This window comes from Taudactylus pleione, unplaced genomic scaffold, assembly GCF_031769625.1.
Source record: "Taudactylus pleione unplaced genomic scaffold, aTauple2 ptg000384l, whole genome shotgun sequence".
In the NCBI taxonomy this organism is placed as follows: Eukaryota; Metazoa; Chordata; class Amphibia; order Anura; family Myobatrachidae; genus Taudactylus; species Taudactylus pleione.
In genome coordinates this window covers 992409-1134601 of record NW_028284785.1, presented here as the reverse complement: position 1 = coordinate 1134601, position 142193 = coordinate 992409, and the positions used below count along the sequence as shown (strand labels likewise).

The window sequence follows — 142193 nt, the reverse complement described above, 5'->3', positions numbered from 1 at the left end:
CACCTTCAGATGGTGTTATTAGGGCTTTCCCCCTGTTCCCCAACTCCTGCTCTGCTCTAACAAGCAGAGCAGAGCCAGGAGCTGGCTCCCTATGATCAGCTGTGTGCAGGGGCGTCCTAAGAGAGGAGGGGCCCCATCCTCTCTCCCTGATGGCTGGCTGCCGACTGACGTGGCTGGCCAGCCACCGGAGCATTAGTAGACTCCGGGCACTAGAGTGTACCTGGAGTCTACTGCGCATGCACAGAACACCGGAAAAATGTCCGCGTTCTGAGCAGTGCTGACCCCCCCCGACGCCGGACCATGGACAGGTAGGTTTAAAATAATATGGGTGCAGGGTGTTCGGGGCCCTGCACACACTGCATCCATTATAGATAAGCCACTGGCTGTGTGGTCTAAATAGACCACAAGCTGATCACTTAAAAAAATAAACAAAATTTACCTACATCCAGGGACCGGAGATCGATGCTCCGGTGACGGCGCGAGGTCCTCTGGGGATCCTGTCAGCTGGTCTCCGGGTTCCTGCACCGTGACCCTGGTCAGCTGCTGCATAGAGCAGCTGACCGGGGTCACAGAGCAGGAGCCAAGAAACCGGCTGGCCGGAGTCCCAGAGAGAGGCCTCACCGGAGCACAGATCACTAGGCAGTGAAGTTAAGATATGGGGAGGAGAATCACAGGGGGCATGGGAGATCGCGGGGGGGGGAAGGTTCGACGACGAGGGCGGCAAATGCGAATACTGCAAGGTGAAGAGCAGGGAGAGGGATTCGCCGTCCCGGCTTGCGATCTTTAATAAATTCATTTGAAAATAACAAAACTCGCAATGTGAGTTTAATCGTTATTTTCACGTCACAAACGCAATTTAATTGCGGATTTTGATAAATAGGGCTGCATGTATCTCAATTTATTTTAAAAATAATTTATTTTCAAGTATTAAGGCAGCATTTTCAAAGGGGGTGCCAACATTGCCTTTTACTGTCCCATCAAGATAATATAACATAATATTTATAGCAAGCACCTTAGATGCATTCTGCTCTGGCAAGCTTTGGAGATTTGTACATTTCAATGCATCAAGGTACAAGTGCTGCAAATGTCACTTAAATAAATTTCAGTAATAATGGGCTATAGTGAGGAATGTAGGAACTAGCAATGGTTCTAATTTTAACCAAGTTTGACTAAAAAAAACCCCATTGAAATGTATTATTAATTATTAGTATTATTATTACATATTTATATAGCCTGACCAATTATGCAGCACTGTACCAATAATATACTGTATGTTATTTTCAATAGTCCAAGCAATCCTAACACACAAGTGAACATCCATACACACCCTAGGAAGCATTTTAGTCAACAGCCATTAATCTACCATTTTGGAGTGTGGGAGTAATTTGGAGCACTGAAGAGGACATACAAACTCTACACAGATAGAGAAAGGGCTCTGGTTGGGATTCAAATGCATAATCTGAGTGGTGTGAGACAATGATGCCAACCACTCTGCTGTCACGCTACACACACAGATCTACAGATTCATTGGTACCATTTGCATAAAGTAAATAGTAAAGACTGTACTTGATAAATGCTACTTAAAAGCTGACTGGTTGCTATAGGCAACTTCTCCACACTTTTCACTGCTTGATACATCAATCCCATAGATTACTATTCCTATCGGAAACAGTAAGCATCAACTGAAGTGTTAATGGATACCTAAATGGTAAACGATTAAACATTTGGATGGTGAAAGTCAGTATTTTGAGGAGATAATATGTTACTTATGGTGCATACACACGTAGCGATCAGCCAGCGAAACGATATCGCTGGCTGATCGTCATGCACCCTCCCTGGTGTGCTGGATGATCTATATTGATCACCCAGCACACCACATACGACAACTATAGCGACCCCCGATCAACGACCACGGGTCCCTATAGTAAACCTGCTCGATATCGAGCAAGTTGACCAGCATGCATGGCCGATAGACAATATCGCTATCGTCCATATGTGGCCGCGCATCGCTGGTCGTTGGTAAGGACAATTTAAATGACCGATTTGAAAGATAACTGTAACGATATCGTTATCGTTCAAATCGATCATTTAAATCGCTACGTGTGTACGCACCATTAGGATTGTTTTTTACATCTTTGCTTACTGTTGTCCTTTGTATATGAATTGATATGAAACGATGACAATTGAAGGTTATGTTTTTAGTTGCATCACAGCTCGCTCCGTAATAGATCACAGAACTACTGTATATTGTGTTTCTCTTTTTATTTTTACAAATGTACCAAAAAATATTTTGTTATAGATTTTTTTTCCAGATTCTATAATGATGCTAGTAATTCTACATGCAGAGTTCTCCTTTAAGTAAAGTTACAATTGTTTACCTTGTGCCCATAAACCTCAAGTCAATCATACTGAGGAGTTTTAATTCTTCCCAAAATCTTAGGGGGTTTAAAACAGTGACAGGCAATAGGTGTGACATCATTGAGAATGGGGTATAATATTATCAGGGACGTGGACAAATCTGGGGAAATAACATTATGTGTGCTGGGCTGCTGTGAAGGAGGGAGGGAGGGTCAGCGCCGAACCCGGGTCCCCATCGGGCCCCTCAGGAAGCCCGAGCCAGAGTAAATAGTACCCCCCCCCCCTCGGCGCCCCTGTATATATATGACACCCTAGGCATGCTTATAGCCTGAATAGAGGAGAAAACATAAAACTATATCTATAATTTTTACCGTTACATTTCTTTAGTGAACTCTTTTGTGGTGCGCGGGTCTTTTTAATGGGCAATGTTTGTTGTTGTTTTTTCTATTTTACAGAACAATACACAGAGTGACCCTCTTGAATCCATCTATGAGGTGAGCTGCCATTTTATATTAGTCTCTAATATATACAATTTGTAAAGTCCCTTTGTCCGGAATGCTCTTTGAATTTTAATATATCAAAGACTAATTAAGATATTCATTTGATTCTTTGGCGATAGATTTCAATCAGCAATAAATGACAGAATTTGGAATAAAACTGTATAAAATTTGATGAAAAAAAATCACCAAAAACCACAATAAATGCTTTGGTATAGCTAACCTCAAAATGCAAAGAAAACTACCAGAACACAGAGTTGGCATTGCAGCCGGCTGCTGTTCTCCCACTGGTGGCCTGTGCTGTCCCATGGACCCGGGGCCCTACCAATGTGCGGACACTGTTTACGTTCTGCCCAGTTCGGCTACTGATTGGTTCTATGTCACCATCATTACTTTACTGCTGCTCATCCTTACATTTGTAAAGGGTGCAGAAATGGTGGAAGGAGGCTTCTCACTGATTACAGTTTCAGAAATGTCAGACTCATACATAGCACTCGTAGACACCCTGATGCCTGATTCAGAGGCGCTCGCTATTTGCGAGCGCTCGCTCTGAATCAGGACGGGCCTTTTTTTTTTCCATTGTCCTCCAGGCAGCTCGCTAAGCTGTGGGTGACCACCCACAGCTTTAGCGGGCGGCCTGGCGATGGTCGTGACCATCAGGCTTGCGACGAGACCCTTGTGGTAGGGTCTTGTCCACTGCAAACCCCAGTGAAATTCCTGCTCTAATAGAGCAGGAAATTCACTACTGACATCACGTGTGATGTCAGTAGGGCCGCCCCCAAATGGCAGCCGTTCCTTCGGGAACACCTCCATTTGGCCAGTCACCCCCCGACCCGCCTACAAAACGGGGTGAGCTGTCGATCAACATCAACAGCCGCCCCGTTTTGTTGCGAGCTCCGAGCGAGTGAAGTTCTCACTCGCTCCGGGGCTCGCGCATGCGCACTGCCCGGCCATCGATCCGCTTGCGAGCGATGCACTCGCGAGCGGGTCTGAATCAGGCCCTATGTTTGTTTGTTGTTTCAGTTTGTTTTTCAGTCTCAGTGTTCTTTGTGTGCACTGATTTGCCTGTTTTAAAGGTGATACCTCCAGACTCAGGCCCTGATTCAGACCTGCTCGCTAAGTCGCGATTGCTCGTTGCCAAAAGGGGCCGGGTATGCAAATTCCGCAATTGCACTGTGTGGCTTAAGGACGCCCTCTATCTAGTGTTCACTCTAGCTCCGGTGGCAGGCAGGGCGCCAGAGCCAGAGAGGGCACCTTTGTGCGCGCGCCCAAAAAGGGACCGTGTCTATAAGACGCGTCCCCTTTTCGTCACTCTTGGGGGAGTGCCCGGCACTTACGGACACGCCGGGCAGCCCCCAAATGCTGCTGGCAGGGAGAATAGATGCCGGGTGCATGCGCCCGGTGTCTATTCTCCGGCGGTGACCGGGTCACCGCACATTTCTCCACCTGCGGGACACTGCTATCCGCGGGTGAAGACAGCACCCGCAGGCTGTGAGGGCAGGGCGCACTTTGCCCTCCTTCTGGAGGGCAGGGTGCTTTTTGCCCTCCAGAAGGAGGGCAGGGCGCCACGCCCCGCAAAAACAGCCTAGCGAGAACGCTATCTATGTCTTAGAGAGCGACGGCAGTGAGCGTACGCAGGTGTATAAAGCCGCCCACCTTTCTCTCGTAGCACACGTCATCTCCAGGAAGTGTCTGATTAATCGGTAGCATCGAGATCCATCGGAGCTGCTCGCAGCCCTTGAGGTAGTCCCTACCCCACCGCAAGCAGTGCGATCAGTTCTGGCTCAAATACAACCAAGTGACGTGTTCAATGACGCTACTTTGCTAATTATGCACACCCATTAAACTCTGTTTTGAAGCTCAGAAATGCCTGCGTTCGCACATCCACTCCCCCGTTCACAAGCACCTTCCCCTGTCACCACCCACAAACGGCGCTGTCACTCAAAGTAGCGTCCAGTCTGTGTTCTGCAAGCGCACGATTCCCGGCCGCAGTGACTGGTTTGCTCATGCGTACTTTGAAGCATACGCATGCGCAAATGTGCGATAATCGCCCCTAGCGAGCGAGCGCAGCTTAGCGTCCGGGTCTGAATCAGGCCCGCAGAGTGAGAAGGTGTTGCATGCGAGGTTACAGAAGATGCCTGACTGTGTTTTTTGCCCCGTCTCATGCAATAGGCATAAATCAGCAGTAGCAGGACCACCACTCACAAAGGAAGGCCATGGTCTGAGCCTTTCCTTGGCACAGCATGTGGTGTATGGCACGATGGCAATTTGACGTTTTTCGCCAGTAGTTTTTCCCTTTATAGTTAGAGGTGATGTCTTTTTTCTTTAACATTGTGAAATATTGTGTAAGATTATGAAACAAGCAGGACCTTAAAGTGTTTAAAAAGTGCAAATAAATATTTAGCTGATCTTGCTCTGCTTCAATTCTTGGATAGCCTGTGGGTCCAATCAATGATATAGAGAAATATAGATGGGAAACAGAAGAGACAATAATCATAACATTGTGTGTATTTCTCAAATCATGTAGCCATAAAAAATACTACTGACTATAATATAGTGTCACGTACAAGGGTTGCAATAGGAACTGACAGTCTCAGACACACAATTATTAAAACAAAATAGTAAATATGAAAAGGACCCAGGACCAATGGTAAGTATCACATGTACAATAACACAAATATAAAGCACTTATCTGTACAATATAGGAGTTAATGCAGTCGAGGCCTGATTCCGAGATTTACGGATTGCAGTTGCTAAAATATGCTAATTCCTTCCAAAGCTTAGCCGAGCATAGGGACGCCCACTGCCGCCTTCTCGTATCTGTCCAACGCTAACAGCATAAACATCGGTAACATCGACGCACATTGGGCAGCCACGCAGCTTGTAAGTTAAGTTTAACCTGCCTCAAACACTGCAGCTCTCCTGACATGCAGAGAGCTCATATGCTGTGAAGGAGATCGCAGTATCTAATTTATGCACGCCCATGAAACGGCATATGAGCAGTCAGGCACGCCTGCGTTTGCCGAGCCTCCCCCTCGTTACCTCCCCCAAATGCTGACTACCTGTCACTCACTTTGCGAGTGAATCGTCTGTGCGAGCGTGATTGCAATACAATCTCTGCACGTGCACAGGGAGCAGGGCCGGTGAAAGCTTTCTCTGCACTCTACGCAAAATTTTAGCATACTGCCCCTATTCCCTCTAACACAAGTTTTTCAGCTCCTCCACATTACTGCAATAACCACCCCATCTTTTCACACTACAGCAATACTACACATTTGCTTAAGATTACAGCAAAACAATATGCTTAGGCAGTAGGCGGCTCTCCCCTCAGCTGCTGGACAAGTGACAGGGCATGCTGGAGTTTTAGGGCCTGATTCAGACCCGCTCACGAGCGCATAGCGCTCGCAAGCGGGTCGATGGTGGGGTACTGCGCACGCATGCGCAAGCCCCGGAGCGAGAGAGAAATTCTCTCGCTCCGGGACTCACTACAAAAGGGGCGGCTGTTGATGTTGATCGACAGCTCGCCCCGTTTTGTAGACAGGGCGGGGGGGTGGCTACACAAACGGAGGTGTTCCCGAAGGAACGCCTGCCATTTGTGGGAGGCACCACTGACATCACCAGTGATGTCAGTGGAGAGCTTCCTGCTATGTTAGAGCAGGAAGCTCTCTGGGGCTTGCGATGGACGAGACCCTACCACCATACATGCCTACCCTCCCGGTTTTCGCGGGAGGCTCACGATTTTTCGGGTAACCCCCCGCACCCCCGGAAGGGTAGGCATTTCCTAGTGAAGTGGGCAGAATTAGGAGAATACCCGCGGCAATGGCGGGTCTCCGTGAAGGGGGCGGTGCTTAAGCTGTGATTCTGCATGAATCACAGCATTTGGCCCCGCCCCCTATGTAAATTGTGCCCAATCGCGGCAATTTTACCGCGAGGGGGCGGGGCTTAATGACGTGAATCATCAAGCCCCGCCCCCATCGGCCCCCTGCTGCATCTCTTACCCGGGCTTCTCCCGGGAAGAGAATGTTAAAGGTAGGCAACCCTGCCTACCACAAGGGTCTCATCACAAGCCCCGGTGGTCGCGATGGTCGCGACCATCACTTGGCCGCCCGCAAAAGCTGTGGGTGGTCAGCTTAGCGAGCGGCCAGGGGGCCGCAACAACAATAAAAAACGCCCTGATTCAGAGCGAGCGCTTTTAAAGAGCGTCCGGCTCTGAATCAGGCCCTTAGTTCTACATCCCCTGCAGTAACAGAAGTTGCCGAAGGCTGCTGATACATTGTTACACAGAAATACTACAGACAACACAGGGAGATTACTAGTGGGTGAACCTAAAACTCAGTATACAGTATGCATTTTATATGCAGAAAACTGGCATTTTACAGTACATAGGAAGTTAGGAATAATTATTGTAACACACCCTCACTATAAACATTCATTTATGATCACATAAATGTTAATATAATGGCAGTGCTGTCAGATGTTCAAGACATACAGTGTAGCACTGAACCATACTGATTTAAAACTGGTGCAAGAAGCATATAAATATAACCACTGCTGAAAGTACACTCACTGACAAGTGAGACCTGAGCAGGGGCGTATTTACCATGGGTGCAGGGTGTGTGGGGTGCCCCGCACTGCACACCCATAGTATACTTACCTCTCCAGAGTCCCGCTTTGGTGCTTTAAAAAACACCTGGAAAATGGCCGCCATGGTCATTTTCCCATCGTTTGTGCGTGCACAGTACAGGGAAAATGGTCGCCGCGGCCATATTCCCGGTGACTTGTCATGCGCTATAGACTTCGGGCACACTCTAGTGCCCAGAGTTTATAGCGGTGCGCTGCTGGCTGCCAGAGGGAGAGGAGGGGGCCCATGTCGGACACTGCACACAGGCCCCCTCCTCTGTAGAAACACCCCTGGATCAGAGGACACATTACAGAGAGCAGATGCCATAAAAAAAAGGGAGAAACTGACTCTAGCTGGGCAGACCTCTTCAGCCATTTCTCTCTACCAACAGCTATTCCTTTTATAGAACATGTGATCCCAGCCTCAGCTCCAGCCCCCAGCTCCTGGTCTTCTGCAAAGAAGGAGGAGGAGTTAATGGAAAGAGAGAGCAGGCTAGGGGGCGGCACCCACACATGTAAACAGAGCACGTCAGCACTGCACTGCTGAGCAGTCAGCCCGGGCGGATGCGGCAGAGACCTCGCGTTGGCAATGCAGTGCCAGTGAGGTAATGGTAAAGTGTGGGGTGAGATATCTAAATGGCAGCGGCGGCTGCGGCAGGCTAGACCCGTAAACTATTCTAAAAATAGTCATACATTACTAATTTGAGATCAAGAAAAACTAAAATGATTCAGAATGTTTTTACTAGCTCTATTTTTTGAGCTACACTACTTGCACTATACTGTATGTACATTAGTAATATAGTCATAGTGAAAAGCTATTTTAAAATAATCTGATATTTTCTTGATTGAATTAAAACAACTGTTATTTATTTTCTATCAATCACAAATAAGAACACAAAACAAAACAAACATACAGCATACGAAACAAACATACAGCATACAAAACAAACATACAGCATAGGAAACAAACATACAGCATACGAAAGTACTATCTAATATTGTGGCCTATTCATGGGGGTGCTTTCTCTTTGCTTGTCGCTTGTACTCCTCTTCTGGGGCATCTCTTGTCACTGTCCAACAGTAGTGATATGCAGAAATGTTCATACAGCCTGATTCAATTTATACAGTAAGGAAAACAAACCAGTCATTTATTTTAAAAGTCTAAATATATAGATTCTGATTTAATGGCAGAGATATTGGATAGATATTATTGGAAATGTGTAAGCAGCAATTGTGACTATGGTGGTATTGCGTCTGTGGTGATATTGTGGATAATAGCGTACATGGGACCTGATTCAGACCCGCACACTAGATGCGGCCGCTCGCCCCCCGTATGGAAATTCAGCTAAGTGACGGCAAGGCATAAGCACGCCCGCTATGTCTTGGCGAGCGATCACTTTGTGCTTACAGACGTCCACCAGCCTGTCTTTATCCACCCACTAGCGGACGTCATCTCCAGGAAGTATATACAACCATCTGTACATCGGGTTCCCTCGGATCTGACCGCAGCGCTTGCGTTTGACTGTACCCTACCGCAAGCACTGCAAGCACTTCAGTGTATTATTCAACCAGATGACGTGTACTATGACGCTGCCTGTTAATTATGTATTCCCCAGAAACAACGTGAAAACACTCTGGCACGCCTGCATCCGCAACTCCACTCCCCCGTTATTACTGCCCTGCCCCTGTTACCACCCACAAGCGGCCTGTCCTGTCACTCATTCCACTGGGCTGTCTTTGCAGGGCGAGCAAGCACATTCCGATCGCTCGTACTAGTTTGCGCACGCGCACTGCGAACTACACGCATGCGTACATTAGCAAACATCGTCTGCAACTAGCGCCCGCTTGCTAGCGAACAGGTCTGAATCAGGTCCATAGTCAAATGATTGTGGCGGCAAAATATCCTTCATTCATGAAATTCTTTGACCCACATACAATAAAAAAAACTTTCTATGACCTCTAATGTTATTATAATTGAAAGTATGCAGTGCATTATCACATACATGTTTGCATGTTCACTATATTTAATTGTGTACCTTCATATTTTACAGGCCACAGATTAGACGTATACGAATCGTATATAAATAGAAGCAATTAAAAGTAAGAACTTTGTTTTTTTATTTATTAAGCTTTACTGATAAATCTTTCTGTAAAGGTATAGATAGCAACACTGGCTTTCCATCTGTGCCATAAAGGGGTCTCCTACTTTTACTCATAGGGATGAGCAGTTCGGTTTTTCTGAAACCGAAAACACCCAAACTTTCGGGTTCCCGAGCTGAAACAAATCCCAACTCGGATCACTTTTGGGGTTCCGAGTAGAACTGAAACCCGACTCGGGTGTCTCGCCAAGCTCAGTACTCTGGGCCTGATTCAGACCCGCTCGCTAGGATGCCTTTGCATGCAGACAGCCGATTGTTTGCAATCTGCGCATGTGTACGCATCGCAATGCGCGTGCGCTAACTAGTGCGAGTGAACGGGAAGCATTCGCTCGCCCAGCATAGACAGCCCCGCTGAATGAGTGACAGGAAGCCGTTTGTGGGTGGTGACGGGCTGGCCGCTAGAAACGGGGGAGTGGAGGAGCGAACGCAGGCGTGCTGAGCGTCTCAACGTCATTTCAGAGGCGTGCATAATTAAGAGGCAGCGTCATAGTACACGTCACTTGGCGGAAATCTACACTGAAGAGCTTACAGTGCTTGTGGCAGGGTATGATCAACCACAAGTGCTGCGTTTGCATCCGATTGTATTAAATGTTACCGATGGTTGCATACACTTCCTGGAGATGACGTGCACAAGTGGGCGTCTTAAGACAGGCTGGTGGGCGTCTGCATACACAAAGCGATCGCACGCCAAGACATAGTGGGCAGGCTAATGCCTTACTGTGTGATCGCCTGCCTTGCTGAATTTACATACGCATCTAGCGAGCGGGTCTGAATCGAGCCCTCAGTTCTAAGGAGTAGATCTTTCGGCAGTGTAGTTGTGTCAGCCATTTTAAGTAACCTAATGGTTACTCCCAGGTCCAATGCTGCAACCGATGGTCACTATGCTGATCCGATGCTGTGCCTTGGGATGCAGGCAGCGGATCAGTGAAATTGGCAGTGGGCGGCTCTTTATACAAGATATCTATACATATTTTCGCACAGCCGCTGCATATGAAGATGCAGCTGCTGCGGCATTTGTGTCCACCTCAGAACCTGACCCAGTGTGCCTGAATGTGTATGCATTGGCTGTGCAAAATTATGCAAACATCACAGCCGAATTGCATTGAGATGCCCACTCGAGCAACTTCGTACGCAGATGCAGCATCATCACAGATGTTTTGATAATCGGCATACTGAGTAACCCTATGGTCACGCAGAATGGCTACAGCAACTGGGATGCTGGACTCATTTTTATTGCGTACGGGATCGTGGACGCAGGCTGCGACATGCCCCATAAATGGTCTTGACATGTCTGTGTTTTTGTTTCCACCCCTTCGTTACCATGCCCCAAACGCTCCCTGACTGTCAATCAAACTGAAATAGTCGTTGCAACTGCCGATGGTAATGTACCTTGCTGCTTGCGCAATGCGACTCAGATGAATGCACCTATAATCACTGAACTGTGGGAAAATCGGCATTACATTCATCTCTGAATCAGGCCCGGTGTCACCTATTCCATGTCCGATGCAAGATTTTTGGCACCCTGGGCAGAGCTTCAGCCTACTTGCCCTTCTGCTCCCAATACCCTCTTCCCAGTCCCCCCAAACACACACTTTTTACTTTTGTAAAATAACAATGATAACTCCTACTTCCTAGCTACTGGCCTGGCTACAGTCCAAATGCAGCAAGGTCTGATACAGAATGCTGTCCAGGCTCCACTGCTACCCACAACTGAACAAACACAGAATTTCTAGAGGAGGAATTTCCAAATGTTATACTATGGAACAAAGCAAAAAAATAAATAATGCAATACGCTGGCAACAGACACTTTTCTTTGATGATTTCAGTCCTTGTCTGTGCATGTGCTGTCTGTCATGAAATGCTATGTAGCAGGAGCTGAGACTATTACAACTCATGGAGGATGTGAGTTGTAGCTTTCAAGGTTCTGTGTAGGACAGCAAAGTGATCATTATGTCACTGGTTCCCAAGCTATTTTGAATCACTGCATCCTAAAGTATCAATATTTTTTTTCAATGGCACTCATAGGCCAAAAATGATTCAGTGAAGTAAACTGTGCATACCTGCCATTGTTAGGCTCAGTTATGTGGTGGCTGACATGGTTGCACTTCTCTTTGTCCACATATTTTATGACTGGCAGCCACCATCACTGGTTTGTCTATTATATTGACGAAAAATAATTTTATTTGGTACTGGGCCACCAACCTACAGCACTCCTGCAAATGCCCTGCAGCACCCCAGGGTGCCACAAATCCAAGATGGCTACTATGGGAACCACTGCATAATGTACAGTGGTGCTTGAAAGTGTGTAAACCCTTCAGAATTTTCTATATTTCTGCTGAAATTTGGCCTAAAACTACCTCAGATTTTCACACATGTCCTAAAAGTAGATAAAGAGATCCAAAACAAAGAAATGAAACAAAAGAATTAGACGTGCTCATTTTTTTATTGTGGAAAATTATGTGAACCTTTAGGCTTAGCAGATATTTTGAAGGTAAAATTAGAGTCAACCAGAGGACTATGATGGACATTTTTTTCCCCCCGGGGTAAAGATTTTTTCCTTGGAAGACAGACTTTTCTGTTTTGGACTGAAGACCTTGCCCAACTGTACCACTCACACAAGATACAGCAGTACTTGGTGTATCCCAACTGCAGGCCCAGCAGTATTGTAATCACCTTCAGATCTCCACAGATATGCCATTGATGGTATGTGTACATAATTGCTTCCAGAAATAATTTCATATTCAGATATGTTTCCTTCATGTGGACAACATAGACTACAGGATTTGAAGGAAGAGAATTGCCATTGTGCAGCAACACAGCTTTTATACTAAGCTTTGACGAGTCTCCAGCAGTGGTGTAACTAGGGTATTTGGAGCCCAGGGCAAATTTGCAAAAGGAGCACAAAAGGAGTCACTTAAAAATGGGGCGTGTCAACATGACACACCCCTTTATTTTCACGCTGAATATTCCTATCCATATGCACCTTAACCCCTGCAGTGCCCCTTATACAGTACCCCCAGTATGCAGTTGTGGTCCCTCTTATGCAGGCCCATAGTAGTGCCCCTTATACAGTATCCCCAGTAGTGGTCCCCCTTATACAGCCCCCAATTAGTTCTCCTTATTCAGTGCCCCCAGTAGTGGTCCCCCCTAAGTGCAGTGCCCCATGTAGTGTTTCCCCTTATGCAGTGCCCCCAGTAGCAGTCCCCACAATGCAGTGTGCCCAGTAGAGGTATCCCCTTATGCAGTGCCCTTTATATAGTGCCCCCAGTAGTAGACCCCCCCTATGCAGTGCCCTTTATATAGTGACCCCAGCAGTAGTCCCCCCCATGCAGTTTTCCCAGCAGTGGTCTCCCTTATGCAGGCACCCAGTAGTGATCCCCCCCTATCTAGTGGTCCCCCCAGTGCAGTGGCCCTAGCAGTAAGCCCCTTATATAGTGCGCCCAGCAGTAGTCCCCCTCCATGCAGTGCCCCTAGTAGTAGGCCCCTTTTATAATGCCCCCAGTAGTAGTTCCCCCCCAAGTAGTAGTCCCCAGTAGAGGTTCCCCCTCCCAATTAAGTGCCCCCAGTAGTAGCCCCCCCCAGTAGAGGTCCTCCCAGTAATGGTGCCCCCAGTAGTAGTAGCCACCCCCCCTCCCCCGTTGTGCCCCCAGTAGTGCAGACAGGTTTAAAAAATATATGTATAAAAATATACTTACCTGAATCCACGCTGCTGCTGCTCCGGACCGCGACACCGCTCCCGCCCGCCAGTCCTCCCGGGCTGGCGCGCTCAGCATTATGGGAGAGACGTCATGATGTCATGACGTCTGTCCCATTACCCACTGCAGGAGCCGGACGGAAGCCCGGCTCTTGCAGTGGGTGCTGCAGCAGTCAATGAGAGTCTATCTCATTGGCTGCTGTTTAACACACGCATCGCCGCCAGCGCTGGCGGCGATGTGTGTTTTATGCACAGCCTGAGCCCGCCTCCTGGAGCTATTGGGCAAGTGCTCAGGGGGAGGGAACGGGCTCAGCTGTGCAGCACAGGACCGGCGCTGAAAGCCTAGCGCCGGTCCTGTGTAAATGTGTAGCGCTGACCGCACTCACTGCGGTCGGCACTACACTGGCTAACTAGGGCGGGCCAGTCCCGTGGCCGGCTGCGCCCCCCCACGCCGCCAGTCCCACGGCGCCCAGGGCACGCACCCTGCTCGCCCTGGCCTAGTTACACCACTGGCCTCCAGTCCTGTGGGTTGTGCTCCACATTCAAAGCTGACATCAAACCATCAACATTACAGCAGGCAACAAGGTTATTTTAAATTTTAAAATATGGAATGCAATCTTTTTGCTGACTCCTGTACACAGACATTTTGATATTAGGTTGTAGAAGATTCCACTGTTTGAACCTTGATCCTAGAAGCTCTGCTTTGTGTTTCAATAGGTCCAGGTCTCGAAATTAGATCACTTAGCTCACCCTGAGTAAGTCTACGTGGCGCACTCGAAGACTCGTGTTGTGGCACAAAATCAGGATACTGTGATGTTGAAGGCTCAGGTGTTTCTTCCTTCTCTCTGACCCTATCTTCATCTGCCCACAGACTGTACTCTGCAGGCACATAATGGCAGGTCATGTCCATGTGACACTGGTCGGATAGCTAACGGGATGTTGTGTTTCTTGCCATGCTGAAATGAGATACTATGCAGAAATAGCAGTCATCTGTATGATTTAAAGGCTCCCTCCAAACCATTGGGATGCCAAAAGGCATTGAACATCCTTTTTTAATTCAACCATTCACGTAGATTCACAGTACATGTACTGCAGCAAATATGAGTTGCCCAGGACTTGTCCTGTTCCCCTACCTTGACGCCAAACTAGTAGGCTTCACAAGTGGAATAATTTGCCATTTCTGGGTGGAAAATGTCACATCACCGCACACATAACAAAAATTGTCAGCAATGATAACTCATTTACGTGGCATCCTAGCTTTTAATGTAAATTATCACCACAAAACTCAAACAAATGAAAGAAACATCGCTCATAACCTTCACTAGATGCAAGCTATACGCAGACAATAAACAAGACATGGCCTACAATGACTCAGAATCTCTGCATGCAGGTTTGCCAACCTATATTATTTCTGGATGCCAAAATTCCCTAGTATCAGAGGCGTCACTAGGGCTAGTGTCACTCGGTGCTATAACTCATGGTGACACCCCCCCCTCCAAAAAAAAAAAATTGATATGCAGCTCCACGAACTCTCCCCAAATACCAGTCCAGCAATCACACTTACACAATGCCCCCAATAGTGGTGCCCCGTAGATTGCAGTGACCGCCAGATAATACAGAGAGCGTCATAGTAACCGCCAGATAATGTAGAGAGTCACAGTGAATGCCAGATAATGCAGAGACCATCATTGACCCACATATAACACATAATATGAATACACCCCTTATACACACAGAAACACAATAATTATACCCACGCACATACATTAATCACCATCCCCAGCATAGACAGTATTACCTCCCCAAGTTAAAAACAAATACACCCTCCCCCATTGAATAAGTATATCATCCCCCTAGGTCTGATGGGCAATGTCGCTGACGAAACGTGGGAGCAACCCTCGTCAGTGACATAGCGGGTACACACTGGCCGATATGCCCGATATGTACATATCTTCTAGTGTGTACCTGGCATTAGGTTTAGGGAGTGGAGGTTAGGGTTTAGGCACCGGGGGGAGGGTTAGGCACTAGGTGGGGAGGGATAGGGTTATGCACTAGAGGTGAAAGGGTTAGGCACTAGACGAGAGGGTTAGGGTTAGGCACTAGGGGAGAGGATTAGGGATAGGCACTAGGGGAGAGTATTAAGGTGTGGGGAGGGGGAGGTTAGGGTTAGACACTAGGAGGGGAGGGTTAGGCACTAGGAGGGGAGGGTTAGGGTGCAGGGAGGAGGAGGTTAGGTTTAGGCACTGGGGAGGGAGGGTTAGGGGTTATGGTTATGGAGAGGGGGAGGGTTAGGCACTGGGGGGGTTTGGGATAGGCACTAGGGGGGAGGTTTAGGGTGTGGGGAGGGGGAGGTTAGGTTTAGGCATTGGGGAGGGAGGGTTAGGGGTTATGGTTAGGGGTATGGAGTAGGAAATAAGGACAGGGACAACACAGCCCCTGCAGGCACAGGTCTAACATAACAAACACACACACACAATGACAGGTAATGCCCCCCCTCCTCCCTCATTGAATTATTTACATCCCATTACACCTACTGTATACGCTGTGCTGGCTGCTGCTGTCTCCCAGCTCCTTCTCATCCTCACTGACTGAGAGGTCAGAGGGTCACGCTGGGAAGAAGCAGGGACCGTGTACAAACTACTTGTCAGTATTCAAGTGTAATCAACAGTGTCTGAATACACTTGAACACTGGAAAAATGTTTTGTAGACTGTCCCTGCTTGTTCCCAGCGTGAAGATCTATCAGACAGCAGCGAGGAGCAGAAGCTCAGCTGCCATCCATCCACCCCAGCGGCTTCAGCCAGGCTGATCAGTAATCAGCCCCCTGCCTCTAGCACTCGCACCCCCGCCCCACATGGAGGGGACTGCATGAGGAGCTCAGCCGCACATACTGTATAGCTGCCGCTGGCTGTCTCAGTGTGACAGGCGCAGCGGCAGCCGGCAGAAGCAAAAACTGTCTCAGCAGCTGCCTGCTGCAGGGAGAGCGCCTCTCCAGCCTGGCGTCTCCCTGCAGTGCAGGACCTGCTGAGCGGGGGGGTGGGGATGAGTCGGATTTTGGTGTCACCCCCTTGGAGGGTGACACCCGGTGCGGCCCGCACCCACCACACCCCCCTTGTGACGCCACTGCCTAGTATTTAACAAAATACCCCTACATCATCATGTGGGGTATATCTTGGAACCCAGAGCTAACTGAGAGCTTTACATGTCATATTTGTTCTTCGAATGCTGGAACGTATGCTGGATACATTTATGAAAAACAAAATAGCTTGTTCTCCATAAATACACAATAAATAGCACTGATGTCAACTCAAACGTACATGTGGATCTCTCATGATAAACATCAATTAATATAAATATGAATGTAACGTGGGAATCTCAGGGCTTGCAGATTCGGGTGCACACTATTATATTACATACCAGCTGAAGTATCCGGCATTGCCCTGGTTTAAATCTTCAAGTTATTACGTTTTATTATGTGATGTTGTCCAAATACATCCAGTGGAAGGCCTAGAACTGGCTCCCTGGGTCAAAGTTTGGCCCGATGCACTCTGCTGTGAGGTCAACCGGGACCCCAACCACTCCATTAAGCATCCCAGACCAGTTGCCACCCCTCTGTGACGTTTTCATCCAAATCCACCCAGTGGAAGGTCCGGAACTGGCTCCCTGGGTCAAAGTTTTACCTGGCACACTCCAACAGGAGTTTTAACCGAGACCCAAACCTGGCCAGGATCCAACTGGATCGCCTCGCATTGATTTCATCGCAATCAGTGCAGGGGTCGTCCCAATGCGTAACCGGACAGACAACAAACAGACCAATGAATTTTATATAGAAGATATTATATTACTATTAAGGGGTAGGCTGAAACTAGCATTTTATCGGCGCTGCAGCTCTGCAAAAAGCTGCAGCTGCAGCAACTGTGTCCACATCTATGCCATGCCCAGATCCTCATTATCAAGTGAGGACAGAAAACACCTGACAGACAGCATATGATGTACAGAGAAGCTCACTCTGGCTGTACATACAGTAAACTCTTTAGACATTCATCCAGCTATTAGCAGCTGCTGTTCCATCCACAGTAACGTACAGTAGTGCTGTGGATAAGAGATGCAAGTCTGTGAGGAGCAAGGACCACAGGGCAAATAATACGCACAGATCGCTCACTCTCTTCACCCACTATCACTGCACTAATTCCCACAGTCACTGTCCCTGTATCACTGCAGCCAGGAATGAGAGTGACGGCACATGGAAGCAATATGACAACAAGCTTTGCAGGCAGCGATTATTGATGACAATGTAATAAAGTTCAGCAGTCAATATCAGCCAGCAATAGTCCCCCCCCCCCCCCCCCCCCACAACAATAGTGTTGCACCCTACAGTCTGGCTCCCTAGGAACCTGCCTAATGGAGCATACACACGGTCAGATTTTTCTTCAGATCTGAACGATAATTTAAAAAATCGTTCAATCGTTCATATCTGAAGGAAAATCTGACATATCTGTTAGATGAACGATTTGAACGATGCGCGTTCCCGATGGTCAGATAACGATATCTGACATCTGATGTGTTTGGAGTCAGACTTGGACGATTCCATTCATTTTAATGCAGTCAAAAATCATTCAAATCTTTGGTAAAATCGTTCAAATCATTCATCTGACAGATCTGACAGTGTGTATGCCCCATAAAGCTACCTAATGGCCTATCTTAAATTATTTTGTAACATGTTGGTGATTTAATTTGCCAGCTATGAATCTCTGCATCTAGCCTTGTATCAGAAAAAGGTAAGCCAGTTCAAACTTGCCGACTTCTGAGATTCCCTTTCCGGGAGAAGCCCGGGGAGAAGCAGGTGGACAGTGTTGGGGGCGGGGTAGACCAGGTTGCATCATTAAGTCACGCCCCCTCATGGGAATTCACCGTGAACATCACGTATTTAATTAGAGGGCAGAGCCAAATTACGTTTCTCATAGAATCCGCCCCCTACGCATGGACCCGCCAATCCCCGGGAATATTCTCCCCATTCTGTCCAGTTCACCTACATTTCTGGGGGTGCAGGGGGTTACCCAAAAAGCAGAGAGCCTCCCGCAGGTTCCAGGGGGGTATGCAAGTATGCCCTGATTTGCTCTCCAAGTCTTTGTCAGTGGTAGGATGATCCCCGAGAGGTAAAACAGTGTCAGCCATTCATATTGCTAGCTGTTTAAACCATTAGATTATTCGCTACTTACTGAAACACTCCCAGCACACTTGTCACCTGTTCTTTCACATCTACAAGATGCCACATTTAGTTACACAATGCTGCCCTATTTCTTTTGTTCTGCACCCCAGTAAGGGTACAAACCGCTAATGTGATAGATTACAGCACAAATGCGCCTTTGTAACTTCACGTACAGTATATTCTCTGTACATCGCTTTCATGTATAAGGGTGCATACACATGTAACGATTTTGTAACCAATGATTTTCTGTCAGATTTTCCCTTGAAAAAGTGAACGATTTTTTAAGTGTAATGAACGATTTTTTGAACGATCAACGAATAATGGGCCTGATTCTGACCCGCTCGCAAGCGGGTCGATGTTGCCCGCATGCGCATGACGGAGGCTGCTCTGTCGTGCACATGCGCGAGACCCGGATAGCGACGGGGACGCCGTCGCTCCGGGTCTCGCACCAAAGGGGACGTGCTGTCGATGGCGAGTGACAGCACGCCCCCTTTGGTGGGCGTGCCGGGGGCGTGGCTGCCCAGGCATGGGAATGCCTACCGTCTGGGTCCGGCCCCACTGACATCACTAGTGATGTCAGTGGGAGTGTTTTTGGCTCTGATGAAGCCAAAAGCACTCCGGGCTTGCGGCCAACGAGACCCTACCGCAAGGGCCTCGTCGCAAGCCCGATGGTCGCGATGGTCTTGACCATCGCGACCATCTTTTTGGACGCTCGCATAAGCTGTGGGTGGTCACCCACAGCTATGCGAGCGGCCAGGAGGCCGCTCCAATTTTAGTTAGGACGGCCCTGATTCAGAGCGAGCGCTCTTGTCAGAGCGTCCAGCTCTGAATCAGGCCCAATGTTCCTTCCCTTAATGAAAATCGTCATGTTGGACAGTCTGAAATGGACGATGAACGATAACTACAAACGGGAGTGCGCATTTGTGATTATCGTTCATCGTTATAACTCATAAACTGAACGATTTTTTTGAACGATTTAACGATAATGGCGTCATTATCGACAAATCATTAAAAAAATTGTTACGTGTGTATGCACCTTAAGTGTGACCTATGCAGGAAAGGATTATTGCAGACTGTCCACTGGGGATAATAAGTATCGCGGATCAGGATGAAAACATAATTTTTACAATATTTTTAACAGTTCAAAAAAGAAAATAGATATTTCATTAATGGATATCAATAAATCTGCCTGCTAAGATCCCCAGAGACTGCAAAGTGCTCAGTTAACCCTGACCGAACCATGCCAAGATTGCCATGACTGTTGAGCATTAGCCAGCTGCTCCCTTCAACAAAACTTTCTTCATAAATTCGGCAATAAGTGATTTTTATTTAAATAGCTGAATATTGATAAATAAGCCGCATTATCGGGAAAATTCTCTGCAATGTGTAATATATGATACATTAGTATTTGTGGGGTAATAGACTATTGTATGTTATATTTCTGTGCAAAATAAGAATTTGTGAGCGTGTTTGTGATGGCTGAGCATCTGTGTAATATAGGAACCTGACTATACATAAATAAGGTATTAATTGTTTTATCATTGTCTTACATATTTCAGGTGAAGCAGCCTATTCATTACTGGGGAGACTGACCATTGATACACAAGGACAGTCTGTCATGAACTTTATCAAAGTTGGACAGGATTTTAGACCAGAGCATAGGTTACATTGGGGAAAGATCAAATCTAAAGCTAATGGCACACTTGTACAATCATACGTGAGATCTTATTCTTCATACAATTGCACTTAGGATGGAAAATCCAGATGAACATGCAGATTCATGTGTCCACACTATTACAATCTACCATTTGATCTGTAAGCCTTTTTTTCCGAAACCATCTGCTGGAAAGGTTGTGACTTGTGGTGCGTACACACTTCCAGGTTTGTTTGAAATTGGACCATTGCGTCTCATAAATGTTAGGTCTTCCATAAAACCAGAACAGCAGACACGACTGGTTCTCTTGAAATAAAACATGATCTTGTGTGCATACACACTTTTACAGTGTACCCAGTTTTTCTCTCCACGCTCCTTGTATAACAATGTATCACATTCTTTTTATTGCCTATATGTGCTATTTTCATGTTATTAAGCACCATGTGATATCTTTCTGTCGCACACATGTTGTAAATTAATACTAATTGATGATATTTTCCTTCTTTCAACATATGCTTGTAATTATTACAAAATCGTATACAGAACTTGTATGTCCATTCTGAGGGTTTTGGAGGATATGGTAGATACTAAGGGGTAAATTTACTAAAGTGAGAGTTTTTAGAAGCGAGTTTTAAAAGTGATGTTGCCCATAGCAACCAATCAGATTGTACTTAACATTTACCTAGCACCTTCTAGAAGATAATAGCTAGAATCTGATTGGTTGCTATGGGCAACATCACTTTTAAAACTCACTTCTAAAAACTCTCACTTTAGTAAATTTACCCCTAGGAGAGAATTGTATATTACTTTATAGATATGTTATATCATATAGTAGACATATTACACAACAAATGTATGAGTGGATATTTGTTTTTTTTTCATAACCTATGCCTTTCGGTGCTAAGTATGTGCACAAAAAATACTTATGCACACATCCGTATGTAGATTTTTGGGTAATGTTGACATGTGACTCTACGCCTGAAAATGTAGTGCAAGCACAGTAAGCGTAGGTTCATGCAAATGCAACACAAGTAGATGTGGAAACATATGCAGATAGAAGTAAAGATAACTTGCACCAATGAAAAGATCCAACTTTTTGAACTCAACCAATAAGTTCCTAGACGATTACGGGATCAATGGGGAGGTTCCAATGCTCCCCCAACTTGCCTCTGGTAGCAGACAGAGATCTGCGATACATGTTGCAGCTATTTTGAGGTTACTATCTTCCTATTTCCCCATTCACCCCTGTATTTCTTATTTTTTATATCATGTTTTATTTTCTGCTTTAATATTTTTTGTCCTTATTTTAATTCTAGCGTTCCCACTAGGCTGTTTCAGCAGGGCGCCGCACCCTGCCCTATTTCTGAAGGGCAGAAAGCACCCTGCCCTCCAGCGCGGTGCCCCACTGAAACAGCCTGCGGGTTCTGTTCTCCACCCGCAGTGTTCTGCGGGTGGGGAAAAAGGCAGAGCAGCGGTCACCGCTGGGGAATGAATTCCGGGCGCATGCGCCCGGCATCCATTCACAGTGGCGGCGGCGCTTGGGGGCTGCCTGGCATGTTCGTAAGTACCGAGCACGCCCCCAAGAATGACGAAAAAGGGATGCATCATAAAGACACACCCCCTTTTCATTGACCACGCCCCTTCTCAAGCACGCACAGATGTGCCCTAGCTCCGGCGCCCTGGCTGCCGCCGGACCTAAGGCCCCCATACATCAGAGATTGATTGCAGCAATTGTGCAATCGATTGAAAAAATATGAGATATGGTAAGAACTTACCCTTGTTATCTCTATTTCTACGAAGTCCATAGGGTTCCACAGGATACCTCGGGGGTATAGGTGTGACGTCAGTCGCAGGGCACCAAAGAGTTAAGCTTTCAGCCTCCCAGGATGCACTAGGTCCCCCTCCTATACCCCGCCCCCGGGCCAAGGCACCTCAGTTAGTTACCAAGCCATAGGCCGGAGGAGGAGAAGGAAGAGAGAGAACAAAGATCTGGACACATACAAGAATCACATTCTCACCAGAGGGAGACGGAAAACCGGTGACCAGAGCAAAGCCCATCTGCAGCACAGGTGCGACAGGGCGGGAGTCCTGTGGAACCCTATGGACTTCGTAGAAATAGAGATAACAAGGGTAAGTTCTTACCATATCTCATATTTTCTACTTCAGGGTCCATAGGGTATCCACAGGATACCTTGGGGATGTCCCAAAGCAGTATCCTTTAAGGGTGGGGACGCTCCTGTGCAGAAAGGAGAATCCGCTGCCCGAAGGAAGCATCCTGAGAGGCGAAGGTGTCAAACCTGTAATACCTCACGAAGGTATGGACAGAAGACCACGTAGCAGCCTTGCAGATCTGAACTGCCGAGGCACCACGTCGAGCTGCCCACGAAGGACCCACAGACCTAGTGGAATGAGCCTTCAGAGAAGGAGGGACCGGTAGGCCTTCATGAAGATAAGCTTCAGAAATAGCCATACGGATCCAGGCTGCCAAAGTTTGCTTTGAAGCAGGCCAACCCTTTTTACGGAAGCCATAGAGGACAAACAAAGCGTCCGACTTCCTAAACGAAGAAGTGCGGTCAACATAAGTCCTTAAGGCCCGCACAACATCCAAAGAGGCCTCACCCACGGAAAGACCCGGTGAGTTAAAGGCCGGAACAACTATTTCCTCGTTAACATGAAACTGGGAAACTACTTTGGGAAGAAACTCGGGCCGAGTGCGGAGCACTGCCCTGTTCCCATAAAAAACCAAGAAAGGGGGTCTACAAGAAAGAGCCCCTAACTCAGAAACACGTCTGGCCGAAGCAATGGCCAGAAGGAAAACAGTCTTAGCTGTTAGCCATTTAAGATCCACTGAGCCCAGTGGTTCAAACGGCGGTCCTTGGAGAGCCCTCAGGACCACAGCCAAATCCCAAGGCGCCACAGGTGGAACAAAGGGCGGCTGAATGCGGAGAACACCCTGCATAAAGGTGCGCACATCCGGGATTGTAGCAATCCTACGGTGAAACCAGACAGATAGGGCCGAAACCTGTACCTTCAAAGAAGCAAGGCGAAGCCCATGATCTAGTCCCGCTTGCAGGAAGGCGAGAATCCGAGACAGACGAAACTCCCGCGGTGCATAACCTCTCGGTCGACACCACTGGAAGAACGTATGCCACACGCGATGGTATATCCTCGCGGAAGACGGTTTCCGAGCTCGTAACATGGTACGCACCACAGAGCTGGAAAACCCCCGGGACCTCAGCATGGCCGTCTCAACAGCCACGCCGTCAAAGACAGCCGAGTCAGGTCCGGGTGAAGGCAAGGACCCTGAGACAGAAGGTCCGGTCGTAGCGGCAACCGCAGAGGACTGTCCACGGACAGACCCTGAAGGTCTGAGAACCAGTGCCGTCTGGGCCACGCGGGAGCTATCAACAGGAGCGTCCCTCCTTCCTGTTTGAATTTCCGGATTACCCGTGGAAGAAGGGAGACCGGAGGGAACAGGTATGCGAACCGGAACGTCCACCGGACGGACAGAGCATCCACCAGAGACACCCCTTCGTCTCTTGTGCGAGACCCGTACACCGGCAACTTGTTGTTGTGCCGGGACGCCATGAGGTCGATTTCTGGAAGACCCCACCTGTCCACCAGTAGTTGAAAAACGTCCGGGTGCAGGGACCATTCCCCCGGATGAACGTCCTGGCGACTTAGAAAGTCCGCCTCCCAATTTAGCACTCCCGGGATGAAGACCGCTGATATGGCTGGAAGATTGCGCTCCGCCCAAACCAGGATCCGAGAGACCTCTACGAGAGCCGCCCGACTGCAAGTTCCTCCTTGCCTGTTTATGTAGGCCACGGTGGTAGCGTTGTCCGACTGGACCTGCACCGGGCGACCCTGGAGAAACCGCTGTGCCTGCTGGAGAGCATTGAAGACCGCACGGAGTTCCAAGATATTTATTGGAAGCTCCGCTTCTGTCGGCGTCCACCTGCCCTGGAACAAGTGTGGACCCGAAACTGCTCCCCAGCCCCGAAGACTGGCGTCCGTTGTCAACAGGACCCAATTTGGAACCCAGAACGGACGTCCCTTGTTGAGGTGGGTCGTCTGTAACCACCACGCAAGGGACAGGCGAACCTCCTGGGTGAGCACAATCGTCTGGGACTTCAGAGACTGAGTCAGCCCGTTCCACTTGGACAGGATCAGGTGCTGCAGAGGTCTGGAGTGAAACTGGGCGTATTCCACCATGTCGAACACCGACACCATGGAGCCCAGTAACCTCATCGCCGAGTGTAAGGACACCCGGCGGCTGTGCAGGCAACTGCGCACCCTTGACTGTAAAGCAGAGATCTTGTCCTCCGTCACGAAGATCCTTTGCTGTCCCGAGTCCAATAAGGCTCCAAGATGCAGAATCCTCCGAGACGGGATTAGAGTGGACTTCTGCCAGTTGATTAGCCAGCCGTGCCGTTGCAGCAGTGCAATGGTCAGGTCCAAGTGGCGTAACAGGAGCTCTGGAGATCCTGCCACCAATAACAGGTCGTCCAAATACGGCAACATGCGGACTCCCTGCAGCCGCAGAGAAGCCGCCATGACCGCCATCACCTTGGTGAAAACACGTGGTGCTGTTGCCAGGCCAAAAGGTAACGCCCGAAACTGGAAGTGGTCGCTGCGGATTGCAAACCTGAGGAACTGTTGATGGCGCAAAAGAATAGGGACATGCAGGTAAGCGTCCTGTATGTCCAATGACACCAAGTAGTCCCCAGGTTCCAGCGCCAGAATGATGGACCGTAGGGTCTCCATCCGAAACTTCGGGACCCGCAAAGACTTGTTGAGTGCTCTGAGGTTGAGAATCGGACGATATGACCCATTGGGTTTCTGTACCAAAAATAGATTTGAATAGAAACCCTGTCCCCTCTGGGAGAATGGAACAGCCACTATAACTCCAGCCTGGAGCATAGTGTGCAATACCTTCCGCAGCTCCGTAGCCTTGTTCCGGTCTGATGGGAGACCCGTGGTGAAGAAGCGAGCCGGGGGTCTGTGCCGGAAGGAGAGGGCGTATCCGTGGGAAACCACCTCCAGAACCCAAGTGTCTGTCGTAGTGGTCGACCAACACTGGGCGAACTGTAGCAGGCGGCCTCCCACCCTGGGATCCCCCAAAGGGAGGCCCGGACCATCAGGCCGCAGGCTTGTCATCTGGCTTGGGGGCCGGACGTCTGGTACTCCATGCCTGCTTCCGGGGCTTGACCAATTTCTTAGGGCCAGCCTGTCGAGGAAACGACTGTGGTTTGGGCCTGCCCTGGGCCCTAGATGACCGAAAGGACGATGGTCCCGAACCAGAAGGAGCAGCGGCCGACGGGAGACAAGCAGATTTGGCTGCCGCCAGCGTGGCCACAATCTTATCCAGATCCGGACCGAAGAGAACGTCTCCGGTAAACGGCAACGCTTCCAGACCTTTCTTGGAATCTGCGTCCGCCTTCCAGGATCGCAGCCACAAGGTGCGACGAGCAGCCACCGCTGCTGAAGAAATTCTAGACACCAGAGTACTAATGTCTAGAGCCGCCTCGTTGATGTAGGTGGCCGAATCACGGAGATTGCCAATCAACTCCGCCTGTTCGGCCGGACAGTCGGATTCAAAAGAAGCCTCTAATGAATCCGCCCAGCGCTCCATCGCTCTGGCAACCCAGCAAATGGCCATAGCCGGCCGTGCTGCCCCCCCTGCAAGGGAATAAGCGGACTTCAGGCAGATTTCTACCTTGCGGTCCGTAGCATCCTTAAGGGAGGACATGGATGGCATCGGCAATGTGGCACTACGGACAAGACGGGTCACGTGAGAATCCACCTGTGGAGGGGATTCCCACTTAGCAAAATAATTATCCGCGAACGGATAAGCCACCGCCAGGCGTCTCTGCGGCTGGTATCTTTTGCCAGGTTGTTTCCACGCCTCCTCTAAATGGTCCACCAACTGACCCGAAAGAGGAAAGACTGTGGCATTCACATCTTTGAAAAAGGCATACTTAGATTTAGCCGCTGGGGGAACTTCGTCCTCAATCACCAAGGCTGTGCGGACCGCCCGAATAAGTCCAGGAATATATACTTTGGACTTAGCATCAGCGTCCTTAGTATGGAGAGGTTCCTGATCGTAAGGATCCAGAATCTCCCCATCATCAGACGTCCCTTCGTCATCCTCATAAGGAGCGGACAGAGACGCCACCGGCCTTTTATGAGGCCGCATCACAGACTCCCCTTGCAACACATCCGACAAGTGCTGTACAGAACTCGTCAGGGAGTTAACCCACGCTGGCTCCTGAGAACCCGGGAGCGGGGAAATAGGGAGACTGTGGGGTACCACCAATTGTCGTGGGAACCCCTGCATGGGTGACGACACCACAGACTGCTGGGACAAACCCATCGGAGTAAACGCGGGCTGCGGAGCTAACTGGCCCACTAAAGCTGTTAACGCCTGAGCGAAACAAGCCCAGGGCGGCTCCTGTACCGGTGCTGTAACCGTAATAGGCCGCGCCATGGACAAACACTGCTGGCAAAGGCCCTCCGCGCTACCCTCCCCCTCCGCTAACGGTACTTTGCACGTGGTACACTGTAGCCGGAGGGGAAAATCACTTTCAGACATGATGGCACCACGTATGTGACCTCTCTCACCAATTAAGTATTAAATAGGCGAGAGACCACCCTGCAGCACCGCACCGCAAGGGCTTTAGCAGAAGAACAGGGACAGTAATAAAGCTGACAGTTTAGAGAAGAAAAGTTACAGGCAGCGCTAGCACAGTCACATACAATGCAGAGAAATAACAATTCCTGCACTAACAGCGCTGATCACTCAACTACACAGACACAGGGCCTGGTAGGACACAGCGCTGCATACACAGACCTGAGCCACAGCGGAGGAGAGGTATGCGGGGGGACCCAGACCACGATGCTTCCGTCCAGCGCTTCCAGCAGCGTTCACCATGCGTTCTGGAGAAGATGGCCGCCGAGGAGCAGAGAGGAGGCTGGCCTGGGGGAGGAGCACTGCCACAGGACCAGTCGGCAGCATGCAGAGAGGGCTGTGTGCAGCGGGGGAGGCGCCGGCTGTGAGACAGGGAAGGCGCGCTCCCCTGGCATGCATTTAACCCCTGGGACGCCGCAGCGCTACCGCTCTGCTGCGGTCCGCTGTCCCAGGGGGTAGTGGAAGCGCAGGTTGGTCGCCTGGCTCCACGCTGCAGCCAGTCCCCAGGGAGCCCCCTGCCTGGGGACTTAGGACCATGTGATCAGCGGGGACCCACCGCGGGACCCCGCTGCTTACCTCTGTCCCCCTTGAATCCGGCCATGGTCCGGAGCATCTGGGGTCACCGCTAGCTGTGACCCCAGACGCCCACCAGCATCCCCGGATCAGTACCGGCGTTCTGGTACCGGCGGGGTGTAGGGAAGACAGCATGGACGTCAGGACTGACAGTCCATGCTGTTCATCCAGATGTGCAGCCACAGCTGCATGAAGAAGAAGCTTCAGTGGCTCTTCTAGCCCCCACTCCAACAGGTGCACCCGACTCCGGCCGGGCACCAAACTAAACTGAGGTGTCTTGGCCCGGGGGCGGGGTATAGGAGGGGGACCTAGTGCATCCTGCGAGGCTGAAAGCTTAACTCTTTGGTGCCCTGCGACTGACGTCACACCTATACCCCCGAGGTATCCTGTGGATACCCTATGGACCCTGAAGTAGAAAGGGAAAGATTTTTATACACAATCGATTGCACAATTGCCACAATCGATGAAAAAGGGAAAGATTTTTATACATAATCGATTGGAAATTGCACGATTGCTGCAATCAATCTCTGATGTATGGGGGCCTCTAGAGTGAACACTAAATTCTTTAATGTTAATTGCAATTATTTTGTGGTTTAAGGCTGAAGTCTCTTCACCTTTGAATAAATAATACATATTTTTATATATTGACTGTGTCTTCTTAAATTGGGAAGTTGGGAAGATAATTTAAGTCTTTATAGCTCTCTGTAATGAGATAACAGGGCTTTATTCCACTACTATTAAACCGTCGGACACAGGGATTATAAATGGCAAGTAACACATTTAGAAAGGGTGAGTACAATCTTGAAGGATTTGTTTAGGCGGATTCACCATACGCAACAGTAGACACCATGTTGTTTTTTGCTGTAACCGTTTCTGAGTATCCTGATGAACACCTACTAGAAGGTTTGAAAGCCACCAGTGCAATCTGCAATCATTGGCAGGTAACGGTGCCATATTACCCAAGGCATGATTACATTCAGGAATCATATTCAGAGCACATACAGTATCATATTGAGTTTATGTTTTTGTACTAATATCTCTATAAATGGGAACAGGGTGTGCGGTGCACACAGGCCCCCGTGGGGGTCCCCACCACACACCTTGCACACATATTTTATACTCACCTCTCCGAAAACCAACACTGCAGAACAGCAGAAATCATTTCGAAAATAGTGCAGCAGTCATTTTCCTGGTGTTTTGTACATGCGTAATAGAAAACTCTATGAGAACATAGCTCGGGTAACATGTAGGCCTGTGCATGTGGAGTACACACTGGCACGATGCTAGAATCTACTGTACTTCCAGAGAGGAGACTAAAGGTTGGAGTAGTGCTGGAACGCCCCCATTTGATCCCACGTATGCAGATATGCCTATCAAAGGTGTATCTATTGCCTATTGACCTTACTATAATGGGTATACATGCCGCTTCAGGTCCTGCGCCAGCCAGCGCTGCAGACTAAAATCACTGTGAAAATGGCATGGTGGCCATTTTCCCGCAGATATGCTCAGTAGAGAAGTCTCCAGAAACATAGCACGGGCACCATATTCTCGGAGACCTGTGCATATGCAGTACTGACACAAAGCCAGTCTCCTGTGCTTCCAGGGAAAATTGGGCCTGCACACAGGTACTTTCCTCTCTTAAACCCCCCTGCTCTTGTTGTTGTGTTGTAGGCTGATGCAACAATATACAGTGATGGATATGGGGAAAAAGACTCTCCACTGTAGAAGATCTTTGCTGGAAGAATTTCTTGTAGTGAGCTGACATTCCTTGTCAGGAAGAGCTATCACTAATAAATAATCCTAATCCTCTCACCGTAATCATACATTCTGAATAGCGTTCAACTATATACAGTGGGCTTGATTCAGATCCGGACGCAATTGCCGATGTTTACACAGATTGAGTGATTGTTAGCCATTGCGCATGTGTAAAGCCACAGAGAGCTCTCTAGCATACGAAGATCGCCATAGCTAATTTATGCATGCCCATGAAGCAGCATGTAAATGGTCAGACACGCCTGCGTTTGCCTAGCCTCCCCAATACCTCCCTCATTGCTGACTAACTCTCACTCACTTTGCAAATGAATCCTCTGTCCAAGCGCAATCGCAAACCAATCGCTGGGCGTGCAAAGTGTGTCTTGTACACTTGCGCAATGGCAAGCAATCGCTCGATCTGTGTAAATATTGGTATTGCGTAAATCTCTGAACCAGGCCCACTATTCTTTCTTGTGTAAAGTATAAGACACTTCAGAAAATATTTAAATTGAGTACAAATAGGGTTATGCGATTTTAGGAGCTCATTCAGACCCGGTCACAAGCGGCCGTTTGCTCCTACGCGGCCGATGTTAAGAGACCGCGCATGCTTCGTACTGCGCGTGCGCAAACTACTCAGAGACAGCCCAGTGTAATGAGTGACAGGAGAGGCTGTTGGTGGCTGGTAACAGGGGCAGGACACTAATAACGGGGGAGTGGAGGTGCAAACGCAGGCGTGCCTGAGTGTTGCAACGCCGTTTCTAAGGCGTGCATAATTAACAGACAGCGTCATAGTACACGTCACCAGCCTTTTTTTTACACAGAAGTCCTCGCAGTGCTTGTGGTAAGGTAAGGCAACCACAAGCGCTGCGAGCACTTCCGACGGTCCTCGATGTACCAATATTTTAATACACTTCCTGGAGATGACGTGCGCGAGTGGGCGTCTCTACATGCGCTAATGAGCGTCTGCATACACAAAGTGATCGCTCGCCCAGACAAACTGGGCGTGCTTATGCCTTTCCGAGTGAGTGCCTGAAATGCCGTCACTGCAGAATTTACATACGCTGGGGGCGAGCGATCGCATCTAGCGAGTGGCTCTAAATCAGGTCCTTAGCGTTTATAACTAACACTAACAAGCCACCTGTTTAAGGAATCCCTACGCTATCATGGAGCGAAGATACACAAAATTGCTACACCTGATGCGTGTCTGGAGAAAAATAATCTTGTTTCTGGATACAGGATGATTTTATACTAGCTGTGATACCCGGCATTGCCCGGGACTGAAGAATGGACCTTGAAGTACATCTGCAGCCTTCATTTTTTACATTATCCTTGCCTATAATCTCTGCAGAAGAACACTGGAGACCATGGCATACGAAAATGTGCTTGGAGGAAATTAGTAACTGTCAGTGCAGGTGCAGTGTGACAGTTGATCCTCCGACTCACTGCTCTTCCATTGAAGCTCTGCCTGCCCCCTACTGGTACATATCAGCCTGTGCCTTTAGATGAGTGCAGTTTTAGGCACTGGAAGACATCCTGAGCGAACTTGCTTAAACCAAAATTTAAAATTAGAGACTACACGGCCTCCTTGGTGGGCACCACGTAAACCTCCATGGCCCTGATGAACTTCAAACATTGTCGGAAAACACTACACCACCATGCCAAATTTTGTGGAGCTAGGTACAAAGCTCTGGTCATGCATAGAGGACAAACACACGCTGACTCTCTTATTATATAGTTATGTAACTAGGTAGGGAGCTGTCTTAGCGGGTATGCGTTCAGCATCCTGGTGGAGGGGATGTCGACGCTTACAATACCGCTGTCAGAATACCACCGCCAGCATCTCGACCGCCGAGATGCCAAAGGTAAGTAGCGAGGTGGGAGGGTTAGGTTTAGGGGTTTAGGCACTAGGGGGAGGGTTAGGCACTAAGGGGGTAGGGTTAGGGTGCAGGGAGGTTAGGTTTAGGCACTAGGAGGGAAGGTTAGGTTCAGGCACCAGGGAGGGAGGGAGGGTTAGCATACCGACCACCAAGTATTGGTATGTTAACCCTGTTGGGATCCAGGCATCAGGATTCTGACTGCCTGGATCCCGTCTGGCGGTATTACATGCCGATTCCATCTTAGTGCACGCAGAGATGGTCCATCTTATGGGCGTGACTGTGAAAGTGGCTGCATACACAGACGTTACACCACTCACCCGGATGGAGAAACTGTACCTAGATAAGGGCTGGTGCAAGTTTTCATGGTGGCAACGGTATTTTAGAGTGTACAGACGCTGAAAGTGGACACCTCAATCCTTGCACATTCAGACATGCGGAGATACAGGGAAGAACATTGTAGCACGATTTAGATAAAGTCGCAAACGAACGACCGCCAGAAGCCGCAGCTGCGGGCACTTCTACGTCCACCTCTGAATCAGCTCCTGTGAAAGTACATGCAATTTTAAATGAGCCTCTTAGAGGGGGGGATTGAATTAGCCGCGATAAAACGTAAACATTTTGCGTGTTAACTTATCGAACCTATCGCCCGTTAACTTCACTTTTTGCCTGTATGCATGCTCCCATTTTTTGCACAATTCAATTCAAAAACTGGCATTGGCATGGCTGGTTTTACCCGCGATAAGTACAGGTGAACATGGGGAAATCTGTCTGTACCCCCAAAAAAAGGCAAAGTGATATAGGATAACAGTATAGAAGTGTATTAGTGGCCATAGTAAAAGTATTTGGGGTTCTCAAATCGTGTCAATGGCTGTTATAAGCATTTTTCTACAACAGTGAAAAAATTATAGAAAGGAAGTGTTTTTTTTTGCAAAATAAATGTTCTACTTAAATCAGGGGTGCATAAAAATGCCTTAGTACTGTATATATATATGGATCATTTTAAGCCACTTTAAAAAGAAAAACTTCAAAAAACACCTCTAACATCCACCTGCAATCTTAAATACACCTGTCCCACTCATACAGCATCCCCATATACAGTACCTGACCCACTTCAATTATCCCATTTTCCTGCACTTTGCACATTTTCACCCCAAAAGTAACATTTAATTAAGGGCCAAATTAAGCGAATTAAAAAATTATTTTTCATTATTTTATTTGTCATTGAGAAGGTTATCCTAGTAGTCTTGAACCAAGTCCAGGCATTTTTACCTTAAAATAGGTATTTCCCCAACTTTTCACTGCTCAGAAGGTGGTAACAATTTTTTTTTCGTTAAATCCCATGAAGAATTATCGTGGCTAAATAAATCTCTCTCCCCCCCATGTACAAAGTTTTAGGGTCCTTATCAGTAATTTCAAGTATTGGAAAAAGTTTACTCACTGGTACTCATTAGTTACTCATCTATTCTCCTATAAAGGAGCCAAGCTCAGGTTGAGAGATTCGCTGCCTCCAGGAATAAAATCACCAGCACCTCCTATCGGACAGTGCAAGCTCGGGCACCCCGGCAGATGCCGCAGGTCATGGGTGAAACTGTACTGTGTACAATTACACAACAGCAGGTGCCTGAAGTCACCTGTGACCATTTGTGCTGTAGGATGGAGCATTTACATTCCGCAAAAGCCTTCCAATGAGTATTCATGAGTGTTAGGCCTCAGATTTACATTTTAATAATAATTTTGGCATTTGCAACCAGAACATAACCAGGCCTGCTACTACCAACCACTTCTAGTGTCTCCACGCCCATTTGCGTTTGTACCCGCGCTTCTTTGTCTTGATTCAGCGTTTTCTGTAATGCTACATGATCCAATATTAATTTGTGTTTGCCGCATTTTAAACGCCTAATGAAGCCAGCAGTGACCTCCTGTCTGCACAATACACAGCTAGTGACCTCCTGTCTGCACAGTACACAGCTAGTGACCTCCTGTCTGCACAGTACACAGCTAATGACCTCCTGTCTGCACAGTACACAGCTAGTGACCTCCTGTCTGCACAACACACTACACAGCTAGTGACCTCCTGTCTGCACAGTACACAGCTAGTGACCTCCTGTCTGCACAACACACTAAACAGCTAGCGAAGACCCTCACAGTCAGAGACACCCACAGTGTATCAGTACTAGCCCTGTAGCCTCGCCATAGCGCCCCCTGCTGACACACATAATGCTGCAGGACATGACACCCAGCCAGTCCTCCCATGACACCACCTCATGGGCCACCCCAGGTGACCTGCATCTGCTGCATAGTGTACGGTAAATAGCATCAACCCATAGGGTACTGCACATCACACTACTGCCAGGGCGGGCCCTATTAACACCTCTGACAGGCAGGCAGTGCCCGGATGCCGGCGGGGCGTGGCGCTGTCACTGTGCCGATGACGTCACAGCAAGATGGCGCAGGGCGGGGAGGGGGAGGAAGGGAGAGAGAGAGACGGGTATGGTGCGGGTGAGTTATTATATCTCTTATACATTATTCCAGTGGGATTAGCGCTGCGGGCTGTACGTGTGTGTGTCTGTATCGTGTATTCTTGGGGTAACTACAGAGGGCACGCCGCTGATGTATGCATTACTGTACATATTATATGTAAGATATGTGTGTTATTTACCAGGAGGTTTCAGTTTACGATGAATACACGCAAGATCACAATCATAACATGTCCAGTTACTGTATAAAGCATATCCTGTCACCTGCCTGTACTGTATACCCCCTGTCACCTGCCTGTACTGTATACCCCCTGTCACCTGCCTGTACTGCATACCCCTTGTCAGCTCCTAGTACTGTATATCTCCTGCCAGCGGCTACTATGTATACCCCCTGTCACTGCTAATGTATATACCAGAGGTTCTTAAACTCTGCCATTACAGTCCAGGTTTTAAGGATATCCATGCTTGAGCCCAGATGGTTAAATCATATTGACTGAGGTGCTAATTAAGTTACCTGTGCTTAAAGATTAATATCCTTAAAACGTGGACTGTAATGACGGAGTTTGAGAACGCTCTGGTATACCCCCTGTCACCTACTGCTAGTGTTTCAGCAGGGCGCCTATTCCCTGCCCTATATCTAAAGGGCAGAAAGCACCCTGCCCTTCGGGGCGGCGCCCCGCTGAAACAGCCTGCGGGTTCGGTCCCCACTTGTAGGCCGCAGTGTCCTGCAGGTGGGGAAAACGACGGTGCAGCGGTCACCGCCGTTGAATGGATGCCGAACGCATACGCCCGGCATCCATTCACAGTGACCGCAGCGCTTGGGGGCTGCCCGACATGTCCGTAAGTGCCGGGCATGCCCCCAAGAGTGATGAAAAGGGAACACGTCATAAAGACATGCCCCCTTTGAACACTATACTGCTGTATACTGCTGTATATCCTCTGTCACTGCCTAATGCATACACCCTGTCACTTGCTGCTGTATATATCCTGTCACTGTCTAATGTATTTACCATGTCACCTGCTACTATATATTTATATATACACTACCGTTCAAAAGTTTGGGGTCACCCAGACAAATTCGTGTTTTACATGAAATCTGACTTTTATTTATGAAGTGAGTTGCAAAATGAATACAAGATATAGTCAAGACATTGGCAAGATTAGAAATAATGATTTCTACTTCAGGGTCCATAGGGTATCCACAGGATACCTTGGGGGTATAGGTGTGACGTCAGTCGCAGGGCACCAAAGAGTTAAGCTTTCAGCCTCCCAGGATGCACTAGGTCCCCCTCCTATACCCCGCCCCCGAGCCAAGGCACCCCAGTTTAGTTTGGTGCCCGGCCGGAGTCGGGTGCACCTGTTGGAGTGGGGGCTAGAAGAGCCCCTGAAGCTTTTTCTACATGCAGCTGTGGCTGCACATCTGGATGAACAGCATGGACAGTCAGTCCTGACGTCCATGCTGTCTTCCCTACACCCCGCCGGTACCAGAACGCCGATACTGATCCGGGGATGCTGGTGGGCATCTGGGGTCACAGCTAGCGGTGACCCCAGATGTTCCGGACCATGGCCGGATTCAAGGGGGACAGAGGTAAGCAGCGGGGTCCCGCGGTGGGACCCCGCTGATCACATGGTCCTAAGTCCCCAGGCAGGGGGCTCCCTGGGGACTGGCTGCAGTGTGGAGCCAGGCGACCAACCTGCGCTTCCACTACCCCCTGGGACAGCGGACCGCAGCAGAGCGGTAGCGCTGCGGCGTCCCAGGGGTTAAATGCATGCCAGGGGAGCGCGCCTTCCCTGTCTCACAGCCGGCGCCTCCCCCGCTGCACACAGCCCTCTCTGCACTGTGCTGACTGGCCCTGTGTCAGCGCTCCTCCCCCAGGCCAGCCTTCTCTCTGCTCCTCGGCGGCCATCTTTTCAGAAGCATGGTGAACGCTGCTGGAAGCCTGCATTGGAAGCATCGTGGTCTGGGTCCCCCCGCATACCTCTCCTCCGCTGTGGTCAGGTCTGTGTATGCAGCGCTATGTCCTACCAGGCCCTGTGTCTGTGTAGTTGAGTGATCAGCGCTGTTAGTGCTGGAATTGATTTTCTTTGCATTGTATGTGACTGTGCTAGCGCTGCTGCCTGTAACTTTTCTTCTCTCAAGACTGTCAGCTTTATTACTGTCCCTGTTCTTTCTGCTAAGCCCTTGCGGTGCGGTGCTGCAGGGTGGTCTCTCGCCTATTTAATATATAATTGGTGAGAGGGGTCACATACGTGGTGCCATCATGTCTGAAAGTGATTTTCCCCTCCGGCTACAGTGTACCACGTGTAAAGTACCGTTAGCGGAGGGGAAGGGTAGCGCGGAGGGCCTTTGCCAGCAGTGTTTGTCCATGGCGCGGCCTCTTACGGTTACAGCACCGGTACAGGAGCCGCCCTGGGCTTGTTTCGCTCAGGCGCTAACAGCTTTAGTGGGCCAGTTAGCTCCGCAGCCCGCGTTTACTCCGATGGGTTTGTCCCAGCAGTCTGTGGTGTCGTCACCCATGCAGGGTTTCCCACGACAATTGGTGGTACCCCACAGTCTCCCTATTTCCCCGCTCCCGGTTTCTCAGGAGCCAGCGTGGGTTAACTCCCTGACGAGTTCTGTACAGCACTTGTCGGATATGTTGCAAGGGGAGTCTGTGATGCGGCCTCATAAACGGCCGGTGGCGTCTCTGTCCGCTCCTTATGAGGATGACGAAGGGACGTCTGATGATGGGGAGATTCTGGATCCTTACGATCAGGAACCTCTCCATACTAAGGACGCTGATGCTAAGTCCAAAGTATATATTCCTGGACTTATTCGGGCGCTCCGCACAGCCTTGGTGATTGAGGACGAAGTTCCCCCAGCGGCTAAGTCTAAGTATGCCTTTTTCAAAGACGTGAAGGGCGATGCCACAGTCTTTCCTCTTTCGGGTCAGTTGGTGGACCATTTAGAGGAGGCGTGGAAACAGCCTGGCAAAAGATACCAGCCGCAGAGACGCCTGGCGGTGGCTTATCCGTTCGCGGATAATTATTTTGCTAAGTGGGAATCCCCTCCACAGGTGGATTCTCACGTGACCCGTCTTGTCCGTAGTGCCACATTGCCGATGCCATCCATGTCCTCCCTTAAGGATGCTACGGACCGCAAGGTGGAAATCTGCCTGAAGTCCGCTTATTCCCTTGCGGGGGGGCAGCACGGCCGGCTATGGCCATTTGCTGGGTTGCCAGAGCGATGGAGCGCTGGGCGGATTCATTAGAGGCTTCTTTTGATTCCGACTGTCCGGCCGAACAGGCGGAGTTGATTGGCAATCTCCGTGATTCGGCCACCTACATCAACGAGGCGGCTCTAGACATTAGTACTCTGGTGTCTAGAATTTCTTCAGCAGCGGTAGCTGCTCGTCGCACCTTGTGGCTGCGATCCTGGAAGGCGGACGCAGATTCCAAGAAGGGTCTGGAAGCGTTGCCGTTTACCGGAGAAGTTCTCTTCGGTCCGGATCTGGATAAGATTGTGGCCACGCTGGCGGCAGCCAAATCGGCTTGTCTCCCGTCGGCCGCTGCTCCTTCTGGTTCTGGACCATCGTCCTTTCGGTCATCTAGGGCCCAGGGCAGGCCCAAACCACAGTCGTTTCCTCGTCAGGCTGGCCCTAGGAAATCGGTCAAGCCCCGGAAGCAGGCATGGAGTACCAGACGTCCGGCCCCCAAGCCAGATGACAAGCCTGCGGCCTGACGGTCCGGGCCTCCCTTTGGGGGATCCCAGGGTGGGAGGTCGCCTGCTGCAGTTCGCCCAGTGTTGGTCGGTCACTACGACAGACACTTGGGTTCTGGAGGTGGTCTCCCACGGGTACGCCCTCTCCTTCCGGCACAGACCCCCGGCTCGATTCTTCACCACGGGTCTACCATCAGACCGGAACAAGTCTACGGAGCTGCGGAAGGTATTGCACACTATGCTCCAGGCTGGAGTTATAGTGCCTGTTCCATTCTCCCAGAGGGGCCAGGGTTTCTACTCAAATCTTTTTTTGGTACAGAAACCCAATGGGTCCTTTCGTCCGATTCTCAACCTCAAAGCACTCAACAAGTCTTTGCGGGTACCGAAGTTTCGGATGGAGACCCTACGGTCCATCATTCTGGCGCTGGAACCTGGGGACTACATGGTGTCATTGGACATACAGGACGCTTACCTGCATGTCCCTATTCTTTTGCGCCATCAACAGTTCCTCAGGTTTGCAATCCGCAGCGACCAATTCCAGTTTCGGGCGTTACCTTTTGGCCTGGCGACAGCACCACGTGTTTTCATCAAGGTGATGGCGGTCATGACGGCTTCTCTGCGGCTGCAGGGAGTCCGCATGTTGCCGTACTTGGACGACCTGTTATTGGTGGCGGGATCTCCAGAGCTCCTGTTACGCCACTTGGACCTGACCATTTCCCTGCTGCAACGGCACGGCTGGCTAATCAACTGGCAGAAGTCCACTCTAATCCCGTCTCGGAGGATTCTGCATCTTGGAGCCTTATTGGACTCGGGACAGCAAAAGATCTTCGTGACGGAGGAAAAGATCTCTGCTTTACAGTCAAGGGTGCGCAGTTGTCTGCACAGCCGCCGGGTGTCTCTACACTCGGCGATGAGGTTACTGGGCTCCATGGTGTCGGTGTTCGACATGGTGGAATACGCCCAGTTTCACTCCAGACCTCTGCAGCACCTGATCCTGTCAAAGTGGAACGGGCTGCCTCAGTCTCTGAAGTCCCAGACGATTGTGTTCACCCCGGATGTTCGCCTGTCCCTTGCTTGGTGGTTACAGATGTCCCACCTCAGCGAGGGACGTCCGTTCTGGGTTCCAAATTGGGTCCTGTTGACAACGGACGCCAGTCTTCGGGGCTGGGGAGCAGTTTCGGGTCCACATCTGTTCCAGGGCAGGTGGACGCCGACAGAAGCGGAGCTTCCAATCAATATCTTGGAACTCCGTGCGGTCTTCAATGCTCTCCAGCAGGCACATCGGTTTCTCCAGGGTCACCCGGTACAGGTCCAGTCGGACAACGCTACCACCGTGGCCTACATAAACAGGCAAGGAGGAACCCGAAGCCGGGCGGCTCTCGTAGAGGTGTCTCGGATCCTGGTTTGGGCGGAGCGCAATCTTCCGGCCATATCAGCGGTCTTCATCCCGGGAGTGCTCAATTGGGAGGCGGACTTTCTAAGTCGCCAGGACGTTCATCCGGGGGAATGGTCCCTGCACCCGGATGTTTTTCAACTACTGGTGGACAGATGGGGTCTTCCAGAGATCGACCTCATGGCGTCCCGGCACAACAACAAGTTGCCGGTGTACGGGTCTCGCACAAGAGACGAAGGGGCATCTCTGGTGGATGCTCTGTCCGTCCGGTGGACGTTCCGGTTCGCATACCTGTTCCCTCCGGTCTCCCTTCTTCCACGGGTAATCCGGAAATTCAAACAGGAAGGATGGACGCTCCTGTTGATAGCTCCCGCGTGGCCCAGACGGCACTGGTTCTCAGACCTTCAGGGTCTGTCCGTGGACAGTCCTCTGCGGTTGCCGCTACGACCGGACCTCCTGTCTCAGGGTCCTTGTCGTCACCCGGACCTGACTCGGCTGTCTTTGACGGCGTGGCTGTTGAGACGGCCATGCTGGGGTCCCGGGGGTTTTCCAGCTCTGTGGTGCGTACCATGTTGCGAGCTCGGAAACCGTCTTCCGCGAGGATATACCATCGCGTGTGGCATATGTTCTTCCAGTGGTGTCGACCGAGAGGTTATGCACCGCGGGAGTTTCGTCTGTCTCGGATTCTCGCCTTCCTGCAAGCGGGACTAGATCATGGGCTTCGCCTTGCTTCTTTGAAGGTACAGGTTTCGGCCCTATCTGTCTGGTTTCACCGTAGGATTGCTACAATCCCGGATGTGCGCACCTTTATGCAAGGTGTTGGCCGCATTCAGCCGCCCTTTGTTTCACCTGTGGCGCCTTGGGATTTGGCTGTGGTCCTGAGGGCTCTCCAAGGACCGCCGTTTGAACCACTGGGATCAGTGGATCTTAAATGGCTAACAGCTAAGACTGTTTGTTTTCCTTCTGGCTATTGCTTCGGCCAGACGTGTTTCTGAGTTAGGGGCTCTTTCTTGTAGACCCCCTTTCTTGGTTTTTCATGGGAACAGGGCAGTACTCCGCACTCGGCCCGAGTTTCTTCCCAAAGTTGTTTCCCAGTTTCATGTTAACGAGGAAATCGTTGTTCCGGCCTTTAACTCACCGGGTCTTTCCGTGGGTGAGGCCTCTTTGGATGTTGTGCGGGCCTTAAGGACTTATGTTGACCGCACTTCTTCGTTTAGGAAGTCGGACGCTTTGTTTATCCTCTATGGCTTCCGTAAAGGGTTGGCCTGCTTCAAAGCAAACTTTGGCAGCCTGGATCCGTATGGCTATTTCTGAAGCTTATCTTCATGAAGGCCTACCGGTTTCTCCTTCTCTGAAGGCTCATTCCACTAGGTCTGTGGGTCCTTCGTGGGCAGCTCGACGTGGTGCCTCTGCAGTCCAGATCTGCAAGGCTGCTACGTGGTCCTCTGTCCATACCTTCGTGTGGTATTACAGGTTTGACACCTTCGCCTCTCAGGATGCTTCCTTCGGGCGGCGGATTCTCCTTTCTGCACAGGAGCGTCCCCACCCTTAAAGGATACTGCTTTGGGACATCCCCAAGGTATCCTGTGGATACCCTATGGACCCTGAAGTAGAAAATATGAGATATGGTAAGAACTTACCCTTGTTATCTCTATTTCTACGAAGTCCATAGGGTTCCACAGGACTCCCGCCCTGTCGCACCTGTGCTGCAGATGGGCTTTGCTCTGGTCACCGGTTTTCCGTCTCCCTCTGGTGAGAATGTGATTCTTGTATGTGTCCAGATCTTTGTTCTCTCTCTTCCTTCTCCTCCTCCGGCCTATGGCTTGGTAACTAACTGAGTTGCCTTGGCTCGGGGGCGGGGTATAGGAGGGGGACCTAGTGCATCCTGGGAGGCTGAAAGCTTAACTCTTTGGTGCCCTGCGACTGACGTCACACCTATACCCCCAAGGTATCCTGTGGAACCCTATGGACTTCGTAGCAATAGAGATAACAAGGGTAAGTTCTTACCATATCTCATATTTTTTATTTGAAATAATAATTTTGTCCTTCAAACTTTGCTTTCGTCAAAGAATGCTCCTTTTGCCGCAATTACAGCATTGCAGACCTTTGGCATTCTAGCTGTTCATTTGTTGAGGTAATCTGAAGAAATTTCACCCCACGCTTCCTGAAGCACCTCCCATAAGTTGGATTGGCTTGATGGGCACTTCTTGTGTAACATACGGTCAAGCTGCTCCCACAACAGCTCAATGGGGTTGAGATCTGGTGACTGCACTGGCCACTCCATTACAGACAATACCAGCTGCCTGCTTCGTCCCTAAATAGGTCTTGCATAATTTGGAGGCGTGCTTTGGGTCATTGTCCTGTTGGAGGTGGAAATTGGCCCCAATCAAGTGCTATCCACAGGGTATGGCATTCAAAATCCCTTTTACCTTGTACTAATCTCCCACTTTACCAGGACCAAAGCAGCCCCAGACCATCACATTACCTCCACCATGCTTGACAGATGGCGTCAGGCACTCTTCCAGCATCTTTTCACTTTTTCTGCGTCTCACAAATGTTCTTCTGTGTGATCCAAACACCTCAAACTTCGATTAGTCTGTCCATAACACTTTTTTCCAATCTTCCTCTGTCCAATGTCTGTGTTCTTTTGCTCATATTAATCTTTTCCTTTTATTGGCCGGTCTCAGATATGGCTTTTTCTTTGCCACTCTGCCTAGAAGGCCAGCATCCTGGAGTCGCCTCTTCACTGTAGACGTTGACACTGGCGTTTTGCGGGTACCATTTAATGAAGCTGCCGCTTAAAGACTTGTGAGGCGTCTATTTCTCAAACTAGAGAATCTAATGTACTTGTCTTCTTGCACAGTTGTTCCAGTTGCCTCCCACTTCTCTTTCTACTCTGGTTAGAGCCTGTTTGTGCTGCTCTCTGAAGGGAGTAGTACACACCATTGTAAGAAATGTTCAGTTTCTTGGTAATTTCTCGCATGGAATAGCCTTCATTTCTAAGAACAAGAATAGACTGTCGAGTTTCACATGCAAGTTCTTTTTTTATGGCCATTTGGAGAGTATAATCGAACCCACAAATGTGATGCTCCAGATACTCAACTAGCTCAAAGGAAGGACAGTTTTATAGCTTCTCTAACGAGCATACCCGTTTTCAGCTGTGCTAACATAATTGCACAAGGGTTTTCAAATCATCCATTTGTCTTCTAACTCGCTTAGCAAACACAATGTCCCATTAGAACACTGGAGTGATGGTTGCTGGAAATGGACCTCTCTACACCTATGTAGATATTCCTTTAAAAACCAGACGTTTGCAGCTAGTATAGCCATTTACCACATTAACAATGTATAGAGTGTATTTCTGATTAATTTCATGTTATCTTCATTGAAAAAAACAGTGCTTTTCTTTCAAAAATAAGGACATTTCTAGGTGACCCCAAACTTTTGAACGGTAGTGTGTGTATGTGTGTATATATATATATATATATATATATATATATATATATATAGTTCACTCTAGGTGCATGGTCCTGATTAGTGAGGATGCTTATTTTACTTTTGAAGGGCAAAATTTTAGATGTGATGTATCACTACTGCTCCAGGAGCTGTGGCGATACTTCATATCTAAAAATTTTACACTTATTTATTATTAACAGTTTCTTATATAGCGCAGCATATTCTGTTGTGCTTTACAAATGGAAACATTAATAGAACAAAGCTGGGTAATAACAGACAGATATATAGGCAGATATATATATATATATATATATATATATATATATATATATATATACAGATATATAGGCCCTGCTCGCAAGCTTACAATTTCAAATTTAAAATACGCTGTCCTCACTGATCAGCACCCTGCACCTGGAGAGAACACTATATATGGTGAGTGGTTACCTCTTGCTTCATGAACTTTGAAAAATGTTCTTTCTATATACTCGGATAAGCTGCTATTTTTTTCTTTATGAATTTTGTTCCCTGTATTTATTTCCTCTGGATTCTATCCATATGTTCTTACCTTTTTAATGTATTTATAAAAAGGCTGAACGATTATTATGATTTTTATTTTTACTATTTCTTATTATCATGTGTCTCTGAATAAATTGTACATTTTTTTTATATATTTATTCGCACTAGCACTTTATTTGTATGATTCACTTACTATGTACATATACTTCAAAGTTATATATCATTTGAGATGAACTAAAGCGTTCATTAAGGTCACACCCTTTTTCTTTGCACTTTAGCAAACTTGTCGCTCTGCAGTCAATTCAGTTTTAGCCAATTGTTTACCAATACTTTTACCAGTATTTTATTATTGACACAGCGATGATGCCTTAACATTTCAGGCTTAGTTGCTATTTTTTAACACTATTTATAATTTCACTTTATGGCTCAGTTGTTAGAATTTAACACCATCTCCACTCCATCACTCGAGTATTATCGGCGCCGTACCCACCTATTTTTGTGATATATATATATATATATATATATATATATTTTATATATACAGGTTGAGTCTCCCATATCCGTTATTCCAAAAACCGGAATATTTTGGTGCATATGTGACGTCACGACGTGACCTGACGTCATGACGTCACTAGTATCAGCGGCCAATGACTAGCGGGCCTGAGCGTGGTCCACACGCCAGGCCACCCCCCGCATCACCCTCCGGACCCCCAACGGCAGCCGCCGGACCCTCGTGACAGCCGCAGCACCCGCCGGACCCTTCCACCTTACCTGCCGGACCCTTCCGCCTCAGTCACCGGACCCCTCACGAAACCCGCCGGACACCTGTAGCACACGCCGGACCACCGCAACACCCGCGCGACACCTTCCGGACCCACCCCCAGGTATTCTGAAAACCGGAATAATCCAAAATCCGAAATAATCCTGGTCCTGAGCATTTCGGATATGGGAGACTTAACCTGTGTATGTATGTATGTATGTATATATATATATATATATATATATATATATATATATAATATACAGTACTGTGCAAACGTTTAAGGCAGGTGTGGAAAAAATAGAAGTGTTAATAGTTTAATTTTTTCAATTAACAAAATGCAAACTGAATGAATAGAAGAGAAATCTAAATCAAATCAATATTTGGTGGGGCTACCCTTTGCCTTCAAACAGCATACATTATTCTAGGTACACAGTTTTTGAAGGAACTCGGCAGGGTGGTTGTTCCAAACATCTTGGAGAACTAAGCACAGATCTTCTATGGATGTAGGCTTGCTGAAATCCTTCTGTCTCTTCATGTAATCCCAGATAGACTCAATGATTAGTGTTCACTCTAGGTCCGGCGCCCGGCATCCATTAACCGGCGGTGACCGCTGCACCGCCGTTTTCACCACCCATGGGACACTGCGGCCCGCGGGTGGTGGACAGAACCCGCAGGCTGTTTCAGCCGGGCGCCCTTTAGATATAGGGCAGGGCGCGGCGCCCTTTTGAAACATCCTAGCGGGAATGCTAAATGATGATGGGATCAGGGCTCTGTAGGGGCCATATAATCACTTCCAGGACTACTACTTCTTATTTACGCTGAAAATAGTTCTTAATGACATTGGCTGTATGTTTGGGGTCGTTGTCCTGCTGCAGAATAAATTTGGAGCCAATCAGACGCCTTCCTGATGGTATTGCATGATGGATAATCACCTGTTATTTATCAGCCTTGAGGACACCATTAATCCTGACCAAATACCCAACTCCATTTGCTGAAATGCAGCCCAAAACGTGCAAGGAACCTCCACCATGCTTCACTGTTGCCTGCAGACTCTCATTATTGTACTGCTATCCAGGCCTTCGGCTCAGAACTGTCAGAAACCAGTTGGACCCAGGTACACCCATCTACTGTTCGGAGAAGTCTGGCCAAAAGTGGTCTTTATGAAAGAATTGTGGCCAAAAGCCATACCTTCAACATGGGAACAAGGCCAAGCAACTCAACTAGTCATGAAAACATAGGAACTGGGGTGCAGGAAAATGGCAGCAGGTGCTCTGACTGATGAGTCAACATTTTAAATATTTGGCTGTAACAGAATGTAGTTTGTTCGCCAAAGGGCTGTAGAGTGGTACAATAATGAGTGTCTGCAGGCAACAGTGAAGCATGGTGGAGGTTCCTTGCAAGTTTCAGCAAATGGAGTTGGGAATTTGGTCAGGGTTAATGGTGTCTTTTTTCAACGCTGAGAAATAGAGAGAGGTATAGCGTTAGGTTTTGGAGGGGGGGGGGGTTTAAGGTTAGGCACCCCTAGAGAGGAAGGTTAGGCACCACTGAGGTGGGGGTTAGGATTAGGCACTAAGGGGCGAAACTTAGGTTTAGGCACTAACGGGGAGGGTTAGGGTGCAGGGTGGGGAGGGTTAGATTACAAGAAGGGGAGGTTAAGGGTGAAGGGAAGTATACTTACCCAAGCCCTGTCGGGATACCAACCATCGGGATGCCGCTGTCGGAATTTTGACAGGAGGAATCCCGACAGCCGGCGTTACGAACCCATTCCAAACATACAGCCAATGTCATTAAGAAATATCTTCAGCGTAAAGAAGAACAAGGAGTCCTGGAAGTGATGATATGGCCCCCACAGAGCCCTGATCTCAACATCATTGAGTCTGTCTGGGATTACATGAAGAGATGCAAGCCTACATCCACAGAAGATCTGTGGTTAGTTCTCCAAGGTGTTTGGAACAACCTGCTGAGTTCCTTCAAAAACTCAGTGTACCTAGAAGAATTGAATAATTTATGCTGTTTTGAAGGCATAGGGTGGTCACACCAAATTCTGTTCATTCATTTTGTTAATTGATAAAAATAAACTATTAACACTTCTATTTTTGAAAACCTCCTTACACATTGCAGAATTTTTTCCACACGTGCCTAAAACTTTTGCACAGTACTGTATATACAAAATATATATACCCTGTCACCATAAAGTACTGTGTATACCCTTTCACCTGCTGCTGTATATACCCCGTTACCTGTTACTGTATATGTACCCTGTCACCACCTACGCTATATATACTTTGTTGCCTGCTACTGTGTATACCCTTTCATTACCATACTTTGCCACCAAGTACTGTATGTACCCTGTCAATGGATACTATGTGTCCCCCGTCATTGGCTACTGTAAGTACTGTGGGGCAGAGACACATGTATGTGAGTTGGACTACAGTATGTAGCCAGGAGTATATGGATATACCTATATTGGGGAGCAGGCACTTCTGTCGTTGATTAGATGTACCAGTGAAGAGGAGCAGCCACACAAGACTTGGAGTAGGTATACTAGTATTGGGGAGTGGGTACACAAGACATGGAGTGATAACACCTGTATTGGGAAGTGAGTACACAACACATGGAGTAGGTATACCTGTGTAGGGGTAGGATAAACCTGTGTTGTGTAGTGGGCACAAAGTTCATACAGTGGGTGTACCTAACATGCACACAAGTTTTCAGGTGTTTATACATGTGTAAGGGAGTGGAAACACAAGTTGAGGAGGGGGAACAAAAGCCACAAAGTGGGTGTACCTGTTTAGGGGTACAGACACACCTGTCGTAGAGGGTACTGGTTAATAATGTGGTCACCTAAGTCAGGGGTTGAATGTTCATGTCAGCCGGGCGGTGGGAAATTTGGGAGCAGCTGCCAGTTTATTGGCGGGATATTCAGATTTGAGTGTACGCAGAGATCCGTCTGGTATAGGACTGGTGCAAGTCTGCACTGATAGTGATGGTGACTACTTATAAAGGCAGATGGATTGGAGCAGATCGGCCAACTCTGAGTACGAGTAAATTTACGCATTAATTTCCATGACCGCAGTATCAGGCCATTAATAAGCTGATTTACCCTCCACAACACCTGTACAACATATCATCATTAAGTGGACAAAACAAATAAGAGGCTTTATTATTATCTAGTAATGTCGATCAGTTAAAGGAGAACAGGAAAGTACATACACGCACAAAGCTGTAACGAAAAAGTCAGCCTAAAAGCACTTTTCAGCGCTTACAATCAAAAACAACCTTTTGGTAGCATTGACTGAACAAATGAAATGTGACACAACCACTTTAGCACTGGCTGCTTTTTCCTTGTAAGACATTGTTTTCTCGATGTCATGTGTAAATGGATTAGACACCACTGTCTGCTTTACTAGCTGTCTGTAATGTGGATAATGATCAGCAGGATTGCATAAGGATCAGACTTACAGTATAGCGAGGAATTGAAATTCTTCAAAAGCTCTGTGCTGTCTCTTTCTATTCACTGCATAGCGCTAAAGTAATGGAGGTGATTCACACATGGGCATATGTTATGGCAAGCTGTTCTTTTGTATAAGATACTTTTATTGATACTAATATATAAAGTGAGAACGTTTAAAGATATATTTGTCATTATTTATGTATTTAGCAATATTTACTTATATAGCAATCCTCCATCTAAGACCTCTTTATCTTAAACAACATCTACCTTCTGGCAATAACAGAAACATGGCTTACACAATCAGACATTACCTCCCCTGCAGCACAGTCACACGGTGGTCTCCACACGCACTGGAAACAGTTAGGCTGGGTTGGAATACTACTGTCCCAACTTTTCACATACACAGTTCTATCACCTGTTCCCTCACATTTAAATCTTTTGAAGTACATTCTATCAAGACTTTCACCCCTTTCTCTCTGCGTGTTGCTGCTGTCTGTCGGCCACTTGGGCCACTCCAACAATTTTTTTGAACACCTTTCTGCCTGGCTCCCTCAATTTTATCCTTTGAAATCCCCACTATCCTTATGGGTGATTTCAATATCCCTGTTGGTAGTGCATAATCTCCTTGTGCCTCCAAACTACTCTTTCTAACCTCTTCTCTCGGGCTCTCACAGTGGACCGACTGCTCCACTCATAAGTAGGGGGGCCAACCCCGGGTGGTTTTTTCAAACCCAGGGTTCGGTATTGAAAAAATGCTCAATCCTGGGATTCTTGGGATACCCGGTATTGGCTTAGATAATTGGGCGGACAGGCACTTCTGAAGGGTCGGGCTGGCGTTGCGTGACCTCTAACATCACGTAACGCTTCGCAGTGCCTGGGCAGCGCTGAGCACCTGCAGCACTGACTCAGACGCTGTCCCGACCACCGGCTGTGCTGCTGAAAAATAGTAAATAAAGCTCTAAAACATTATTCCTGAAATCCCACCTATTTTGGGCCCATACGGATGGTTACTGCCTTGATCTTGTGTTCACCAGACTATTTTCTGAATTTACTGGCACTCCTTTCCCTCTCTCATATCACAACCTTATCACCTGCAAGCTCTCCTCCATTGCTTCAAGCTCAGTGTCACTGAAGTCTATCAAGCTTCTTAAAGCCTGCAGAAACATTAACATTTATTAACCTCTCTGCAACAACTACCTTCACCGATTTCTACATTTACTTCTCCCGGGATTGCTGTATCACACCTTAACCAAACTCTAGAAATAGCCCTCGATGAAGTGGCTCACATAGCCTCCACAAGCTAGCCTAGTTAATTACATCCCCACTATACAGTTCACACACAACTTCACATATTTTAACCTTCACATCCTCTTGACCGTTGCCCAACATTCCTGTGTGACGGGATCATACAGCCCACCAAGAACCTCTACAATCTGGCTGGACCATTATACAATTGGTAGCACCAATCCTTGTCTATCAATGTCTATTTCCCTATAGCTATGGTAATGTATGCATAGCTGGTAACTTTGTCATTTACACAGAACATCTGTGAGGTTTTCTTCTTCTGCAAATTGGTTTTTAATGCATGAAGGATATTACTGTACTATGTTAGGGTAAGTCACTATCTTGTAGGGCAAGCAGTAGCAAGTCGCAGGGAGGTACTGGAGTCCAGCACTCTGTGAGCCTGCAAGGTAGGGGCATGCATACAGTGTCATAGAACCGTATTCAATTTGAGCCGAGCCGTGATACTTTTACGTGGCCCGGACTTTCCACCTGCTTCGCCTGTTTTGTAGGCGGAAAAGTATCGCGGCTGTTCCGGCTTTACCCCGTATTCAATATGGAAGTACGCGAAAACGGGACCCGGCAAAACCTGAACAGGCGGAAAGTACTGTCAGTTTTGGGGAAATCAGCCTGACACCAACCCCCAAAAGATGCTCTGACATGGGGGTTCCCTATAGTACCCCCCGATTTGGCTTGCTGAAGGTATTTGGTGTTTTTAAACGGGCTCAATAGCTGCAAAATAGCGTTTTTCTATACCTGATGCAGAATAGTATTTAGGAGTTTTTTTTTCAAGAAAAAAAGTTATCCCAGCAAATTTGGGGTACTTGAAAATGGGGGTCAGCATATTTAAAAGTTGCTAAAGTGAAGTTGAAAAAATCGTGAAAAATCCACCTGCCGCAGGCACCTGCAATCAAAAAAACACTTGGGGCAACTTGGGGACCCCCCCTCCCAGAGTCAAGTTTGCTAGTTTTTAAGTTTGTACCCCAACTTTTTTTTCCGCCCCCTTTTACAAAGTCATTTTTGGGGTGTCCTTAAGTGTTTTTTTTTTTTTTGACATGTTACCTTTTGGGGGACTGTCTGAAGGCTGCAGGGGGGTTCCCGCAACGTTGCACCCCAAAACCCCAATTCTGCACTTTTTTCCGCCTCCCATTCATAGGCGAAACTTTTCCGCCTATTACATTGCATTGACTTTCCGCCTAGGCGGAAAGTCTTTCAAATTGAATACGGGGTAAAAGCCAAACAGGCGGAAATGACGTCATCGGCGAAAAGTTTCAGCCAAAAACACGCGGAAACAGACTTTTTGCCTCAAATTGAATACGGCCCATAGTCGCTGAATGGACCTGGAGGCAAGGCACAGGTGGCATGGAGAGAACAAGGAAAGAGGGGCGAGCTGTCACTCAACATCGACAGCTCGCCCCCTTTGGTGCGAGACCCGGAGCGACGGATTGCCCGTCGCTAGCCGGGTCTCGCGCATGACGGAGCCGGCTCCGTCGTGCACATGCGCTGAGGGCCACCATTGATCCGGTTGCGATCGCTCAGCGCTTGCGACCGGGTCTGAATCAGGCCCTTAGTGCGGTGCGGAAAGGAAGCACCAGCTGAATGTGCTGATTCATTTGATATGTGACGCTTGTATATCTGTGTGCGACTCAGTCTCTGAATCTGTATACGAAGTGCTACAGTACAATGTTGCAGCAGCTCTTTTCAATCCAAGTTCCGTTGTGCTACATATCCAGACACAGGTGCACTCAGATATACAAGTGTTGCTTATAAAATGAAGCCGCACTGTCTACTGGTGCGTCCTAGTAGCATCACATTACGACTTAGGGCCGTATTCAATCAGCCGTGAAAAGTACCGTTTGGAGAAATGTTTTCTCCGATTTGCACTTTTCATCTGTTTTCAAAGTATCTCCATATTCAATTCCCCGGAGTTTTCGCCTCCATGGGCAAAAACAGGCAAATCTGTTTCTCCAGAAAAGAGAAAAGAAGTGTAAAATTCATATTTTGGGGTACAAATGTGTGGACTTGGGAGCTCATTCAGAGCCGCTTGCAAGCGGCTCAATGTTTGCGCACTGCGCATGCGCCGTGTCCGGCGTGCGCAAGGCCCGCCGAGCGACTGAAGTTCAGTCGCTATGGGGCTCGCAACAAAACGGGGTGGCTGTCGATGGTGATTGACAGCTCGCCCCATTTTTTGGGCAGGTAGGGGGGTTTGCTGGACTAATGCAGGCGTTCCCTTAGGAACACCTGGCGTTTGTTGGGTAGGCAAACTGGCATCACTACTGATGTCAGAAGTGGACTTCCTGCTCTATTATAGCAGGGAGTCCACTCGGCCTTGCAGAAGCTAGACCCTGCCCCAGGGTCTCGTCGCAAGGCCGATGATCGTGATGGTCTCTTGGCCGCTCGCTCAAGCTGTGCCTGAGAAAAATAAATAAAAACCACCCACAGACCCAGTGAGCGGCCAGCGGCTGCGAGCGGGTCTGAATCAGGGCCTTGGTTCAGAACCCTTTGGACACCGCCCTAATGACTAATAGGGCAAATAAAAATAATTAAACAATAAAGGGAAAAGGGAGAAGGAACTTCTGCACAAGATAAATGTAAATTTATATTTCCATCAAGATGATCCCCATTTCTATGTAATGTGCTAATGCATTTATTAAAGTGGGGGTGCTGCCAAAAGACAATGATTAAGCATGTAAAGAAAAAAGAAGAAAGAAATGTCATTTTTGTTGGCGCACTGTAAGTTAATATTTAAAAATAACCTTTATTTAACATTAAAATTATTTTATTATCAAAGCCTCTCTAATTATTGAAGCAACCTTGTCAAGTGAAATATAAAACAAAACAAACACAATATTATATTCAATAATAGAAACAAATAAAATACACTGACTCACTATGTGCTGCTGTTCTATAAATCCGTATTATAGGTACAGTATACGTAACTGTTACATATAACATAACAAAATATATATCCAACCAGTATACAATTTCCTAGATTATTACCTGCTTTGTGCATAATATAGACTGTGATCAGGACAGTCAAAGAGATACTGGCCCTCATTCAGAGCCGGACAATCTGAGCAGAGCGCTCGCTCTGAATGAGGGCCGTCCTCCATAAAAATGGAGCGTCCTCCTGGACGCTCGTATAGCTGTGGGTCACCACCCACAGCCTATACGAGTGTGCAGGATGATGTTCGCGATGGTCTTGACCATCGCGACCATCGCCACTGCGAGCCGGAGCCTGCGGTTGAGTTTCTCAACCGCAAGGCCCGGAGTGATTTTGGCTCTATCAGGGCCGGCTTCTGACGGTAGGCGTTCCCTTGGGAACGCCCCCGTCTGGGAGGCACGCCCCCGGCACGCCCACCAAAGGGGGCGTGCTGTCAATCAACATCGACAGCACGCCCCCTTTGATCAGACACAACGAGCGAAGGAAAGTCCTTCGCTCGTCGCGTCTCGCGCATGCGCACGACGGAGCTCCCCGCCGTCGTGCGCATGCTCAGTGCACACCATCGGCCCACTTGCGAGCGGACAGGCGCTCGCGAGTGGGTCTGACTCAGGCCCACTGTTACTAAGTATTGATGTCTTTTGGAACAAATAATTCTGATAAATCATTGAAACAAATGTTTCAGTTTCAAGACTCATGTAATAAAGGAAAAGTTGCAGCTGGAAGGATTGTAAAACCTTTCTCTTCCTAAAGGTGCCCACACACATACCGATCTGCACACGATCCCACGATGTGTGCGATTTCCCCTGAAGTCTCCCCCGGCAGCTCCTACACACGATTTGGAGTAAAAAGCATAAGATCTATCGTGCATCTTAACTTTTTTTTTTTCTCCCAGTGCATTTTGTCCCAGATTGTCAGATCTGCCCTACTGCACGGCAGATCTGACGATGCGATGTGCGACCAGCGGGGACGCGCATTGCATCGTGATCGTGAGTGGGGACTCACGATTTTCTCACGATTTGGCCATATTTTACACGATCTGTCGTCACGATTCGTCAAAATCGACCAGATCGTGTGAAATGTCGCTATATGTGTGGGCACCTTTACACCTTGAATCAATGAACTAACATATAATAATTTGGAGTGATACACATATATAACACTCATCCAAATTATGAAGATCCAACATGGCCACAATAAACATATCTAAACCCTCTTGAGTTAATAAATATGTTCATAATTATAATGATATATTGATACGGGAATTTCTCAGAGGTGTAGTTAATTTGAACACATCACATATATTTAATTAAGAACAGTTACGTATACTGTACCTATAATACTGATTTATAGAACAGCAGCACATTTGTTTCTATTATTGAATATATTGTTTGTTTTGTTTTATATTTCACTTGACAAGGTTGCTTCAATAATTAGAGAGGCTTTGATAATAAAATAATTTTAATATTAAATAAATAAAGGTTATTTTTTAAATATTAACTTACAGTGCGCCAACAAAAAAGACATTTCTTTCTTCTTTTTTCTTTACAAATAAAAATAATAACTTCATTCACCCCAAAAAAAAGACATGTAATTTTTGGGGTGAAAATTTAAAAAGTGTTGGAATATGGGTAAAAAGTGGGTGGCCTGGTATTTTGGGGGCCTTTATAATTGTGACAGGTGTTTTTGAGATTGCACGAGGCTGCGGCAGGTGTATTTTGGAGATTTTTGAAATCATCATTTTACAGGCATCAAAATATACTAATACCCATATTCGGGTACCCCAAATTCCACTTCGGCACTTATTTTTCTGAAAAAACAAATTGCTTTCTATCATTTATCCACACATATGCAAATATGTATGTAACAGCCCTTTGCAACAAAATAAGTTCACTGCTACTACTATTCTATATTGTTTCCCAGGGTCACTGAAGCTTATGGGTACAGACTGATTTCCCCCAAAAATGAGGTCCTTTTCACTAGTTAAGCTTTGTAAAACGTTCGCCTATCCGAGTTTTCGCCTGTTTTACAATTGAATAGGTCGAAAAGCGGAGACGCGCATGGTGAAAACATTGCATCAAAACAGGCGAATGAGGAGAATTCAGTCCGCTTTTCGCCAGACGGCACTTTTAGAGGCTAATTGAATTCGGCCCTGAGACGCATTTTCGGCAAATAAGGACGCCCGACGCTAGAAGTGTTGCACAGGACATGGCGGCTCACTCACCCCAGGCAAGTCGCGCTGCATGGCATATTAAGGCTAGATGTAGCAGTGGTGTATTTAGCTGCTGCTCAGTGGTTTCTGTTATACCATTGTGTGGGGACAGCTGCTTATGGCAGCCACTGTCCCAGTATGATAATGATGAATAGTCCCGATACTGCATCTATAATCGCCAAGAATAGCGGCTGTAAGTGATGTTAGTTACCTTTTGAAATTTAGCAGATGGTCTTAAAGTGCAAAGTACATGCTGGCACTATTTAAATAAATGTTAATAAACAGACAGAACATGCAATGTACACTATTCTGTTACATCCACTAGATGGTGCTAACTTAATAAGTGATTTGCAGATGACCAGTATGTTATATCAAGCTGCTACTTGTATATATACCAGCATATAAACTAAGAAAACAAGTTTAGAATATATGTTTTTTTTATATGTGAAAAAAAGTTGTAATTCAAACTTCAATTACTTTTAAAGATGATGTAATATTTCCTTGGGCTTGTGGAGTAAGCCATTACTATTTAATTGTGGTTACGTCATAGCTCTAATGTATCTTATATTGACCATTATAGTAAATAATAATCAGCGAGAGACTCTCACTTCCATCATTCCTCACAGCTCTTGTGTGACCCACACACTGGGATAACTATTATTGCTGGTCTCTGTACGTATCTGTACTTTCCCTGCACTTACGCTGAATCAGGCGCACGCTTACACAGGCGCACAGCTACTGAAACAGATGCTCATTTCTTCCTGCCAGCAAATTCTAAAGTTTATAAAGCATAAAATGAAAGTAAAAGTTTATAGAAATCATTGCTAATAGTACAAGAGAGAGTCAGGGCATAAGGTTCTCTCCTGTGTTCTTCCTCGCCAGTAGTATACGTTGTACCGCTATCACAGGACCATAGACTGCCACAAGCTTATGATGAATGAAAGTGGATGAAATGTCTTATAGCCAAAGAAATAAAACATTAGAACTAGAGATGAGCGGTACGGTTTTAGCTCAGATCTTCCAGCCAAGTTCAGATCTCAGAATGAGACAAAATGCCATCTTTCACTGATCTCGCGGCACAGATGGTCCGTGAAAGATGACGTTTTACCTCGATCTGAGATATGAACTTGGCGAGAAGATCCAAGCCAAAACCGAACCTCTCACCTCTAAATGTAGTACACACGTTTGCTTTCATCCACACATTCAGTACCGTCGCCACCTCTAGCGTGATGCTGAGTTTGTATACAGTACTTCACCAGGGATTGTGCATATTTATCATTGTTTATATAGGGCCAATCATTACACATCGCTGTACAGAGAATATATAATCACTCATAACAGAGCTTCCTTATCGCACACACATCTCCTCCACCCTCCATGGCCCTCACTAAGATCTGCCATGGCCGGCCACCAAAGTCCCATACACAGAGAGAGAGAGAAATTCTTTATTCAACTTTAAATGTATCTGCTTTTGCACACGATTTCTATATTTCTTTATATTTCCCATTGCGTGCATTGATGGACTAACAACAGGGCCAGAGGCATCTTCGGATAGGGGAAATAGTACTATATTACATATAAAAGGTACGTCACTATCTGCGCACATCATATATCGGCAGTCTGACCGTACAGTGTCTCATTCTGTTATTTCTGCTCCTCCCGGTACAAGGGAACTGGACCAGCGACCAAGGCTGAATCGCACAGTTTCACAGTATATGAGCTGTTTTTCCTGGAAGATGTGCAGCTTTCCCTTGGACTTTGCTCGTTATGTACAGTGCTAGGGAGAGTAGGAATGTAGTTTGTTGGTGGATCTGGTTTCTCTGGCTGTTAGCTCAGTCAGTCACTTAGGGGAATATGAACTTCTCTTCTATTTGTTACCTAATCCGGGTTTTATTTATTCATGTACAGTATACTGTACATACTTCTCTTTCCCTGTGTTAGGAGAAAGCCTGTACTACTGCATATATAAATGTTGGACAGGAGTTTTGCTAATGTTTTTCTTTTTATATAAGTACTATTTGATTGTACTTTATAAATAATTGTATTTATACCATTATATCTGTCTCATAGTTATGCACGTATTCAATTTGAGGCGAAAAGTCCAGACTTTTCGCCTGCTGGACTTTTCGCCTCCTTCGCCTGTTTTCCAGGCGGAAAAGTATCGCGCGCGTGCTCGCTATTCCCCGTATTAAATTCCAAAGTAGGTGAAATCGGGAACAGGCGAAACTTGGATCAGCGAAAAAAATACGGGAATTTTCGGAAGTAAATTGCAGGACCCCCCTAAAGATGTCCAGACCTGGGGGATCATTATGGGTACCCCCGTTTTTGCTGCCAAACAAAGTCTGGTTTTTAAATAGCCGCGGCAGGTGTTTTTTTCCCGACATTGAATTTGTGATGCAGAAGAGCACTAGCATTTTTTTTTTTCGTTTTAAAAGTGGTCCCATCAAATTGGGGTACATGAAAATGAGTACTAGCATATTTTTAAGTCCCTAAAGTAATTTTTTTTAAATTCTGCAAAAAAAACACCTGCCGTCTAATAGCCTATTCTAGAAAATACCTGCCGCATACCTACAGAATACCCCTGAACCTATTTGGCTATTTTTAAACATTGTTCCCCTATATTTTTTTTTTTCACCCCAAAATTGAAATACATTTTTTTGTGGTATCCCAATTTTTATTTTTTTTTGCACATTTCATTTTAAGGGGGCATTCCCAAGGGTGCAGGCTAATTTTTTTAAGCCTGCACCCCTAAATCCCAATTCTGCACTTTTTTTTCGGCTGCTAAAGGCAAGCGAAAATTTATCCCTGTTTTTTTTACATTCACTTTATGCACCATCTACGAAAAAAAACGGTATTTTTTGGGAAATGTGCCTGGGACCCCCCCTAAAGATATCCAGACATGGGGATCACTATGGGTACCCCCATTTTTGCCTGCTGATGGAAGTCAGGGTTTGTAATAGCCGCGGCAGGTGCATATTTGCGGCTATGAAGAAGTGGTGAAGAATAGCACTTATTTTTTTTTTTTTTGTTAAAATAACTATTCCTATCAAATTTGGGGTACATGAAAATGGTGGTAAGCATATTTTTAAGTCCCTAAAGTAATTTTTAAAAATTTATACAAAAATGCACCTGCCGCTAGTCCCTGCAATGAAGAAAACACCTGCCGCATACTTCCGACCCCTCTGGAATCTATTACTGTACTTTAGGATGGGTTCCCACTTTTTTTTTTTTTTACCCCAAAAATGTAAAAAAAAATTAGGGGTGTCCCGATTTTTTTTTTTTTCTGACACAGAATGTTTTTGGGGTCATTTCCAAGGGTGCAGGCTATTTTTTTTTTAAGCCTGCACCCCTAAACCCCAATTCTGCACTTTTTTCGCCAGCTAAGGGCTGATGAAAAGTTATCCCCGTTTTTTATCAAAGACTTTTCGAACCATCGAAAAGTTTTTGAAATTGAATACGGGGATAATTGAAACATGCATAAAGGACTTGCGATTTCGACTTTTCGCAGCCTATTTGAATACCCCCCTTAGTCTTTAGTTTTTATTTTAGCAGTTGGTAAATAGATATGAAATATAGGGGGTGGGGCTGTGGCTTTAACCGATGCTGCTTGGAAAGTAGCCCCTATCCTCGACACAGAGCAATAGTGGGTAAACACAAAGTTTTATACTAGCTGTGTATAAACCACAAAAGGCGAGCAGCTTACCCTGACCATGCCAGACTGCAGAATGGGGGGCATTGTTTTCCCCACTCTCACTCTGCTACACCCAGGCCTCCACATGGTCAGTGCCCCAACATTGACTGTCCAGCATACTTAGCAAGTTCTCATTTAGGTCCAACAACATGAAAGACATTTTAGCTTAAAGATGGGTTATGCCGTTATCTAAAGCAGTGACAAACCTGGGGGTGTTATTGAGCTGTCAGATGCTCCATTTCCGTTCAGGAGCATTCCACCCCAACATTCTGCACATTTTAACCCCTTTACTATTCTGCAACACTGCCAGCATTCCTCTGTTACAGCAGTCCTTCCATTGGTGAGCATTAAATAGTATTTACGCTATGCATTCAAACTCCGGGTAGCACATAAATCAAAGATTATGCAGGTGCTCCCTACTTTTTTTCAACACTGCGTTTGCCTTCTGGATCCTATCTTTAAATGACCTTGTTTTGAGGCACTTTTTGGCTTACGTAACAGTTTCTTACCTAGGTAGTATGTTTTCCATAGGTATGTATTTGGTATTGCTCTGCTGGCATGTAAGGGAAGCTTCCTATTGGAGTACTGGTGGTAGATTTTCTTTACGTCGGGTTTACAATGCTGCAAGGTGATCATCGCTTTGTAAACCCAATGGGTAGGAAATCTACCCCCTGGGGTTTTTCTATACTACCTCACGCTGTTTTGTATCTGTAAATGTGGCCTTGTAATCTGATTTCCTTAAGTCATCTGGCTCAGTCATCGATGTAACGATACATTTGTGGTCCGCATACACAGAACGATATAGCGTGCGACCGCGCAGTATATCGTTCAGTGGCCGCATCCGGGAGCATGCCACCATGTCGTCACATCTGCTGTGCAGAACAGCAGATGTGACGACATCGTCGGCGACAGGAGCGCGCAATCGCAGGTACACATTAGACGATGTGTCCCAATATATCATTCCGACATATCGTCTGTGTTCCCAGCATAAGACTCCTGAAAATGTGGTGTAAAACTGATGCTAAGAGGAGTATTTCCCAAATCTGCAGTGTACAAACTTCTATCATGCTCATATAAAGCCGCTGGGGAGATATTTCTGCTAGGAGTAATATCAGACGAGGAGCTCCCATAGCTTCTCTGGTGTTGTCAGACAGAAACAGCCATCAAATTAGTGTTATGTTTGTAACTATCCCAGTGAAGATGCACAGGATCTATCCACCAGATTAGAGGCTGTGGTGCGCATTGGCCTGCCCCCTTTGGCAAACATGGAACTAATGTGTTAATACATTTCTGGCATACTTGTCCCTCCAAGCCCTATGATGTTGCTGAGATCCCCACTCTTTGAGTCACCAAAAAAAAAAAAATATATTATATATATATATATATATATATTTCTTTCAATAGTTAATATGTATTCATAATTGGATTGTGATTATTACTTAATTTCGGAGCTGCTAAACCTGTCCTAGTATCACGGGTGTGACAGAACAAGTACTAGATTGTTTCTTCTCTGTATCGGAGTCTGATAGCCGCTGGTTTGTTTGTGTTCTCCTCGGTTTTCGGTTCCCTTTGAGGTCAGTGATGTTATGAAAGCACATTGTACCATGAAGCAATTAGCCTTGAGTAACATATAAGTTGATTTCTCTTATTATCGCAAATTGCTTTTATTTGCCTGTTGTTGCCAGGTTATTCTACATGCTAGATATGCTGTTTTTATTTTGTGTGGTGTCATTGTCGGTCCATCACTGTGACCGTACTTGTGTCAGTCTGTCGCTGGGACCGTACCTGTTGTCAGTCTGTCGCTGGGACCGTACCTGTGTCAGTCTGTCGCTGGGATCGTGAGTGTTTGCCTGGTCGATGTACCTGTCAGTCCACTGGGGAGCAGGATTATTATGTACTGAGTAAGTAGCAGACATAGGTAGCTGCCACTTGATCCCGTAGTGTTGAGTTCCAGGCTGTGTGCAGTATTGATGAATTCTGTTCCATGCTAAAAGCCCAAGACTGCTAGAGAGTAAGAGCCCAGATGTCGGGAATAGGAGCTCAGGATGGTAATTATTATTATTATTATTAACATTTATTCATTTAGCACCAACATACTCCACAGTGCTTTACAACAGTACAATGACAGTAACAGGTGGAGATGTGATTTTATACTATGCAAGCTGGGGAATTGTGTGTTCTGTTCTCTGCAAGTCATTGATGACGGCTCAGTCTACTTACCTGAGCCTGCGATGGGCACAAATTGGGGGATGGACAAGCTCTGAAAATCGGGGGGGACAGTGTTCCCTTCATTCCTTCTACAGCATAACTCTTCTACAATTGTAGAGCATTGCTCTGTTTATAGAAGATCTGCAGATTGTATTTTTATTATAATTTTCGTAATATTTAAAAAAAAAAAAAAAAATTGTATTTGTTTGCCTTGATATAGCCCTGTTTGGTGTTTGAAGTATTGTAGAGGACATTTGTAATTTTACTGAGCTAAGTTTCTACATAGCCAATATTGTTATTGATTCTGCCCATCCCCAGCCAATATTATCATGTCCTTGTGACAGCAGGAGGAAGCACAGAGCGTCCTGTCATAGGGACTGTATAGCACTGTGCCCTTCCCCCTTCTATGGAGTGACCACAACCCCTGCCCATCACACCACCACTGGCCCATACGTCTATTGGCTGCCTCTGACCTTTCACTCTCAGCCAAAACACTGAATGGTCTGCATGCTGCAGCTCAGGGTAATTGTATGCATCCTGATCTTCACCTACTCAGTAAGTAATCACAGCTATCCAGCCAAATTGTGTTTTCTGCATTGCATTTGCTGCTATATATAACCGTAGCCACAGCAAAATGCTGATATATGTAGTATTATGTTATGTGGTCATATGATAATGGCCTATAGTAGTCTGTCTAATATGTATCCATCTTTCTAATTCCTCTTAAATCCCCTTCCATATAACTAGATTTTATTGTCTTTTATTACTTTCCTCTTTATTGTGGTTGTCGGCAAGTTTCATTTTTAGTCTGTTGCCGACATTACCACTTTTTTTTATTTTAATCTGAAACAACTTGTTGAACATGACTATATATACAATATCTTCATAAAGGGATATTCACTAACATGGAGCAATTGCTGTCTGGAATGCACAGCAGCCAATCGAATGTCAGCTTTTTAGCAGTCTTCTGTGGATAAACTGGGTAGAAAATATTGAGTTGATATAGGTTACAGCATGTTGTCACTGTAAGCACTGTCCTCATTTTCATGCTTCCTGAATACAGTAGCAGAGCATTGTTACATGAAATGACTGTTTTGTATACAAACTAGCAAAAGTGACCTGCTTGGTGCCCAATGATAAGATGATGTGTACAAAGATAGTATTACGTGTCGTATTTTACAATGTAATGATTTGCATGTTATCTACTATGTCGTTTTCTGTTTCACACACAGTAATAGTAGTTCAATACATGGCTATGTACGCTGTATACTGAGCAGAGATACAGATCAGATTAATGTAAATGTGTTAATGACAAGGTATTAAAGGAGTATTAATGTGCTGACAGTGACGTATGACTGATGGGGAATGGGTGACAGTGGGGTAAGGGTCTGTTGTGCTACCCACTTATACATACATGCATCATAAATATAGGCCGTTCCCCAAATCACTTATAACAGTGATTTGTCAGTCTTTTTCAACTCAAAGCACATTACACAAGATTTTAAAATTGCCAAGGCACACTATCCTGCGACGCGGCGTGCGTGACCAACGAAAATACATACACATTGGCTCCCACATAAAAAAATACACACACATTGGCCTCCAAAGGATTAAAATGTACTACATTGGCTTCCTCAGGAATAAAACACACTACATTGGCTTCCTCAGGAATAAAACACACTACATTGGCTTCCTCAGGAATAAAACACACTACATTAGCTTCCTCAGGGATAAAACACACTACATTGGCTTCCTCAGGAATAAAACACACTACATTGGCTTCCTCAGGAATAAAACACACTACATTGGCTTCCTCAGGAATAAAACACACTACATTGGCTTCCACAGGAATAAAACACACTACATTGGCTTCCTCAGGAATAAAACACACTACATTGGCTTCCTCAGGAATAAAACACACTACATTGGCTTCCTCAGGAATAAAACACACTACATTGGCTTCCTCAGGAATAAAACACACTACATTGGCTTCCTCAGGAATAAAACACACTACATTGGCTTCCTCAGGAATAAAACACACTACATTGGCTTCCTCAGGAATACAACACACTACATTGGCTTCCTCAGGAATACAACACACTACATTGGCTTCCTCAGGAATAAAACACACTACATTGGCTTCCTCAGGAATACAACACACTACATTGGCTTCCTCAGGAATAAAACACACTACATTGGCTTCCTCAGGAATACAACACACTACATTGGCTTCCTCAGGAATACAACACACTACATTGGCTTCCTCAGGAATACAACACACTACATTGGCTTCCTCAGGAATACAACACACTACATTGGCTTCCTCAGGAATAAAACACACTACATTGGCTTCCTCAGGAATAAAACACACTACATTGGCTTCCTCAGGAATACAACACACTACATTGGCTTCCTCAGGAATACAACACACTACATTGGCTTCCTCAGGAATAAAACACACTACATTGGCTTCCTCAGGAATAAAACACACTACATTGGCTTCCTCAGGAATAAAACACACTACATTGGCTTCCTCAGGAATACAACACACTACATTGGCTTCCTCAGGAATACAACACACTACAGTACTAGTGCGCTGAGCTGACCGCCGCAGCACAGTGGTTGAAAAATGCTGACTTATAATAATAATAATCATTATCACTCGTTACTAATCTTAAATGGTGCTCCAACCACTCAACTCCTAACTGTCGTGTTAGAAAAATGACAGCAGCTGATTGGTTGGGACACCATTTAAGATTATTAATGAGTGATCACAAGAATATCCCTCGTTGATAAATCTGTGACCGGACCACCCCTATCCTTCTGCTTGTGGATGTAGCCATCACATTTATCAGCCTTATACCTGGTGCAAGAGATCCATCTGAAATCTGTCTACAAATTGCTCAGGATAGCCCACAGTTCCATCTGCACATCCTCCGCACGCCCTCACTCAGCTTAGCTTACATGCAAACACCCTGTTACCAACCAGTTATGCCATTCAGCTGCAAATGGACATGCAACTGAGATGTGTCAGCATTGAAATAGCCCATAGGTGCGTGCGCTCAGCTGCAGAGCCTATGTGGTCTCTGCATCATCCTCCATTATGCTCTATTCACACATACATGACTTCTCCATCACACACACATGCATCATCACACATACATGACTTCTCCATCACACACACACATGCATCATCACACATACATGATTTCTCCATCACACACACACATGCATCACACATACATGACTTCTCCATCACACACACACATGCATCATCACACATACATGACTTCTCCATCACACACACACATGCATCATCACACATACATGACTTCTCCATCACACACACACATGCATCACACATACCTGACTTCTCCATCACACACACATGCATCATCACACATACATGTCTTCTCCATTACACACACATGCATCATCACAGATCACACATACATGACTTCTCCATTACACACACATGCATCATCACACATACATGACTTCTCCATCACACACACACATGCATCATCACACATACATGACTTCTCCATCACACACACATGCATCATCACACATACATGACTTCTCCATTACACACACATGCATCACACATACATGACTTCTCCATCACACACACATGCATCATCACACATACCTGACTTCTCCATCACACACATACATGCATCACACATACATGACTTCTCCATTACACACACAATCATCACATATACTTGACTTCTCTATTACACACACATGCATCATCACAGATCACACATACATGACTTCTCCATTACACACACATGCATCATCACACATACATGACTTCTCCATCACACACACACATGCATCATCACACATACATGAATTCTCCATTACACACACATGCATCACACATACATGACTTCTCCATCACACACACATGCATCATCACACATACATGACTTCTCCATCACACACATACATGCATCACACATACATGACTTCTCTATCACACACAAGCATCACACATACATGAATTCTCCATCACACACATATGACTTCTCCATCACACATACAAGCATCACACATACATGACTACTCCATCACACACACATGAATTCTCCATCACACATACAAGCATCACACATACATGACTACTCCATCACACACACATGCATCACATACATGACTTCTCCATCACACACAAGCATCACACATACATGACTTCTCCATCACACACACATGCATCACACATACATGACTTCTCCATTACACACACAAGCATCACACGTACATGACTTCTCCATCACACATACATGACTTCTCCATCACACACACAAGCATCACACATACATGACTTCTCCATCACACACACAAGCATCACACATACATGACTTCTCCATCACACACACAAGCATCACAGATACATGACTTCTCCATCACACATACATGACTTCTCCATCACACACAAATGAATCACACACGCATGACTTCTCCATCACACACACATTCTTCCCCCACACACAAGTATCCGGATGGAAGATCTACAGTGTCTAGATAGACAGTCAATTGGTCGACACCAGATGGTCGACGGTGTGAAATGGCTGACATGGTCAAAAGGTTGACACAAATAGTCAACACAGAAATGGTTGACGCATTGTTTTTCATGATTTTTAGGGTTAGTCACTTGGCGGAACGGCTAGTGTTAGGCAGCGGAAGGGAACTGTTAGGGTTAGGCATCAGGGTGAGGATTAGGGTTAAAATGACAAAAAAAAATTGTCGACCTTTTAACTGTGTATCTAGACACTGTCGATCTTTTATACCACACCCCTATACCTACTTAGCTGACACACAGGACATTAGTACAGGTACATTACTCCTCTCCTGCACCTACTTAGCTGACACACAGGACATTAGTACAGATACATTGCTCCTCTCCTGCACCTACTTAGCTGACACACAGGACATTAGTACAGGTACATTGCTCCTCCCCTGCACCTACTTAGCTGACACACAGGACATTAGTACAGGTACATTGCTCCTCCCCTGCACCTACTTAGCTGACACACAGGACATTAGTACAGCTACATTGCTCCTCTCCTGCACCTACTTAGCTGACACACAGGACATTAGTACAGCTGCATTGCTCCTCTCCTGCACCTACTTATCTGACACACAGGATATTAGTACAGCTACATTGCTCCTCTCCTGCACCTACTTATCTGACACACAGGACATTAGTACAGCTGCATTGCTCCTCTCCTGCACCTACTTAGCTGACACACAGGACATTAGTACAGCTACATTGCTCCTCTCCTGCACCTACTTAGCTGACACACAGGACATTAGTACAGCTACATTGCTCCTCTCCTGCACCTACTTAGCTGACACACAAGACATTAGTACAGCCACATTGCTCTTCTCCTGCACCTACTTAGCTGACACACAGGACATTAGTACAGCTACATTGCTCCTCTCCTGCACCTACTTAGCTGACACACAGAACATTAGTACAGCTACATTGCTCTTCTCCTGCACCTACTTAGCTGACACACAGGACATTAGTACAGCTACATTGCTCCTCTCCTGCACCTACTTAGCTGACACACAGGACATTAGTACAGCCACATTGCTCTTCTCCTGCACCTACTTAGCTGACGCGCAGGACATTAGTACAGGTACATTGCTCCTCTCCTGCACCTACTTAGCTGACACACAGAACATTAGTACAGGTACATTGCTTCTCTCCTGCACCTACTTAGCTGACACACAGGACATTAGTACAGCTACATTGCTCCTCTCCTGCACCTACTTAGCTGACACACAGGATATTAGTACAGGTACATTACTCCTCTCCTGCACCTACTTATCTGACGCGCAGGATATTAGTACAGGTACATTGCTCCTCTCCTGCACCTACTTAGCTGACGCGCAGGATATTAGTACAGGTACATTGCTCTTCTCCTGCACCTACTTAGATGACAAACAGGACATTGGTGCAGTGCATATTATACAGTATTTATAAGTATATAATAGGATGTACAGTATATTAGTCCTTTTGATACTATAGATGTTTTGTATGTGTGCATTATTATGTTATTGATTTTTATCAATCTTTGCTATAACCTCTGTGTATTCCCTATGGAGGAGTTGGCACAGAGATTATGGCACTGTTAGACAACTACTACTGCCCAGTTTGAATAAACAAATGCATCCTGGTGACCAGAGCTACCTTACTGTTTGCACCCCAGACTAGAAGCACATTATCTCCTGTGCATAGGCCGGGAACCATCACTATATGGATCTGCCCTTGATAGTTCCCAGACAGGATGCAGTCAAGAAGCCGACGGTCGAAATGCCGACCGTCGGCTTCTCGACTATCAAATCCCAACGCCTGTCATTATACCTACGACGGGAGCCCGACGCCCGGCATACCGAATGAAGGTAACCCGGGCAGCGGGCACGGACTGCTGTGGAGGGGGGAGGGTTAGGTTAGGGGCTCCCGGGGGGACATAGGGCTAGGCACCCCCCGGGAGGGTTAGGGTTAGGCTAGGGGAAGGAGGGGTTAGGGTTAGGCACCCCCAGGAGGAGGTTAGGGTTAGGCACCCCATCCCCCCCGCCCACCCCGTGAGACTTAAGTTTAAGCTGCGGGGACGGGTGGTTAGGTTTAGGCACTAAGGGGGTGTTAGGGTTAGGCACTAGGGAGGGAGGTTAGGGTTAGGCACCCCTAAGGGAGGGTTAGTGATACTTACCTTAATCCCCTGTCGGGATTTTCACTCCTGCCGGTCTTCTGGCGCCGGGATTTGGGGCCAGCGGTCATTCGTACTGATTCCCTCCTAGACATATGATTGTGGTACACTGGACAGAGACACATTCCTGCACTCGTGGGAAACCTCATTGCTATCATTACTAGGAGTAGGGATCTTGCTGGATCCCATGCAGTACTCAGGCTTCATATACTGTGATGTCAGGAACAGGTTCCATATAACCCCATGCTGGGCACTGTCTATGGAGTAGTTCTAATATTGTGGGCTTGATTCAGTCAATCGCATTCACGGTTGTCCTTGCATCTTTTGCCGCAGTCACGCCTGCAACTTGATGCTTATGCCACTACAAAGCCCTTCCCTGGTGTACATCCGAATGTGCAAAGACTGAGATGCCCACTGCCAGCGTCTAAAGACGCTTCATTACTCACCATCAACACTTGACCCAAGCCCATAGCAGGTGCAGCGTCTCCGTCTGAGTACGGCCTCCTATGTGAGTGGCTGAGCCGCTCTGCATGCACTATTGTCAGCACTCCCATAAGACGCAACATCTCCGTGCCTCTATGTAGCCATCCCCCCTGTTACCTCCCAATCACCATCCAACAACGTCCCTTACATTTCTGCTACCGTGCATTTAAATGTGTTCGGACGATAACCGGACAAGTGCAGATGAAAAAACATCATTCCACTACGTCCGGCTCAGGACCGGTACCTGTATGTGGCACATATTAGTTACAATTTTCATTACAGCATTTAGGCCTATATACAGCATAATTTATATATTTAGTTTGGGCAATCACAAGATTGTCATTGTTGGGTATGATACTATTTACTACGCTTTGTATACATATGACTGGTTTCCATGTAAGTTTAATATAAATGCACACTGCTTATTTCCCACAGCTGCACCCATAAATCTGTTACTATGTCTACCAAGTTTTCCTTTTCAAAGCTGGTCAGCCCTGGCTTCTACTGTACCTTACGATGAGCCTTGTCCAGGCCTGTATACGTGTCACTTGTGTGTCATTGTGTAAGTACCATAGCCTGGCTATTTCTTTACAGATAACACATATTGATCAAATACAATGGGAACTATTATAATACTGTTCCACAAGTTTACTGATTGGCTCCTAAATCCCATATTATTTTATCCATTGCCCCTGTCTCCCAAACTCCACCATTACAATCCAGGATTTAAGGATATCCATGTTTGAGTCCAGATGGTTAATTCAAATTTACTGAAGTACTAATTAAGTCACCTGTGCTCAAGCATGGATATCCTTAAAACGGGTGGGGTATAGGTACCGGGAAGTAGAGATGCCGCCGGTCAGAATACCCACACCTGTAGGTAAGATTACTACCACTGACCCCTACCCTAACCCTCCCTGTCTGGTGCCTAAACCTAACCTCCCCCTCCCCGCACACTAACCCTCCCTCCCCAGTGCCTAATCCTAATCTCACCATCCCCGCACCCTAACCCTCCCTCCCCAGTGCCTAAATCTAACCTCCCCCTCCCCGCACCCTAACCCTCCCCAGTGCCTAAACCTAACCTCCCCCTCCCGCACCCTAACCCTCCCCAGTGCCTAAACCTAACCTCCCCACTTAGTGCCTAAACCTAACCTCCCCCTCCCGCACCCTAACCCTCCCTCCCCAGTTCCTAAACCTAACCCTCCCCCCTTAGTGCCTAAATCTAACCTTCCCCTCCCCGGACCCTAAACCTAACCTCCCCCCTTAGTGCCTAAATCTAACCTCCCCGCACCCTAAACCTAACCCTCCCCCTAGTGCATAACCTCTAAACCTAAGCCCTGATACTTAGCTTCAGGATGCCGGTGGTCGGGATACTGGAGCCGGGATCCCGACGCTGTCGGTATTCCAGCGCCGGTATTTAGACCGCCGGCATCCCGCACGCCAGGATGCTGACCACATCCCCCTTGAAACCTGGACTGTTATGGCACAGTTTGGGAACCTCTGCTGTAGCCTATAGTGACCATTCTGATGTTCGCTTTAATTTTCAACACTGTATTAAAAATTGAGTTGAAACCTAGTATTTGCCATCGACTGCAACAGTTTCTGCACAATTATGGAATGTTTTCATATACAGTATGTGCCCAGTTTGTTTTCATGTTGAGTTATCTTTCTTGTGACCATATTGGCATTGTTTGCCACTTCAAATCATCTATGTTTTCGTATTTAATGATTCTAATCCATCAGTATGACATTATTTTGTTTTGGTGATAACGTTGACAGTATAATATGTCCCCGTAGACCTATGTAGTTTTGCGAAGCCTGCCAAGTGGTCCCGTGTTGTTGTTACTTTTCTTGACTCATGCGCCTGGTCATACAGTTTATTCCATCTTTGGCTTAGGCTCTCTGTACAAAGGACACAAGTGGTGAGCTTGTTTATACTTGCCTAAGTCACATAGGACAGCTGGACCACGGCTTTTTCCAGGAGTAGTGTGACTACTGCACAGTCCCAGAGTTCTAAGTAAAAGAGAATGATGTCTTGCTACAGAAATTGGTGCAGAGGGTATTGGTCTACTGGCATGATCGGAGGATGGCTAAATGGTCCACAGCATAAGCCAGCCATTTAGGTGTATACTGGAGAATTTGGGCCAGATGGGTGATGTGCCAATATCCAGGCAAATTAGATGAATGCTCAAATGTCAGAGTCAGCGACCAAGATACATTCAGCCAAAGGAGAAATGATGTGAGACAGTCAGTGCAATATCAGATAAGCGGTCTACACTCTAAAGCTGGGTACACACTATGCGATGTGTGTGCCCAGTGACAGCACAAAGCGATGGAACAATTCAGTATATTGCGCCGCCCGTACGCAATGCACGTGTATGACAATGCTATGTGTGATTATGTGGTTCCATGCTGCATTTAGAAGCATGGGTCTTTCATCGCATCGTTCAGCACAGCAGATAGGATGATGCGATGAACGACCCCTGGGCACCCGCGAACGGGAGTACATACTATGTGATTCACACAATATATAGTTCCGAGCCCTGTCGGAATGATATACCGTGCGAGGGATCGCATAATGTGTACCCAGCTTAAGGGGTTAAATCTATTCAGTGCGGTGGCCGCAAAGTGCTTCCTCAATGTTTGGGCAAAGGGCAAAGGCACTTCGCAACAGGTATTTTCATTCATTTCCACCTTGTACCCCCCATACTGGTACAATGACAAATTAGCTTGGTACTGCAATAGATGTATTTAGGAAAGATTTCTGGACTGCACACCCTGAATATATATATATATAATGGGGGGTGCTACCTGATGAGACTAATTGCAGGCACAAAAACAGACAAATCTCAGGTGCACAACTCCAAATTATTAATAATATATAAATGCAATAAAATTTTGCAATCAATAGAGGTTTTTAGCATAATCTTGACCAAGGTTATGGGCCTACCCACCATATCCAGGTAACCTCTGTAGGGTAGGTCCCTAACATACTACGATTCAAATCCAGAGCGCAGGACACCCCCAAACTAGCCCAGCTAAGCCGCCCTAGGGCACCGCCATAGTAAGAAAAGTGCAGTGTGAAAGAGATAGTTAGGAGCAGCTACTGCTGCATATAAAGAATGAAAATAAAAAGTAAGGTTCATATATAATAAACAAACAGTGAAGGATTAAAATGTGTTATAAAAGAAAAATGTGTTATATTGCGGTGCCCTGAAACAGATCAACAAAGGCAATCCAGGGGGACCCATGCCCCAAAAATGAACCAAAGTTGCACTACAGTATATAAAACTACTGCAATAGCTGGTAATGTGCACAGCTGTGTTGTCCGGTGGCATACTGCACCAAATTATATCCCTTTCCCCAGTCTGTAATCAGAAAATGCACACTGGATATGTACTGTAGTATCATTGATACTGTTGTATCATGCTGATGCTCCAGTGCCATTAGAGAGGCCATCCCAGCTAACCAATTTTATTGTCCATATCATTGGGATATCCTGAAGAATTGTTTCCATAGCAAATTGGCAAGTTAGTATGATGGAGGGACATGATGTTTCTGGTTGAGACATTACATTGCACTGTTGATAAATAAAAATGATGTATGGTATCCTATATATATGTGTTGGGTTTGCTACACATAAGAGCTGTCGTTACATATGCTAAAAGCAATGCTATATTTTATGTACTAGTTAAGAAAATATAAACATTGTATTCTCTCCATCTCGCTTCATGTTGCCAGGGCAGATCCGGTGTTTGAACATGATTCAACTCCTATTATGTAAGCAGAAGGTTTAGTCAAGGGTGATACCACCAGGGGGCAGACCATTTCAGTTTACTATTTCAAAATGGCTTAGTGGGCATGGCGGTGCTTAGGAAGGCGAATCTGTAGTCGCGATTACGGAGAGTGGATTCTGATTGGTCCTTCACCCTGCAGTATGACATGGTTCTAGTTTTCATCGCAATGGGTATGTAATGCCGGATGCCGGGATGCCTCCTGTCACAATACCGACAGCGGCATCCCGATGGCTGGTATCCCGACAGGGGTCGGGTAAGTATACTTACTCTCCCCCCATCTCCCCCTAACCCCCCCTTCTTGTAACCTAATCTTTCACACCCTAACCCTCCCTGTTATGCTTCCTGTTCTTGGCTGACAGACATAGGCATGCACAGGGGGTGCCCTTTCGGCACTTCCCCCTCTGCCAGGTCATGGACTACCCTGTCCTCCCTCCCTCCGGGACTTCTCACCCGGGGTTGTCCTTGACTCGGTGGAGGAGGAAGTGCCGAAGGGGCACCCCCTGTGGCGGTGTCAGCATGTGTGCATGCTGGCAGGAGTAGAGCCCGGTGTGCACTTCTGCTGCTGCTGCAGCCCATCCACTCCATCCATTGTGACGTTCGGTGTTTTCAGTGATGCTCTGCTGCATACCACTGGTGTAACACATGGTTATTTCAGTGACGGTCAGCTTCCTGTCAGTTTAAGCCAGTCTCACCATTCTCCTCTGACTTCTCTCATTAACAAGTAATTTTCACCCATAGCATTGCCGCTCACTGGATTTTTATGTTTTGTGCACCATTCTCTGTAAACTGTAGAGTGTATGTAAATACCAAGAGATCAGCATTTTTGAGATGCTCCATCCACCCCTTCAGGCACCAACAATCATTTCCCGGTCAAAATGATTTAGTTCATCTTCCTTCCCCATTCCTGTGTAATCGGTTTGAGCAACAACTGAACCTCTAGACCATGTGTGCATGCATTAACTTGCTGCCACATGATTGGCTGATTAGATACAGTATGTAAATAAGAGAGGCTCACCTGTTTGTTCCTCGTGCTGACTGCTCCTTCGTACCAGGGGCCTGATCTCCCTGCTGTCCATGATATTAGATGGTATTTGGATGAACAGTGCCAGAGAGTGTAACACTAGCTTATCATTGGTATCAATATCTACAATTGGTTGTTGATCTCCATTGAATGTACCTATGGTATAGGTACATACACCACCTAAGTTTTTATTGAAGTTTATTGTAGTCCATACTACCTGTATATTCATTATTATTTTTTATATTCATAAGTAAAGTATATTATTTTTTTTGACTTGGGATCAGTTTATCATTAATAACCAGATCTATCTACTCAAGTTGTCTATCTTCCCACCATTAAGTCAGGCATATATATAAGATAAGCGCAGCACTGTTTTTCGTTATTTATATTAGCTGATCAGGTTGGTCCCTGATACGTGCAGCTGCGATCTAAAGCACAATACATTTCCCATGTGATCCACAGTGCGCAATTATTATACTTGTGAATTAGATACAGTATGTGCCTTAATGAGCAGGAGCACTTAATAAAGTGGTCACTGAGCCCATCTATATGTGGGTGGAGCTGGTGTGATGTCATTACTGGCACTGGTCATTTCTCCGCTTGCTCTAATAAACTGGAAAGGAAAAGTTTGTGCTATTGTTATATGGTATGACACCTCTGGTATATATGTGATGACCTTTGGACCACATCTCGGAAATATTTATAATTTACATATTTAAAAATGCAAAAACATGGTAATCATGGGCAGTATGACTAACCTGGTGCCTATGTTTCGAGATCCGTTCTTATGAGGTTGGTGGCTGCACATCTCATTGGCTACATAAAGGATCCATCCAGTTGAGTGATTTGACACGGTTACCAGATATTACTTTGTCCCCCTCTACATGAATGGAGAATACTATGAATTTCCATTTGAGGAAGTGGAATTGCAGTTATCTAAAACAAGCTATTATTATTTTTATTATTATTATGTTTGTTGTTGTTATTATTATGTCTATTATTATTATTATGTTTTTTATTATTGTTAGTAGTAGTAGCAGTAGGATGCCACTAAATTCCGCAGCACCTGACAGTAGGAAAAGAGTGTACAAAAAAACATGACCGACAAAAGGATTTACAAGTTAAATGGGGAAGTTCGGATGGCGTAGTAGTCAGCATTACTCCCTAACGGCACTGAGGTCATGAGTTCAATTCCCACACATGTGGAGTTTGTATGTTCTGTCATTGTTTGCGTGGGTTTCTCCTAGGTGCCTTACACTCTCCAAAAACATACTGCAAAGCTGGGTACACATTAGACGATGCGTGCCCAGCACGATCTCGTGAGCGGCAGGACCCGGCAGTGGTGCCGGCATCGGCAAGTGCATGCAAGCTTACCGATGTCGGCAGCAACGTCGGTGAGGGGGTAGCGGGAACCATGCTGCATTCGGCAACATAACATCACTAGAAACATCCTCAGATCGTTCTGCATGTACAAAAGATCTGAAGATGTGACGGACGACCAGCTGAAGCGCGCATCGGCATCGTGCGTACACACTGATCGATATGAACAATTTGTTGTTCCGATGTGTCGAAATCTGCCAAATATTCAAGATATCGTCTAGTGTGTAGGGGCTTTTAAGTTGATTGGCTTCTGACAAGAAATTAACCCTGATGTATGTGTGTCCACGTTGTAGGGAACATAGGGCCTAATTCAGACCCGCTCGCGAGCGCAGGACGCTCGCAAGTGGGTCGATGGTGCCCTAATGCGCATGCGCACGATGGAGGGAGCTCCGTTGTGCGCATGCGCGAGACCCGGCGAGCGACGGGGAATCCGTCGCTCGGGGTCTCGCACCAAAGGGGGCGTGCTGTCGATGGTGAGTGACAGCACGCCCCCTTTGGTGGGCGTGCTGGGGGCGTGGCTGCCAGACGGAGGCGTTCCCATGGGAACGCCTACTGTCTGAGTCCGGCCCCACTGACATCAGTAGTGATGTCAGTGGGAGTGATTTGGGCTCTGATAGAGCCAAAATCAGTCCTGGGCTTGCGGCAGGGTCTCGTCGCATGCCCGATGGTCGCGATGGTCTTGATCATCGCGACCGTCATCATGGACGCTCGCATAAGCTGTGGGTGGTAACCCAGAGCTATGCGAGCGTCCATGAGGCCGCTCCAAGTTGAGGTAGGAGGGCCCTGATTCAGAGCGAGCGCTCTGGTCAGAGAGTCCAGCTCTGAATCAGGCCCATAGATTGTTAGCTCCATTGGTGGCAGGGACTGATGTGAGTGACTGAAATATTCTCTGTAAAGCGCTGTATACATGACTGTTTATAAATAAATAATTGTAGTCCAGTATAGATTGTAACGCCATCTCCTGTGTGGAATGGAGGGACAATGATCTGTGTGGCGTCCCTAGCCCCTGCCTGAGATGATGTGGCTTCCTTTCATTTCTGAGCTGTCAGATTGGCTGTGATGCTCTGTTGTCTTAGAAGAAGAGCAGAAATAGCCTGGCTTGTTTCCTGTCAGTGCTGCTGTCCTATGCTGTACAGAGGGGAGTGTGATCAGAGAGCACCAGGGGAAGGGGGGGGGGGGGTGCATTAATCCTCAGTCTTGTGAGGCTGTGATTCCAGGCAGTGCCATGCTGACCCGTAAGTCCAAAGCTGGACACAGGAGACTCATTGTTTACTAATCCCCAATACAGTACCATGCAGTAAGAAAAGGCTGATCAGATTGGTACTAGTGCCAGATATGGATCCAGGGGTTAGATGCAGTTGAAGTGACAGATCATATGCTGACCTATATGGCATTTATACAAAGGGTGGGGGGTTGTTGAAGAGAGTCCGGTGTTTTATTTCATTGCTGTCGGGTCAGGCCAATAACAAATCAGCAATGTGACAGTGCCAAGAGATTCCCATCTATTACTGCGGTGTGGGCTGCATGCCCTGGAGAGATGTGGTTTTCCACATGGGCTGGCTCAGGCTGCAGTTCCCTCCTCCTCCTGCAGGTATAATAAAGCTTTGTGAGGAGGAGTCTGGTTGGAGAGGGAGATGTGACTATCTCAGAGAGCAAGGTCCCTGCTTGGACACTAGAGAAGAAAGTGGAGCTTCCATTGCAGGTACAGACAGAATGGGACATATCTATATTCATCTTTCTCCTATTTGTTTCCCTCTATCCTCTGTATGCATACTCAGCCCTGTCTGTCTCTCCATGTTGCTCTCAGTCTCTGCTCTCTTGTGACACACATCTTGTGGAGCAGCTTCTGTGTTTATAGGACGGGTATACTAGATAAGACATATGGAAAGTGCATCGTCCCTCCAGATGTGCGGGGGAGGCCCGTGCCTCTGCTATAGACTTATTATGTATAATGTACTGCAGCTTGTTATAAGAGTGAGGTTTCTCCTGAGTGTTCTCTCTTTGTCACACTTCTGAGCTGCAGGAGGAGTATCTAGCACTGGCACTCTATCACATAATAATGTATAATATGCATGTCCTAACCGTACTAGTACAATCACTGTCTGGCATCACAGATATTAAAGATGACACTTGTGTATAATTACAGTGAGGTCACTTCTGGCTCTATGATCTATGTAGAGCTGAATATTTTCCTTCTTGTTCAACCTGTGGCTCTGTTGTGGAACTACATGTCGCACAATGCCCTGCCAGTCTCTGTCTCTGGCTGGCAGGACACGTTGGGGCGTGTAATTCTAGAACATCTAGAAAGCCACAGAGCAGTGAAAGAGATCGGTATGGTCAGTATAGGTGGTCTCCCCAGGGCTGTAACGTTTATGGGTATGAGCTTTGTGGATGAAATTGGTTTTGTCACTTAGATTGCTTTCATATCTATGTTCCCAACAGTGTTCACCTAATATCACTCAGCATTAATGATCTAAACCGCCCACACTTACTGACAAGCCGGTTCCCCTGGGGACATAGATTGATATCTGCTGGTGTCATAAATAGATCTCCTTTATGCGCTTGTATCAGGTGTTCACTTTTCTCGACTTTGGCACAGCGAACTTTGTGGTTCAGACTTTTCATCTATTCACTTTTATTCTAGCCCTTGGCAGGATCACGTGTAAAGCACCAGGGATATCAGCACCTGAGAAGTACATATCTTGATGCTGCTGTGAAACCTTTATTGCAATGAATCATTTTCTGGTGGCATTAAATAGTAACGTTATTATGTGTATAAAGAAGACCTGGGGGTAAATTTACTAAAGTGAGAGTTTTTAAAAGTGATGTTGCCCTTAGCAACAAATCAGATGCTAGCTATTATCTTCTAGAAGGTGCTAGTTAAGTTAAGTAGAATCTCATTGGTTGCTATGGGCAACATCACTTTTAAAACTCACTTCTAAAAACTCTCACTTTAGTAAATTTACCCCCTAGTCTCCACAGTGCTGGGTGATTGAGTTTTTCCACATTACGCTTTTTAAATCCAAATTATTCTGTTTAAATTAGATTTTGCTTTAAACCTTATTTAAAACGTGAAGGGTTGAATCTGCTTTCTGTGATGCTGAAGTGTACATTGAACCAGAAAATGTTTTTAATTATACTGATAGAAATGATTTATTTACAAAGTTGTCTTTTTTTTTTTTTAAATTGACTCATTAATTAATGTAGCAAATCCATGAAGGACAGTGGTAAATGAGGTATGAAACATTTCAGGAGTCAGTCTGGCAAATTTACAAACCTATTAGCAGTTCTGATAACTCCTTCCACAAACAGTGTTGTGTATATGTATACACTCCCTCACCATTCACTTGCTGGTATTAAAATGTGTCCTCACCAATCCTTTTTGCTCCATATGGAGCTTCTTAGATGCTCCGCCACGGGTATCGTTTCTCATACTACATATATCTTCATTTCTGAATAGCTGCATCCAAAGTCGCTTAGTGTACTTAGTGCGTTGGATTAGTATTTTGGCACATTAGGGGTGGTATAAAGTCACAGATTAAGCTCAACACTGCGTGGCGGGATGCATGGGGCGTGTAGGTATTCACACTTGCCGTTTTTCCCAGATTAACGTCCAAGTGTGGAACACCGCTGCTACCTAAGACGCACACTCAGTAGAAAACTGTGTGGCTTAGTTGCCCCAATCTGTGGCGCACCAAACAGGACTATTTGGCGGGATTTTTAGAGTAGTTTTTCACAGCTGTCCCCACCAGGGATCTGGGAATTGGCCCAATTCATCGCTAATGTATGGGGGGGGGGGCTTTTTCCTGGTCTCAATTAATTAATTGATCTAAAACAAACTGTTTACAGCAGGGGTGGTCAAACTCGGTCCTCGAGAGCTACCAACAGTTCACGTTGGGAAGCAATCGGGAAGCCGACTGCCTAAATACCGGCAGCCGGCTTCCCGACTGTCTTATCCCGGCAAGGGTGAAATGCCGGGCGTCTAGATGTAGACGCCTGCATTTCCCCGACGCCTGGAGACCGGCGCCCGGCATCACGATTGTAGTGATGCCGGGTGCCGCGAGCGGACAGCCGCGCGCGGGGGGGGGGGGGGGGGGTTAGGTTTAGGGCTCCCGGGGGGGACTTAGGGTTAGGGTTAGGCTAGGGGGTGGGAGGGTTAGGGTTAGGCACCCCCCCCCCGGGGGACTTAGGTTTAGGTAGCGGGGAAGGGGGTGGTTAGGGTTAGGCACTTAGAGGGGGGATTAGGGTTAGGCACTTGGGGATGTTAGGGTTAGGCACCCCTAAGGAGGGTTAGGGGGGTTAGGTTAGTGGATACTTACCTATCCACGATCCGCTGTCGGGCTTCCGCTGCTTCGCACTCTGCTCCTGACGGGCTGCCGCTGACGGGAATCGAACCGCCGGCCACGCGGCCGGCGGTATTTCATACCCATTCCGTCACGTTTTCCAGGTCTCCTCACAGAATCACAAGTGAAATAATTAGCTCCACCTGTGGATCTTTCAAAATGTGTCAGTGAATAATGACTACACCTGTGCACCTACTGGGTGACCTGGAAAACGTGAACTTGTTGGTAGCTCTCGAGGACCGAGTTTGGCCACCCCTAGTTTACAGGAATTAATCAATTGAGCCCAGGTTAAATCAGGAAGAGTTAACGGTAAGTGCAGGAGCAGAAAGTGATCACCCGAGTGGAATGGGTCAAGTTGAAGTCTATGCAGCATCATAGACACAATGTGGTATTTCCCTGTTTTCATTGTTTTTTTCCAGCATTTACTACAGTATGTGTACTTCTCCGTAATGATATGTGATCCCATTTTTACTATAGAATGATGTGTATTCAGATTTATTAACAACATATTACACATTCCCTGTGTATATTACAAAACGATGACTGTAGGAGAAATGTTTTTGTTTTTTTTAAACAACATTAATCATGTGACCTCCATGTTGTCTCCTGTAGTCGATGCCGTAGTGTTTAGCAGACAAAGCCTACGAAATTGCATTTTGCATTTTTCCTTAAACAGAAGCAAATATTTATTGTTCTTGTCTATTATTTAGAGCCCAAAACTGGAATTTAATTTCCTTTCCGTCTTCTATCTTGTCATTCCAGGTGTGGTATTCGTGCCTCACGAACAGATGGACCCTCGGCCTCTATTCCAGGCCGTGGATGCCTTGTGCCAGGACAACATACAACATTTTGGGGAGTCTAGCTCCGAGGTTGGCTCCCGTCTGGTACAGGCCTTCTCCCGCATCCAGGAACAGGCACATGGACTGGAGCCAGCCCTACGTGCCCTAGCTGCGGTGTGTCCGCTTTTCGACTTAGACCCTGAGACACCCGCTAACGGGTACCGCAGCCTGCTGAAGGTGGTGTTAGCCTGCACCCAGCACATCCTGCACAAGTGCCGCTATGTCACGTCCAGCCGCCGCAGCCTCTTCTTCCGAGCTGCACACAACTGCTCAGAGCTAGAGGCGTATGGAGCCGCCCTCACCCAGCTGCGTGCCCTGCTCTGTTTTGCCCAGCGCCTACTCACAGCCAATCGGCATGGAGACCTTTTCTTTCGTCAAGAACGGGGCTTGTCCGAGGAGTTCCTGCGAGAGTATAGCACCATGCACAAAGGCTGTTTCTATGGACGCTGTCTCGGCTTCCAAGTGAGTGTGCCCTTATGTAGAACGTTTTATACTAGAAGCATTTTAGTTCATCTATTTTTGTTGCCTGCAGCAGCAAAACCGTTGTGTGTTACTTCTTATCATAAAGCGTTCTATGTAGGTTTTACCCCAATATGTCACTGTTCCATTGTTTTGAATGTATGAAAGCTAAAGTGCAGGTGACTGGACAATAGTTGCTGTAACCTTTAGCAACCAGAGTCTGTAGTATTTTTAGTACAGGTTAGAAAATGCATGCATCTGATTGGTTGCCTCAGTTCACAGCACTGCTTTGACCGTTACCTTTACAGGGGATCTTCTGTGGATACACAAAGGTCTCACGTCTGTGTTATCAGTATTACAGTTCTCTTTCCACCCATGTTGGTCTCCTGTGATTGGTGTCTCCTGCCCCAGTGTCTCTCTCGTTTCTCCTTTTTCCCAGTATCCTGCATTACGTGCACTTTCGCTATTTCACGCTCTATTCCTGGCACTGTGCTGTCTCTGACCTCGAACTTCTGAGCAACCTTGATCTTCTCTCAGCATGCCTGGTGACATCACACATGTTATCTGTGCCAGTGATAAGATGGGACAGAGATTGCATTAATGCCGTTTCTGAGTGTGACTCAGCAATGTTTACCCTTCACTCCTGATTCACCTGGCTGACGGGAACGGAGGCGATGACGATGATTTCATGCTGCACTGGAATTACTTTCGAAGGGGATGTCCACATTTGAACAATCCCCCATTAGTAAAACCTACCCCCTAGTAAAGGAAGAGGGAAGAGCTCTGGTAAAGATGGCTGTGGGTTGCAGAACTTGACATTGAGACACAGGGAAAGTAAGCAATCCGCAGCACATTCCAACTTCAGGTAACAGAGTATTAGCTTGGGGTAGAAAGCCCCCTGATAGCTAAATGGGGGAAGGGTATCGTTAGTGGGTTTGTCCAAAAGTATACAATCCCTTTAATTAAATATTGTGATATATATATATATATATAACAAGAAGGTTAATTTACTATAATTATTTATATGTTTATAGTGCCAGTATAGAGAAACGTGGGGACCAGATGCTGCGCACAACCTATTTCCTGAACTCTGTATATTCTAAATATATTCTAAAGTAGTAGAACCCAAAATGATGAGAGGGTACCAACTAAGAAACAAATGTTGCTTTTACTGATAAAAGTGCCAGTATGCCACTCTTTGCAGAGAATATTTCAGTGTTAAGGACATGTGGGACTCATCCTCAACGTATATCTCACAAGTGCTAAGAATGAGTCCCACTCGTCCTCAGCGCGGCAGTATTTGCAGCTGGTGGCGGCCAGAGGAGGGGGTAACAGTATGTTGACATCATTGTTCCGGTATTTGATGATGTCACTGAATGAGCATGGCTTAGCCCATCACACTGCAAATATTAGTGCTGAGCCACAGGGTAGAAGGAGGGGTCTGGAAGTGCCTTGACTGCTCCATCCTTGCAGCCATAAACTCGAGAACTTTCCTCTTTCAAATGCCTCATATACACCACAGAAAGCATTATGAAGTCCAGGAATGAGGTGGTGCGTCATGCGCCGTATGGCGTATTGTTGCTAGGTGTATGAGGACAAATCTGTATGGCATTTACATGTAAACACTGTGGACCTGATGCAGAGTGGGAAGTAAAACCGCAAAACATTGCTCAAGAGAAGCGTGCCCGTAAATAATGCATATAGTCACCCATATGAGTTGTACGCATCTCCAGAAGTGACCGTACCCGCGGGTGCGCCTAGTTTAGTTCTAGCCACCATCATCGGGGACTGCTTCCACCTCCCATATACTTTGTGCCAAACACTCACTAACTTCCTCATTTCTGTGCAACCAACATGCAGGAACACTCCATCACTAAACGTCACAACCCAGGTCCACCTCATCATTCACAAGGATAGGTGCAATTGAAAAGTGTTTATGGAGCATGTGCAGTGTTACTTCATTCAATATATGTTTCTTCTTCGGGGTCCATAGGGAGCCACAAGGATACATGGGGATATTATGGTTGGAAGACCAGGCACCAAACAGTTAAAGCTTCTGCTCCCAGAATGCCCCGGGTCTTACTTGAAGCCTCTGGTTTTGGGTATTGTGGTTGGACGTTATGCAGTATCAGACTGTCTCTAGAATGACAGTAACATCACAAACGCCCTGTGCCTAATGATGCCTAGAAGGGGAATGTGTAAACTAGGGATAGGGTAAGCGGAGCAGTACCCCTCAGTCATACCGTCAGGAGAAGTCTGGGAGTAGATAAAGTGATTCTAGGACATCACAGCTGAGTGGTGAGCATAGACCTACAGATGTGTCCTCAATATGCCATGCAGCGTGACTTGCCTAGCGTGAGTAAGCCGCCAGGTCCCATGAAGCTCTGCTAGCGTCAGGACGCACCAGCAGACTCTGCTGATTAATGTGATACGTGACACTGGTATATCTATGTGCACCTGAGTCTGTACATGAAGCACAACGGAACTTGGAGCTGCGGCGGCTACATTGTAACACTCCATATACAGGTTCAGAGACTCAGATGCAAAGTGTCGCATATCAAATTAATCAGCGCAGTCTGTCGGCGCGTCCGAGTCACATCACATTACGACTTAACTGGATTTTTTGCCGAAAAAATATGCCCGGCGCTAGCAGAGTCTCACGGGACCTAGCGAGCCGAGGGGGGCTTTTTGGCTGCAGCAAAGATGTGTAAGGAGTAGGACACATCTGTATACAAAGGTGACAAACCAAATAATGACAATCTGCAAATGATCGTTGGCAGACATGAAGGGGTTAAAGTGTATACAGATTAGTGGCAGCACTGATATTAAGTAGTTCACTAGAACGAATAACATCACGGAGGCATGAAGCACAAATCACCTCACGCCTCAATGGCGTCACTAGTTCTCAGCAAACAATTAGGTTTGGTTATGGTAGATATTGGTGTGGGCACACATTGCTCACCTTCACTGACTAGGTGTAGGGTACCCTTGGATGCACTTCCCCATATACAGTAAATTATCAGTACATGGTAGAGAAATGGGAGTATAGTAATATACTGTAGATCAGACACATTGCCTAAGTGCTAGCGGTCTCCAGGTCACATCATCCATGCCATCCAGGGTCTAATAACCTCTACATATTCTGTGTGATCCCCTCTACTAACCATACAAATGAGCCCCGTATATGGGATAAGACTTGTACTTCCAGTATGCTCCCCACCCACCCTGCCATTGGTTATGTCGCACAGTATGGCAGGCACAACAACAGACAGCCTGTGCCTTCGTCTTTGTTTTGCTGAGATTTGGGGAATGAATTACCAGGCAGCTGGAAAGAATGGATGTGATTTGTTATACATTGTACAGATAACACCTGTGGGTGTATGAGCTGTATAATACATCTTGCTGGGATGAAGGGATTAAGATAACAAAACAAACAGGTTATTTGCTTAATCCACGCGCTCCTTACACCAAACCAAACACTGCTCTGTCTGACCATATTTTGACATTTCCCTTAAGATTACTTCCTAAGTGTGTGGCCTTTATCCTGTGGCCTGATCCCTTTATCCTAACCTGCAGCCTCTGTCCTGTGGCCTGATCCCTGTATCCTAACCTGCAGCCTCTGTCCTGTGGCCTGATCACTTTATCCTAACCTGCAGCCTCTGTCCTGTGGCCTGATCCCTTTATCCTAACCTGCAGCCTCTGTCCTGTGGCCTGATCCCTTTATCCTAACCTGCAGCCTTTATTCTGTGGCCTGATCCCTTTATCCTAACCTGCAGCCTTTATCCTGTGGCCTGATCCCTTTATCCTAACCTGCAGCCTTTATCCTGTGGCCTGATCCCTGTATCCTAACCTGCAGCCTCTGTCCTGTGGCCTGATCCCTTTATCCTAACCTGCAGCCTCTGTCCTGTGGCCTGATCCCTTTATCCTAACCTGCAGCCTCTTTCCTATGGCCTGATCCCTTTATCCTAACCTGCAGCCTCTGTCCTGTGGCCTGATCCCTTTATCCTAGCCTGCAGCCTCTGTCCTGTGGCCTGATCCCTTTATCCTAACCTGCAGCCTCTGTCCTGTGGCCTGATCCCTTTATCCTAGCCTGCAGCCTCTGTCCTGTGGCCTGATCCCTTTATCCTAACCTGCAGCCTTTGTCCTGTGGCCTGATCCCTTTATCCTAACCTGCAGCCTCTTTCCTGTGGCCTGATCCCTTTATCCTAAACTGCAGCCTTTATCCTGTGGCCTGATCCCTTTATCCTAACCTGCAGCCTTTATCCTGGCTTCTGGTGATCTTCACTTTGTTGCTGTTTTCACACCTATTGTAGCCGGTCTGTTCTCATTACCTATTGTCCATCTTCTACCCGCAGTTCACCCCATCCATCCGCCCATTCCTGCAGACCATCTCCATCGGGCTGGTGTCGTTCGGGGAGAATTACAAGCGCCATGGATCCGGCATAAGTAAGTCTCCATATTGGCCGGGTGGTTTGTGGAAGAGACCATCATACTGGGATGTTTTGCTTATACTGAAATAAGTATTTAACATTTGACCAGCTCTTCCACATATCAATCAATATTTTATTTATTTATTTTTAAACTTTATTTTTTTTTTAATTCTTCATATTACTTTGCAATTATTTGGCTTGTGGGAGAGTGCGGGAATGATTGCACCTTATTGCATGCGCAGTCAGTTATTCCTATCAAAAGTTCCCATGTATTGATCAGAAGAGATGGTGATGGCTGGCGCCCTCTAGTGGAATGCAGATTAGCATGCCTGTTGTTTCTAGGGACTTGTCCATACATGTCACTACTTGTCAAGTACTGTCGCTGGGTGTTCTCTTTACTTGGCTACTTAGGCAGCTCAACCCCTCCCTTATTTCACTCAATTATAAGACAGCCACAGAAACAGTGAAAGCCTAAAGTCAGCACATCTAACATAGAAATATATATCCCATGCCATTAATAATTATATTATTGTACTTTGTACTCTATTCATATAGCCCAAACATATAACGCAACGCTTTACAGAGAGTCTATATAATAATTCTACAAAGTCTGTACCAAGTCATACATGCGCATGGCTCGTAATGTGTAAAGCAGATGTGTAATTGCATGTGTGTGTGTGAGGAGGACACTATCTGTGCTGTAATGTGACTGTTTCCCCTCTTCCTCCTTGTAATGCTCACATTGACAGCAGAGGGAGCTCTTGCAACTTACTATGGTAAGTGTGTATTAGGCAGGTAACTCACTGTACTTGCATCTGTGTAATTATTCTATTAACCCTGTGTCAGACGCACCTCTGGGACTCCCAGGTTCAGGCGCCTGTTATAAAATCCTCATTAGCACCTAATGAACTAAATTCTAACGTTCTTAAAGTGATCAGTGACCTTCATTAGGATGTACAAAGAGAGAATATATGGAAATCTGATTCACAAAACCACATTAACCCTAAAGCAAGTAAAACAAAAAATACTAATTGTAAGAGGCGCAGTGTGCCTAAGAGGCCACCCTGGACAAACCTACATATTTCCGCAAAATATCCACAATCTTTGTAATTTTCATTCATAATTTGAGCACAATACACAAAATTGTGAGAAAATAAAAAGAAATACGTACCTTCAAAAGTCGGACGAGTTCGGGCGCAATGAGCTGAGAGGTCAGGAAGGTCACTACTGCGCTCCATGCAGGCGGGGGGGAAAGCTGACTAGGGGGGTTTCAAACAGCACCTAGAGATAGGAAGGTACTAGGAGGGGCAGGCTGCTGCGCCCCCTTGTGGCGGAGAGGTGAGCGAGAACAGCTTTGTGGCACCTGTCAGGCCAGCTGCGCCCGACGCAATGTTAATTGCAGGGATTGTAATATACTGTGTGACACACAATGTGGGGACTAATCCCATCCCTCCCCATGCAGGTGTAGCTGCCAGCTCCTTCTTTATTAGTGGGAGGTACGCCATTGATCCCGAGCTACGGGGAGCGGAGTTTGAGAGGATCACACAGAACCTGGACGTGAACTTCTGGAAAACATTCTGGAACATCACAGAGATGGAAGTGCTGACGGTGAGTGGTAGGCAGCGGTGCCGCCTGGGTGTGATGCCCTGGAAAGGTGATAAGGGTATAAAGTCGTGGACAGTCTGCTGAGTGATTGCTGAATGTATCAGTTTTATCAGTTTAACAGGTGGAGAGTGAAATACAGTTATGGAGAGAACGTAGGACAGAATAGAGCAGACGCCGGTATACAGAGATAGGATAGCGACACCTGTCGGTCGGTATCCAAACCCTCCCCCTTTCCCTAATCCTCCCTCCCCGATGCCTAAACCTAGTCTCCCCTCCTAGTGCCTAAACCTAACCCTCACCATTAGTGCCTAAACCTAACCTCCCCCTCCCAGCACCCTAAACCTAACCTCCCCCTCCCAGCACCCTAAACCTAACCCTCCCCATTAGTGCCTACCCCTAATGCCCCCCTTAGTGCCTAACCTCAGTACTTACCGTTGGGCTGCCGGGATGTTGTCGCCAGTATTTTGACAAGTGTCTGGGTCCCGCGCCGGTGGTCTGGGCACCTGAATCTCTGCGGTCAGTATTATCACCGTATCCCAAGAGAAGACCTCAAGCAGACCCCACGCACAGTGACATCGGGCAGTAAGCCTGATAAGTATGCAGATGGCCACCGACCCTGTCACTCGGCCTATTAGAGTTGGAGCGATAGCGTGTGCTAATATCCTTTATTATTATTATTATTATTATTATTATCATCAGTTATTTATATAGTGCACACATATTCCGCAGCATTTTACAGAGAATATTTGTCCAGTCACATCAGTCCCTGCCCCAGTGGAGCTTACACTCTATATTCCCTACCACATGCTCACACACACATGCTCACACACATACACACTAGGGTTAATTTTTGTTGTGATCCAATTAACCTATCAGCATATTTTTAGAGGGGTCCTTAGGGGTCATTTCAATGAAGGGGGCGAATTGCCGTTGCAACAGCGTGGAAACACTGGCAGCGGCACCTCCTTTCGCGGTGTGGACTCACTTATTTGTTGTACACCGCCTTATGAGGCTGTGAACAAAAATCAAGGAGCCCAGAGGCATATAGCTACAGTGACTCGTGGGAGCCAGTTCATTGAGTCCACCTCGTAGTATCGTAGCAGAGGATTTCATTTCTTTAGGGTGTAGGGGGGTAAAAGTCACTAAATGTCACCACTGTGTATAATACAGGAAGAAGCCATGATGATGTAATCTGGTTCCTGTTTAGTACAAGATCACAGATACAACTGATTGAGGAGCTTGTATCAGTGAGTTTAGGGTAGACCCCATATAGGCACCATTTCATCTCCTGGTGTTCTCTGCAGCTGTGTTACTGTAAATACAAGAAAACATGTGTTGGAAAAGTGTTAGATGCTGGGTGGGAGGACTTCCCAAACCCTTCCCACCCAAGCTCTATGTATTGCAGTGATCAGAGCTAGTAGTGTTGGAACGTTAGATACAGTAGTATGTAATGTCATATATCTGTTTTCTTCCACATTTTACTTTTGTGCCTCTCATTTCTTCTCATTCGATTCTGAATTCTGCCTGTTAAATTCCCTCTTTCTCCCCATGCAGTCTCTGGTTGGAATAGCTTCCACAAACGTACGCATCAACAAGACCCTAACTGTGCCGCCCCAGCCGCTAGAGATGCCTCTGTTTTCGGATCCGCAGCACACGGTCACCATCAACCCTCCTGTAGCTCATTCCGGACCAGGTCCAGTTCATATGCGGCTCATCTCTTATCAGCTGCGTGAGGGACAGGTCAGTGACTGGGGCGTCTGTGAGATAATCTGTACGTTGTAGAATCTTCGACCTGTAACTACTAGATATCTTACTCCGCTGTCATGGTGTAAGGATGACACCCAACGTGTCCAATTTTTCAAGTTTATTATATAATTTAGTTGCATAGATTTCATCTTCTTTACCGCAGCACAATGAAATTGAGGCCACTGTCTCTTCTGCAGAAGATGTTTCCCTCATTGTCCCTTCTCTTTTACATATGCGTCTTGTGTTTCAGGAGAGTGAACAACTGAATGCTTTCATGAAGCCTGAAGGGCCCCTGAGCCTGGACCACCTCATCAGATCTCGCCCAGCCCCCCTCTCTCCTGACCTGATTATCCATTTTCACGGTGGGGGTTTTGTAGCTCAGACCTCAAAGTCCCATGAACCATACCTGAAGACGTGGGCTCAGGAACTGGAAGCTCCTATTTTGTCTGTGGATTACTCACTTGCTCCGGAGGCTCCTTTCCCGAGGGCTCTGGAGGACTGTTTCTATGCTTACTGCTGGGCAATCAAACACTGCCGGCTGCTGGGTTAGTATAATCCTCTCTCATTGTTTTGTTGGCAGCTGTACAGAGTCAGCATTGGGGGCATTGTGCTAACTGTGTGGAGTTTGTATCACATGAGTTTCCACCCATGCTGGTAGGAGAATTGGCTTCTGACTCAATTGTCAGTGGTATTTGTTTGGGGAAGAAGAATAGGACTGTAAGATCTGTGTGGCTGGGGTGGATATTATTTTAGTGTATTGAATGTCACTAGGGAATATATTGGCTTTAGATAAAGATTAATTAGAATCCTTACTGACATTTTGCTCTCGTAGTGGTATTTCCATTCCCACCAGTCATTAGCTCTGACACTGTAACCATGTTTCGAAAACTAGAGTTACCAACACCATACAGTCATTATTGTTAGAGTTCATATACTGATGTGTCCTTCACATGTTTGCTGCAGTCATGCCTAAAAAAAACCCTCTCGGCACATCGGGTCCAGTGAGACTCTGCTGCCCTCTTGGCACACCGGGTCCAGTGAGACTCTGCCGGGCATCTTTTTTTTACAACAATGCATCTAGGTCTCAATGCAATGTGACTAGGACGCCCCAGCAGACTATGCTGATTTATGAGATATGCCACACTTGTGTATCTGTGTGCACCTGAGTTTCCGGGGTATATTTACTAAAGTGCGTATTTATAAAAGTGAAGATGTTGCCCATAGCAACCAATCAGATTCTAGTTATTATCTTCTAGAAGGTGCTAGATAAATGATAAGTAGAATCTGATTGGTTGCTATGGGCAACATCTCCACTTGTATATGCCCACACTTTAGTAAGTGATCAAGAAGTTCCGTTGTGCTTCATATACAGACTCAGGTGCATACAGATATACCAGTGTCACATCAAGAGAAAATAAGTTAATTGCGCTGAGAATACCCTTGTCGGGACATAGAAAACAATACACCAGTAACGAGCAATTGTTTATTCAGTTATTAAATACTCTAAATGCATAAAAATATATATGTAAAAAATACATGCAACCTAAAACGACAATGGTCTTATTACTACATAGCAATTAATAAGACCATTGTCATTTTAGGTTGCATGTGTTTTTTACATATATATTTTTATGCATTTAGAGAATAAACAGTTGCTCATTATTGGTGTATTGTTTTCTATGTCCCGACAAGGATATTCTCAGCGCAATTATCTTATTTTCTCTTGTTGTTTATGTGAGGTTTTTTATTGCTGCGATTATACCTGTTATTATTTAGCGTGGTGTGTTTCTCTTGTTATTTTTACCAGTGTCACATATCCCATTAATCGGCACAGTCTGCTGGTGCGTCCGAGTCACATTGCCACTTTGACGCATTTTTGGCAGAAAAAGACGCCCAACGTTAGCAGAGTAGCACAGAACCCGGCGGCTCACTCACGCCAGACGAGTAGCTCTGCGTGACGTGTTGAAGCTAGATATATGAGGACACATCTGTACCATGCAATAGTAAATGAGGCCATTTGGGTATACGTTCATAAGTCTTTGTCTTATCAGGTTCCACAGGTGAGCGAATATGCCTGGCCGGTGACAGCGCTGGTGGTAACCTGTGCATCACAGTGTCACTCCGTGCAGCCTCTGTCGGTGTTAGATTACCAGATGGGATCATGGCCGCCTACCCAGCCACACTGTTACAGGCTACGGCATCCCCCTCCCGCCTTCTCACGCTGATTGATCCGCTGCTGCCCCTCAGTGTGCTGTCCAAGTGTCTGAGCGCCTATGCAGGTATTGGGTCTTCGGGACTCCTTTCTGTAGGGCACGTCTGGGTTCTTTCTTTAGCCTCTCTGTCACTGAAAATGTTGTCTCCATACAGGCACTGACCATGTCCCAATAGATGACCGAGTGGCTGAAAAGCAGAGTGCCGTGAGTCAAGTAAAGAGAGGAACTGCTTTATTTCTCAGAGACATCCGACAAGGGGCCGCGTCCTGGTTGAGTAATCTAATGGAGGGGAACAAGGAGAAGGGCAGCCCTGGTAAGCAGCTTTAGCTTTTCAGTGCAATCTCATTTAGTTTGAATGATCAGATAAAACTCTCTGACTCCATGTATGACTTAAACTTCTGCTATGTATCATTGTTACAGGGACAGTGAGGAAGAGTGTGTCAGAGGCAGCTTTGGCAGAAGATTGCTCTATAAACCGCAAGGTGTCCTTAAAGAGCAAGACCTGCCAGGACCTCAGCCGGCATCCGTACAGCAAGCAGGGCGCGGAGCAGGATAGCCTGAAAGGGGGGCCGCAGAGCCAGCACAGCGGACCAAGCAGAGCACAGAACAAACACACAGATAACGCATCACAGTTTGGACCTCATTGCAGTAGTGGTTCTTCTGTGAAGAACCAGCAGTCCCCTTCCTCCTTGTCAGCGCAAGCAAGTACAGGAGCCAGAGAGCCGCTGTCTCCAAGCAGCCCACAGGAGCAGGTCAATTTCTTCCTGACCGAGAGTGACAGCGAGCCTGAACACTCCTATGATAGAGACCCTTCTATGCACTCCAAGGAGAACATTCCCCCTACGCACTCCAGTGAGGACAACTCATCCCCACACTCCAACCCCAGCTCGCACATGCTGGGCTTCCCAGAGGGATTTCAGCCGCTGCGCTCTCAGAACGGCTTTGCTAATATGACCTTGCAGACGTCTGCAATTGTACATAACCCCTACATGTCACCTCTGCTGGCTCCAGACATTATGCTGCAAGGTCTTCCCCCTGTTCACATTGTGGTGAGTACAAGACAAGGATGGATTATGATGTCTTCAATTGTCCGCTATTGATGTGCAGAAACTCTGATTTCCTTAGTATGTACGAGCGTGGGATACATTATCCTCATTGTGTTTTTAAAAAATGACCTTTATAATTGTGTACAGACAATTATATTGTGATATGATCGGGGTAGGGGGGTCCCTCTCCTGGGGTAGATGGACACCACCTTACACACAGCAGCCAGGAAACAGCACTCCAGTCGTGGGTTTTCGTGCAAGCTGGTCAGCGCCAGTCTTTATTGTGCAACACCAATAATCAATCTAACAAAACATAAAATAAATCCTAACCCGTCTGGGCTCTAACTACGCAGTAAATTCCCTCACTAACCGAAAACTAAATAAGCTCACATCCACAGTACCTTCTGGATTGTAGCAAACAGTGTCTCAGAGCAAGCTAACCTGCGGGCCTGCTCTCCCAGGTATGAGACACTGCATCAAAACTCTTAAACAGCTATATTGAGCCACTTCCAGGTGTAATCCCTACTTAGCCTGCTCACAGGCTTCTCTCTCACATCCACAGCCCCAGGACCCTTTCTTCGGCTTTTACCAAAAGCCGACACTCAGATCTGTTTGTAAAACAAACTCTTTCTGGGGGTTAAAACACATATTACAGGAATCTGGGACACAACTACACGCCAGTCCTAGCTTCTCCAGTGCTATCGGATTTTAAAAAAAAATAATCAAAAACGGATTTATTTGATTTAAATCAGATTTTTTGGATTTAAATAGGATCTTTTTATTAAAAAAAATGTTAAGTAAACGTTTTAAAATTTAAAACATTTACTTAAAACATTTTTTTAATAAAAATCCTATTTAAATCCAAAATACCTGATTTAAATCAAATAAATCCGTTTTTGATTTTTTTTTTTAAATCTGATTTTTATGCACCCCTGATTGTAGTACAGCAATACTAATTACAGTAGAATTTGACTCCAAGTACCTGCTAGCAGCTTCTCTCCCTGCTTTAATTTGATATCCCCTGGAAAGGATGTGGCTCAGAAAGCCGCTGCTTTGTAAATATCGCCTCTCTGTAGTAGCACTCTGCTGAAGATGAGGTCAGGATGTGATGGACTAACAGGTTTTCTGTATTTTTATACAGATCACAGACATCTAAAATCCTAATATTTCAAATTATAGAGTACAGTATTCCTTAGTATACTTGACTAGTAGTTTTTGAGAGAGAAATACATTTTAAAGGGAGATTCAGTTAATACCTTCGGATAATTACCCACACCAGCCAATTCAGTTAGTGGAGTTTACCCCTCACATTAATACCCAGAGGAGGGCTTATACTTGTAGATTCAAGAGCTGCTAGGACAAGTCCACGATAAAAGCAACTCTGATGGAGTTTAACGCGCGGAGAAACCCATTAATTCTGCATTTTGCACAGAATAAATAATTTAGCGCTTGTTAAACCAGGGTTTATCGCACGGGGAAAAGGCAGTTTTATTGAATAGCGTGAAGCCCAGAACTTTTTCCTCGTGCGGGAAACCCCGCTGCAAATTGTATGCCCCCCTTAGTATGTTTTCACAGTGGGCTGTGTGTGTTGTGTACTGTGGGTAGTGTAATCTCTGACAGAGAGAACTAAAATAGAGGAAGAGAGAAAAGATGCAGCACATATATTGCTCAAACATAGTATATTAACAAGATAGAAAGATATAAATAGTTTGTCTTACATGGATAAGGCGTGTCCTCACTTGTACAAGTCTTTGATTGGGGACTGACAGATACCACTATATTGGCATCATTTGTGTATTTTATGGTAATGTACACCTTCCTATAATTTACAGTATAATGTACATTATTCTGCATCATTATTATTATTAGGCCCTTGACGTCATGGTATCAGCAAAAGTGGGCGGGGGATTACTACCTGGTATTTGATGCACCATTTACATATAAACTGGTGTTATAAGAAAGATTTAGTCATAAATATGGAGGCATGTTGGAATTAATACATTTTGATGCACTATTGTACTAAGCATATAGGTGGTTATAAACTGGTCGTGTTATAAAGGTGATTTCGAGCGGGGGCACTGTGGCTTCGCTAAACTTTAGTAATCTACACCTTTTATATTTAAATTAACAAGAGAAATAGCTCGTATACGTTCTGCAGCATACACCTGGGTGTAGTAATATGCAGCATTATGTACAGTATATCTGTAATGTTTCCTGTTTCTACCCAAATCTCCCTATAAAGATAAAAGAACAAGTCCTGCGTAATATTATAAAAAGCACCATCCGTCATTGAACAACAGTATCAAATTGATGTTCTAGAGATTTTGGCTCATTATCCACCTGTTGTGTTAAAACGGCAGTGTTATGGCCTCTTAAAAGTGCACCAGCATTTCTTAATGTTAGACAGAACGTTACCCACTTGAGCAGCCAGGCGACAGCACAGGGAGTTCACAGTGGACACTGTGCTGCTTCCTCATTTGGATCATATTCATATGTCATGGAAATTCCTGGACAGTGCAGGAGGGATTGGTATCTGGTATCACCCACCTGCTTGTGCTATCGGATCCTTGTTATCTGAGCCTACTAGAAGCAGCTCTGTCAGATCCAGTTTACTAATTAAATTAGTATTTGCAAAAGAGGAGGCCAATCAAACAAATGGAACAGAATAAAAATACTTTGGTAAAATTCCAAGCAAAAAAGTGTACATACCCCAAACCCGTACATTGGCCTGGTTGTGAATGGGGAACCTGAGTTCATAAAGTGATTAAGAGTTGCTTAGCAAAAGCACAAATATTAGTCTTGACACGTAAAGCGCTAAAATATGAAATTGCCCTTATTCTGGTGATCTTCCCTATGGCGAGCCTTTCTCAGATGTTGGTCTGATGCCACTTCTCATGCCAGCCTTTTCTCTCCATACAGGCCTGTGCTCTGGACCCCATGCTGGACGACTCCGTGATGTTTGCGAAGAGGCTGCGCTCTCTCTCCCGCCCGGTCACACTCCACGTGGTTGAAGATCTCCCTCATGGCTTCCTAAGCCTTTCACAGCTCTCCCACGAGACCAGAAATGCCACAGCAGTGTGCGTACAGCGTATCCGACAGATATTGCGGGAAGAGCCTCCTGCCGCAGCTCCCCGAAAGCACCGGAAGCTAGAGAGGACACTGGGGAAAAACGTAGCGACTGAGCGAGAGATTGGCGCTTGAGACCATAAGAGCTTGTCTTCATAATGTGCAATAACAAACCGCATTTGATTTCACCGGTTCCTCCTGTTACCCTACTTTCGATGCAGTAAAACCCAGATTACCTGCAGTTGTCAATGCAACATGAACCTAGTGGTCACTTATAGTATGGCATTAATAAGGGCTGGATGTATTTGGGTAGAGCACTTTGCTGAATGGCAGGTGGTATCGGAATGGATCAGGAGAAATGCGTAAAGCCGATTCTGTGCAGTAGATGTAAATGACTGGAGAGGATCAGGGCAAGTTGTCCTGTATACTATCTCTGTGGGTTCATTCATGCCCTCATTGCCAGTATCAGGTTCTGCCCTAAGGGGCAAAAATTATGTAGAATAGTTATAAGTCTCTTAAAAGGTCTGCAAATCAGATACCCATGGTGTATTTATTGCAAAAAATGCCTAAAGGGATCCACGTAAACCCTTGTATTAGTTTGTACAACAAATCCCTTTACAGATACTGTGTCTTGAGTTTTTGTGCGATCAGGATGCTCCTATAGACATATTAGGTAATGCTACAGTCTTCCATTAGGTACATGGTCTATTAAGAACATGCGAGTCTGCTGACGTAATGGCAGAAAAGACTGTTGCATTAGTCACTATACATCTGTTCTACTACCTCCTTGCTTTGGGAACTAAGGTCCGTGTGTGCTCCAGATTTTGTCCACATTTTGGCCTAGAACATACGACCAACAGAGACCACTATACGTAGCTGGACCGGTCTCATTATCGTTACACTTGTAGTGAGGAATTCTACATTTTATGCTGTTCTGTCACGTTGGGGTCTACAGTGCTATAAATCACAACATATATCTCAAAGTATACTGTTAGTATTATAAAAATATTAAGACATTTTATGGTAAGATTCCGGTCTTATTTAGGAGGTCTTTCTCTGATGTGTTTGTCCTTTTAATTACATTGATATTAAAGTCTGGTCACGTATATATTTGGTATTTATCACTTCACATTCCATACCTCCCTTCTGGGTCTTAGAAGCTAAGGATCAATTAAGGTCTGATATTTTTAGTAATAAAATGGCAGGCTGCAGGCAGATGGGCCATGTGGTTCTTCTCAGCCGTCAAATTCTTTGTATCGATAATTTTTTTGTTTGTTTACCTAATTTACGTTTTCATCCAAGAACAAAGGGCTGTACAATTTTGTATTGCTGTTTCCACACCGATGGTTCATTCTGGTGCGTTCTTTGCGTCAGCCGGTTCCGGTTACGACTGGGCTGATATTTTTTTTTTTCTTTACAGTTAGCGTTAGTGGTCTTTAAACTTGTATATGATATTTCTAGACTATTAATGTTGTTGTTATTATGTCTCAAAAATGTGAAGTAACTAATGGCTGTGAATTATTGTCAAGGCTTACAGTACTACAGCAATTCTAAGTTTCCACTAGAAGAAAGCACTTTTCTTAAGAAGCATTTTTGGGGATTTTCCACCTCTTAACCGTAAAGATCTTATTTAGCACTAATAACAGTAAGAGGGCCTGATTTAGACCTGCATGCGAGCGCGTGGTGCTCGCAAGCGGGTAGATGGTCGGGCAATGCGCACGCGCGGCGGGCTCACTCGCTCTGGGCTCGCAGCTAAACGGGGCGGCTGTCGACGTTGATCGACAGCTCGCCCCATTTGAAGGCGGGTCGGGGGGGGGGGGGTGGCTGCACAAACAAAGGCATTCAAGAAAGCAGGAAGGTCACTGGGGCTTATCGTGTACGAGACCCTACCACAAGGGTCTCGTCGCAAGCCCGATGGTCGCGATAATCGCGACCATCGCCAGGCCGTCCGCTATAGCTGTGGGTAGTCACCCACAGCTTAGTGAGCAGCCTGGAGGCCGGGAAAAAAAAGAAAAGGGCCCCCTCTGATTCAGAGCGAGCGCTCGCAAATAGCGAGTGCCTCTGAATCAGAGCCAGAGTGCAGTGACTCACTGACTTTCTGTGCCCAGTATAACGCCTATAGGGACCCTGCATTTATCCGCTTTCCTGTCTCACATGTTAACGTGAGTCGGGAATCCAGCGTTCGCTTTGCACTGATGGAAGGCACTGATAAATGTCAAGTTACTGTAGCTGATATAATCCTGGGCGCAAAGTGCCATTATACAACTACCATAAAACGTGTTTGACATTAACTAACAGAAATAGCTGATTCAGCACAGCCGGAAGTAGTGAAAGGAAAGACCTGAGATATAACCAGGACACGATAAAAGTAGAAAAAAAAAAGTTATTAAATCTAGTTACTATAAAGTACACCTGTGCCTGAAACATTTGGGTGTGCTTTTGAATCATCATCCTTACAGATGTGTCCTCGCCAAACAGCCCCCCTAGGTGCTCCTGGTACCGTGAGACTCTGCGAACGCCAGGCGTCTTTGTTGCATCTTTTTTTTTTCTTTGAAAAATGTATCTAAGTCACAATGTGATGCAACTAGGACGCACCAGCAGCCTGTGCTAATACATCTGATATGCGACACTTGTATATCTGTGCGAGTCCCTGAATCAGCAGTGGAAGTGCAAAAATGCAGCGACCGTGGCTATTTTCCACGGCAAGTTTTGTATACAGACTCGGTCGCACACAGATATACAAGTGTCACATATCCAATCAATCAGCACAGTCTCCTGGTGCGTCCTAGTCACATCGCATTGCATCTAAGATGCATTTTCAGAAAAAAAAAAGACGCCCGACGCTAGCAGAGTTGCACAGGACCTGGCGGCTCACTTGCACCAGGCACATGGTGCTGCATGGCATATTGAGGGTAGATGTCGGAGGACACATCATAATTAGTTCCCCTTTCTCTTCAATGCGGTACGCTGAGGCTGATGGAGCATTATGAATGGTAGCGCCTTGTTAGCTGGAAAAGGCACCTGTCCGGACACCACTCTTATGATTGCCAGTGTCTTTTCATGTGTCCAAGGCACAGAGGGCCTGATTCAGAGGTGCTCGCAAAAAGCGAGCGCTATTTCTGAATCAAGGCGGGCGCTGGTCTTTTTTAGGAGCGGCCTCCTGGCCGCTCACATAGCTGTAGGTGATCACCCACAGCTATAGCGAGCGGCCATGATGATTGTCACGATGGTCAAGACCATCGCGACCATCGGCTTGCGACAAGACCTTTGTGGTAGGGTCTCGTTCATCGCAAGCCCCAGAGAGCTTTCGGCTCTAACAGAGCTGGAAGCTCTCCACTGACATCACTCGTGATGTCAGTGGGGCCGCCCCCAAACGGCAAGCATTCCCTTGGTAATGCCTCCACTTGGGCAGCCACCCCCCCGGCCCGCCCACCAAACGGGACGAACTGTCACTCAACATCGACAGCTCGCCCCCTTTGGTGCGAGACCTGGATTGCCCGTCGCTAGCCGGGTCTTGCGCATGCATACGACAGAGCCGGCTCCGTCTTGCACATGTGCTGTGGGCCACCATTGACCCGGTTGCGAGCACTCAGCGCTTGCGACCGGGTCTGAATCAGGCCCAGAGTCACGTTATTACTTCCTAGTAAGTTGATTGGCTGCTCAGGGGCTCATACTCTTGCAGTTATTATATTGAAAAAGGGGGAAACCACTGTTATACCTGCAGCACCTACCTGTAACTTTGGTGATGTCATTCCCTTTAGCTGCCATTAGCAGCAGAGGGGTAAATGTTATGTCATTTTAAATATACGATGAGCACTGTTTTTATATTATCTCTAAACCACCAGCTTGCAAGTTTATATACTTATACTGTATACTTACACTGTATATACAACACCTGTACTTTTGTATATACACCTTGGGGTCATCATCCACCTGCACATATACATGTATACATTCTTATGTTACTGTACATAACTGTAAACACACCACTTTATATGTCAGTGTTTATGCGCACAGAAAGACTTTTTAAAATCTTTACATATATATTAATATGTATATATACCTTTCTTCACAGCTATTTATATATGATGCATTTGTGTATAATGTATTTAATCAAAAGGAAATGTAAGAAGGGGGGTCCGGATTCTGTGCTGGGTTGGATTTGTTGTTCTGTAACCACTAAGGACAACCTGGTTGTACTAGATACTATTTTTACCTGTAAATAAAATAACTTGTGCACAGAAAGAAATGTGTCCAGTGTATTTTATTACTATGTGTGACTGCTCCACTAAAGCAAAGTTCATGCACTAAGTATTTAAGCCGTAGCCGCCAGCTGTTGTGAAACTACAAGTCCCAGCATGCCTTGCCAGAGTTTTAGCATTCCCTAATAGCAATACTATAGCAAGGCATGCTGGGACTTGTAGTTTCACAACAGCTGGAGAGCCACAGGTTGGCCAGGCCTGTCCTAGTCTGTCCATCCGTTCTATTCCATTCCCTTCCTTTATATTCTTCTTTTCTTCTCCCTTTAATTCCTTTCCCTTCAATTCCTTATTCCCCTTTCTGCTGTACACCCTCCCCGGACACTGGCTGTAATCTTACTTGCAACAATACTGGCACTCATACTATGCCAGCTCCATAGCATGCAGATTCACAAACATAATGTCAGAACATGGGACACTCATCACTTTGGGTGACAAGGATCAAAGTGGTAACTTATTATTATGAAAAGCTGCTGGACTGAGGATCTGATTCAGAGGCGGTCGTTGGATGCAAGCGGTCGCACAGAATCAGGGCGGCCGCTTGCATCCTGAACGGCCGCCTCCTTGTCAATTGTTAAGCTGTGGGTTACCACCCACAACTTAACGACCGACCTGGTTGATGGTCGCGATGGTGATCACCATCGGGGCTTACGACCAGACCCTAAGGTTGGGTCTGGGCACTCGTAAGCCCCAGGGAGCTTCCTGCTCTGATGGAGCAGGAAGCTCCCCACTGACATCACTGATGATGTCAGTGCGGCCGCCCACAAAACGGTAGGCGTTCCTTACGGAACGCCTCCGTTTTGGAAACCACCACCCCGGCCCGCCTACCAAACGGGGCGAGCTGTCGATCAACATCGACAGCCACCCCTTTGGTAGCGTGCTCCGGAGCGACAGAGTTTATCTGTCTCTCCGGGGCTTGCGCACGCGCAGTGCGCCCGCTGCGCAGGCCTTACCATCGAGTCGGTTACGAGTGCATCGGCGCTCGCTGGCGACTCGGAATAAGGTCCCGAATGTGGCAGAGGTTATACAATTTTATTAGGAGATGCTCTGGTTGGGGAAGTGACAACAGATGAAGCCATGCTTTGTGCCTTGCCCAGGGTGCAAAGCCATCATTTCCACAGTGGCACCTGTATAAGCGTGCAGGGTGCCTGGGTAGTGCCCTGTAGCCTGGAGAGATGGCCAGTACATTCTTAGGATGTGCCCAGGCGCTCAGATGCCTGGTCCCAGCCACCTCTTTATAATGTCAGAGTGCTTTAGTGCAGTAGCATGTCTTCTGTGTAAGGAGGCGCCTATAGACTAGTCTGGAGGGGAAGAGACATGGAGAAAAGCTGCATAGGACAATTAGGCTTCATATATTAGCAAGTCATATTAATGAGGCAAATATGATCTCAGCATGGTCCGGTTCATGTATAAAAGTGTTGCGATATATAGAGGTGATGCAGTTAAGATGCCGGCAGTCGAAATCCCGGTGCCGTAATCCCGACCCATGGCCAGAATACCGGCGCTGGAATCCCGACAGCCGTTATCCCAAACGTAAGTATAGCAGGGTGGATTATGTTAGGCACCAAGGGGGGAGGGTTAGGTTTAGGCACTAACGGGGAGGCTTAGGGATAGGCTGGGGGGTGGGGGTTAGGATGAAGGAAGGGAGGGTTAGGATACTTACCTAGCCCCTGTTGGGATTCTGAGCATCAGGATACCGCTGTCTGTCTTCTGACCGCCTGCGTCCTGACTGCCGTTCTCTCCCGTATGTATTGCATATAGAGAATGAGGGGGAGGGAACCAGGCACTTCTGCGTTAAATGTGCAGTACGGAACTTCTGTCAGATGCTGCTCAACCAATCATTTGGGGAGCTGAACCCCAACAAAAAAAGAAGAAATGCAAAATAAAAGTGGAGGGGAGGGCAAATGAGAGAATCATTTACTAAAAACAGTGCTTAGTTGTGTTAATAATATGAACCAGTTAACAAAATAATAAAAAAAAAAAAAACAGCAAAAAGAATCTGCTAATAAAAGAACATATATAAGTATAGGATACACACAATCTTAAAAGAAAATTATTTACATAAAAATCTATAAATATATTCCTATATAGGGGTCTCTGGACAATAGCATACCTCACTGACGGAGATTAATATTCATTCTGGGAGAGAATTTGCTGTCTGCTGGCGATGTGACAGGTCTTGTCCAGAGACCCCTATACATGAGAATACTTATTTATACATTGTCACATATAGATTTTTATGTAAATAATTTTCCCTGCAGTAGGTGTTAGCTATCGGGGCCAAGTTCCTGAATAATATGCATTCCTCCGCTTGGTAAATCCGAATGCATAGCAGCTCCCTTGGGGGCCGCATTTGTAGTTGGAAATGGAGAGACTGTGGCAGATATCGCTGTGATCCCTCCATGGTACATTTGGGGGTTCCTTAATATTTGATATGATATGATAAATAGGCCCCTTTACGTGTCCTATACTTACACATGTGCATATGTTCTTCTATTAGCAGATTATTTCTGTGTTTTTTATTATTTTGTTTACTGATCCATGTTATATTAGTAATTAACATGTACGGTTTTAAATAGTTATTCTCTCATTGTTCCGATATATGTATAGAGGGAATCGATATGAAATACAGACTGAGAAGATGCCGGCTGTCAGTACACTGACAGCGGCATCCCGATGGTTCGAATCTCAACGGGAATGGTGAGTATTGTTCCCTGTCCTATTTATCCCCTAAACCCTCCTTTTCTGTACCCCCCTACTAAACCCTCCCTACCCCGAACCCTAACCCTACCCCTTAGTGCCTAACCCTCCCCTCCCTACGGTGGTGCCTGAACCTAACCCCCGTCTGAAGCCTAACCTCCCTCCTCCCGCAGCTTTACCCTAAGTCCCCCCTGGGGTGGCTAAACCTAGCCCCTCCCTCCGCGGCTGATACTTGCCTTGCCCCAGTCTCCTTACGATCGGGATGCCTGTTGCCGGGATTCCGACGTCGGCATCCCCAGTCATGTCTATATGCTGGTGTTCTCTCAGTGATCGGGATTCCGGCACCAGGATTTCGGCAGTCGGCATCCCGATCGTAGGGATATTAACCGCATCCCTTATAGATTTATGGCTCGCAAGGCTGAAGGAAGGGTAATTGTTGGGGGTGTTGGGCAGTAGCTTTAGGAATGGGTATGAAGTTCATATCCCGACAGTGCCAGCCCGAAGGGAGAAGATCCCGACAGGGCAGGTAAGTTCCCTATCCCTTCCCCTCTCCTCCCCTAACCCTCCCTTAGTAGTGCCTAACCCTAATCTCCCCCCTGGGATGCTTAACCCCCCTTTAGGGGTGCCTAACCTTGATACCCCCACACACAAAACAACCCCGCTAAGCTACACTCTCTAAACTTAACACTCATCCCCGCGGCTAACGCTAGGGGCGCCCCTGACTTACTCGTTCGGACCGGTGTTCCGGCTTCGGCGTTGGTATTTCGACGTCTATCTTAAGTCCCTTGTCAGGATTCGGGTGTCGGCATTGAGACCGGTGGCCGCATAACCACATCCCGTAACTGTCATGACAGCTCAACTTGCTAATGTTCCAAGAGCAAAAGTGTCTGAGGTGATAACATCAGACTCTGTCCAACAAGAACTCCAGAGTTGTAGACGGGTTGTAGAAGACAAGCCACTCATCACACCTGGCAATGCACATTTGCAAATTGATGCAAAGAGCCCAGGCAATGTACTATTGAGCTGTGGATAAAGGTCATATATTTAATGGAGTATCCTTCTCCAGATGTGGCACTGACCTAATGTATTGCAGACATCCATAGTCTCAATGTCACTGTGCACACTGGCCTTGTAGCAGCCCAACACTTTAGTAAGTGACTTGTTTCCATTTTTTTGGTCCACAAGAAGCCAGAGGGTGGTGGATGCTCATCAGTTTCTTTATTATAGTCACAAGTGACACATGGGAGGGCAAACATTTTGTATGATCTACTGTATGTCAACCCTAAAAGCAGAATCATTGAGTATAATCAACATTCAAGGGTAGAGTATGTATCGGAGAATCAATCCAAGCTCATATAGTAAGTAGCCGGTCATGTCACAATGTGAGCACAAAAGCATAACCAGTATAAAGGAACATCAGAGTGGAGATCATAAATAAAAGTAATTCAGCCTATAATTCCAGTGGGCGGTGTTGAATTTGATCAAATCTCCAATTAAAAAATTAAAAAACAATAGGAAATTAGCCATCGGATTAAATCATAATAAAGGTACGAAAATCCCTACACAGTCCCATAAAGGACAGTGGGCCATATTCAGAGGTGTATGCTATGCCGATATTCATGCAGATGAGTGATATTTTGCTACTACAGCTGTAGTTGTATATGACATTGGCAATGTCTCTGTGGCCACAGGGTCCTGAGCAGACCACTGCAATTCTTGGGCTATCCTGGGTGGAGTCGGGGAGGAGGCTGAAAGTGTTCATAAAAGGAGGCCAGTCCGTGGGCGTGTTATGGGAGTTCCAGGGGTGTCTCTGTGCTCGTGGCTGCATTCCCAGTCACAGAACCACAGTCTCAGATGCCATTATTAGAGAGAAAGTTGACCTGGAATCTGCGGAGCCCAGGACTTACTCGAGGAGTCGATGTTGTGTCGATGGTTGTGTGTTCTCAAACCCTAGAGGATCTGCACACAACGCAGATAGTGGAAGGTAGTATAGCCACATTTGCACAATCAGTCATGCACTATTTTAGGCGGGGACTCTGGTAGCAGGCATTGGCATATTAAATTACTATCGCAACTGCAAATGTCAGACTCTGAATCCATTAGAATGTAATCTCTCATGAGCAGGACCCTCTGCCCTCTTGTGCTTCTCCTTACTTATACCTTCACCTACTCCTCACTCCCCACTAGGGCACCTGTTACTTGGTTGCGTACACCCTGCTACTTATTAGAGTGTTATGATTACTAATGCAACAATGTGTATAAACCTTGTCCTGCATTGTGTTGTACTGTTGGTCACTGTTTTCTTGTTCACTTTTTGATGTAATTTGTAAGGCGCAACGTTACACTTGTGGTGCTATATAAATAAAGTATAATTATAATAATCAGGCTCATGGTCTAAAATTTGTGGTGCAAAAAAAATCTCTGTGCAAGTTTACACCTGCTTATCCCAGAAAGTGTCACCTGCTCCTCTCAGAAAGTGTCACCTGCTCCTTTCAGAAAGTGTCACCTGCTCCTCTCAGAAAGTGTCACCTGCTCATTCCAGAAAGTGTCACCTGCTCCTCCCAGAAAGTGTCGCCTGCTCATTCCAGAAAGTGTCACCTGCTCCTCCCAGAAAGTGTCACCTGCTCCTTTCAGAAAGTGTCACCTGCTCATCCCAGAAAGTGTCACCTGCTAATTCCAGAAAGTGTCACCTGCTCATCCCAGAAAGTGTCACCTGCTCATTCCAGAAAGTGTCACCTGCCCCTCCCAGAAAGTGTCACCTGCTCCTCCCAGAAAGTGTCACCTGCTCCTCCCAGAAAGTGTCACCTGCTCATTCCAGAAAGTGTTACCTGCTCCTCCCAGAAAGTGTCACCTGCTCCTTTCAGAAAGTGTCACCTGCTCCTTTCAGAAAGTGTCACCTGCTCCTTTCAGAAAGTGTCACCTGCTCATCCCAGAAAGTGTCACCTGCTCATTCCAGAAAGTGTCACTTGCTCCTCCCAGAAAGTGTCACCTGCTCCTCCCAGAAAGTGTCACCTGCTCATCCCAGAAAGTGTCACCTGCTAATTCCAGAAAGTGTCACCTGCTCATCCCAGAAAGTGTCACCTGCTAATTCCAGAAAGTGTCACCTGCTCCTCTCAGAAAGTGTCACCTGCTCATCTTACAAACCTAGTTGACTTGGGGAGATGTATTAAGCAACAGCTGGAGAAGTTGTCCATAACAACCAATCAGGTTCTACCTATCATTGTGCAGAATGATAAATGATAGCTAGAAACTGATTGGATGCTATGGGTAACTTCTCACCTGTCCTCTTTAAAAAGGCTTAATAGATCTCCCCCTTAACTAGATATTTTTATTGTACATATACATATATTATCAGAAACTGCTAGAGGTTGTCTGAGTATTTTTGCTGAGAGCTGCAATCTCAAATTCTTGGTGTTGTTACACCTACAGTATGTAAGGTTTTTTATATATGTCCCATAAAGTAGGTAGATTTCATGGGGATCTCCTCACTTCTTCAGGGACAACTTTTCCTAATGAAGTGAGTAAGATCCGCAAGAAACGCGTCAGAGTGGAGGAAGTCATAAGAAAGAAAAGGCTGTCAGTCTTCTCACATCTTTTTACTCGTTATCCATGTGGGTCCAGTGACTCTTCATATGATTTTGTGTTTTTAAACAGTATTATGCAATGGTTAATTTAATATTTAAAAGGAAAAGGAAGAAATTGTTATTAATTTGGCGCTTGGACTTGTTCCGGGACATTTTATGAAGAGTCTTCTCACTCATTAATATAGACGACTGAATTTCTTTTTTTTAGTATATACAGTAAAATACACAGTTGTCATTTAATGGTACTGTATGCACAGTCCAGACAGGTAAGGTCCGCTGACCCCGAGCACACGCAGCCCTGGTCGTGACACCCGGGAGGGTAGCCAAGTTTGGAGAAAGCAGGAGAAAGGCTAATTATTATTATCAAAAATGTATCAAATGTAGCTTGAATGAGTTCGAGGTGGTTTGTACACACAGGAACCCGCTCAACAAATGTAATGGTTTGAACACAAAGAAGATCAAACCAACTTGAAACATTCTCAAATTGAGCTCAGTTTTTTAAATCAATTGAAAATTCAAGAAATTACAGAGAGCTTTGTAAATGTCAAACTGATTTGGTTTGCTGGTTTTGGGAATGGATTTATAGCTAGTCTGAGGGTATGCAGTCGGGAAGCCGGCGGACCTAATCCTGACAGACGGCTTGCCGACTGCTTAATCCCGGCGGGGGTTAAATGACAGGCGTCTAAATCTAGACGCCTGTCATTTTACAGACGCCGGGACATCGGCGTCCGGCATCCCGATCGAAGGGACGCCGGGCGTTGAGCGCGGATAGCCATGGGGGGGGGAGGGTTAGGTTTAGGGTTCCCTGGGGGGTCTTGGGGTTAGGCGTCAGGGAAGGGGGGGTTAGGTTTAGGCACTTAGAGGGGGGATTAGGGTTATGGTTAGGCTAGGGGAAAGGGGGGTTAGGGTTAGTCACCCTTGGGGGGGGAGGTTAGGGTTAGGCATTAGAGAATACTTGGATGATCGGGATTTCCTCCTCTGACGGGATGCTGCTGTCTGGATTCCAACCGCCGGGCATGGGTCCGGCGGTAAATCATACCGATTCCGGTGTGAGGATCTCTGGGCAGCTTCCTTCCTACGTCACAACAGAGAACTCCTGAGCCAAAGTAGATATGAGGAAGAAGCCAGCTGGGAGAGAGCACTGACCAATAAGCAACCAGACTCTGAAGCCGAGTCATGTTATTCGTACAGTATGTGGTCTGGGGTGATTTAATATCCATGTGCAGAATCTGTGCCAGCCCTCTCCTCTCTCGCGGCACTGCACCAGAGTCTATGGAGCGCTCGCAGGTCTCTAGGAACACGGCTTCCACGCCATTTTACCGTCGATTTCTGCACTGCCGACATGGCACTCTAGATAGGTGAGTATAATATTTGGGTGCGGGGTTTGCGATGTGAACCCCCCAGGACCCAGTGGCCCGTGTACACCTCACACCATGAACCCATTATAGATATGTCACCGTGTTTGATGTGTTTATGTGAAGATTTTTTTTTATACACACTAACACTGAAAACAACTGTCGCTGTCAGGGTTGGCGCTATCGCTACACAAACCTAGGTTCATAGCTTTAAGGGGTGCCTAAAACATTGGATAAGTGAAATATTTTCACTAATTTGGTGTTTTTACTTACCCCGCAGCACTCCCACATTAAGCACCAGCTGGTGACATACAGAATCAGCAGCCGGCAGCTTTATAGCTGTGACTTGGTCAGCCAGGGTGCCCAACATTATACTCAGCGTTGGCCTTTAGCCACTTAATTATTATTATGTAAGCAAAATGCACGCTATGTAACTTCTACATTAGCACACAGTCAGGGATTTCAGGGAATGCCCTTGTTCTGTAGCCCTTGGGATAAATCGTTTCCCTGATAATCTTCATATTAGCCTTGGCATTGTCTATAAACAACAGTCACAGCCCATATTGGTAACTCTTTCCCAGTGACTGGAATTATTATTCCTTATTATGGAAAGGCAAGATGGCTTTATTATCAACAACTTATACATTTTAAAAATATGTTGCCTACTAGACTGTGTTGAAAATATCAATTACCAAGACAACATGCTAACTTTTCTTTCTTCACCTAAACTCCCACCCCCGAAGTATTAGAACCACAGAACTCTTATTGCCAGGACCTCTATGGGCGATGCCCGCCATTGCCAACATCTTGATTCAATTATCACTCGGCGACTTATATCTGAAAGAAGATCAGGTCAGCCAGGAGCTTAATGGTGAAATATCACAGGGTTTTAATGTCTCTAAAATATATATATTTTTTATTCAGGGGGATGCTAAATGAATGTACTGATATGAAACATGTAAAATCCTCCTTCAGCTAGCCAGGTAGAAAGACGATTTGTACATAAATGCAGAAGTCTTACGCACATATGCAGATATAGGATAAGCTATCTGTCATTTCTTAGTGTGTCTGCTCATACCTTAACAGCGAGAGTCCCATATTGGGTCATATATTCATATGTAAGACCTCTACATTATAATCAGAAATTGGGGGCAGTTGCAGTTAGTCTGGCTGACAGCAGTATGTTGGGTGATTTGTTTTTTAGATAATCGCTCTAATTTCAGCAACTGTTGTTACTTAGAAATGTATTAAGCAACTTCCATTTGTGTATTATAGTTTTGTGTAGCTAGCAGGGAGTGCTGACCCTTGGGTCTGCTTATTTTTCTTTTTTTTTTTCTTTTTCTTGAGGCTTCAGAGTGTCTTTTGATAAGAACACTTAAATGTATTTATCAGTGTTTATATATTACAATATATTTCCATTTCTTTATAAATGAGGGCAAACACAGTAACAAAACTGGTTATTAACAGACAGAGCACCCTGCTCGCAAGCTTACAGTCTACAAATATGTAGCATAGGCATTCCCTTTCATCTAGGCCCAGTGGTTAGCATTGCTGCCCCACAGCATTTGGGTCATGGGATCAATTAGAATTAGGGCCCTATCTATGTAGAGTTTATATGTTCTGCATACTTGCCTACTCTCCTGGAACAGCCGGGAGGCTCCCAAAAAAAGGGGTAATGCTCCTGGCCACCCGGAAAAGAAGCCAGGTCTCCCGGTTCCGGATGCTACCCCGGTTACGGCCTCCCACTTCTCAAGTGACGTAGACTGTATAGGCGGCCGATGACACCATTCACAGTGAATCACTTCATCTTGACCCTGCCCCTCGCTTTACAATGCTGGTAATCTCTGCAGTATCAGCTGCTTCACACTCCCCAGTGTGCCATCCTGGCTGCCGCCTCCCGGAGCGGGCAGACCAAAGTTTGTCAAGTATGATGTTCTCCTTGTGTTTTTGTGGGTTTCCTCTGGTTGCTCAGGTTTCCTTCCACACTACAAAAACACATGGGCGTGTTAATTGGCTTGTGAATAAATGGATCCTAGCATCTGTGTGTGTGGTTTGGAATATATAGGCCCATTTTTTTTAAATTATATAGCTACAGTATAACTATCAGGGACATGTCCTAACACAAGAGATATCACGGATATCACCTACAGTAATAAAGAAATGCCAGCACACTACCATTACCATAGATCTCTATAAAAACGGTAATGGAGTGCAAATTTCCAAGCTTTGAAAAGCTTAGCTCTTCAAAACTTGGCCCAGATTGCTATTGCCATTTTAGGATGTCATTAGCCATTGTATGCTATAGGCTACCGTATCACAGGAGGATACTTACGCATTAGAGGTCTCATTCAGACCTGCTCGCAAGCGCCGATGAACTGCGCGTGTGCAAGCCCTGGGGCGAGAGAGAAATTCTCTCGCTCTGGGGCTTACTACAAGTGACTTGCCAAACGGAGGCATTCCCGATGGAACGCCTGCCATTTGGGGGCGGTCCCACTGACATCACTCGTGATGTCAGTGGTGAGTTTCTGGCTCTAATAGAGCCAAAAGCTCACTGGGGCTTGCGACAGACGAGACCCTACCACAAGGGTATTGTCACTAGCCCAGATGGTCTTGATGGTCTTGACCATCGCAACCATCAACCTGGCCGCTCGCTAAAGCTGTGGGTGGTCATCCACAGCCTAGCGAGCGGCCAGGTGGCCGGGCCGAAAAATAGATGCGGCCACCCTCATTCAGAGCGAGCGCTCACATTTTGCGAGCGCCTCTGAATGAGGTCCTAGGTTCACATCTGTTATCATTGCAAAAAAGCTTCAACAAAAGAGGTAATTTATTGAGGCAAAATGGCACTGGATAAGAAATAGGCCCCTTAGATTGTAAACTCCAGTGGGACAGGAACTGATTATGTTATATACAGCGCTGCAAAATATGATCAGCGCTATATGAATAAAGGGTAATGTATAAATCAATCTGTAGCATATATTTCATGCAATATGACTATTTTCTCCATAATAGGGATAGAACAAGCATTGTAAAGTGGCAATTGGCTAATCATATATTTGCATGTGGGTGTAACAATAGCTGGCCATACACTGAATGGTAATCGCTCAGATTGGCTGATGAAACTACTGCTCTGAACAATTATCAGTCAGTGTATGGACCTGATCGATAATCATTCACAGCTTGACCACCATTAAAAAGCAGTGTTGTTTAGTTTAGTTATCACACCTGTCTGATCCACCTGGCCGTCGTTCAGCCGACTCCAGGTAGTGAATGTAAATCTCCATGCTCCTTGCTCACTGAGGGAAATTCAGTTGTTTTCGCTGACAGCTGGTAGTGTCAGGCACCCAACAGAAGAATTCGATTGTTGCTCTGTTAGGGCGCGAACAGGTGTAGGCGCCGGCATGTTTGGTTTCCCCCTCCTGAGGAGGATAGCAGAAATGTGTGATAAGTCCTGGTTTTGGGCATCCTACCGTGGTCTTTAGGTGGGTTTACACAGCTAATCCTGGTCTAACTGGGCATGAAGAGCGTGATAATTGATGGGTATCCAAAACAATTGAATTGCAACATTAATTACTGAGACGTTTTGTACTGTAATTATTTTTTTGTTTTGTATATACTGTTTCCGTTTATGTACTTTCTATGGTGCTTGCAGACTCCTTGTGGCACCATACAGTATAAATAATAGAAATAATAATCTCCTCAATATATCTTACATTGTATGGAGCAACTTCTGCATTTTACATACAAATAGTAGGATGTAATTTAATTCCTCTATTTTGTACTGACTGATAGCAGTGTATAAGTGAGAGGACCCTTATTCGTTCATTTTGTCATATATAAGACTTCTGTATTTTATTGCGTCTGTCTGTTTGTTCCAAGTTGGCATAAAAATAACTACTGAACCGATTTTCATGAAAATGACATTGTGTAGTGGAAACTGCTAGAAATTACCTGCACATTGTTTCATCTCAATCCGTCAAGTTAAACATGAATAATAACAAAAACTAAATTTTTGGCATCATCAATGCAAGAGATAGGTGTGGCATCATGCACGCGGCCTGTACCGGGTGGGGGGAGATGTGGTCTGGGCCTGCGTTCACTTGATTAGGATAGGCTGTTTGCCATCTGTTTCCTTCTATTAGATAGATAAGTTTATTTCATATTATGATTGTTATGAAAAGTTAAGCAGGTATTAGGATTAGGTGTCAGAAAAAGTTTCGGCTTTTGAACCTCTTAACAGCCATTTCGAGTAATCATTGTAGGTCACACCATTTGGGGTTTTTATTATATGATTGTATGTTTGTGGTGCTCATTTTGTTAAGCACTCTAATAAATCCTATGTGTTTTTATGATATGCACAATTGCGTGCATTTGTTTACTTTTGGAGGTACACCTGATATTGGAATGAATAAGACAGTGTTTTCATTCCATCTGGATGAGGAGGATTCTTGAGAATATTCAGGAAAAAATTTGAACTTTTTGATATAAACATTGTTTATTTGCATGTCACGAACAGTCTTCTATCCACGGGTTTAATGTCTCCACACTTTAAGTTAAGTACAGCGCTATTGGTCTTTCTCATTTCCTTTGTATTACAACAGACTCGAACCCGAGAAAAAAACATGTAATAATTTTGAGGTACTTGATTTATTTAATTCATGGACGATTATAATTTCACCTTGGTGTTGGGACTTGTGTCTAGATTTCCTTTTAAAGTCTACATACCCCTCAAAATTGCCTCCCACTGCATCATATGTTCTGCTATTTCACCTATATTTGTAATGGTGCATACACACGGTCCAACTTAAAAGAACAACATAAACGATATCACTATTATTTGATCGATTTATATCGTTCTTCTTTTCAACCCCTCTAATAACCAAACGATGGTCGATGCGCGGGCACGGATGGTCGATATCGATATAGACCATAGCCCGTGCATTCAACTCAACCTGGTCAATATCGACCAGGTTAGCCTGCTTGTTCTAGGGACCCATGATCATTGATCGTGGGATCGTTAAGTCGTTAAGTACGGGCCATAACAGTTGAGCGTACTACGCTAGTCCAAAAATGTGCAAATGATGTTCTGTTGTATTCAAACTATGCACAAGATGGCGCTCTTGAGTAATGTTTCACATCATATCAGACAAAGCTCCTGATTCTGAGACGCACTTAATAATTCTATGGGTGGGTGCTGGGCGGAAAAAAAAAAAAACAATATGCACTTCCTTACAGAAACTGCCATCCCTGGAAAGCATTATTGTTATTCATGTCACCCAAGGCATTGTCTGGGAGGTGGTAATGTACCAGATAGGGAACCGTGGAGACTAGTGCCAACTTCGTCCTGAAGGTCACTGTGCATTGTACCAAATGAGTAACACGAATGAAAACACTAACAAGCACAATTTTAAAACAAACTTTAATTAAATAAAAATACTTTGCTAAGTCATGCCAGTGTCAGGGTCGGTACAAGTCCTGAGGCGCCCCCCACACATTCACAAACCATGCCCATGTGATTTGCCCAGGATTGCTGCTTTTTACCTTGGCAGGGTGGAGGTGGGGGCAGTACACTTCACTTCTCAGAATGTGAGTGGGGAGCAGGGCTGTGGTATTATAGCCAAAAGCCACTGTCCCAGGGTAACACTGACAGCAGCAGCCAACATCATCAGTGAATGATAAGGATACACAGTGGTGATAATGATACACAGTGGTGATAATGATACACAGTGGTGATAATGATATATAGTGGTGATAATGATACACAGTGGTGATAATGATATATAGTGGTGATAATGATACACAGTGGTGATAAGGATAAATAGTGGGGGATGGTGACAGATAGTTTGTTATAGATAGTAAGTGATAGCTATGGAAGGTGGCTGACAGAAGGCAATAGGTAGTGAGTGATAGTGATAGATATTGTGTGATAGGGGGTGATAGTGATAGATATTGTGTGATAGGGGGTGATAGTGATAGAGGGTGATAGTGAGTGACAGTGGCAGATTGTGGGTAATTGTGGTGATATTGATGGGTAGCTAGTGATATAATTAGGTAGTGGGTGATAGTTCTGAATAGTGGGTGAGAGAGAATGATAGCGATAGTGTGTGACAGTGACAGATAGTGGTTTATAGTGAGTGATAGTTGATTATAGTAATAGATAGTGGGTAATAGATATTTTGTGACAGTGTTAGATAATGGGTGATAGTAATAAACAACAAGCGATTGGTAAATTAGATAGGAGTGATAGTAATAGTATGTGACCAGGGCCTGATTAAGGCTTGTGGGGTCCCCGGGGCTATTAGGTTGTGGGGGGCACCTCCAATAAAATTGACACCTTGCCATCACTATGGCCATTACCTTGCTTCACAGTGCCCCCTCTGTATGCTACAAAAAGCCATCCTCTTTGCTACACAGTGACCCCCACCCCAGTGCCCCCGAGTACTCACATCCCGTGGCATGACCAGATCTGGCTCTGTGTTCTGTATGCACAGGGCATACTGCACGGAGCGGCTCCCAAGTCCCCTCACCAGCGTCACAGACAGGATGTGGTCACATGACACTGATGAGGGGAATTGGGAGGGTTACAGCTAGATCCCCTTCAGTTTCTGTACCCTGACGTCATCAGTTACTATCCAACTTTATTCCTTACCATGCAAGTGGGCACAGAGGGGGGAATATATTCTTGAAGTGAGCCACTGAGCCTGAAGCGTGGTGAGCGAAGCGAGCCCGCGAGGGGACAAGCTTCTTTTTTAGTGAACTGTGTGGGCAGGGAATCGAACTTCCGCCCTCACTGCCCGTCACAGCCAGGTACAAATACAGAAGGGGAAATATACCTTTCCTAATTGGAAGCCGCTATGCGCTGTGTGCATGCTGAATACAGAGCTGAGGGAACCCCGTCCTGGAACAAGTGCGGCTAGGCACCTGCTCTTGGCAATTGCAGAGTCAGTCCAACCCTGTGTGGGGGCCCCGGAGATACTGCCCCCTTCCCCGCCCCCGTTATCTGGTTCTGTGTGTGACAATTGTTGAGAGAGTGTGATAGTGGGTAATAGTGATCCATAGTGGGTGAAATAGGCAGATAGATGGTGATAGTCAGTCAGTGATAGAGATAGATAGTGATACAGGGTAATTATGATAGAAGTGATACAGAGGGTATAAGTGGATAATAGAAATAGAGCAGTGGTTCCCAAACTGGGTACTGTGGCACTACAGGGTGCAGCAAGACACTTGAAGGGGTGCCACAGGTTGGTGGTCTAATCCCAAATCAAATTATTGGGACTGGTACCTTTGTATGCTTGTCTGATAACTGCCTTTTGGTCAGCGTGCAGCCATTACACAGGCTGTACTGTGTGTGCTTGTCATCCCTCACTCCCCATGTACTCCCTCCACTTTACTGCTCCTACATGCAGCTTCTTACATACAGATTCCCAGCAGACCGGCATGTAAGTAGGGTCCCCTCTCCTTCCCTGCCCACCCCTAACTCTATTCCTCCTCCATTCCCCACCTTCCCTGTTGTCCCTGGGTCTGTGCCTCTGCTCCCCCCCTTTGTGTGTCTGTCACATGCTATGTATTATTTTCTCTCTCTCCAACCTGTATGTGCAACTGTCCATCTATATGTGTAGCTGTCTCTCTGTCTAGCTATGTGGGCATCTCTTTTTCCCATCCCATTTGTGTGTATGTCTCATACTCTGCCCCATTTCATCTATTTCCCTTCCCTCTTCTCCTATCGGTTCCCACAGTCTTCTTACACTACACCTTCTCCCCCTTGTTTACACTTTTCCTTTCTTCATTGTTTCCTTCCATGCTCTTCTATAATGTAATAAGCAACATTTCTGCTGGTACTTTGGATAAACAGAAGTACAACCCTGTCCCCCACATCACTGAACCTAAGGATTGCAGGTAAACACAAATCTCTTCATTTACAATTATTTGTTAATTATCTCAAAAGGAAACTCTTGGCTTAGGGCGCTGTGACATCAATCCTGAGACTCTAGGGTGCCACAACTCCAGAAAGTTTAGGAACCATTGAAATAGCGGTTGTTTGTGATGCTGATAGGTAGTGGGTGATAGTGATAGACATTTGCCCTGTGTCCTGTGCATGCGCACTAGCCTCCAGGCACAGCCTAGTGCCCGGACTCTACCGCTGCTGTCAGTTTGCTGGCGGTCACCAGGGAGAGAGGAGGGGGCCCAGACGGGGAATGCACATATGCCCCTGATCATAGTGTAGAGTAGGCGCCAGTATTACGTGCAGCTGCAGTGTTTGTGTGGCTTCAAAGCCAATAAGGTTGTTATGGGCAGTCATGGTGAGGTGGCAGGGAACCACGCGATTAGTAGTGAGGTCTGTGCCGCAGTAGTGTTCAAAGACAGATGAATGAAGAACTACTGGTAGATTGAGTGAGCTAGACTATGAATTGAGGAGGGGGACCAATACATGGCCACTCATTTGGTGGGGGAGTAGTTTCTAATTAGATATGGGGATGTTTTATGGAGAGAAACAGAATTAAAACAAGCAACTCCTGAGATAATCATAAAGTGCTACTTTTAGACTGTGGAGAGTATTGGCTGATTACAGAGCTCCTGTACCATGGAGGGTGAGAGATTGTTTCTGATATTGCTGGTGTTAGGGCACGGGCTAAATATAAAAGTGGCTCATCATTGGCTGAAATTTTGTATCTGCATTCAACAGTGCCGCAATTGCTGCTCTTCAGGGACAAATATCTAGTTTTTTACTGCAGTTAACAGAGCAGCCATTAGATGGCGCTGCACCTCATGTTATTTTCACTGAAGCTGGAGAAACAATTTGAGTTTTATTTTAATTGTCATTTTATTATTATCATTTATTTATATGGCACCAGAAGTGTTCCGCAGCTCCTTACAAAGTACATAAACAAATAAGTAACCAGCGACTTACAATACAATACAATACAAAGCAGGACACGGATAATAAGCATTGCTATATCATCGACCTTTACACCAACATAAGCAGCCGAGTGTTAGTTGCCCTAGTGGGGAGTAAGAGATAAATGAAAATACAGTAGGGAGAAGCACAAGATGGGAATTAAACTTTCGCTTCTGTATTTTGATTCTGGAAAGAATTTAGTATTTCATGTAATTGTTGTAGCAATTCAGACACCTTGAATGCCACTAGCTGCAAGTATTTAATGCAAATTTAATAGCAAGTAGTTAAACAATAAACACCAACAGTTAGAGTCGTTGCTGCCATTAATGTATTTAGTTATATACACTTTAAATTATTATTAATATTATTATTTATAACATATGTTCATATTGTGACACAATTTCTGCAGCACTTTAGAAGTGGGGACAAACATGGTAATCACTGTGACAACACAAAACTGGTTATTCACAAACTGGCGAATCTATAAGATGGTCATACTCGCCCGCTGTCTTTCTGCAGGAAATGATTCTCTTTTACATGAGCTTAAATATCATAGATTGCAAAGTGGCCCAGCCTGAGACATTACACTCAATTACCAAGCTAAATTCCAACATTTGGGGGGAAGGGGTGCAGTTCTGGGAGTTCATCCTCTACTGAAAGTCATTCCATCCTCTACTGAAAGTCATTCCATCCTCTACTGAAAGTCAGACAGTACTTCATTGCACATGCGTTATGCATGCTAGCGTGAGGGTCCGAGATCAGCAATGACTCTTCCCAGCTTTATACCTGGAAGTAGAGATGGCCAACGGTAAGTTACCCATCGATGGCTGCCATTGATGGTACCATCAGTGGATAACATTGATGGTTCACAGCCGATGGTTTCATACCATCAATGGTTTCATCCACCGATGGTCATCCATGTTTTTAATGCTGTCCGTGCAGTGGGCTAATGAAGGAGTGGGAGCGGGGCATGCGTACCACCCCCTGCAGCGGCCGGCAGCTCTCCGGAGCCCGTGTCCCTGCATGTCCCGGATGATACATCCAGCCTAAGAGATCGCTTTTGCATGCGATCAGGGGCGTTACTGGCATGCTCTGATCGCATTGCAATGAGCAAAGGGGCAGCAGACATACAGTACATAGAAGGGTGGAGTAAATGGGTAAAGGGACATTTTAGATAGATGAAAGGGCAAACTAGATGGACAAAGGCACAGCCTAGAGGGACAAAGGGACAGTTTAAAAGGATAATATGGATAATAAGATGGACAAAGGGGCAGCCTAGAGGGATAGAAGGGCAGACTAATGAACAAAGGGCAATTTGGAAAGACAGAAAGGAAGACTACTGTAGATGGACAAAGAAGCAGCCTAGAATCAGTATATACAGCAGAAGATTACACTAATTAACAAAGGGCAGATTAGGTGGACACAAGAGCAACAAGATGACCAGAAGGGAATACAAGAGGAGACTGGATGGACCTACAGTTTTCCTTCGCTTTTTGTTCTGTATTTATTTCTCTGACACAGGCATGTTACATTTCATGTTTACCTTCTAGTTTTTGCCAACGCTAGTCATTTTGTAAATCAAAACCATTTTCTTTTTCAAAATGTACTATTTTTACTGTCACTTCCTCCCTTATTTACTTATCTTACTTATCTATTTTTACAGCAAAGTTTCTGAATGGCAGCAGCATGAGAAGCTACCTCTAGAGTACTTCTGTTTATGTTTACTGTGACGTATGGGGGCGTCAGGACCTTGCAAATAGATTAGCCTGCTGGACACCTCTTCTTGTCCAAACTGTATTTAACATAGCTTGTATTGTATTGTGTTAACCATATATGTATATATTCTTTGTCCACTGTACAATTGTTTATGTGGTTTACCTGGCAACTGCGGCTCTCATGTAACTGATGGAGGAAAGTACGCGGTTACTGAGATGGAGATTACAGTTCTGGGCATGCTGGAGTAAAGTTGCTGCTGAAATAAGCTCATGAGCTTTACAAATGTGTAAGTGCGCAACCCGCAATCCCCAAAAGATGTGACGAACTAGCAGCCAGCCACGGTGATGTGGTCCCACTGTCAGTCTACTACTAATGGTTTGGGCAGGTATTCAGCCACACATGTAACATTGGAAGCGGCCATAGGCCACAAAGACAGCATTGGGCCAAAGAAAAATAAAGAGTAAACAGAGAGGGGAGAATGAAAAAAAAATAGTAAGAAAAAAAAACAGGAGAGCGATGCAAAATGGAAATAGCCAAAAACTTGGGGCCTGCTTCAGACCCGCTCGCGAGCGAATAGCGCTCACAAGCGGGTCGATGGCCGGGCAGTGCGCACCCGCAGTGTGCGCACTGCGCGTGCATGAACCCCGGAGCGAGTGAGAAATCACTCGCTATGTTTTGTAGGTGGGTCGGGGGGTGGCTGCGCAAACTGAGGCATTCCCGAAGGAACGCCTGCTGTTTGTGGGCGGCCCTACTGACATCACACGTGATGTCAGTAGTGAACTTCCTGCTCTATTAGAGCAGGAACTTCACTGGGGCTTGCGGTGGTCGAGAACCTACCACTAGGGTCTCGTCGCAAGTCCGATGGTCGCGATAATCGCGACCATCACCAGGCCGCCTGCTAAAGCTGTGGGTGGACACCCACAGCCTAGCGAGCGGCCTGGAGGCCGGGGTAAAAAAAAAAAAGTCCAGCCCTGATTCAGAGCGAGCGCTCGCAAAAAGCGATCTGTCCAGTAAAGTACACAGCACCATTATTAATTTACTGTACACTGCATGGCTTCTGCATTATGTGAGGCTCAGGATGCAGTCAGTAGGAACTGTGATAAAGTGACTTGCTGGCCTTCACTAACCAGGCCACATCTTTGGAAGCGTGAGAGAGGAGTAGTTTAACTTATTCCAGAAGGCGGACATAGGTGTATTTCTAATTCGTGCAGGGTGTGCAGAGCACACAGGCACCTGGGTCAAGGGGGCCCCTACACCGAACACTCTGCATCCACAGTATACTTACCTTGTGCCAGAAAGTGTGTCCCTCCTTCTCAGTGGCGCTATCTTCCCAGTGACATCTTCGGGAAGATGGTGCCTCGCAGTGAAAGCAAAGACTCTTGCATTGTGCCAAAGCATTTGCTCATTTGAGCGCATGCGGCAGCTTCCTGAATATCACTGGGAAGATAGCACCGTGGAGGAGGGACCTGCTTGCCGACACAAGGTAACACGTTATATTCCAATAACGTGCTATTTTGGGGTAAGTCCACCAAATATGAATAAAAGAACCCAAGGCACCACAACCTCTCCAGCACCAAGGGGAAACAGAGGGAAACATCTTATGTAATCTAGTAGGGATCAGGTACCATCTGTAAAAGATCTTATAGGCGTTCTCCTTCACCAGGGTCGAAATAGATGTCTTTGAGACAGATTTCAGACCAAGTCTGCTCATCTGGTGGTGGACCCAGGTCTCTTTCCCACTGTAGTTCAAACGATGGGGAAGGAGACTGCCCACATGATAGGAGGAGAGAATAAGTGACGGATATGATGCCCTGAGCAGAGTGGGATAGGGCTAGCCAGAGAGGACACAAAATGCCTTAATTGAAAGCATAGAAAAGGGTTCACTTCAGGGAAATTAAATTTAGTTATAATATCCAGTAACAACATACAAACATCATTATCTAAGATATCTATAACAAAGTGTATATTTCTACTAACCCAGGGGCGAGCATGTACCATGGATTGATCTGGTGGGAAGGCAGGGTTGTCACATATAGGGGTAAGGGAAGAGGAAGACGAGAGGAGTTTAAAGTGACGGGTACAGTAGTCCCAAATCTGACAAGTAAAATTAAGGATAGTATGTAAACCAATATAAGGAAATCTGGACCTGGAGGGTAGTAGTAGTTGGGAGGCCAATGAGGCAGTGTGACCTAAGTGAAGCCACCGAATAGTGGAGGCGGGGGCGAACCAGACAACAGCTTGACTCAAATGAGAGGCGTAATAGTATAAATGGGTGTCTGGGAAACCCCTCCCTCCCTCCACCATGGGTCTCCATAAAGTCAAAAATCCCATTCTGGGTACTTTGTGCCTCTATACAAAGCATAGAAACCATGTGTGTAGTCGAGCTAAAGCTGACTCTGGAACTTTAACCGGCAAAGTTTGAAACAGGTATAAAAGGCGTGGAAGTATATTCATTTTAAGGACCACTATGTGACCTAACCAAGAGATGATAAGAGATTGCCACCTGTGCAGGTCCGCTGTGATGGATGATAACCGATGTATAAAGTTCTCTTTATAAAGCATACTATAGTGGTTTGTAATAAAGAAGCCCAGGTAACGAATCTTTGTAGGCCGCCAAGAAAATTTGTAGTTGGTTTGTAAGAGTGACAAACAGACCGGATTAATGTGGAGGGGCAAATCTTCAGTTTTGGACCAATTGATTTTATAGCCCGACAGATTGCCATATGCAGTGAGAATTTGGAATAAATTTGGTGTGAGGAAAGGGAAAGCAGAACGTCATCAGCAAACAACAAAATCTTGTAATCCGATTTGCCTACAACAATCCCTGTAATATCTTTTGAAGCTCGGATATAGGCCGCCAGGGGTTCGGTGGCCAAGGCAAAAACCAGGGCTGACAGAGGGCACCCCTGTCTAGTGCCATTCGTTATCTTCAATGGACAAGAAACTAGTCCATTTACAGACACCTTGGCCGTTCAGTACAAGGCCTGAATCCCAGTGAGGAAGTCGCCGCCAAGCCCGAAATGTCGTAATATCTCAAACATAAAGGGCCAGCTAATTCTATCAAACGCTTTCTCTGCATCCAGAGAAAGCATAAGAGCTGGAGTATGTAGAGAGTTTATCGAATGCATAAGGCATCTTTTATTATCCCGTGTATAAGTTGAGGCAATACAGTGTTTAATCGTAGGGCCAGAATTTTAGCATATATCTTAATATCAATGTTAAGTAAAGATATGGGTCGATAGTTAGCACAATTCGTTGTATCTTTGTAACGATAATCTTGGCCTCAAGAGCTGAGGGAGAGAGGGGTGTGCCCTGTAGAATATCATTAAATAAGATGACGTTGAAAGGTCTTGTAGTAAATCCCCATTCTTAAGTTCTCAAAGGATGCATGGAAGACCTGTTTTGTCACGTAGACTTCTAATGGATGGAAAAGGATTTTATTTCATTTAAGTGGGAAAACATTAGTGAGCTGGAGTTTTAAATTTGTGAGTAGCATTATAATTGGCACCTCTGACTTTGAGAGATTTATTATGAAATTAGATACCGTTCTATTGTCTGAAAGACTTTCCTGAGGGTGGCAGGGAAATATGAGCCAGAGAGCTGCAATTTTAGGTTCTTGGCTGGGAAACGTGATACCTTTGATGGCGTCTGAAAGCCATTGCAACATTTAGAATGATTCTTCTAATACTGGCACAAAGATTGAGCCAAATTAATGGTGCCCACGTCTTGTGTCATTTCTGAGTAAGAAGTTGCTGGCAAGGTGCTTGGGCTCTTAACCTAGGCAGAAAGTGTACAGTAGAAAGAAAGGTTTAACATGTACAGTTAGGGGTGTATTTAGGGATCTGGGCGCCCCTCTCCCCCCATAATTTCTGAATAATTACACTGTACATTAAATAAGTACTTAAAATGTTTCCCCCAGCTACCCCCCTTCTGTCTCCCCAGCCAGCCCACATTTCATCAGCCAGCACCTCCGTCTGTCTCCACAGCCATCCCCCTATACAGTGCCCCCAGTAGTAGTCCCCCCTATGCATTGCCCCCAGTAGTAATCCCCCTTATGCTGCATTGCCCCCAATAGTGGTCCCCTCTATACAATGCCCCCAGTAGTAGTCCCCCACTATGCTGCAGTGCCCCCAGTAGTAGTCCCTCCTATACAGTGCCCCCAGTAGCGGCCACCCCCCCATAAAGTGCCCCCAGTAGTGGCCCCCCTATACAGTGCAGTGCCCCCAGTAGTGACCACCCCCCATAAAGTGCCCCCTGTAGCGCCCCCCTATACAGTGCCCTCAGTAGCGGCCACTCCCTATACAGTGCCCCCTAGTAGCCGAACACCCCCCTTGTACCATTCTTACACACACAGAAAAAAAAATCAACACAACTTACCTGAATCCCCGCTCCTGACGACGACCGCCAATGTCTGCTCCTCCCAGCCCACTCTGCACTATGGGAGAGACGTCATGACATCCCATCACCCGCTGCAGGGGGAGCCAGAAGGCGGAGCTCATGAGAGAGCTCCGGCCGGCTCCCTCTGTGGACACAGCAGCCAATGAGAGTCAGTCTCCCTCTCATTGGCTGCTATAACAAACACACAGCCACCGCTGGCGTGTGTGTTTGTAAACTGTGTAGGGCAGACCACTACTCACTGCACTTGTGGGGCCGGGGGACTAGTGGTGGCTGCACTGCCACTAGTTCTGGTCCTGGTAGTCCCGGCCTAATTCCACCCCTTGGCTGCTGGTGGCACTGCCAGATGGTGCCCCCCTTTGGCCAGCGCCCCTGGCGAGTGCTGTCCTGGCCAATGGCTAGCTATGCCCCTGCATACAGTCAGCATTATGTATAAGGCCGATGGGGGTGATGTATCAAAGCTTGGAGAGAGATAAAGTGGACAGAGATAAATTACCAACCAATCATCTTATGTCACTTTACAGCCTGTGTTTGAAAAATGACAGTTAGGAGCTGATTGGTTAGTACTTTATCTCTCTCCAAGATTTGATACATATCCCAAATGAGGGTGCGCAGTCATTTATTTATTTGTTACGAAATTATATGTATTTAATAAATGTTGTTAAGATTTTGGGGGAGATGTACTAAGCTCTGAAAAGTGATAAAGTGGAGAGTGATAAACTGCCAGCCACTCAGCTCCCAACTGTCAAGCCACAGGCTGTGTTTGAAAAAATGACAGCAGCTGATTGGCTGGTGGTTTATCACTCTCCAATATATCACTTTTTAGAGCTTAGTACAGTACATCTGGCCCTTAACTGTTGGTGTACTGGACAGCGGCCATCCAAACTGCTTGTTCATTACACAGAGAACCTCAGGGTAACGGTGATCCCCACTTTAAATTACCCAGATTCTCACAGTCCAGGGGAACATGGAAGAGCTTCAGGGTAGATTTGCTAAAGCTTCTAAAACAGGCAAATAGTGGTGTTGTCCATAGCAGCCAATCAGATTACGTCTATCATTTTCTAAAATGCAATAGAGAAATGATAGCTAGAATCTGAATGGATTTCAGTTTTAGAAGCGTTAGTAAATCTCATACAAGTGTGAATGTGGGTATTGTTTTTATCTTCATCTAGTGGAGACATCTAGCCCTGTAATGAAGAGCCCAGATACTAATAAACTCCCCATTGTCTGATATGTGCTCCCTCCTACCAACATGAGTAAAGCATCTTAAAACTTTAACCATAATGAAATAAACACATGAAGACTTACTTAAGGGGAAAGGAAAGTCAGCTTTATTGAATTAATAAACTATTTAACCTACTATTTAGGTTTTAACTAACTAAGTAAAGGTAGGGAAGGAAAGGATAGACATAGTAGGGTGGCACAGATAGAACGGCCCCACTAAGCAATATCACTATCTGCACACTCATTCAGATCTTCCAAATGGGAGGCGAGCAGCCAGCCCATTACCATCCTCAAGGTATCCACCTCCCGCCCCAATGACACAACCTAAGGCCCAACTGGTTAAGTGGTTTCCGCAGACCCCAGTAGGATAGAATCAGCCTAAGCCATGTATTGGAAGTGAGAGAATCTCAAGCTGCAATAGACAGTGATTGCAACCATTCTTTCCCGCCAACAGCGGTTACTACAAAACCACACCGCCACCATACCCTAATCTACAACCCCTTGAATACCCCTAGCTAAATCCTCAATAAAAATTAAATAACACTCGGCATTCAAATGCACACCATCTGACCTGAAAAGATAGACATCTCAGAACCTGATCAATGGATGTGGAATGACTACTCCTCCAAAACCCCGTACAGTGCGCCCAACCACAACATTGATCCTCCTTCTCACTACATCCAGAGCCCCGGGGGAAACACAACCTCTCCAAACCCACAGAGGAATGATCTCAGACCACAAACCCTACAAAAAGGCCACATGGCCACAATCGCCTCCAGATCCACCATAATGAAACACCTCAGATCCAAAGATTTAAGGGACGTCAAATCATTGCCCCCCAAATGAATGACAAGAACTAAGGGAAACCCAAAGCTTCTAACTGACATAATTAAAAATTCTAATAACGAAGCCCAATGCATGCCCCGTACGCCTAATCATCTAGCCATATCCAACACCGTGAATAAATCCAAACGCTGCCCAAAATGAGATCCTAACTTGACCTGAGGCAAAACACAAAAACTCCACTAGCCGGCCTGCAACTGAAGTTAAAAACTAGCGGTCAAACAAAATTCCTCAAGACCACCAAATGGCGAGTAGCTAGTCCTCAAGTTTGCGGGATGAACCGAACACCAGGTTAAGGTGCCCGATGCCTAGCGAAGTCTGATGTATGATTTACATGCCGCAGATTCCCAGCGGCCCAGGGCTTTATTCTGGTCAACGAAAACACCAGATGCAGCAGACATATAGCCACCCCGATTCTAAATGAATGGTTACCAAAATCACTCGGGAACAACCCAATTGCCGCCACGCACTGCTTTAAAACCCAACCAAGGGCCATATTCAATTAGCCGCGATAAGCCGTTTTCGGCAAAAAGTTTTCGCCAGTGACGTCATTTTGCCAGGCGAGAACTTATTCCGTATTTAATTCCAAAGATTTTTCGCCGGTGCGGTAAGTCTGCGCCTTGTAACCAACGGAAAAGATTCGCCTCTGAATGCAGGCGAAAAAAAGTGCAGAATTGGAAGTTTGGGGTGCAAAGTTGCGGGAACACCCCTGCAGCCTTGGGACAGTCTCCCAAAGGTAAACTACATAAAAAAAATACTTTAGAGCACCCAAATAGAAGTACTTTTGTTTTGGGGGCGAAAAAGTCCAAAGTTGGGGGACAAACTTAAAAACTATCAAAATAGACTCCAGGGGGTCCCCTAAGTATATCCAAGCTGTTTTTTTGATTGCAGGTGTTTGCTGTAGGTGCGTATTTTAAAACTTCACTTTAGCGAATTATAACCATGCTTGCACCCATTTTCATGTACAAATAAGAAAAAACAGCGCTTACCCAGATCAGGGAAACAAGTATTTATGCAGCAGTAAAAAAGAAGTTTTTGCCACCTCTTGACAACAGTACAGAAAAGGCAATATACTGCGCTTAAATACCCCAGTCAGGACATTCAAACACACGTAAAAATGAATAGGTTTAATTACCCGCACTTGTGGTCAGAAAAAGTACATAAATTTACATAGACATAAATACCAATACATACACTACCTAAATATATATCATACTGATAACATTATAGACAGTATTATAAAAAAAAAAAAACCAGAGTTGATCAGACTCTATGTATAGGAACCATAAATTACTTTCCCAAACAGGAAAAAAGTAAAACACAAAATCACAATTGCATTCAGCCTATTTGCTCAATTGTGCACTGATGCATCAGATGTGATACATATTATGCATAAGAAAAAATAAGTCTCATGTATCCAATGGAATTATTGAACTTTGTATCCAAAATAAAATCCTCACTTGCCGCAAGTGGTATGACAAGTATACGGCATCCACCTCAAAGCATTCATATAATCATTCTCAATTTGATTTCGACATTAGGACATCTATTTTCCAGCACCCCAGCTGGAAGTGTAGGTCTGGTGTATTATTGAGAGTTTTAGTACTTGCCATCACCCCTCATCAGCAGCGTCAGGCGGCGTTGGCAGAATGTAATATCTGCACTTGAAGGGAGTCCCGTACCTCAGTGAGATAACACTCCCATATGCCGTCAGTCTCTGTAGCCGTGTGGGTCCCCAAATTAATAGATCAAAAGAGGGCTTGGCACTGGTAATACTGTAGGTGAATGCTGAGGGTTCAAGTCCAAAAAACAAAGAGAGCAGTAACGCACGTTTCGGCTACCGCCGTAGCCTTTTTCAGGCTGATTAATGTCCTGACTGGGGTATTTAATCGCAGTATATTGCCTTTTCTGACCCATTTTCATGTACCACATATTTGCTGGGACTACTTATTTTTGCCAAAAAAAACCTGTTAAATGCTATTCTACACCACTTGTGCAAAGACGCTAAATAGCAGCTAATGAAAGCATTTCAGCACACCAAATACCTTCAGCAGGGCTATACGGGGGTATCTATAGTGATCTTCCATGTCAGTGCATCCTTTCGGGGGGGTCAGGCTGATTTCCCCAAATCTGACAGCACTTTTCGCCTATTTGAGTTTGCCGGGAAGCGTTTTTGCGTCCTTTGGAAATGAATAGGGCAAAAAGTGGCCACGCGCACGGAAAGTGTTTTCTCCTAAATAAATAAATAAACACGCAATGTAGCGGAAAGTCCGGCAGGCGAAAAGGATGGGACTTTTCGCGCCCAATTGAATATGGCCCCAAATTGGAAACGGGTGACTGGGGAACCATCGGCATGCTGTAACTAGGCCCCCTTCATGGAAGGACAATGATCTCGATAAAGCCTGGCCCACACCATCAGACAAACCTCTGCATCAGTGCATGCCCGCATGGAAACCCATCAACCCCTTCCGAACTGATCCATCTTAGATCACCGAATGGGACACAGCAGGGCCAAATCTTCCACAAAAACACAGAAAACAAAAGAGATGGCAGACCTTGTTTGAAGGTGCCACCAATTCTGAACACGCAATGCCCCATGAAAGGCCATAACAAACGCCAAACTAAATAACCGAGCTTCAAAATCAGAAACACAAATGGTTATAAAGACTCGCAATATCCGCTCCAGCAGACACAAATCGATAGGGCGACGTGTGTCACAAGGAGCACAGGCTATCTTGGCCCACCCTTTCAAAGCCTTTTTGACAAAAAATTCTTTGAAAGATCCTCCAAGCCCTAAACCCGCAAAAATTGGGACAAACCTGCTAACACCTTTGACGCCATGGGCCTGGACCTGCCTGATTCAAACAAGCTCCACACAAAAGCTAGAATCTTCCGACTGGTCTTTTCCATGCGAGCCGTGAATCGCCGCCATTCCAACCAGGAAGTCTGATAACTTTGAAAGGTCCCAGGAGCTAGCGACCGATGAGCTAGCCCCTCCATGCTGGCTCAATAACCTGCCAGACATATAATAGGCATGACTCACTGACCTGAGAAGCCAACGGGGCCAACTTACGGAAATGCACCCAGTCAAACCGCAACAATGCGGCTGCGATCTTGTTCTGAACCCCCGGGTTGTGCCCGAAAAAGGATGTTAAATTGTAGGCAACACAATACAAATTGAGCAAGCAAACATAATGCCGGCAAAGAAGCGACCCGCTGACGATTAACGGCGAATACGACGCCAAGATTATCACACTAAAAAACAACACTGCAATTACTCAAAAGGGGCCTCCAGAGTTTAAGGGAAACCATGATAGGGAAGTGCTCTAGAAGGAGAAGATCCTTCGTCAATCCCATGGTCACCCACCCATCGGGCCAAGGGGCCAAGCACAATTTGCCATCCAAGAAAGCCCCAAATCCTGAGGAGCCCGCTGCATCCATAAACAAATGGATCACACAATTGGATTCCCCTGGCGACATCCAAATGCGTACCTCATTAAATGCAGACACAAATTCCACCCAAACTCTGAGGTCCCTTATAAGCTTCACCGAAAGACAAATATAATGATGTGGTTTCCGAACCCGCGACGTAGCCCGCTCCAATTTTCCAAAACACCCTCCCCATAGGTATAACTCGACATGCAAAATTCAAAAGACCCATTAGTGACTGAGCCTGGCGTAAAGTAATTTTACCAGATGCCAAAGCCCACGCCAGCGCCTCGTGAAGCCAGTTCACCTTCTCTTGTGGCAGACGGCACACCCCTTTCAAGGTATCAATCTCGATCCCCAAAAAGGAGATAACCGTAAAAGGACCTTCGGTCTTATCGCAGGTGACGGGCACTCTGAACTCTGTGAACAACAAAAGGACCTCAGCTAGCGGATGAGAACAACGCGAGGAGCCAGAGGGACCCACCAAAAAGAAATCATCCAGGTAGTGAGCCACTACCTGCTGCCCCGTCCGACTTGTGATACACCAGTGCAAGAATGTGCTGAATGTTTCGAAATAAGCGCACAAAAGTGAACATCCCATGTGAAGGCATCTATCCACATAGAATTCATACTGCAGACCAAAAACCCATAAGGGGGGGGGGTTTAATCTGCGCTCAACCAATGAAGGTATGAATGAGTACTGTGTGATCTAATCCAAACAGATCAGGATGATGTGCGTGTATAAATATCAATCAAAGTAAATGGTAAATCGAATAAAAAACTTTACTATAAGATATACAGTGAAATAACTTATATTAAATGTCACATTAAATACTGCCCACTGATACTGTAGGGCAGTCTCAAGTGATGCTAAACAGTGTTGCTATTGGCAACCACAAATGCTCTGTGCTCAGATCTAATATCAGTACAATGCTGTTAGCATCAAGACCCTATTGATCGATAATGAATGCGTACTGTGTCCAGTTGTATAGCGGCGTCCCGCTGATGATGTGACACTATTGTTATAGAATGTGCTAGGCACCAAGTCTTTTTTGGATGTTGGTATTGTCTGTTGCAGGTGTGCTTGGTCTTCTGCCCAGGTAGGAGAAAAACCACAGAGCCGGTCAGTGCAGGTACTGCGGACTGGGTACAGTCGGCTGGTGCCCGAGCGGGTGATAGGTCTAACCAAAGATCTATCCCGCACTCAGGATGTGGAGCCTAGCGGTACCCAGTCACTGGAGGGGATAGGCTGGAGTCAACCGTGCCCGATCTCTATCCGCGTCCCCCCTCCGTACGGAGACTCACCTGTCCTGATGCTGCGTGTGGTTGGATCCCTCCTCCTCCCGTGCTTCGTCTCCTCTTCCTGACTCATGTGTGGCATCCTCAGTTCCCTGCTGCTTCCGGGTTGTGCGCTGCTTGCGTGGCGTGTGACTCGCCGGTCACGTGATGTGCTTAATCTCGATATTAGGTCTTAATGCAGAGTTTTGTACTGAAAGTATCTGAACATGAATGCATGGATATTATGTCCTCCAACGCATTTCGACCACTTTGTGGTCTTCCTCTGGGAGTAAAGTGATACATGTGGAGAGTGCAGGGTATATCATGTATGGTGATCCCCCGCCTCTCATCATGATTGGTCCGTATCAGTCTCTTTGATTGGTTTCAGATATGTCAATCATTGTGCATACTGATGGATCTGCAGATCTAATTATCTATTGTTAAATCTATTGTTAAATTATCTATTGTTAACTTGCGGCTCCTCTGATGGTAGCCGCAAGTTATACCTGTCAATGCTTATCCTGTGAATCCAATTATTATGTTGCTGACTATTAAGGAACAATTAGTAATTCTAATAGTTCTGATAATAACTGACAACAATAATTTATATGATGGATGTTGTTGTTTTTGTAAAAAGTAAACTGGAATTGAAACATAAGAAACAAGTCCTCTGCACAACCGAGTATGTTAATGATTAGTAAAATTAGTGTAGTATATGTTTTTACATGTACTCAGTCACATATAATAGACCTCACCTCGTTGTCTATATTTAGACCTTTGGGGGTCAGAGTGTCCATGGTGATCATAGCCCTCAACTCTTCTTTATTAATCTGTTTGATACGGTCACCCCCCCCTCCAGTTCAGTATTACCAATTTTAGTGCGGCAAACTCTATTCCCAAGGGGTCTGAGTTGTGATATTGTTTAAATTGTAGGGAGATTGGGTGCTCTTCGCATCCAATCTTAATGTTGCGTATATGCTCACTCAATCTTGTTTTTAGGGAACGGATGGTGCGTCCTATATATTGTTTTTTACACGGGCATTCTATTAGGTAAATAATCCCCTTGCTGGAGCAGGTCATGTTGTTCCTAATATTCCATTTAAAACCATTAGATGTTGAAATGATAGGTTTCGTGGCTCTTTTCCCCGTAGTGGTGCATGCTTGGCATTGTCCACAAAAATAGAAACCTCCTTTTGTGTCTTCCTTCTGGTTGCCCCATAGACTTCTAAGAGTGGCTTGTGTGGGTTTGGTTGCAGCTATGTGATTCCTGACCAATCTTGTTTTGAGGTCTGCTGCTTTCCGGAATACTACTTTCGGGGCCTTTGGTAATACCTCCGCTAGAGTATGGTCCTGAAATAATATTGGCCAGTGCTTCTTAATGATCTGTCTGACACGATTGGCTTGGCCATTATAATCTGTAACAAAATATATATCTTTCTTATCTTCTACTGTGTTTTGTTTGTCCTTATATTGTAGTAATTGATTTCTCTCCATATTTTTGAATTTATTGAATGCTAAATCTATTGTGGTTGTGTTTATACTTTTTTTCATGTAGTTGTGCCTTTAGTTTCTGTCCTTGTTCTATATAATCATCCGCTCTTGAGCAATTCCTTTTGATCCTTTGGAACTGGCTGACTGGAATGCTGTTAAGCCAGTCCGGATGGTGTCCACTAGTGGCCAATATAAAACTATTCACGTCCACAGATTTGTGGTGGGTATTGGTGTGGATCTGATTCTCTTCAATAATAATATTAAGGTCAAGAAATGTTACTTGTGTTTTGCTGAAATTGGTGGTGAATTTGAGGTTATGATTGTTTTTGTTAATATAGCTAATAAATCGCTGCAATGATATCTCATCTCCTTGCCAGATAAAGAAAACATCATCTATATACCTGGTCCAGAGGACAAGGTTTGCGTCGAGCTCGCGATTGGCCCATATGTGTTGATCCTCCCAATGGCTCATAAATAAATTTGCGTAGCTCGGTGCAAACCTCGTCCCCATAGCGGTCCCTGTCACTTGTAGATAAAAGTCACCAGCATACCACAAATAGTTGTGTGTAAGTATGTACATAATGCTGCTGATAATGAAGTCTCCCTGTTCTGGTGTCATAGATGGATCGTGGTCAAGGAAGTGTTTTGCGCTTTGTATCCCCAATGAGTGTTCAATGACTGAGTATAAGGAGGTCACATCACTGGTGCCTAGCCAGTAATCACTTTTCCACTCAATGTCTTTCAATTTGCACAGGATGTCGATAGTATCTCTAATATGGGATTTTGTGTCATACTTTAAGAGGGAGGACACTCCCCCTTTTTTTACTATCAGCAGCTCACCGCAAACAAATAGATAGAAGCCCAGTGCGCAGTGTTGTAAATTTGTCTGCAAAAACCCATAAGCTGAAAACAATCCGGATTCAAAGGCAACAGCCGAAAGGCAGATTCAACATCGATCTTGGCCATGAGCGCCCCAACAGCAAAGGACCTGACCATATCTAATGCCTCGTCAAATGACTGATATGTCACTCGACATAGGTCCTCTGGGATTGCATCATTAACCGAAAAGCCCTCAGGCCAAGATAAATGCTGGATAAGGCGAAATTTCTCTTTAATCTTCTTTGGGATCACCCCTACCGGAGACAACACCAAATCCAGTAGTGGCGGCTTCGGAAAGGGGCCAATCATCCTCCCTAAACTGACCTCCTTCATGACCTTCTGCCGTAAAGCCACCGAAAATTATATCGCGGAACGTAAATTCGACGGCGAGCCCATGCAAACTTCACCAATGATTGGGATATGAAAGCCATGAAGAAAACCATCCCACAACATAGCCGCTTCAAAACGCCTGGGGTCAATGTCAAGCCAACGAGACACGGTGGCCACATCTACCGGCGGGGAGCCCTACTTTGTACCAGGGCCCCCAGGCTGACTAATCGACGAGGGCCCCCCACCCCGGGCATTTGTTGGGTGACTGCAGTGTCTCCCTGGATGAGATTCCCCACAGTGCAAACATTGGTGTCAAAAATTAAATTTCAACCCAAAGGGACAACGCCCATTATTAAACACGAACGCCCCTTTGTCATTGTGCCAGCAGTGGACAACCCCACTTTCCCAGTTGGCTGTCCTCTTTTCACCCCCACAACCTCTCCTCCGACCTGCTGTGGCTGCGTCACATCCAACCACACCTCCACATCTTTGGAGCCAAATTAATGACCGACCGACCTTGTTGTTTGCGATGGAACTCCTTGTCGTAAGTCTGCCACACCTGACCTTTAGCAGAACGGTAAAGGCTATGAATCAGGTGTAAGTATCGGACCAAATTCATGTGCTCGTCTGGCCGCGTACACAAGTAACATGCCATAAAAACACAAACCCACTAAACCAGTTCGTGTAAGACTTATAGGAGTCTTCGCACTTCTCCTTCCGCACTGCCGCCATGCTTTTGCAGGCCTTAGAGGTCAAAGCAAAAACATTGACATAATGACCCACAATGCTCCCTGATCCTTGGGCAAAGACCCCGGAGGACGGCCGTGTTGGCACAATGGACCGCCTTATCCAGGTCCTCCAAGTCAGAGGAACTAAGGCTGCTAGACGACGCCTCCATCGCCGCTTTGATGTCATCTTGCCACTCTATGACGACTCCGAGGAGGAGTCCGTGGATGAAGAAGATGACAATCCCTGATGTCCTTTTTTGGACTACGCTTCCTGGATCCCCCCGGAATTGCGCTGAGATATTTCTGACAACAAATCCAATTACTTTGAATTAGCACTACCAGCCCCAGCAGAGTTAGCCTCCCAATCCGCATCTGATGTAGAGCTTGACTCACCAGAACTGCTTGCCCGAACACCATCTCCATCCTCCACGGTCACCACACCATCCCTGGCGGGAACGCCAGTCTCTGGAACCGCCGCCGCAGCATCTGAAAGAGAAATGGACAAGGGAGCAACCGTACCAGGCACAGCAGATACCAAACTGTCCCCGGAAAGAGCAGATGCTAGAGCAAACCCACTATCCTCAGCAGCAGGGGTCCCTCCCGAAGTAGCCAACAAAACAGCCCCCCGCAGGTACCAGAGACCCCTGTAAACCTAAAGCCGGTGCTAAAATATTTAGGAATTGCACAGTCAGGGGTGCCAGCTGAGTACCCAATTGCTGCACATCAATCACCAGCACTGATGTCCCTACTACTGGCATAACCTGTGAGCATGTGAGTAGTGGCGCCACAGCAGAAGCCATGGCAGACATTAAAACTGAAAGCAGGGAGGGAGCATCTGACACTGCACCCACACAGAGGGGAAGTTACCGCCACCATATGCGCGTATGTCAGAACCCTCCCCCCCAAGATTCCTGTAGATCCAATCTCAGTGGCCGGGAGTGCAGCCCCCCCACTTGCATTAAGGCCAGCTCCCAAAGGAGTCTGCCTGACAAGATAGGGGTCAGTTTAGCTCTGGCCCCTAAAATGAACACGGCGGGACCGCACCTCAGGTGACTCCGACTCCTCTAATGAGTCCCCTGAGCCCAGCCAGGTCCTGACCACCTGAGTTCATAACCGTGACACAGGGTGAACTGCGCATTGCAAACACCCTGCTGCAGCGGCTGGGAACAGCAAGCAGAGCCGCGTCACAGCCCGTTGCCCTCCGACCGCCGGACCCAAGTGACAGCCGTGAATCTGTGGAGGGAGAGCTCCCTTCACTGCATGTGGTCACACCCGTCCCATGTACTGATGAGCCCACCACCGCCGCCCCACGCCTGGTGACACGCGGGCGACCTCTGGCCTTTGGGACCCCTCGAGCGCCCTCTCTGCTATTATCGCTGCCCTCAAGGTAACGGCGGGCAGGAAACACGGCGCTGCAGGCAGGACATGGCACACCACACCCCCAAACAAATTTACCAGACAAAAAGACAGAAAGAAAGAAGAGGTAAGGAAAGGCAACTAAAACAGAAAGGGAGGGCAGAGAAAGAAAAGAAGCAAAAGAATATAAATAAAGAGAAAAGAGGTAAATCAAGAAATAAGAGAGAAATAAGAGAAAAGCAGTCAGAAAATGAGAAACAATTATTTATTTAAACCACAAATACTGCACCTGCTTCAACAAACTAAAACTGATGCTTCAATAATTCTACAAAATGACTCTGAAACCCCTCCCCAAACACAATTCAATAGGCTGAAAACCCTCCTAACCCCACCCCACATTATTTCACTAAAAACCTTAACCCCTGATTGTCCGAAGGCAGACCAATAGACTCGGGGGTTTAATTAACTACTTGCATATAAAATGCATTCCATCTCTCTTATCATTGCATATTATCAGTTCTCTAGAGAGCCTCAAATCATAATAAAACTCAGAGCCAGCCAGGCTGTAGTTAGTCTGGGTGGGTGCGGGTACTGCGAAGGGGTGTGGCCTAATGTAAGAGGCGTGGCCATGTATCCTTACAAAAAATATAAAAATACAAAACAATATTTGTGACGTTACTTCACGCTCCACAGGGGGGCACCATTGTGCCCCTCAGCCAGGAACAGATCCAGGAGGGGGGCTCGATCGCTGTGATCGCTACCCCCCTTTTTCCCTGCACAGCCAGAGGAGAGACTGCTGCTTCTGATCAAGCCCGGGCCTGGGTAATTATTTTTAAGTAAATATAAATGTATGTTCATACAGCAGATCTTGATGTAATCTAGTGAGATCCCAATTTTACACACTAAAGTGCTATGTGGCTGACATATCAAAGCCAAGAATATACAGATTATACCTCAGTGTGTAAAATTGTATTTACTTTATATGTGGATACACAGTGTATTTAATTGTATTACACTTAAGCTGAGATGTGAGATGTTTGAAGACATATCACTAATAGGGATGTGAAAGATAAAGACAAATGTACCATACATTTAATTCTAGAGCCTGTGGTTGATTGGAAATAGGAGAATCAAGTAGTACAAGAGGGGCGATAATGTTATATACAGTCTGGATAAAGCTATGTACACACTATAAGATTATCCGTCCCAGTGGCGTAAATATACATTTTGCTCCCCCCTGCCAAAAAGGTTTCTGGTGTGGCACATTATGCCACACTAAGTAATGCACCTTATAACACATTATACCACACCGTAATGACCCTTATAGCACATTATGCCACACAGTAAAGCCCCTTACACATTATACCACACAATAATGCCCCTTATAACACATGCCACACAGTAATGCCCTTTATAACATATTATAAGTAATAAAGCTTATAGCACATTGTACCACACAGAAATGCCCCTTACACATTATGCCACACAGTAGTGCCCTTTACATCCTAGCCTGAAAGATCTACCTCACCAACCCTTCTCTCTGCTCCTGCCAGGCTATCACCTCCACTCAAGACAGGTCGCACAGTTTCTATGTCCGTGTTAAAACCAGATTATTGGGAGCATAGGTTATAACCTGTAAACTCTGCATGTATTAGGTTAGTACCCCTTATGCAGTGCCCCTTATACAGTGCCCCCTGTAGTCTGTAGTTGTGCCTCTTATGCAGTGCCCCTTGTAGTAATGACCCCTGTAGTTGTGCCACTTATGCAGTGCTTCCTGTAGTAGTGTCCATTATGCAGTGCCCCCTGTAGTTATGCCCCTAAAGTAGTGCCTCTTATGCAGTGCCCTTAGTACTAGTGCCCTCCCCCAGTGCAGAACAGCCACCAGTGTGCCCCCCACACCCCTGTGCAGTACTTGCCTTAACACACTGGGCTGGCTCCATGCCGTCAGGGCTCCCGCTGACTGGATCTAACTGGATCCAGCAGGTGCGCAGGCTCCTAACATTGCGGGTGATGTCATGATGTCACCTGAGCACTGCATCACTGGGAACGCTGGCCTCTGTAGAGATCAGAGGCTTCTTTAGCCTCTGATCGCTTCAGAGGCCAGCGTTCACAGTCACGATCAACATTTTGCAGTGGCGTAGCAATGCCTCCCACCTTAATCCGGCCCCCGGTGGCCCCAAGCCACCGTAGGGTCTGGCTGGTTGGAATGAAATCTGGTAATGTATGGGACAAAATGACAATCCTCCATTTGCTCCCAAATGCAGAAAAATGGACAAGAAGTTCAAGAACGATCATTTGGGTAAATTTTGTCAGTTTTCGCGCATGAGATCCGATCGCATTTGGATTTGCATGTAACTCTAACTCAGGGTCAGTTTTATATTTCATTGAACTGTGCCGTGGAACACGATTTTTTTCGCCAAACACCAAGTAAACAACACTTTCAATAATCACAGTAGTCAGTGTAACTGTTGGTGGGAACTTCACAAAAGGGCTTGTTGTTTATTCTCAGTGTCCACTTAGGGCCTGATTCAGACCCACTCGCAAGCGGCTGTCCGCTCGCAAGTGGGTCGATGGTGTGCACTGAGCATGCGCATGACGGAGGGAGCTCCGTCGTGCGCATGTGCCAGACGCGACGAGCGAAGGAAAGTCCTTCGCTCGTTGTGTCTGATCAAAGGGGGCGTGCTGTCGATGTTGATTGACAGCACGCCCCCTTTGGTAGGCGTGCCGGGGACGTGCCTCCCTGACGGGGGCGTTCCCACGGGAACGCCTCCCGTCAGAAGCCGGCCCACTGACATCACTAGTGATGTCAGTGGGAGTGATTTTAGCTCTGATAGAGCCAAAATCACTCCGGAGCTTGCGGTTGAAAACCTCAACCGCAGGCTCCGGCTCGCAGTTTCGATGGTCGCGATGGTCACGACCATCGCGGCCATCAAACTGCACGCTCGTATAGCCTGTGGGTGGTGACCCACAGCTATACGAGCGTCCAGGAGGACGCTCCATTTTCATGGAGGGCGGCCCTCATTCAGAGCGTGCGCTCTGCTCAGAGCGTACGGCTCTGAATGAGGGCCTTAATCTGTTGTAAAATCTTTCAAACTTTAAACGTTGAGTTCACCTGTATTATTTATATTATATAATGATATATTCATACAGGGTCCTATACAGGGGCGTAACTAGGTATTGCACCTATGGTAGTGTTACGCCCATTGTCCTATAAATAGTTTACTGCATTTTGCAACCAAAAGGAAACAAATGGTGGCTTTTATAGGCTAGAGAGTAAACTTCCTTGTTTTCTTTTTCAGTGTCATGAGAGTAACGTTTATTACTGTGACTGCTTGGTTCCTATACAGCAGTATGAGTTGAGTTGGGGGGTGTCTTTATGAGCGTCTCATAGTCCAGCACTATGGTAAATTAAGATGATAGATAGCAGGAGGATATATATATACTGCATGGGACCCACTTGCCCACTTGCCATTTAGTTATGACCTAGGCACCTCTCTCCTGGTCCTGGGACAGATTATGCTCCACAAATTCCTCTTGACACATATTATGTCCCCAACACTCCTACCCCTGTTACACCTGCCCCCTCCTTCCTGACCCTTAAACACCCTCCCATTGTTATATCATAGATGACAACAGTAGGAAGGTGGGAGTCATAGTGACAATGGGACAATAGTGGGGGAGCATAATTGGGACTAACCCACCTGAATCGGGAAAATTGAAGGTTGCGCTGCTTTCATACCACAACTTGTAGCTGTGACTTAATGCTGCTGCTGGTATCTTAAGCTCAACTGGTACTTGGCCATCGCAACACGGTTTCAGGAGCAAATTGTTCTTATTTTGCTCTCTTTTTAAACTTGTTCCTAGCTCTAAATCAGGGCCAAAATGCATCATTGCACCATCAACCCATGTCCACGTCTTCATTTCATATCTGTCCTCAGGGCCGGTTCTATGCATACGCATGGTACGCAGCTGAGTAGGGCGCCACATAGAGGAAGGCGCCTCAGCTGCGATCATGCAGGCCGTGGGCAGACTGTGTCTCTGTGACACAGCTGCACCGCACGTGCAGTGCTGACCGGACAGAGTTCGGTCAGCACTACACTATGACAAGCACACAGCCGCTGGCACCGGCAGCAGTGTGTTTGTTTTAATTAGCAGCCAATGAGAGTCTGTCAGACTCTCTTGACTGCTGCGCCCACTGCCAGAGCCGGACTGGAACTCACTCATGAGCTCCATCTTCCGGCTCCCGCAGTGGGTAATGGGAGAGATGTCATGATGTCTCTCCCATAATGCAGAGCGGCCCAGCCTGGGAGGATGGAGGAGCAGATGGCGGCGGCGGGAGCAGGAGCCCGAGCGGAGATCCAGGTAACTGTTTTTTTTTTATTACGTGTGTGTCTACTGGGGGGGGGGCACTACAAGGGGTGGACTACTACTAGGGGCATTACAATGGGGAGACCACTACTAGGGGCACTGCATAAGGGGGGGACCACTACTAGGGGCACTATATAAAGGGCAATACTGGGGGTACTGCACAGGGGGGAACTACAACTGGGGCCACTATTTAAAGGACACTGCATAAGGGGTACCACTATTGGGGGCACTGCATGGGGGGACTACTACTGGGGGCACTATATAAGGGGCACTGCATAGGGGGGACTACTACTGGGGGCACTATATAAGGGGCTTACTACTAGGGGCACTGCACAGGGGGGACCACTACTGGGGGCACTATATAAGGGGCACTGCATAGAGGGAATCACTATTGGAGGCCTGCATAAGGGCGACCTCACCTGGGGAACAAGGGACACTGCATAGGGAGGACCACTACAGGGGGCACTGTAGAAGGTCCACTGCATAGGGGGGACTACCACTGGGGGCACTGCATTGGGGGACCACTACTGGGGGCACTATATAAAGGGCAATACTGGGGGTACTGCATAGGGGGGAACTACAACTGGGGCCGCTATTTAAAGGACACTGCATAAGGGGTACCACTATTGGGGGCCCTGCATGGGGTGGACTACTACTGGGGGCTCTATATAAGGGACACTGCATAGGGGGACTACTACTGGGGGCACTATATAAGGGGCTTACTACTGGGGGCACAAGGGGCACTGCACAGGGGGGACCACTACTGGGGGCACTGCATAGAGAGGATCACTACTGAAGCCTGCATAAGGGTGACCTCACCTGGGGCACAAGGGGCACTACATAGGGGGGACCACTACTGGGGGCACTGCATAGGGGGGACTACTACTGGGGGACTGCATAAGGGATTCCACTCCTGGGGCACAAGGGATACTGCACAGGGGGGACAACTACTGGGGGCACTGTATAAGGGGCACTGCATAGGGGGATCACTACTGGGGGCCTGCATAAGGGCGACCACTACTGGGGGCAATGTATAAGGGGCACTACTTGGGGCCTGCATAAGAGGGACCACTACTGGGGGCATTGCATACTGGAGGTACTGTAGAAGGGGCACTACTGGGGGGACTGCATTAAGGTGCATATGGAATGGAAAGGACTGTTTCCAGAGTGATGAGAAAGGGCTGTGTGTCATGGTTAGGGCTTTTTCCATGAGACCACGGCCCCTTAATTTGTTTGGGCATGCGCAACAATATGCCTGGGAGCACCTAAAAATATTCTCGCTTACCAAAAAATTTGGGCTAGGGCCGGCCCTGACTGTTCTCACATATTTTGGAGCGGCGCCAGAGCAAGGCGGCTCTGTGCCCTGTGCGGCCCAGCCCCCTGAACATATAGCGTCATGATGTCACACTAAAGGGGGGTGGCCACCAGCAACAGCAAGTACAGCACTGCTCGAAGCGTCCTCAGGACACTCTGGGTGACTGTACAAGCTGCAGGGTGCATGCCCATGGCATCCAAAGGACGCTCTGTGCAGCCCTGCAACAGTGATTCTGGCTGCATGGTGCTGCTCCCTCCGACGGCACTGCTCGCATGCCTCTAGTTCTAGTTATGGCCGTAACAAGGTATCACAGGCTGGTGCTTTCGACACAGAGACTGCAGCTGTGGTTCCTCCACCGCTAGTGCATGGTGTCCTGTTCTTTGGACCTCTACCAAGCGTTGAAGGTATACCACCTAGCGTCAGCTTTTTATTCTTTCAAAAACAGTAAAGTCAAACTAAAATGTCTGAGAAGTTCACCAGCCCTGAGCACTTCAGGGAGTTTTGTAAAAATGTTTTTATTAAAACATAGCAGAACAGGTAAAACTAAATAAATCAATTCAAGGAAAGTTGTGTATAGGGCATAATATGTTTTGATCAAATACTCAATTTATTTTTTTTACAGTTGATGTAAAATCATGTGTCCACTTCAGTGGACGTTGGGCCTGATTCAGACTCACTTGTGAGTGCATAGCGCTCGCAAGCAGGTCGATGGTGGGGTACTGCGCATGCGCGGTGAGCGGCGCAAGCATGCGCAAGCCCCGGAGCGAGAGAGAAATTCTCTCGCTCCGGGACTCACTACAAAAGGGGCGGCTGTCGATGTTTTGATCGACAGCTCGCCCCGTTCTGTAGTCAAGGAGGGGGGGTGGCTACACAAACGGAGGCGTTCCCGAAGGAACGCCTGCCGTTTGTGGGAGGCACCACTGACATCACCAGTGATGTCAGTGGAGAGCTTCCTGCTCTGTTAGAGCAGGAAGCTCTCTGGAACTTGCGACGGACGAGACCCTACCACAAGGGTCTCGTCGCAGGCCCCTATGGTCGCAACCATCGCCACAATCACCTGGCCGCTCGCAAAAGCTGTGGGTGGTCACCCACAGCTTAGCGTGCGGCCAGGATGCCACAACAACAACAAAACAAAATGCCCTGATTCAGAGCGAGCACTCTTAAAGAGCGTCCAGCTCTGAATCAGGCCCATTGTACAATACAGATATCCATACTTATTCTGGTGAAAAAAAAGCAACACAACATTTGATTTTTATTTTACCTTACCCCAAAAAACTTGCAATGTTACAATACTGTTCTACGATAATGGGGCATAATTTTTATGTTGCGATGCATGTTGTCCAATCAAGTGTAAACGTGTATATAGAACCTTCTTTAGTTTTACAGCTTAAATAAAAATGTGTGTTATTATAAGCCCTGAAGACTAATAAAAAACATTTAAAAAAAATCTTACATTAGGTTATCATAATTCATGCAGGAAATGACTAGAATGAAATAGAGAAATGATAACTAGAATATTTCATTTGTAGAAATGTTTAGTAAATCTACCCATAAAAGTCTTCCTTCAGAGACTAAGCCTAGTTAACTATTATTTGGCCATGTTAGACTAATGCTGTGTACACACTATAGCGATATATCTGCAGATGATGGTCGTTCATTCACACTGCACAGCCATCATCTGCTTCTGCCCGCGGGTCCTGGCGGCCAGGGTCGGGGGCACGTCCCGCCCCCTCCCCACGGCTGCCGCTGTGTGTGTACGGGCGGTCTGCAGCCCACCCATACACACTTGCCGATGGACAGATATATCTGCAGACATATCTGTCCATCGGCTGTGCAGCACAGCAAATGTGATATGTCTGTGAACTACGTTGTACACAGACATATCGCCTGTACATACTGGCCGATGGCCAGCAGATACATTGACTGATCAATTGATTGGATAATATATCGGCCTGTGTGTACCCGGCTTAAGAAAACAGCTGTAATAGCAGAGATTACAGCAGAGATACAATAGTACTTGGATTTATAAAAATCTGAGATGTTAAGATATTAACACTACTATATAGGAAAGGAGGTTTTAGACAAATCACCTAAACTATAGTTATCTATCAGAAAACGTTATTTAGTAAATTATTAGACTTTTAGAATAGAAAGAGGAGACAACTAACTCTGTAAAACAGAGGAAGTATTAAATAAATTGCCTGAGGAGCACGTTTAATGGAGACATTTGCAGCACTTCTGTAGACTTCAGTAAAAAAAAGACTATTTATTACAAATTATTGGGACACCTTAATAGTATAGTGCAGGGTAACTGAGATAGCTATTGCTTAGTAAGGTATTAACTGCCTGTAACTTCTGGGAGAGTAGGTAAGTATGGTAATTCCTATGGCTCCACATCTCTTTTACAACTGCAAGTTCCAACTGGCCCTCTGGCAGGACGTGCTGTGGTCAGCTTGCATAGTTATGCAAAGTAAATATGATATGTAATCATAAGTCTGATATTTTAAGATTTCTCAGGAATCAGGCCTTAAGAGGAAAGGTAGAAATATCACCCAGCAAAAGTGCACCACCAAGCTCTTCTACTAATTTTGGTTTATGAACAATGTAAATCAGGGATAGGCAGAAGCAATCAAGGGCCTGATTCCAAGATTTACGCTAATGCAAAAGCAACTGCGTTCTTTCACGGACCGCAGTTGCTAAAATATGCTAATGCCTTCCAAAGCTCAGCCGAGCATAGGGGCGCCCACTGCTGCCCTCTCATATCCGTCCGACGACGTACAACAGCGTAAACATCGGTAACAACAACACAGATTGGGCAGCCATGATGCTAAATACTTTCATTTTGCTGTACAGGACAGCCCAGGTAACAGATTTGTTCTCTAAATAATGGGAGCAAAGAACGGTTATGCAGAATGTGAACACTGTGATACAGACACAGCTATTACAGTGGAACAACAAACACAGACATTGTTCCGGGAAAGAGGCGGCTAATGTTACTAGGCACCATTTATCTCCAGGGATTGTTGTGTATCAGTTAAGGAGAGATTACATGTACTAACAGGTACATGGTTAACATTCACAATATAAACAGCAAGTCTACCAGAAACCCTGCAAGTCACATTCAGGGGCCATGAGGCAGGCACAGTGCAGCACCCCAGGGCTCTCACACCCTTATATACGGCCCTGGTAACCAGACAGGGGTAGTCAAATACAGCCAGTTCTATTTTTGCGCGGCCTTTAGTGTTTTATAGTGACAAGGCAAATACAGATAAACTGATTTGAATATTAATCAATTTAATTTACCCTGTATAGACATCACAACACCTTATACTCCCAGCTAGTTTATTTGCACAGATTGGTTACTATACAATCTCACACTTATGAATATAGATCCGTTAAAAGTTGTAACATCAGGCTTTAATATCAGTTACAGAAGAAGTTTTAATATTTTTTTTCGGTCTTTTTTAATTATGTCAAATAAAAATTAGATTTTAAAAATACAATAGAACAGAATACAGTCCATTCATTCCTTCATCCCTTCACTTATCTTTTGTTTTATTATTTGTGGGCAGGGCTTCAATTAATTGGACATCTTTCCCCTCAGTCCCTGAGAGGATTAGTTACCGTTACTTTTCTCATACAGCGGAGGAGCATGGCAAACGCAGGATTTTTAGTTTTTAGCGGGGGGGCTTATATATATATATATATATATATATAATGTCCATAAACACTATTTATATATATATATATACTGTATAATATATGCTCACACAGCATACATACACATGCACACATAGCATTCACACAGCATTCTTGCACATACAGGGGCGTTTCTAGAGAGGAGGGGGCCCATGTGCAGTCTCTGACATGGGCCCCCTCCTCTCCACCCGGCGTCCGGCAGCACATTGAGCTGTGCGTGGCCAGCGCCGGAGTTATAGACTCTGGGCACTAGAGTGTGCCCAGAGTCTGTAATGTATGCACAGGTCACCGGGAAAATGGCCGCAGTGGCCATATTCCCTGTACTGCGCATGCGCAAACAATGGGAAAATGGCCGCCGCTGCTATTTTCCAGTCATTTTATGGCACTGGACCACTGCAGGGTGTGCAGTGCGGAGCCCCCCTGGACCCAGGGGCCCGTGTTTCCCGCACACCCTCCACCCATTATAGATACGCCCCTGTGCACATACTGAAGCATACACACATAGCATACATACACATATCATACTTCAAAGCTGAATTGGATCTAGCCGCAAGCAAACAGGCAGTGGCCGGGCAGCTCCAATAATTGGTGGCCCGCGGCTGGTGCAGAGATGGAACAAAGCTGTCTCCGTATCTGAAAAAAAAAGAGGGGGCCCGTAAAGGGGGTTTCTGGGTGATTAGAAATCCCCACTGCGTGCGCTACTGTGGAGAAGTGACCCAAATAAAATAATAATTTCCCTTCTTTTTTTATGTAGCGTTAGTTCAGACAAATGGACTGACTCTGAGTCAGACAGCGGTGGCAAGTGCAGAAGTCCCCGGCAGCTGGATTATTACCTTATACTAATGCGATTATCCATTTGTCTTCCACCCCTTACCTGTCAGCAGCAGCAGCCTATCCAAAAAGCAGCTGTCCCTGCGATTAGTAACAGTGCTACAGAAGTAGCTGTATTACTTGCCCATCCTAAGAACCTAAGCACATGTATGACCCGAGGTCAAGTATGTGCATGGCCACTGGTCTCGCGGTGAGAAGGCTCAGATCCCCTTTCGCAACCCTAGACCCCCTTCCTATATTAGTATTGATGAATAGGTCCCAGGAAGAGAAGAACGAAATCTCTGCTGCTCTTCTTTTACGCTTTAACTTTACTACACTATATGCAGATTAGGGAAACTAACTCTTTAACTATCTATATGTCATTTAAAGTTTTTTGACATAGTAATCTTTAATTAGGGTATTATCTGAACATTCTATAAAACATGAAGCTTTCCGTTCTGGATATCACATACTGTAAGAATTCTGATATATTTGATTAATGTAAGCACTCACGAGCAGGGCCCTCTTCCCTCATGTGCTTATCCTTACTTATACTTTCATCTTCTTCTTACTCCCCACTAGGGCACCTATCATTTAGTTGCTGACTCCCTGCTACTTATTTTGAGTGTTATGATCACTAATACAGCAATGTGTATAAACCATGTCCTTGTCCTGCATTGTATTGTATTGTACTGTTGTCACTGGTTTATTGTTTACTGTATACCCCATTTCCCACTGCTGCAATAACCCAGGCAATTGCTGGGTTTTTCTAGGTAGCAGCTCAGTGGAAAAGGATCCCTGAAAATCAACCTGGATCAAGTGACCTGGGAATCCAACACAGGTAGCTACCAGGGTTGGACCCGGGATGGACCTGGGTAATGGTGCAGTGTAAATGGCGCGACACGGGCTATCCGACTTGGGTCATGCCTAAAATGAGCTAATTGGTGGCTGTCGAGCAGTCACCTCCCACTGTTTATGACCTCACAAGTTTAGCAGGGCTGACCCGGGTTCAGTGTGAACGGGGCTGCCCCAGGAATAACCCGTATCGAAGGTGCAGTGTAAACAGGGTCTGACCTGGGTTGGAACATGTCCAAAAACCCAGGTCAGACCCGGGTTTTTGGTGGAAAATTGGTATTATTTGTTTATGTACTTTCTAAGGTGCTGGATAACACTTGTGACGCCATATAAAGGACAATAATAATAATAGTAGT

At 46.2% G+C, this 142193-nt stretch overlaps 1 protein-coding gene across 4 annotated transcripts; it reads left to right on the top strand.

Moving 5' to 3' along the window:
• The first annotated feature begins 33518 nt into the window (after positions 1-33518).
• On the top strand, positions 33519-96592 carry LIPE (lipase E, hormone sensitive type). 4 transcript variants are annotated; one of them, XM_088445601.1, is made up of 11 exons: positions 33519-33581; positions 77689-78227; positions 82580-82670; positions 83404-83430; positions 84117-84262; positions 85814-85999; positions 86256-86550; positions 88057-88284; positions 88373-88531; positions 88639-89267; positions 92184-96592. In XM_088445601.1, the coding sequence occupies exons 1-11, from the start codon at positions 33527-33529 to the stop codon at positions 92463-92465; spliced, it is 2637 nt and encodes an 878-aa protein (XP_088301727.1). In that variant the 5' UTR covers positions 33519-33526; the 3' UTR covers positions 92466-96592. The 4 variants fall into 4 exon arrangements, with proteins under 4 accessions (XP_088301727.1, XP_088301728.1, XP_088301726.1 ...); XM_088445600.1 differs by lacking the exon at positions 33519-33581 and adding an exon at positions 74135-74285; XM_088445603.1 differs by lacking the exon at positions 33519-33581 and adding an exon at positions 75764-75819.
• Positions 96593-142193: the final 45601 nt, after the last annotated feature.

What these genes read in the sequence shown, in the direction of transcription:
- LIPE (XM_088445600.1), top strand. Translation starts at nt 74,135, where the DNA reads ATGGGCTGGCTCAGGCTGCAGTTCCCTCCTCCTCCTGCAGGTATAATA. An exon ending in ATCAGCTGCGTGAGGGACAG is followed by an intron (nt 86,000 to 86,255) that starts GTCAGTGACTGG and finishes CTTGTGTTTCAG; the next exon opens with GAGAGTGAACAACTGAATGC. An exon ending in GTGTCTGAGCGCCTATGCAG is followed by an intron (nt 88,285 to 88,372) that starts GTATTGGGTCTT and finishes GTCTCCATACAG; the next exon opens with GCACTGACCATGTCCCAATA.